At 35.1% G+C, this 144,179-nt stretch overlaps 4 protein-coding genes and 1 long non-coding RNA gene across 11 annotated transcripts in view; all 5 read right to left on the reverse strand.

Moving 5' to 3' along the window:
• Positions 1-35,027: 35,027 nt before the first annotated feature.
• On the reverse strand, positions 35,028-86,191 carry LOC126727427 (F-box protein At5g03100-like). Of its 7 annotated transcripts, none has more exons than XM_050433097.1 (4): positions 44,131-45,545; positions 42,929-43,105; positions 41,379-41,704; positions 35,028-35,239 (listed from the first exon to the last, which is right to left on the reverse strand). In XM_050433097.1, exons 1-3 carry the CDS (start codon positions 45,277-45,279, stop codon positions 41,390-41,392), a joined length of 1,641 nt encoding a protein of 546 aa, XP_050289054.1. In that variant the 5' UTR covers positions 45,280-45,545; the 3' UTR covers positions 35,028-35,239; positions 41,379-41,389. The 7 variants fall into 7 exon arrangements, with proteins under 7 accessions (XP_050289054.1, XP_050289059.1, XP_050289056.1 ...); XM_050433102.1 differs by lacking the exons at positions 35,028-35,239; positions 44,131-45,545 and adding exons at positions 84,224-84,304; positions 84,923-86,191 and having other exon boundaries at positions 41,165-41,704; positions 42,929-43,024; XM_050433099.1 differs by lacking the exon at positions 35,028-35,239 and adding an exon at positions 85,900-86,184 and having other exon boundaries at positions 41,165-41,704; positions 44,131-45,119.
• On the reverse strand, positions 39,196-39,978 carry LOC126728843 (uncharacterized). The gene has a single exon (XM_050434605.1). It carries the CDS (start codon positions 39,976-39,978, stop codon positions 39,196-39,198), a length of 783 nt encoding a protein of 260 aa, XP_050290562.1.
• Positions 80,212-84,003, reverse strand: LOC126727429 (uncharacterized). The gene is made up of 3 exons (XR_007656245.1): positions 83,697-84,003; positions 81,308-81,414; positions 80,212-80,605 (listed from the first exon to the last, which is right to left on the reverse strand). It is a non-coding gene; the product is annotated as an uncharacterized LOC126727429 (long non-coding RNA).
• A 14,166-nt stretch (positions 86,192-100,357) lies between the features above and the next one.
• On the reverse strand, positions 100,358-101,194 carry LOC126728844 (F-box/LRR-repeat protein At5g02910-like). The gene has a single exon (XM_050434606.1). The coding sequence runs from the start codon at positions 101,192-101,194 to the stop codon at positions 100,358-100,360; it is 837 nt and encodes a 278-aa protein (XP_050290563.1).
• A 37,613-nt stretch (positions 101,195-138,807) lies between these two features.
• Positions 138,808-144,179, reverse strand: part of LOC126728845 (F-box protein At5g03100-like) — an 11,173-nt gene continuing 5,801 nt past the window's right edge. The window contains exons 2-5 of the mRNA XM_050434607.1: positions 143,266-143,284; positions 141,304-142,217; positions 140,431-140,661; positions 138,808-139,202 (exon numbers count right to left, since the gene is read on the reverse strand). Of these exons, the coding sequence (XP_050290564.1) occupies positions 138,891-139,202; positions 140,431-140,661; positions 141,304-142,217; positions 143,266-143,284 (1,476 nt within the window). The 3' untranslated portion in view covers positions 138,808-138,890. The remainder of the gene's footprint in view (positions 139,203-140,430; positions 140,662-141,303; positions 142,218-143,265; positions 143,285-144,179) is intronic.

The raw sequence follows: 144,179 nt of genomic DNA on the forward strand, positions 1-144,179 counted from the left end.
CTCTAATGCACCTGTAAGGAGTGGCAGACGAGATTATGTGCCGGGCCTTCCCCACTACACTGAAGGGCCCCGTAAGGGTTTGGTTCAGCAGGTTGACGCCAAACTCCATTAGTACCTTTAAGGAGTTAAACGCCCAATTCGCCTCGCACTTTATTGGGGGGCACAAGTATAAGAAATCCATTGTATGCCTATTGAACATCAAACAATGGGAGGACAAAATGCTAAGATCTTACATCACCCGCTTCAACAAAAAGGCCTTCTCAATTGATGAAGTTGACGACAAAATATTCATGGCTGTGTTTACCAACGGGTTGCGGAAGGGTAAGCTTTTGTTTTCTTTATACAAAAACGACCCAAAGACTATGTCAAATGTACTCTACAGGGCAACTAAGTACATGAATGCGGAAGACGCATTGCTAGCCCGAAAAGAGAAGCTTAAGAAGAGGGAAAGACAGGAGGAGACACGACAGGATAGGGGATGAAAGACAACAAGGACTGGAGACCAATAGGAGGATAGCCGCTTCAAACCCCCCACCGGAAGGTTCGCAAACTTCACCCTGCTAAATGCCCCGATTGATCAAGTCCTAATGCAAATTAAGGATGAAGGAGCCTTGACATTTCCTGGTAAGCTGAAAGGAGACCCCAGTAAGAGGTCTAGAGACAAGTACTGCTGTTTTCACCATGATCACGGTCATGACACATCTGACTGCTACAACTTGAAGCAACAAATAGAAGCTCTTATCAGACAAGGAAAGTTGCAGAGGTTCATCAGCAAGGAAAGAACGAATGCACCGTAAGAACAAACTATCGGAAAGGAGAACGAATGTCCTAGATCGCCCCTAGGAGACATAAGAATGATCGTGGGAGGAAGTACAGCTTCTTGCTCATCTAAAAAGACCCGTAAGACATACCTAAGGATGGTTCAAAACATCTAGCTCATGGGCTTTATCCCAAAGATGGCACGTGTTGACAACCCCGTCATTGGATTCTCAGAGGAAGATGCTTGACGTCTCTACCACCCATATGACAATGCACTTGTTGTTAGCATGTGGGTAGGGGACTACAACATACACCGGGTCCTGGTTGACAACGGAAGCTCCGCTGACATCCTTGACTACTTAGTGTTCCAATAGATGAGGATTGATAGAAAACGGCTGGTTCCCACCAACGCCTCACTCATTGGGTTTGGAGGAACAAGAGTATATCCCCTTGGTGTAATCACATTACCCGTAATGGTTGGCGATTACCCTCAACAGATCACTAAGGACGTAACATTCCTTGTGGTCGATTGCTCGTCCTCCTATAATGCCATTCTAGGATAACCCACCCTTAACTCGTGGAAGACCTACATAGCGATGTTGGAGATGGACGACCATCTACATGCCATGAACATAGAAGAACAGCGGATGGTGGCGGAGCCCGTTGAAGGACTTGAAGAGATACTTCTCGACAACTCCAAACCCGATCGAATGACTAGGATCGGCACCCTCGCCAGTCCACTGACTAGCCAAGTACTCACGATTTTTCTCAAGGAGAACCAGGATGTCTTTGCCTGGAGCCATGAAGACATGCCCGGGATTGACCCTTCAGTCATGGTGCATAGGTTGAATGTGTCACCTACTTTTCCACCTATTCGTCAGAAGAAGCAAGTGTTCGCCCAAGAACGAGACCGAGCTATAGTGGAAGAAGTCCACAAGTTGCAAGAGGCGGACTTCATCAGAGAAGTTTACTACCCTGACTGGCTGGCCAACATGGTGACGGTCAAGAAAGCCAACAGGAAATGGAAGATGTGTGTAGACTTTATGGACCTGAACAAAGCGTGCCCCAAGGATAGCTACCCCCTCTTGCAGGTTGACGTCCTAGTAGACTCTATAGCTCGACACCAGTTACTAACTTCATGGACGCTTTTTCCAGCTACAACCAGATCAAACTGAACGAAGTTGATCAAGAGAAGACTTCATTCGTCACCAGCCAAGGCCTCTTCTACTACAAAGTGATGCCGTTTGATCTAAAAAACGTGGGCACAACATATCAGAGGCTCATGAACAAGATATTTGCACATCAGATTGGAAAAAATGTCCAAGTCTACATTGACGACATGTTGGTGAAATGCCGAAGGGAGGACAATCATTTGGACGACCTTAGGGAAACCTTCGACACCTTTCGCTCCTACAACATAAAGCTCAATCCGAGTAAGTGTGCATTTGGGGTGACAACTGGAAAGTTCCTAGGGATCATGGTGTCTTAGAGAGGTATCGAAGTCAACCCAGACAAGATCCGAGCCATAGTGGAGATGGCACTACCAAGGAACATGAAAGAGGTACAAAGCCTCAACTGCAAGGTAGCTGCACTGAATAGGTTTGTATCAAGGGCAACGAACAGGTGCCTACCTTTCTTCCACAAATGTGACGGGTTGAAGGAAACCAATGACGGGTCCAGCATGACTTTGCTTGACCTCCACGAATGTGTATATAAGGAAACATTTTGCGCCCCACGGTTAACCCTAATCCAAGGGTCCCCACAAGGCAAGGATTCTGCAATATACGCGTATCAATGAGGATCTTCTCTACAAGGAAAGACTCTCTCTGCCAAGAAACGGATGTCAACCCTACGCTACTATAAAAACCCCAAAACCCTCACAAACCAAGGTACGCATAATTCACCCTAACTCTTGCATTCTAGAGTTGTGAATGTTCTCTAACTTGACCTTCGAAGGGTATTTGGCCGATACCACACCAGTACTCTTCATAGGGTCTTCTTCTTGTTTTTGTGTTGTGTAGATCTTGTCTAGAGCACGTGAGGACCATGTAGTTTACTGACGATTTTCAGCATCATCAATGTAGAAGGCCGATATTTCACTGACATTATAGATAGAACGTAGGTTCATCAAAGCAAAGGGCATAACACAATATGGTAAAGTGAAAATTAGAATAAATGACACAAAAAATTGTAATATAAATCACTAGAGAACAATTTAGCTAGCATGATTTACAGAACACTAACTTGCATAAATGCCAATATATCCTATATGCAGACAATGAAATAAAAGAGGCCTTTTTGGAACTTTGATTTAGAATTGACAAATTATCATGACAAATCACTATTTGGCACTAAGCAATTGCCCCACACCTCTTCATGAAACTAAATTGGACCAATACTATCATTTCCTTTAATTATTGATTGACTACGACTTGTATTAAGATCAAGATGCTCAGAAGAAAAACCCAACTCACAACAACAACCCACCATGATATCTCAAATTTTTAAGAGTCTGCTAAGCCCAACTCACAATAGAGAGTACGAAAATTTTCCAATAGTCTTAGAGATCACAAAATTATTTTTCATTTTGGTATTAATATAAATTAGCTAATATGAATTATTTAAAGCAAATTCAAATTGTACAATAACTTCTACTCACAGAAACAAAAAAAGCACTAGATGATGTGCATTATTCTATATTTAAGCCTAGTTAAGCAATGAGATTACCAACAATAAAAAGATACAATCTTGACACATTCATGTCTCTGCAAATGGAAATCAACATTAGCAATCAAGAAAAACATGATAAAGGGACTAATCAAGAAAAACTAACCATGAGACACCATTTGCCAACAACAATTTTCTTGACTTGATGCAGACTCTCAAAAAATTCTCTCACAATGTTTTCACAGGCCTTAAAAAGATCCCCCTCCTCCTCTTCACTTTCAAAGTTAATCTCTATTTCAAAATCGACCTTAACCTCAACCAATGCTGACACATCCTTTATCTGACACTTCCTCACATCATAAAAATTCCCTATAATTTCCAAAGACTCAATCTTTGGAGCAACAATTTCCAATTCCAACGGGTAGTACAAATCGAAGTTTGCATAATAAGAATAAGAATCTATCACCAATTTTTTCAAACTCTCGGACACTATATCCAGCCTATAAAAATCATAACAGTCATGCAATTCCAAGGATTCAAGTCTAGGACTACCAATTAACACTTCATTTATCACATCGTCGGGCAAGGACGTGTACCCAAAATACAAGTGCTTGCTGAACGCCAACCTATTAACCCATTAGGCTTAATTTTGTAGTAATGAAAATCCAATTCAAAAACAAACTCATTGGCGTAAAGATGCTAGGGCAATTTGTATCTCTTATATAGGATAGAATAAGAACAAAAGGGTGATAAACGTAGACTAAGTTGGTCTACCTTGGTAGTTGTGGCGAAACAAACCCATAGATCAACGTGAGGCTTTAGCTCTGGCTCGTACTCGGATAGGACGGAGAAATTTGTGAGTTTGGGAGCCCTGTGTAGGAGCAGGGCATGACCCACGGCAGTGGCGAAAACGGCCACATTTTCAAAGGAAGTATTTGCGAAACTGAGAGAAGGAATGGATTTCAAAGATTCGTGGCGCTTTCCTTTATATTTCTCTTCCATTCAAAGAGAATAACTCTACGGCTTTGTTTGGGACTTCATAAGGGAATGAAATGGAATGAAATGATAATAAGGGAATGGAATGGAATGGAATTAAGTAACCTTGATTGGATGTTTTAAAATTAAGGAATGAAAATGAATGAAATGTAAGTAATCTTGTTTAGGAGCAACATGGAGGGAATGGAATGGAATCATTTTATGACCATATTACTATTAGACCCCTGTTTTAAAATAAAGGGTTGAATATATAGAGGTATTTTGGGAGTTTTGGTCAAAAAAATAATTAAATTTAATTCTATTCCCTCACATTCCTCCCAATTTCAGGGGAAATGAAAATTTGAGATTTTAAGGGAATAGAGAAGAATAAGTGTTCCCTTCTACCCATTCCATTTCCTCCTACTTAAACTCCTAAACAAAATAATGAACTTTCTATTTCCTCCATTAAAACTCCCAAACAAGGGAAGGGAAGAATATTCTAAAATTATTCTTTTCATTCCTTTCCATTCCATTATATTCCCTCACATTCCTCCAAATTTCAGGAGGAATGAAAATTTGAGGTTTTAAGAGAATAGAGAAGAATGAGTGTTCCCTTTTACCCATTCCATTTCCTCTTACTTAAACTCCTAAACAATATAATGAACTTTCTATTCCCCCCATTAAAACTCCCAAACAAGGGAAGGGAAGAATATTCTAAAATTATTCTTTTCATTCCATTCTATTCATTCCTCCCAAACGAGGCCTACGTTTACGACACAAATTAAAAGATAATGAACTTTTCATCTTTTTGGTTCATTTTTTAAGACTTTTTCTCTTCTTTCTCACAAAATTAAAAGAGAACTTTAGAAGATAAGACTCTTTGATTTCTTTGGTTCATCATTTTAAGATTCTCCCTCCCTTTTCTCACAAAATTAGATGAACACTTTAAAAGATAATGACTCATTATTTTCTTTGGTTCATGGTTTCAAGGCTTTTTCTGTCTTTTCTTACAAAACTTTTCCTATTATACTTTTTATCTTTTACATTCATTTGCCGATAACCCTCCACACTATCCCATCTCAAATACAAATGAAATTCTCCTAACCGATTTCTACTTGTCAACTACACCTGTCAACCCCATGGTCTAAATGCTGATCATTGGTAAGCCATCCCATTAAGCGAAAAAGATATTATAGATTACATAGCCTCCTATCACATAATTTATATAGACTATAATTACAACTTATAATAGTATTGAATTATTGATGAACCCAATAGATTATAGGATAATTTCTTACAAAATTTTTGAAAATGAACCCGACGAGATATCAACTAGTAAGTAATAATTAACTTTTCTTAATAAAAAAAATTAATTGATCCAAGGAAAATGCAAACTGTACTACAAGTTTTACCGCATAAAAACTTATAAACTAATGTGGCATTGATTGTAATTGGTGAGTTTCAACTATTTCATTTAAGAATGTTTGAATTGTTTTGTCATAATTGGTGACACATCAATTTATTAGCACAATATGGTAAAAATTGTAGTACTCATAGCTACATTCATTAATCAATAATTCAAGTAATATACGTGAAATTTTAACAAAATATAGAATATAATTAGGCACAATTTGAGGCGGCCTAAGGCCTAAGCTTGCCTTTTTATTTTCAAATATCACTTAAATAATATTTAGTTTATTTGACATCAATTAGTTAATTGTTATAATATAATTTGTATTATGGAAAATACAATGTTCTTACTTTTTAATATAACTAATTCACTTGAGCAATGTTAGAAATACCACAAATTTTACCATATAACTCTTGCAAATGATCACCGTACACACTTGCCGTGACAATCCCTTCACAAGTATAAGTTCTTGTAGGGTGGGCGAGAAGGGGCAAAGGCTAGAGTTCAAGTCTCCAAAAGGGAGTTATACACACATATATACTTAGTTTAGGCTAGAGTAAATTTATATCTCATATAAAAAAAATAAAAAAATAAATAAAAAACTCTTGCAAATTGACATGTCACCAATTTGAAAAATAAAATTAGTTCAAACATTCATGTATTATATAGTTTTAAGTGCCACCAATTATATTCTTAACAACATCAATTTTTTATAGTAAAACTTGTAGTAGCATATTAAAAGTGTGGCATTTCTAAGACTTATATATAAAATTGTACTAGCATTTTTAGCATCATTCAATTTGATAGGGTATCAAAGTCAGTATATCATATTGACAAAGAAGAAACGAGGATAAAGAGATCTTAGTGTGATAATATAAAAAGTTAAGGGATCTTAGTGTAATTTACCCTTGATGTTATTTACCTAATCTAGGACTCTGTTTGTGTCCAATATTAATTAATCTTCGTGTGTTTCTACTTTCTAATAGCAAATGATCTGATGATCAAATGAGCAGGTATATTTAAACGAACCAAAATAAGAAGATTTGTTTCTAAGTTTAATTCCTTTTCTTCCTTCTCAAAAAAAAAAAAAAAAAAAAAAGTTTAATTCCTTTTCTTCAAAGTTCAAACAATCAAAACAACCTTAATATACTTCAGGTGCTAAAATCGTTGTATTTATTTTTTTAGACTTAATATACTTCTATCGCTTTACTGTCAAAAAAAAAAACAATCAAAACAAGCGTATTCGTACTTCTCTTTTGTTTCAGACCAGATAATCAAATACTCAGTGAAAAACCTTAATGTGTCTTTGCATAAGAGAATTCCCAATGGCTTATGCTTAAGCCATAAAGAGGCATAATAGATTATACTGTTCATCCAAAAGCCAAAAAAAAAAAAAAATTTCTTGCATCGACTTATTCATTTTGCATCCAAATATATTATTGACTGAAAAGTGATTAAAATGAAATCAAAAACTTAATAACCAACATAACCATTGATATTAACCATGAATATATCCAAAGGCATGCTTAACGTCACAAAGAAACATAAGTACTTGAAATTGGAAGCAAAAGCAAATCATAGCAAGATTTTAGTTCATTGAACCAAACTAATTTGCATAACTACAATGTATTTATGAGAATTTGATCATTTAAGAGGATCGAACAACTTAAAATGATTTTACTGATATGGGAACATAACCACTGCATTAGGAGAGGATCTAGGGAAGCTTAACAACTTTTGTGCCACTCGTAGAGATTTCCGTAACATATTATGTGTTGGATTTTGCTTAGTCCGTGGTTCAATGATTACCATCTTCTCCAACACATTTGCATTCTTAAGTAGAAATTTTACCACTAAAATGAATTCCTTTTTGTGGAAGGTTTCTGCAAAACATAAAATCTTGACAGACTTGAGTTGTAGTAGCAAAGACTTGAAATAAATCTCCTTTGATTTCCAATGATTCACTACATCATAGTCTCTTTCAAGCTACAAAATAAAAGCACATTAGCATGTTTTGCAGTTCACTTTTATATTATGATACTTTATCATGCCATAATGGAGTTCACATAGGAGAAGGGAACAAACCAAATCAGATTTGGAATTCATGAGTCAACTTTGGACAACTTAGATTTTAAAGATTTAGGGTTAGGTTTTGGTAGGAGAAAGGCTGGAAAATAGTAATATTATAGGGTTTCCACTGAGAATATGAATAGTAGGATTTAGGAATGCAACAAAGGTGAAAAACTAAAACGTGGGTTGCCGTTCCAAGGCTGTAAAAATAACCCATGCAGAGTATCTTATGGGGGCATTTGAGTTTATTTGATAGATAGGTGATTAAGGATTGGGTTACTTACATTTTGTCCACCTATGGTTTGGGTCGTTTTAATGTTGCTTACTCATTGTTTTAAAAGTGTCAATCTACCCACCCAAGGTTGGCTCCGTTATGCAACCATTACCCACTTCATCACTTCCACCATTAAAAACATTAAAAACAAATAATAAAAATAATAAAAACCCATAAAAAGTCAAAGAAATAAGATCTGAAAGGGTTATTGTAAAAATTGTGAAAGTTATTTATGCTTTGCCTCAAGAACATTATTCATATAAAAAAAAAATGGTTCACCTGCATGAATCTCATCCTCACTCAACATGCTTTGTTCCCCTCATGAATCTAAAATCACAGACAAGACCAAAAGAAATTGACCCAGAAATGCCTTTTCTTTGTACCAAGACTAGAAGAGTTTCTTAACTAATGTATAAGAAATGCCTTTTCTATTTTTCACTTACCAATCAACAAAAAGAAATGCGTTTTCTTTGTACCAAGTATGCTGGTCCTGCGACATATGTATGGTCTGAATTTTAACTAGTTGCTGTCTCTAACATGCTTTGTCCAAGCTGAAACATAACACTTGTGTTGTGTCTGTGTCCAAATTTCATAGATCTAATTTGATGTGCAGGGCAGATCATAAAAATAATAATAATAATTTGATGTGCAGGGTAAGGCACAGATTGTTTTGAAGATGCCAGATGCTAACTCAACTTTGAATCTTCGAGTAGGTCTATGCAAACATCCAATTTTTTGAAATCAATTTTTGCCAAGGAGCGATAAAAATTTGATTGGGGTTTGATAGATATGTGATACAGGATGTTCAAGGGCTTGAAACTAGGGTGCTTAATGAAGGATTCATACCATCATGGGTTTTTTATAAGGCTAAGTTTGAACACGTGTTTGCTGAAGTAATTTCCTAGTTAAGGATCGAATGGGTTTGAGTGTGGAAGGAAAATAAGACCAAACCGTGTCTGGGATTGGTTCATTAAGGCATCAGATCAGAATAAACATAAATCTCGAATTCTTGAATAAAGAGTCGCCAATTGTGATAGGGAGTTAGGGACTCTATTCAATTTTTATGTTATTGATAGGCATTGACTTTGTTACTGTTTTAAGATTGGGATGGGATTATATTTCACTGTGGAAGGAATTAGTTGCTGCTTTTAGACAAATGAAGATCAAAGTTGAGGATGCCATCAACGTAGGCAGAAGCGGTGAGGAAGGAAGAAACTTCAACAAAATCTTCAAGTTTCTTTAAAGCCAAGTTTCAATTCGGGGGAAAAATCAATTCAAAGATCATTTAGTCAAAGAAAGGTAGGGAAAGATGAAATTTTTAATTAACTTTGACAATCTTTACAAATACCCTTTTCAGATCTTAATTAATTTCTTTGTTTTTCATAAGTTTTGCTTATTTTCAATGATGAAAGTGATGAGGTGGGGAACCGCTACATAACATAGATAACTTTGGTTGGATAAAGAGACATTTTTAAATCACGAGTAGACAACATTAAAATGGCACATAGCACAAATGAGTAAAGTGTAATTAACGCTTTAGGATTTTGCTGTTTTGGATTTTAGGGTTTAAAGGACAATAAATCAATGTGTGTATGCTAGATTTCAAAATGGAAAAAATTTTAAGATAAAAAATAAACTACTAAGCATCACACCTCTTATATCACACAAGCTTCAAACAAAGCATCATAACTTTTGGGGGAAAAAAAAAAAAAAAAAAAAAACTTTCTCGAATTGAAAGCAGATGACTAAGCTGAAACTAAATCCCAAAACTGAAATAAACCAAAATAAGACTTAATGGACTATATATTAGAATAGCCAATTTTCAGAAACAAGAAACTAACATAATTGCCCTTACACCTTGAACTACAACAAAAACAACAAAAGCCATGATCCTTTAAAGTCGGCCACATGTATTCTTTTCCACAATCCTACTCTATCGAAGTCATAGGCTCTGTTACTTCCTTAATTGATACATTAAACCAAATTGAAAAAAAGAAGTAATGATTAAAATTAGTCCTTCATTGTTTTTTGATATGACAGTTGGGAAACTGATCCAAGAAATACACACCGCTGGCCACATGTAGTTGCAGGATGTGATGTCTATAACCAATGTCTCCACATAAGGTGAACTTTGAAGGAGGCTTCCAATGCCAGGAAGATCACATTTTCCCATGCTTGTTTGTATCGTTAAACATTTACACTTTGACAATGGAGAAGGCAGATGTTTCACTGACATTATAGATAGAGCCTAGGTCCATCAAACCAAGAAGCAAGACACAATAAGGTAAAGTAAGTGAGAAAAAATAACAAAATCAATCGTAATATACATCGCCAGTGAACAATTTAGCTAACATGTTGTACAGAACACTAACTTACATAAATGTCAATATATCCTATATGAAGACAATGAAATAAAAAAGCCCTTTTGGAAAGCCAAGACCTGATTAAAAGTTGACAGATCATCATGGCGAATCATTCTTTGGCACTAAGGCTCCGCTTGGGAGTTCATAAGAGAATGGAATGGAATGGAATGAGATGATTATAAGGGAATGGAAATGAATGAAATGGAATGGAATATATTTAAGTAAGGGAAAGGAATAAAAAAGAATGGAATGGAATGGAATTAAGTAACTTTGATTGAATGTTTTAAAATAAAGGAATGAAAATGAATAAAATGTAAGTAATCCTATTTGGGAGCAACATGGAGAAAATGGAATGGAATCATTTTATGACAATATTACTATTAGACCTCTATTTTAAAATAAAGGGTTGAATATATAGGGGTATTTTGAGAGTTTTAGTAAAAAAATTATTAAATCTAATTTCATTCCCTTCCATTCCTCCCAATTTCGGAGGGAATGAAAATTTGAAGTTTTAAGAGAATAGAGAAGAATGAGTCTTCCCTCTTACCCATTCCATTCCCTCTCACTTAGGCTCCGCTTAGGAGTTCATAAGAGAATGGAATGGAATGGAATGAGATGGTCATAAGGGAATGGAAATGAATGAAATGGAATGGAATGTATTTAAGTAAGGGAAATGAATGAAAAAGAATGAAATGGAATGGAATTAAGTAACCTTGATTAGATGTTTTAAAATAAAGGAATGAAAATGAATAAAATGTAAGTAATCCTATTTGGGAGCAACATGGAGAGTATGGAATGAAATCATTTTATGACAATATTACTATTAGACCTCTATTTTAAAATAAAGGGTTGAATATATAGGGGTATTTTGAGAGTTTTAGTAAAAAAATTATTAAATCTAATTTTATTCCCTCCCATTCCTCCCAATTTCGGAGGGAATGAAAATTTGAGGTTTTAAGGGAATAGAAAGGAATGAGTGTTCTCTCTTACCCATTCCATTCCCTCTCACTTAAACTCCAAAATAAGGTAATTGACTTTTTATTCCTTCCATTAAAACTCCCAAACAAGAGAAGGTAAGAATATTCTAAAATTATTCTTTTTATTCCTTTCCATTTCATTCCATTCCCTCCTCCCAAGCGGAGCCTAAAGCAAGTGCCCTCTTATCATGAAACTGATAGCAGGTGTCTATAAGTCAATAGTACAACTCATAAAATTGGACCAATAACATTAGATCCTTTTAATTATTGATTAACTACAACTTGGATTAAAATCATGATTCTCAGGAAAAATCCCAACTCACAACAACAAAAACCAATCCTTAAGTCTCAAAATATTTTGAGGTTAGCCGAATCAAGTACAGTAATTTCCCAATGCTCTTATAAATCACAAAATGATTTTTCCTTTTGGTATTAATGTAAATTAGCTAAAGTAAATTCCTTAAAAGCAAAAATCAAATTGTACAATAACAATAACTTGTAACTAAAAATTGCACTAGATGATGTGCATTATTCTATATGTAGGACCTAGCCAAGCAATGGTAATACCAACAATAAGAAGACACAATCTTGAGGCATTCATGTCTCTGTAAATGGAAATCAGCATTGGCAATCAAGAAAAACATGAAGTATTGCATAGGACAAACGAAACAAAGAAAAATAATAATAATAATAATAATAATAATAATATATAATAACAAAGGGATCCAAAAAAACCAACCGTGAGACACCATTTGCCAACAGTAAGATTCTTGACATGATACAGACTCTCAAGAAGTTTCTTCACATTGTCTTCATGCCTCTTACAAGCATCCTCCTCCCCAAAATCTTTAAAATCACTTGTTGAGTAGAATTGGAGCTTAACCTCAACCGATGCCGACACATTTTTTATCCAACACTTCTTCCTAAAAAAATCCCCCACAATTTCCAAAGAATGGATCTTTGGGAACTTCTTTACCTTATGTTCTTCTTTTTAATAGATGAGCAAGCTTGGGTTTGTTTTATAATGCATGAAAAAACTATTGTTTCTCACAAAAAAATTCAACAAGAAGTAAATAGACATTCAGAAAAAAATAATAATAATAATCAACCAAAAATATAGATTTTAATAAGAAAACAAAAAATCACATGAGCCTAAATAAAAAAATTTAAGGTGAAAATTTAAGATCAACCTACTGATATGCCAATACCATAACCCTCAAGACTTAAAACTTCAAAATTTATAGAATTCTCAAATTATACTTCAGAACCAAACCAAATTCAACAAATTTATATATAACATACCAAATAAAAATTTATCATTCTCTAGGCTGGAAGACATAGGTTACATCTTTGATTTTTCTCCAAAAAAATAGAGATTTTTATCTGCCATGTACAATAAAAAAAAATAATTAGTAAAAATTTCAACCCAAAAACCAAAGTGAGTCTCTTTTTTTTCAACGTTAGTCCTTTTATTTTTCTTTATATATATAGATTATCAACATTTGAGTTTGAGTTTAAGTTGGACTTGTTAGAGAGATAGAATTTCACTCTTTGTTAAGTTTTGATTAAACAAAAATAATTTTATTTTTTTTAAAAAAATGATAATGATGAGTTTGAGTTTAAGTTAGACTTATTAGAGAGATAGTGTTTCACTCCTGGTTAAATTTAAACTAAAAATAATAATTTTATTTAAATAATGTGCTGACGTGGAAAATTGTGAGAGTTTCAGAGGTTTCGGTAATAAAATGATGATTTTATTTAAATATTGTATTGACGTAGAAAATTGTGAGAGTTTCAGAGGTTTCAGTTTTATATATATATATATATATATATATATATATTTATAGACTAGTCGCTAATCCGTGCTATGCACGGGAACCTACCTATTTGTGAGGTAGATTAAAATAATTTTATAAAATCTTAAATTGATTAAGAAACTACGTCATTACATGATTTGCTCTTGTATGACTTCAATTTGTGTTACAATTTGATAAAGAAGTCATTGCTTGAACTTGCAATGGCTTACACGGGAACCTACCTATTTGTGAGGTAGACTAAAATAATTTTATAAAATCTTAAATTGATTAAGAAACTACACGATTACATGATTTGCTCTTGTATGACTTCAATTTGTATTACAATTTGATAAAGAAGTCATTGCTTGAACGTGCAACGGTTTACAGAAAATTTGTCAGACAATTTCAGATATTGAAAAAAATAACTTAAAAATTCAGATATTAAAACTTCTGAAAGACCAAAAGATATTAAAGAATCAAATGATTCACGGCTTAGAAATTATTGAAACAAAACAAAATATATATGACTAAAAAATAGAAAAATATATAATAAAAAAAAAGATTGGGTTACATTCAAAAGAATAATCCATGGCTATAAGTTTGCACCCTATCATAAAATATCACGTTAGTGAAGTAGAGAGATAATAATAATAATATAAATGTTTGAGTTTGAGTTTAAGTTGGACTTGTTAGAGAAATAGAGTTTCACTCCTTGTTAAGTTTGGACTAAACAAAAATAATTTTATTTAAATAAAATAATAATTTTATTTAAATATTTGTGCTGACGTGGAAAATTGTGAGAGTTTCAAAGGTTTCGGTTATATATAAAACTAGTCGCTAACCCGTGCGATGCACGGAAAAACTATTAACTCTGAAAAAAATGAAGAAATATTTACCTTCTATACTTTTCTATAATTTAAAAGTGTTGTCTAACATTGAACGTTATTGAGTTGCAAGTGCATAGTTACTGAAACTTACAAAGTAATTTACAATTCTTAAATTAATAAAGTAAAACTTCCAATAGTTATATATACACACACTTAAAACTAATATAAACTACAAATATATAAACAAATGCCATGATATGAGGAAGATACACCAAGTTTCAAATTTGAGTAGCAATACAACTTTCTCGTAGTAATAACAATATAGACAATTCAAAATTATAATACCTAATTCCATTATCTTTATGTTGAATCCATACAAATAATTAATTGCAATTAATCCAAACAAATAATTAATCAACCAAAAATCATAGCTTTTAATAAGAAAACAAAAAATCACATGAACCTAAATAAAAAGCATTTAAGGTGAAGAATTAAGATCAACATATGAAAGAAAATTAATTCTAAATATAACAAAAGAATAAGATAGAAAGAAAATCACAGGCACATATGAAAGCAAATAAAAAATTCAACATAAAAGATAAAATTCATTAATAACAATATAAACAAATATCCACATATGTTGAATTGAAATTTTATTAATAATAACAATATAAACAAATTTGACATAAAATTCATAAATCAAAGAAGAAAGTTGAACTTTTGTTTTTGAGTCTTATCAGAATCTTTATTTTTATATAGATTATCAACGTTTGAGTTTGAATTTAAGTTGGACTTATTAGAAAGATAAAGTTTTACTTATTGTTAAGTTTTGATTAAACAAAAATAATTTTATTTTAAAAAATTGATAATGATGAGTTTGAGTTTAAGTTGGACTTGTTAAAGAGATAGAGTTTCACTCCTTATTAAGTTTTGACTAAACAAAAATAATTTTATTTAAATAAAATGATAATAACGAATATATATATGTGATCAATCCTAACGAATATCTTAAAAGATCTATAACCGACCACAAAAAATATATTAGATCATGATTTAGTTGTTGTGGTTGAGGATTATATTTAAAAAAAATTAAAAACAGTACTTAAAAACTAAAAACCAAGCCTACAAAACCACCTGAACAGGTCAATTTTTGGAGTGGCTTGAAAACAATGGTTAACGTTTGGTTGTGTGAATGCATATTAAACTTAAAATAATTAAAAGTTAGTTTTGCTTATCTATATATAAATTATGAGGAAAACAGTTTTTGAGCACTGATTTTTATAATACGTTATAGTAAAAAAGTGTAGAATAAAAAACAAAAAAACATGGAAATCATAAGAGTATGAACCTTCAATTATGTCGTCTTCGTCTTTGTCATTATCTCTTTCAATTCTCTATTTCTTCTGAACCTTCGTGCTTCCTACCATGGCTTTAATTTGCCATGTGTGTTTTCTTTGTGAAAATTTTAGTGAGTATGAAGAGTTTTGACCTTGGCAAGGGTTTATATTTGTTGAAATTTTTGTTATAGAATTTTAGTTGAATTAGAATTTTCAAGCTCTTGAACCATATATCTAATAGAATTTTATTTAAACTAAACTATTGTAACACTTGATAAGATAATTACACATTGAAGAGAAATAATAAATATATAAGATATAAAACCTAAAATAAAAAGAATCTAAAATAAAAATAAAAAGAAAATAGTGATGATGTGGAAAATTGTGGGAGTTTCAGAGGCTTCGGTTTTTTTATATATATATGTGGGGCCCAATAATTTGTGGCCCGGGCCCATTTATTCATTAGGGCCCAAGGCCCGAGCCGAGGAAGGTTATAGCCCAAGATCGGTAATACAAGTACAAAATAGTTTTGGGACACAGCCGAGGACGATTCAGTCCTCGGCATGTCCGAGGTCCCCTTGGAAGGAAGGACAAAAACGGTATAGAAACAGTTTGGAAAAAATCTAAAAATATCTATGTCAATAGGGAAGGATACGCTGGATAGTTTAACGACCAAGGACAAAGGGAAAGCTGCCCTTTCTACCATTCAATACTCTACACCTGACATAGCCATACTCTTCAGCTTTTTACAATCACCCCCAACCACTCTGGGTATGGGCTGATGGGACAAGTATTAGTTCTAGAAAATCAAACCCACACGTGGACGATGGATAAGGGATACAGGCTAGTATAAAAGGAAAAGTAAGCAATCCGGGGAAAGTGGCTGGGAAAAATGGCCAAAAACCAGAGCCTCCCAGTCCGCCTCTAGGAGAAAGACTCCTACGGCGATCACGATTTTAATTACGTATGAACACCATGAAAAACCCACTGTCTTGTGACTAAGGCCTAGCCTTTCAAACCCACGCTCTATAAATGATATTGTTTGGGCCTTTTACATGCGAACCCAAAACTATTACGGGTCGTTACAAATCGTGTCCTCACAATTGGCACCATCTGTGGGGAAGGTTTGTGTGTTGGCACAGGCGGTAGGTCGAGACAGTCCCCTTATCATTTCTAATAGCCGGTTGTAGTGTTCTAGCGTAAAATTCCACTAGGGGCTAAGTTTCTTTACTAGGGGCTGCGCTTCGTAGCGTCAGCAGCACAGATGGTTCTAGGGGCTTAGCCGAGGAGCTAATTCCCCGTAAACCAAGGTCCCATGCCATAGCCGAGGGGTTAATTCCCCCAACTACTTATAAAAATCAAGTTTTGGACAGAACCAAGGTATTGCATGGTCCTCGGACTCAAACCTATGGGGAAACCAACTACTTATAGAAATCAAGTTTTGGACAGAACCAAGGTATTGCATGGTCCTCGGACTCAAACCTATGGGGAAACCAACTACTTATAGAAATCAAGTTTTGGACAGAACCAAGGTATTGCATGGTCCTCGGACTCAAACCTATGGGGAAACCAACTACTTATAGAAATCAAGTTTTGGACAGAACCAAGGTATTGCATGGTCCTCGGACTCAAACCTATGGAAAGGTCAGCTACTTAATAAAAATTCTAAGTTGCTCAATCCTCGGATCAAATACCATAAGAGGTTAAAGCTATGAAAGTTATTAGGAAGATGGTGAGACACCTTATTACTCAGCAACCTGTAGGGGCTGTTGATTTTTGGGTTATATGTCCTCGGATGATTACCTTCTACACCACACCGAGCACTCAGCTATCATCTCGGCTATTTTGGGGTAAGTATTGTTTTCTCAGGTCGGCATTATTGTGCCAAACAACTCTATATTAAGTTCATAATAATATCTTTTCCTTAGCAAGGGTTTCGACCCTAAGTGTCATTTGTTCAAGTTGGCATTATTGTGCCGAATAGTTCTCGTAAGTTCATGATAACGTCTTTTTTCTTGGTAAGGGATTTCGGCCCTGAGTATTGTTTTCTCAGGTCGGCGTTATTGTGCCAGACAGCCCTAATAAACTCATCATAATATCTTTCCCTTTTCTCCTTAATAAGGATTTCAGCCCTAAGTATCATTTGTTTGATTCAGTATTATTAAGTCGGATAGTTTCAATAAGCACAGAGCAAGATCTTTTTATTAACTGGGATTTTGGCCCTAAGCATCGTTCAAAGTATAGAAATAAAAACGAAGTCGCAAAGTAGCGCGTCTATTTACGACATATCCATTCCAAAAAGAAGAGATAGAACATACGAAATAAAGCAATGATGATTTTTATTAATATAAAGGGGTATTACAGTGTACAAAGAAGGGATTAAACAAGCCTATATAGAAAACGAGTTACTAAAACCAAAAAAAAAAAAAAAAAAAAAAAAAAAACAACAACAACAACAACAACAAACGAATAGCTAGAAATCTTTTCAAACTCTGCTCCCAAGTCTTTCCAAACTCTGCTCCATTAGCATCCATATTGAGAGGAGGACCTTCCTTGGTGGAAGAGGAGAAGAAGAGGAAGAAGGAAAAGCACCAGGATGGATCTGGTGGTGGAAAGAAGAAGAAAGAGAGGTAAAAGGAGGCACCAGTGAAGGAAGAGAGGAAGAAGCAGGGATACTTTGTCCCTGCCTCAGTCCTGACTCTTAACACGCCGGTGCCATGTTAGCTATGCTCATAAGAGAGTGGCTGGTACTGATAATGGGTGACCCCAGCTCAGCCGTGCCAAAAGTTTGACGCAACGAGCCCCTGCTTCGGATTTTGGCTGAAAGGAGGGTAAGAAGGATCTTGAGTCTCTGCCATCCCTGCCCTGACCGAGCCATTTTGAGCTTCATAAGAACATGGTATTTCTGGGAAGGGTATGGTTCCTTCATTACTTACTCCTATCTCAAACGTATCACAATTTAAGGTGTAACTAGCGAATAAAGTAAACTCTGGAGGAGGCTAAGGGTTTCAGATTTCAGAAGGATTAAAAGGGTCTCTGTACAAGAGAAATAACCTCTTGCTTTTCTTCTTATATGAATGGCAAAACGGAAGGTATTTAATCTGTCCAGATTTCTAAGAAAATCTGTAAACGAGAATATACCCGTTCCACTTCCCCACACCGTTAATAACCGTCGAAGTTAAATGGTCTCGTAAAGGGAAATCATTAAAGGCGCGTTTTGGATAATCAAACGGCAGGAACGCATTGTAAATGAATTCAGAGGAATGTCTCGTAGCCCGGTACGTTTCTTGGGTAGATGAAGAGACACCAACATTAATGAAGGACAGAGTTAAACGAGCCGTAATAAAGGCTTGGCATTACCAAAACCCTCCTCTCTGACCAAGAGGTCGGACAGCAGGATTTTGAGGGGTTATTGTGGGGCCCAATAATTTGTGGCCCTATCCCATTTATTCATTAGGGCCCAAGGCCCGAGCCGAGGAAGGTTATAGCCTAGGATCGGTAATACAAGTGCAAAATAGTTTTGGGACACAGCCGAGGACGATTCAGTCCTCGGCATGTCCGAGGTCCCCCTGGAAGGAAGGACAAAAACAGTATAGGAACAGTTTGGAAAAAATCTAAAAATATCTATGTCAATAGGGAAGGATACGCTGGATAGTTTAACGACCAAGGACAAAGGGAAAGCTGCCCTTACTGCCATTCAATACTCTGCACCTGACAGAGCCATACTCTTCAGTTTTTTACAACCACCCCCTACCACTCTGGGTATGGGCTGATGGGACAAGTATCAGTCCTGGAAAATCGAACCCACACGTGGACGATGGATAAGGGATACAGGCTAGTATAAAAGGAAAAGTAAGCAATCCGAGGAAAGGGGCTGGGAAAAATGGCCAAAAACCAGAGCCTCCCAGCCCACCTCCAGGAGAAAGACTCCTACGGCGATCACGATTTTAATTACGTATGAACATCACGAAAAACCCACTGTCTTGTGACCAAGGCCTAACCTTTCAAATCCATGCTCTATAAATGATATTGTTTGGGCCTTTTTACGTGCGAACCCAAAACTATTACGGGTCGTTACAAATCGTGTCCTCGCAATATATATATATATATATAGATAATAATTTTATTTAAATATTTGTGCTGACGTGGAAAATTGTGAGAGTTTCAGAGATTTCAGTTATATATATATATATATATATATATATATAGATTATGCAGATTAGCCCAGTTAGTTAAAAAAAAAAAAAAAAACAACAACAACAACAACAACAAGATTAGCCCAATTTAGTTCGATTGGGCTACGGTTGCCCTTCTAATGTCAATTTATTATGGATTTCATTGTATCATATCTAATACATTGGATATAGGTTAATTTATTAAATATCTATATCATGTCCAACGCACCTAATGTCAATTTATTATAGATCTCATCGTATCATATCTAATACATTGGACATTGATTCTCAAAAAAAAAAAAACATTGGACATAGGTTAATTTATTAAATATCTATATCGTGTCCAGCACACAAGATATAGGTCAATTTATGTAGAACAATTGTCGTATTATGTCTAATGCACTGGATGTAGTTTAATTTATTATCTGTATCATGTCCCATGCAAGGGATGTGGGTCAATTGATGTAGGTAAATTTATTAAATATCCATATCATGTCTAGTGCATATGTGAGCTTCTTTACCTTCTATTTCTCTTTATAATGTACAAGCAAGCTTGGATTTGTTTAATTAATTATGGCTGCATTTTAGCCCAGTTAGGGTTTTTTTTTTTTTTTTTTTTTTTCTTCTTATTTTTTAACAGGATTAGCCCAGTTAGTTAGATTGGGCTACGGTTGCCCCTTCTAAGGTCAATTTATCGAGTGTTTGACATATTATTGTGTCTAATGCACTGTAGGTCAATTTATTAAGTATTGGTATCGTGTCTAGTGCACGGGAATACGGGATATAGGTTAATTTATTACTAAGGGTACGTTTGGTACACTGAATGTGGATTACAACAGGAATGGTAATCTTTATTACCAGGAATAAAATGTGTTTGTAATAGAATAACTAAATCTATTCATTAGTTTGGTTGTAAGTTGTAACATTAGAAAAAAACTTATGATCTATTTTAAGAAATGTCTCATTCATACAAATATATTTCCTAGAAAATAATATATTTTAAATTTTAGAGAGATGAGTTATTTTTTGATGATTTTTTATTTCCATAATTGTTAGGTGGATATGGAAAGTTTATTTATTTGAAAATATATTAATATTAAAAATTATTACATCTACTAAGGAATAACTATTACAACCCTTTTAGAGAGGAATAGTTATTCCTCATTTTAAAGAATAGCTATTCATAAGGAATGACTATTCCCTGTAATAAAAACATAACCAAACTATTGAATAGCTAAACCATATGAATAACTATTACATTACAGTGTCTATTACAGTCTACCAAACGTGCCCTAGGTGTTTGTATCTGCTTGCTCACTCCCAAGTGCAGGAGATCGTAGCAATATAATTCTCGGAGTACCGAGGTCGAATCACAAGGAGCAGGATAGATTCAAAGACAATATAATTAAACAAAAAATTTGGGTAAAGAAGAAAAATATTTTTGCTTGGTGATTGTTAATAAGAATAATAATAAAAATTGATTTTAATCAATAATGTAAATACTAGGGCATCGGGGTGTTTCCCTATATCGATATGAAATTCTTTGTGATCTAAGAAAACATCTATTTCATAATTGATTGTTCTTATACAATTAAAAACTTATGATTCGGTTGAACTGAGACAATTCAAGAACGCATGATAACCTCGATTGATAATGCGGTTAGAAAAGTTTTCAGAAAAACTCATTCACTTTAAATCCTGATTTCTATTTGAAACTATTAGAAATTCATCTAAACAATAAGAAAAACATGATTGAACTTATTGAAAGCATGGAAGAACTAATACATTAAAAGAAATCTAATTGAACAATCAAATATGTCGATGATAAAATCCTAGAAAGAATCACATTAAATATTCATACCGTATAGAAGAAATATAACCCTTAGCCCTAGCAAAGAGTTTAGGCTGCCATTAGAGAAAGAAAAATACAAAGTTTTCTCTGCCAAAATTCGTTCTACCAGCCTTCCTTCAAAACCCTAATGTCTAAGTGTCCCAAGAAAATAAAACATTTACTATTTTAATTTCCGTCCAGGTTTACAATGATAACTTGTGAGTTAATTTCGGCCTTCAAAAATTGAGAATTTCGAAAAACTCAAAACTGGAAAGTTGTAGATATTTAAGTCACGGTTCCAACCCATTTGGCCTTGTGTCAATTGGATTTTTGAGGAGAGAGATACGCCCAAAATAATGATCAATGCTCAAATCAAATTTTTCCTTTTCAAATTCTGCTTCTTTGATTTCTTTCCTTATTTGAAACTTCCAATCATGGTAGACGATCCAAGCACTCCAGCTGCACCTTCTTAGACATTTAAGCATGGTCCTTTAGCTCCACTTTAATTCTAGTTTGGCCTCCATTCTCTCACAAATTCCTGTAAACTCATCTTTCTCATATAATTTCCTGAAAGTAAAAAATTACACACAATGAATAGCATTTTATTCAAGAAATTATATAAAAATAAATAATATGGACTAATGCAAATCATAGCTTAATTATACAAATTAAGCATAATAATAAGGAGATAACGCCCATATAAATATATAACAAATATACATTTTAAAGCGTTATCAGTATCTTATTATATCTAATGCATTGGATGTAAGTTGTATAGCAATTATAGGACTACCCACTTGTAAAAAAGTGTATATATACACTTGCCAAAAAAATATTATATCATAAACTAATCTATTGTGACCACTCTAATTAAAATTTTGAACACCCAGACTTAAGAATTAAAAAAATTTGGTTCAACAAAAATAAGAATAATGCTATATTTTAAATATTTTCACAATAATTTTACAATAAATCTAATGTGATAAGCTGTTATTGATTTTAATTTGAGCTCAATACTGATATTATTTTTTGGCTAAAATGCAAAACTCACCCTCTAAGTTTCACCATTTTTCATTTCAGTCCCCTAAGTTTGCATTTTATCATTTCAGTCTTCTAAGTTTTAAACTTTCTCAATTCTGTCTTCTATTAACTCACTGTCCATATTTGCCGTTAACTACCCAAAATTACACTGTTTTAGCCATAATTTAATTTTTTTATTTTTTATTTAAAAAAGCATTAATTAAAAAAAATACCTCAAAAACTAAAATAACCCATGTTAGACCCACCCACCTCATCTGAAGATGTACAATTTTAATCCTAGCCTAACCAGATAAGGAGAGACCCAGAGTGAGAAGAAAAGCGAGAGATTTCCTAGTAAATCTTGAACAATTCCGTCTTTGGAGCGTACATCTTGAACAATGAATTCACAATCGAAATCGGCTAATTGGATGAAGCTAGTGTCGGCAGGTTGACCTCCACCTTGTGGGTGAAAGATCGTTGACTCTAGTATTAAAGGGTGTCAATCATCTTCTTCGCCCTTCAAATTAAAAAAAAAAAAAAATTGTTTAAATTTTCTTTTAAGGATGTGTTTGGGAAGCTAAGAAAAAAACAGTGATGACTGACCTTGATGTAGGAGAGGAGTGTAGCGTTGGAATGAAGTTTCAACTTGTCCTCATAGTAATCCAGCTTCGTCATACTCACATCCATGGCTGAGAGTTCAAAACTGCTTTTTCGAACAAAACAAAACAGAGAGCACAAGAGAACTAGGAAATTATTTATGGGGTTTTTCTTAGTTAAGAAATAAATAATAAAATAAAAATAAATATTAAATTACAGCCAAAACAGTGTAATTTTGGATAGTTGATGGCAAATATGGATGGTGAGTTAACAGAAAGCTGAATTGAGAAAGTTCAAAACTTAGAGGACTAAAATGATAAAATGCAAATTTAGAGGACTGAAATGAAAAATAGTGAAACTTAGAGAGTGAGTTTTGCATTTTGACCTTACTTTCTTATCCACCAATAAAAAATTTTTGCATAAATTTTATTGTAAAAATATTGTGGATGTAGCATTACTCCATAATTAATTCTACCCCCAAACATAATCTTTAATCCCTTTAATTTATATATGTATATATGAAATAAATAAAAGCTTAAATAACAATAATAAATATTAGCCCAAATAATAACAAACAAAAACCGCATCAAAAAAAAAAAAAATCAAACAAAAACAAGACAAGACCAAACAACAACAAGTGAACAAATTATTCAACAAAATACCTATTATAAAATAAATAAATAAAATCACTAATCATTCAAATTTGTAGCTCATTCAATCTATTAAATAAAAATAATCTCTAATTTCATTTTTCTTTAAAAAATGGTACCAAGCAAAATATTGTGGTTGTTAGTTCTCCTTGATGGTAATGACAGTTATACTCTTTTTGGCTTTGTAGTGGCAATAATTTTGCTCTCCTTAGCAACTCAACTCACAATTGTAGCAAATATTCAAGTTATCACTCTATTAAATTTTGTATAATTTCTTTCTTAAAAAAACTTGTATAATTTAAATTTTTTAGTTTTTTTTGGGTCAAAAAGAGATAATATTAAAAAAAGCTAAGGCACATATTTACATGCATTTGTCAAAAAGTGTGGCTTGATATTCAACCACTCCAAAGATTGTCAATTCAACAAGAAGCATGCGTATCACACCTACACGGGTACACCACGCAATAGATGTTGAAGATTTGTTACATGGAATCATGGATACTTTGCCGAAATTGTTGATCTCCTTGTGTAGCAATTTTGCTTCGAACAAAGTTTTTCTACAAACTAGAACTTATATATCTTTTTTGTGTGAGCGAATTTCGAAAATCTAACCATTGAATTTTATATCACTTATGTTCTTAACATGCAAATCAAATTTCGTTCAAATTATATGTTATTTACTATTCAATCAATAAACTTATTTGTTACACACAATTTTAGATTACAAAACTTGAAATTTTAACATTTGTTTAATGACATACCAATTAATTTTTGATCTTCTTGAAATTTTGTAAGCACGAAGGATATAATAAGAATATACAATTCAACGATTAGATTTTTAAAATTCATACTCAATATAAAAATATATGAGAAGTTTATAAGATCTCTCTCCAAACTAGTTTTGAGAGAAATTTTGTTCTTCTGCTTTAGCTTGAGAACTTTTAGTTATAATAAATCAAGGGTGAGCAAGAGGGAAGAGCATAGTGGTAGAGACATGAGTTTCATAGAGAAAAAGAGTAAGAACCTCTGCTACAACTTTTGGCCAAATACAATAGGATGTTTTGTATTTATTTATTTAAAAGAGAACCGAGTTTGGGTTTATGAGAATGCCTTCAAGCTTATTGTAATCTCCAAATTATAGTGAAATTTTATTTCATTTGCCTCTCATGGACATAGACTTATTGTTGAACTACGTAAAATTTCTTGTGTTATATTGTCTCTTCTCTTTTCTTTAAGTTTGTGTAAGTAGATTATTTCACAAACAAAAAAAAAATAATCTTTATAGAGAGGAAGTCATAGATAAATCTTATTAAAAAAAAAAAAATTGACATGTCAACTTGTATACACAAAACAAAAAATTAATTAAAAAAATGCTTATTAAATTGTTGATGTGACATTAGTCATATTTATTGTCACTTAATTAATTATTATTTTGTAGCAAAAAAGAATTGAAGATATTGGAAACATAACAATGTCATTGAAAGTTTGAAACCTCAAAGCGAAAAATGAATTCATAGAAAGATTTTAGTTCTTTGAACTAGACTACTCTACAAGACAAGTAGATAATCCAAATGTAAGCTTAGTATCACTAAGACATGTAGATAATCCTAATATCACTAAGGCAAGTAGAAAACCCAAATGTAAGCTTAATATCACTAAGACAGGTAGATAATCCGAAGGTAAGCTTAGTGTGCGTTTGGATACAACTTATTTGACTGAAAACTGAAAACAATTAAAAAAAAAAAAAAATTACTGTTTATTACTGTTTGAAATGGATCTCTCCTGATTTCCAATGTTTCATTTCATCACGGTAAGAGCAGTAGCAACGTCTATTTAGAAACTGCAAAATAAAAGTACATTAGTATGAAAGTTCAGTTTTAAATTATGATATTTCGTCATGTTATAATAGAGTAGAAGTAAGACAAGGAACAAAGCCAAATTAGATTTGGAATTTCTGAGTAAGCTTTGGAAAACTTGGATTTTGAGAATTTGGGGTTAGGATTTGGTAAGAAAAATGTTGGAAAATAATTAAAACTTGGGTTGGGTTGCCGTTCTAAGGTTGTGACATTGTGAACATTATTTTGCTTTTTTATGGGGTATCTGGGGCTATTTGATGGATAGGTGACATAGGATTTTAAAGTTTTGGATATTAGGGTTTAAAGGCTGATAAATCAATGTGTTTGCTAAATTTCAAGTTGCTGAAAATTTAAAGATAAAGAATAAACTTCTAAGCATCATGCCTCTTATATCACACAAACTTCAAACAAAGCTTCACAACTTCTGATAAATAAAATAAAACTCATTCTTCTTGAATAGAAAGCAACTAGCCAATACCTATTCCTAGTAAATCACTAAACTCAAATAAAACCAAAAAAGGCTCAATAGACTATTAGAATAGCCTATATCCAGAAACTTGAAACTTATAGAATTGTCATTGACACTTAAAATTAATGGCCTGTTTGGATGGAGGGGGAAAGGAGGGGGAGTGGAGGGGAGTAGAGTAGAGTAGAGTTGGCTAAAAATAAGCTAATTTTGTGCTAAATCAACTCTACTCCACTCTACTCCCCCTCCCTCTTCCTCAATCCAAACAGATCATAAATTAAATTAAATTAAAGTGAAAAAGTCTTCTGGTTGCCTATGCCAGAAATTCTGGATATTAACTTTGGCTATGAATGACCTCCTACTTAAACAAATGGATTTCCAAAAATCTATTACTAATTTCTTTGCTGTAGGGAGAAAGATATATTGTCAATGAGAATGTTTTGAGTAAATAGTACACAAAACAACCACTTCAAAGATCAAAAAGGTCGACAATCAACATTTACTCTTTACGTCAAGAATTCACAGGATCATTTTGACCCCATAAATAGTTAGACGTATAGAGCTAAAAAAGTAACAAAATAAAAAATAAAAAATAGTGATTAGAATTAAGCCTTCATGAAAGTTTGTTTGATATGACATACAGGAAATTGGAACAAGAAATACATACCTCTGGCTCTGACCGTATATAGTAGGAGGGTGTGAATGTGATGTCTATATTCAATGTCTCCACATAAGGCGAACTTTGAAGTAGGCGGGCAATGTCAGGAAGGTTCTCTTTTTCCATGCTTGTTTTCATTGTTAAACATTGGCACTTTGACAATGGAGAAGGCAGATGTTCCATTGACATTATAGATACAACCTAGGTCCGTCAAAGCAAGATGCAAAACGCATTAAGGAAAGTGAATGACAAGAACAAAGTTCATGACCAATTGTAAAATACATTGCCAGTGAACAATTTAACTAACATGTGTCAATATATGCAGATAATGAAATAAAAGAAGGCCTTATTTGGCACTAAAAGTCTAAAACAAGTGCCTACATCTTATCATGAAACTAAAAGTAGGTGTCTCTAACACAAAAGCTCAACCCATGAAATTGGACCAATAATATCAGGTCCTTCAACCATTGATTGTTTACAACTTGGACTAAAATCAAGATGTTCAGGAGAAAAATCTCAACTCACAACAACAACAACAATAACAATAACAACGAAGCCTTAGTCCCAAATTTTTGGGGTTGACAAGAGAGAGTATGGTAATTTTCCAATACTAATATAAATCAACAAAATGCTTTTTCCTTTTGGTATCAAGCAAAATCAATAGTACAATAACTTGTCGTTAAAAAGTATTAGATGCTGTGCAATATTTTATATGTAGGGCCTAGCCAAGCAATGACACTACCAACAATAAAAAGATACAATCCTGATCCCTGCAAATGGAAATCAACATTAACAATCAAGGAAAACAAACGAAACAAAAAGAGTTATTAAGGAAAACTAACCATGAGACACCAATTGCCAACAGTGAGTTTCTTGACATGATGCACACTCTCAAGAATGTCTCTCACAATGTCCTGGTACTCCTCACAAGCATCCTCCTCCTCATCACTATCATATCCATTCCGCATGTTGAAATCGAGCTTAGCCTCAACCACTGCAGACACATCCTTTATCCGACACTTCTTATCGAAACACCCCAAAATTTCTAAACACTCAATTTTTGGAGCCACAATCTCCAATTCCAACTTACGCTCCTCACTTTCTAACATATCTATCAAATAGCTATCTACCACCAATTTTCTCAAACTCTCGGACACTATATCCAACCGATGAAAATCATAACAATAATGCAATTCCAAGGATTCAAGTCTAGGACTAACCATTAACACTTTCCTTATCACATCTTCACGCAAGGCTGATTCCTGAATACACAAGCGCTTGAGTGAAACCCAATGTAGTAACCCAATAGGCTTAATTTTGCAGAAACTAAAATTGAATTCAGAAACAAACTCGTTGGCGTAGAGATGCTGAGGCAATTGGTATTCGATAGGATCGAGAGAATAATGAGGAGATGATAAACGTAGACTAAGTTGGTCTACTTTGGCATTTGTGGCGAAACGAACCCAAATATCAAGGCGAGGAATGTGGTCCGGGTCGTACTCGGATCGAATATCGAACTTTGTGAGTTTATCATAGAAAAAGAAAAGAAGAGAATTTTTAATATGAAATTTGTGATAGCAAAAAATTATTTGCTAAATATAAAATTTTATAATTATGATAATTATTAATATGAAATTTTTATGATTGTATTTTATCATATATGCAAAAATATCTATTCTATTATTTGAAGATTTGGCAAGATTCTAATTCTAATGTTGAAATATATAATATAATTTAATATTAACTAAAAATAATATATTAAAATAAGGACATGTAAAATTGTAAGGCATCAAAAGCTTTATGTTCCAAATTTCATGATGTTAACCAAAAGTCAAATGTATTCAGTTTTTAATAAGATATAGATAAGTCTAAAGACAACATATTTCACAAATAGTTAAAAGAGGAGCTTATGGTTATGGACAATATCTATCACCCTAAAGTTCTAAAACCTAAGCCAATGAACAGATTACATTCTTCTTAAAAGGATTATAATAGTTATTCTTTAATGTAGGGAAAAATTCCATTAATCCAAAACCTAATTCTAATCTATTGTCGAGAGTTTTGTAACTCTACTAATTTATCCAATGGAAAAGTTGGGTTGATATCCCCTCACCCCAAAGATTAAAGTACCAAAAATTCCAATCTATTATTGTAAAAAATGATAGAAATGAGACCGAAAGAGAGGAAAAGGAAAAAAAATTTCCCCCAGGGGCTATTATAATTGATTAAAATCTTATGAATAATACTAGGAATACTACATATTTCAAAATTTACCACATATAAGCCTTACAAACTGATATCTCAACTTCTAAACATAAAACAAAAGCAAAAATTGATTAAAAAAAAAAATTTGTTTATCATGTTATTGATGTAATACTCATCACATTTATTGTCATGTCAATTTATATGTATTTTGTAGTAAAAAGGAACCATAAGATATTGGAAATATCTAAAATTTTTATTGAAAGTTTGAAAGTTGAAAGATTAAAATCAAATCAAAAACTTTATACATAACATAACCGTTGACATTAACCATGAATATATCCAAAGGCAAAATTAACAGCACAAGGAAAACATAAGTAAATTAAAAGCTAAAGCAAACTCATAGCAAGATTTTAGTTCATAGAACCAAACTAATTTACATAACTACTATGTATTTATGTGAATTTGATCGTTTAATAGGATCGAACAACTTAAAATGATTTATTGTTATGGGAACAAAACCACTGCACGAGGAGAGGATCTAGGGAAGTTTATCAACTTTTGAGCCACTTGTAGTTTCACGTAGCATCTTACGTATTTGATTTTGCATAACCAATGGTTTAGTGACAACCATCTTCTCCAGTACCTTTGCATTCTTAAGTAGAAATTGTACCACTAAAATGAATACTTCATTTGCGTAGAAAATTTCTCCAAAACCACAAATCTTGACAATCTTGAGGAGTTGTAGTAAAGACTTGAAATAGACCTTCTTTAATTTCCAATGTTTTACTTCATCATAGCATCTTATTAGAGACTGCAAAATAAAAGTACATTAGTCTGTTTTGAAGTTCACTTTTAAATTATGATATCTTGTCAGATTATATTGGAGTTGGCATCAGAGAAGGGAACATAAAGCCAAATTAGATTTGGAATTCCTATGTCAACTTTGGACATCTTAGATTTTAGGATTTAGAATTAGGTTATCGAAGTAAAAGGCTAGAAAATAGTAAGAAATAAAGATTATAGGGTTTCTAATGAGAAAAGGAATCGTAGGATCTGGAGATCCAACAAAGGTGAATAACTAAAACTTAGGTTGCTGTTCCAGGACTAAGAACAGGACCTCGTGCACAGTATTTAGCCTTTTCATGGGGTTTTTGGGGCTATTTTAATGGATGGGTGATTTTAGATTTTGGGGTTTAAAGGGTGAAAAATCAATGGCAAAGATTAGGTCCAGTGCTTTTGTGCATCAGACCCATCAAATTATGATACGTGTCCACTTTTAGAAATGTGTCATAGTCTTGATGGATCCAGTGCGCAAGAGCAATGGACCCAAGCCTAGTCCTAATCAATGTATACATGCTAGGTTTCAAGTTTTTGAAAAAATTTAAAGATAAAGAAGAAACTCCTAAGCAGATGACTAATACCTACTGCTAGTGGAACATGATAAAATTTTACTACAAAGTCCAAACTAAATCACTAAACATAAATAAAACCATAAATAAGTCTTAATGGACAATTAGAATAGCCAATGTCCAGTTCCTCAAAAAAAAAAAAAAAAGGAATAGCCAATGTCCATAAACTAGAAACTTACAGAATTGCCCCTAACACTTAAACTAAATTAAAATTAAAATTAAAGTGAATTATTTCTAAGATACAATACCAACTGTAAAAAGATACAATCTTGATACATTCATGTCTCTGCAAATGGAAATCAACATTAACAGTCAAGAAAAACATCAAGTGTTGTATTCAACAAAAGAAACAACGGGGAAATAAAATTGTAGAGAGAGTAATCAAGAAAGACCAACCAAGAGACACCATTTGCCAACAATAACTTTCTTGACTTGATGCAGACTCTCAAAAAGTTCTCTCACAATGTTTTCACAGCCCTTAACAAATATCGCCCCCGTCCTCGTCAATTCCAGTTTCATCGGGTTCGGGTATTTCAAAATCGAGATTAACCTCAACCAATGCCAACACGTCCTTTATCTGAAACTTCTTCATATTATAAAATTTCCCTATAATTTCCAAAGACTCGATCTTTGGAGCAACAATTTCCAATTCCAACTCCTCTTCCCATCCCTCCTCTCCATAATATGAATCTATCACCAATTTTTTCAAACTCTCGGACACTATATCCAGCCGATAAAAATCATAACATTCATGCAATTCCAAGGATTCAAGTCCAGGACTACCCAATAACACCTTCTTTATCACATCGTCAGGCAAGGACGTGTACCCAAAATACTAGCGTTTGAGACGTTTGGTTCCATGATCATCGCTTGATTCTTCTTTCTTCTTCTTACCCAGGCAAATTAGGGACGCTGTCTTCTCTGGAAGTTGAACCACGAAATTCTTTTCTTTTAGGTGTGGGACTTTTCTTTAGAATTCTCTATCTTTAAAAGATAATAACTGTTGATAGGTACAAATTCTTGTAGTTGAATTGATACCTCTCTATATACAAAATGTTTGTGGGGTTTTGGGGGGAAAATGTTTGAGCTGCGAGGTTAGTAATATGTTGTAATTATTTCTCCAAATTTTTTTTTTTTTTAATTTTTATGAACAGGCACAAGTTAAAAGATATTAACTCTTTGTATTCTTTGGTTCATCGTTTTAAGACTAAATATCAATTAAAAGATAATAACTTTTTGTTTCCTAGATAGGCACAAATCAAAAGATAATGACTTTTTGTATTCTCTAGTTCATGGTTTTAAGTCTAAATATCAATTAAAAGATAAAAATGATTATTTGTTTTCTTTGGTTTATAGTTTGAAGGCTTTTCCTCTCTTTTTCCCACTAAACTAAACAACACTTTGGTTTTATCCTGTTTCTACTTAACCCTTAATGCCATTTTATCTTATATACACAAGAAATTCGGAAAAGTTGTCCTTTAATTTCAACCTGTCAACTACACCTTCCCAACCCCATGGATCATCTTCTTATCCCTTTGGTTGTCGTCTTCTCTAAATTTTGATTGGTTTTCTAAAATAACATGTATCCCATAAGCGAAAAAGAGATTATAGATTACATACATCATATCATATTATATATAATAAATTATATTATATCATATTATATATTATATATATATATATATATAATAAAAGTTGGGTTTAGACGCCGTGATTGTGCCATGTGGCTTCACCAAATTGCAGAAATTTTATTAAATTTTTAGATTTTTAAAGAACTAAAAATGAATAATATACTACCAGAACTCTAATTAATTCTTATCATTAAATAAAATTAGATTAACATTATTTTTTTATTTGTTAAGATATATTTCTTAAATTAAGGGATAATATTTAACATAAAAAATTTAATTTAGATAATATTTATCATCTAATTAACATTATTTTTTTATTTGTTAGGATATATTTCTTAAATTAGGGGATAATATTTAACATACAAAAATTTAATTTAGATAATATTTATCATCTAATTAACATTATTTTTTTATTTGTTAGGATATATTTCTTAAATTAGAGGATAATATTTAACATGCAAAAATTTAATTTAGATAGTTTTTATCATCTAAATTTTCAAAATTTTAATATTATTAAATTAATATTATTTTATCAGAATATCAAGTTACAAAACTTGATTATTAAGGGATAAGTACAATCCAAATTCTTCAAGAGGTGATTAATATAAATCTATCCGAAGAAACAATATATATCTTCAATAATTTGATAATCTCTATCTATTCCAAAAAACAGTATATATCTCCATTAATTTGATAATTTCTACGTTGATGACAAAAAACAGTTTATATATCAAAATTCCTTATAGCTATCAACCACGTACTCTTTCTTTTTTCTTTTTTTTTCTTTTTTTAATTTGTTTTAAATTTTAATTTTTTATATGTTACGTTATGTTGAATCAACTTTTTTTTTTTTTTCTATTCATATGACCTTTTTTTAATTCCAATTTTTATGGGATAAAAACAAACACATTGATTAGATATCTTTAATTTCAATAAGATTTAAATGAATTATATTTCAAATGGAACTCTACCAATATATATAACCCTATATATCATTTTTGGAGTGAAGCTTATTTCAATATATGAATGCCTAAATCTCATAACAATGCAAGTATGCATTATTATTATTTTCATTTTGTTTATTTTCTTTAGTGTTATTATTGGTTTTTTGTCTTCATGTGATTTTAATTAATAAATTCAAAACATTCGAAAATATTGTCAAGTTTCTAAAGGCTCCTTCTTTGTTTTTTTTTTTTTTTTTTTTTTTTTTTTTTAAATTGATTAGGTTTTGTGTATTGGTTGCCTTTTGTTTAAACTAATGTTCTTAGCTTTGATCTAATTTATATGCTTAGGGTTAGGTTCTTAGGATTAATGATTAAATATGGTTAGAATTAATAGATTAATTTTAACAATTTTCTTATTTGATTTTTATGTTACATCAAATTATCAAGATGTTCTACACGTGTATTATTGAATTATCAACTTTAATTTTAATTTATAATATTATCAAGATTATATTAATTTTAGATTTATCAATTGTTTAGTACTTTTTTAAAAATAATTATCAATTTAAAATTCAATTTGGAATTGTCAATTTAATTTAGTTTTAGGAAGAAATCTTACCCCTTATTTTTGTGAGTTAATTATTTACATTTGATAATTTTTTCTTTTATCTTTATTGAATATATTAAAATATATAATTATTTATACATTTATTTTATAAGCTTTTTCATAAAACTGTGCAACGCACAGGTCTATAACTAGTATATAATAAAAGTTGAGTTTAGACGCTGTGTTTGCGCCACGTGGCTTCACCAAATTGTAGAAATTTTATTAAATTTTTAGATTTTTAAAGAACTAAAAATTAATAGTATACTACCATGACTCTAATTCATTCTTATCATTAAATAAAATTAGATTAACATTATTTTTTTTATTTGTTAGGATATATTTCTTAAATTAAGGGATAATATTTAACATACAAAAATTTAATTTAGATAATATTTATCATCTAATTAACATTATGTTTTTATTTGTTAGGATATATTTCTTAAATTAGGAGATATTATAACACTAGTAATTTATAATTATAGCTTATAATATTATTGATGAACCCAATGGGTTAATAGGATAATTTCTTATAAAATTTTAGAAAATGTACTAGGTGTGGATATCGGCTAGTAAATAATAATTAATTTCTCTCAATAAAAAATTAATTGATCTAAGGAAAATGAAAAATGTACTACAAGTTTTACAATATAAATGTACTAAGTGTATGTTTGGCTCAAAATTAAAAAGTCAACTTATTTTATTATTCAGCTTATTTTTGCTACTATTAATAGGCCCCACTGCACTTTTTGGTACTATTCATGAGTCTCACTGTGCTATTTCAACTAACTTTTACCTTTATAATACTTTCAACAAAAATTTTCAGTTTAGCAAAATAAGCAGATCTCAAACAGACGCTAACATTGTATAAAAAAATGTGTCAAATGTACTGTCGTGAAATGTACTAAGAATGTGTGAAATGTTTTGTCGTGATTAGTAACATATTAGTTTGTAAGCATATCATAGTAAAAATTGTATTACTTGTAGCTATAGCAACATTCATTAATATACTAGAAAGTTTAACAAAATATAGAATATAATCCGGGCACAATTTTAGGCTTAAGGGCTAAACTTTAAATGTGCCTTTTTATTTTCAAATATCACTTAAATAATATTTAGTTTTTTTTTACATCAATTTAGTTAATTTTTATATATTATAACTTGCTTTATGTAAAATACATTAATCTTACATTTAATATGACTAATTCACTTGAACAATGTTAAAGATACTACAAATTTTACCGTGAAACTCTTGCAAATTAACGTGTCACCAATTTGAAAAATAAAATTGGTTCAAACATTCATTTATTATATGTTAAAGTGTCACCAATTATATACTTGCCACATTTTTTTTTTTTTTTTTTTTTTAGTAAAACACTAAAACTTGTAGCATGTTAAAAGTGTAGCATTTCTAAGACTTATGTAATAAAATTATACTAGTAATTTTACCATCACCCAATTTTATAGAGTATCAAAGTAAGTGTATCAAACAATGTTATTGAAAGTTTGAAACAGCAAAGTGATAAAAATCAAGTGGAAAACTTTATAAGCATCATAACCATTGACATTAACAATGAATATATCCAAAGGAAAGCTTAACATCAGTAAGAAAACATAAGTATATGAAATCATAACTTAAAGCAAACTCATAGCAAGATTTGAGTTCATTGAACCAGAATAATCTACACAAATACGTAGTATTTATGCGAGTTTGATTGTTTAAGAGGATCAAAAAAACTTAAAATGATTTTACTGATATGGGAACATAACTACTGCATGAGGAGAGGATCTAGGGAAATTTAACAACTTTAGAGCAACTCGTAGAGATGCGAATTTCCTGAAACACATAAGTTTTTTCCCTAAATCACACTCCCCTTATTTTGGTGGACCAAGGAAAAAACACTTGGCCTCATCACATTTTTTTCCTCTCCTCCCCCTGACCAAGCACATTGCAAAATGCTTTAAAAAAGCTAAACCAAATGGGCACTGGTTCAAGTTTCACACCCAATAAATTGACCTTAGATGGCCAATTGTGACTGGGCCTAATCTGCATCTGTGATGCCCCAATTTGATTGATTGTGTGATGTGTGTGGGTGTGTAATGAGTCTCACATCGGGTATTTACTGGGTTGAACTGGGCTTTATTAACAATTTCAAGGAGCCTCAATTGTGACTAGTTCTTTTAAGGTATAGCGCAGATGTGGCTAGCGCTTTTCCTTGGGTCGTTACATATGGTATCAGAGCCGGCCCGGTAATCCTGTGTGAGCTCAGAGACACTACCCCACAAATTGGGCCCTAACGAGGATGTTAGGGATTTAAGTGGGGGAGATTGTGATGCCCCAATTTGATTGATTGTGTGATGTGTGTGGGTGTGTAATGAGTCTCACATCGGGTATTTACTGGGTTGAACTAGGCTTTATTAACAACTTCAAGGAGCCTCAATTGTGACTAGTCCTTTTAAGGTATAGCGCAGATGTGGCTAGCGCTTTTCCTTGGGTCGTTACAGCATCCCTAATTAATTGCTTGTCTATTACCAAAAAGAATAGAAGGTAAAGAATCTCACATCACTATTCACCACTGTTGAGTTGAGAATGGAGGAAGAAAGCTCTGGTTTTATCCATAGCTTCTCTGACCGATACTATACCACCAATAATTCTGAAGAAGAAGAAGAAGAAGAAGAAGATCATCGAACCAAAAGCCGCAAACACGCACCAATCTTAGAAGAAGGTGAAGATCGAATCAGCACCTTACCTGACTCCGTCCTCCTCAGCATCCTCTCCTTCTTGCCCACCAAAGAAGCTATCAAAACAGGCGTTTTATCCAAAAGATGGGCCTATCTTTGGGCTTCCGTTTCCTCTCTCAGTTTCGAACTCGAAGAATATTACTTCGAAAGTTGTCTTGTCAAAAGCATCCACAATTTCACCCGTGCCTTTGATCCCACCAGTGCCGTAGATCCCATCGACAATTTCACCAGTGCCGTAGATCACACCCTGCTTTTACACAGGGCTCCTAAACTCACAAACTTCTCAGTTCGATTCAAGTACAGGACAAAACTAAAGGCTCGCCTCGATCTTTGGGTTTGGTTCGCCACATCTGCCAAAGTAAGCCAACTTAGTCTACATTTATCACCTCCTTATTATCTCGATTTTGATGGATACCAATTGCCTCAGCATCTCTACACCAATGAGTTTGTTTCTGAATTCAATTTTAGTTACTGCAAAGTTTTCCCTAATGGGTTATTACATTGGAGTTCACTCAAGCACTTGTGTATTGGGCAATCGGCCATGTGCGATGATGTGATAAGGGAAGTGTTAATGGGTAGTCCTAGACTTGAATCCTTGGAATTGCATGATTGTCATCTCCTCTAGGAGTGACTCTGACATCTCGGGATGTACACAAAGTAGGTACGGCCCAGAAAATGACCGTTTGTATAACTTTTTGTCCTCGGATAACCAAAACTGAGGAGCTTTCCTCCGTATTTTATCAGCTTCTATTTTCTCTTCGGGCAAGATGTCACTTTCGAGAAATTTCAATATGGGATCCATCCAACTCGACGATAGATTGATTTGATGAACCTGTCATACATCCTTTTCTGGTGGGGTGGGTGTATACAAATCTTCGACGATTATCACCCGAGGAAAACTCCGTGTTGAAGAGGTGGCAAGGGTTGCCAGGGAATTGGCATAGGTATTTTCACCTCGGGGGATATGCGACAAGACGAAAGATTCAAATTTCGTTTGCATATGCCTAACTTGACTCAAATACCCCTGCATTCTTGGATCTCGGGCTTCCAGTTCTCCTTTCACTTGGCCGACTACCAATCTTGAATCCAAGAATAATTCTGCTACCTTTCCACCCATTTTCTGGACCATACTCATTCCCATCAACAAAGCTTCGTATTCCGCTTCATTGTTAGTTGCCGAGAATCCCAACCTTAAGGATTTCTCAATGATGACCTCTTCAGGGGATATCAAAACTAGCCCCAATCCTGCCCCCCCATTGGTTTGCTGCTCCGTCCACATATACCCTCCAAGAGGAACCGCCTTGTGTGGATATTAGACCAACAGATTTTTCATCCATGTCACTTTGCTTCATGTTAGCTTCTTCTGGACACTTGGCGAACTCAGCTACCAGATCGACAAAGACTTGACCTTTCACAGAGGTTAGAGGCATATACTTGATGTTGAAAGCACCTAGAATTGTGCCCCACTTAGCAATTCTCCCAGTGTAATCTACATTTCTAAGTATGGACTTGAGAGGTAACTGAGTCAAGACAACAACAGTATGGGCCTAAAAGTAATGTGGAAGTTTGTGTGTTGCATGGACCACCGCCAAGATGGCCTTTTCCAATGATAAGTATCTCACCTTGACTTCATGAAGGGACTTACTTACGTAATAAAATGGTCTTTGGACGCCGTTGTCCTCTCGTATTAAGACAAAACTAACTGCATGAGGGGCAACTGCCAGATAAGCAAACAGCACCTCATCCACCTCAAGACTAGACATGATAGGCGGCCTGGACAGGTACTCCTTCAACTGCTGAAACGCCACAGCACACTCCTCGGTCCATTCAAATCCTTTCCACTTATGCAGTAGAAGGAAAAAAGGACGACACCTCTCGGCCGACCTGGAGATAAATTGGTTCAAAGCAGCAGTCATTCCAGTCAGTTTCTGCACTTCTTTTGAATTCCGAGGTGTTTGTAAATTGTTGATGGCCTTAATCTGATCTGGGTTCACTTCAATTCCTCTATGAGTCACCATGTATCCCAAGAACCTCCCGGAGCCTACACCAAAGGAATACTTTGAAGCATTCAAACGCAACTTATGCTTTCTCAGTATTCCAAAGATGTTCGTAAGATCTTCCACATGCTCAGACACCACTTTACTCTTCACTACCATATCATCGATATAGACTTCAATGTTTCTGCTCAGTTGCGGTTCGAACATTTTAGTCATCATCCGTTGATAGGTAAATCCTGCATTTTTCAAACCAAAAGGCATCACTTTATAATGATAGTTTCCAACAGGGGTGACAAATGCCGTCTTCTCTTGATCATCCAACGCTAGCGGTATTTGGTGGTATCCTTGAAAGGCATCCAAAAAACTCATCCGAGAATGACCAACAGTTGCATCCACCAACTGGTCTATCTTCGGCATGGGAAAAGGATCCTTGGGACAAGCCTTATTAAGATCCGTGAAGTCTACGCACACTCGCCACTTTCCTGTATTTTTCTTCACCACCACCATATTGGCTAACCATTGAGGGTAAAAAACTTCTTTGATAGCCCCAGCCCGCTTGAGCTTGGCCACCTCACTTCTGACAGCTTCGGCGTGCTCTTTCGATGGTCGACGAAGCGGCTGTCTTTTGGGAATAACAGAAGGGTTCACGTTGAGTCGATGACAAATGAAGTTCGGATCTACAGCTGGGGCTTCATATGGGCTCCATGCGAACACATCTACATTTTCTCTGAGGAATTCCAGCAATCGCTCCTTCTCTTGCAAAGGCAGCTTAGCCCCAACCTGGAAAAATCTTTCCGGATCATCAGCAAAAACTACCCTCTCCAAATCTTCACACTTTACCTCGTCAGCTGGTCCATCTAAGGGTAATGCTAGGGGTTTTAATTGCTATAATCCATTATCGGCGGTAGCCGAGGTCTCTGCCTCTGGCCGATGTTGTATAGCTGCTACCAGGCATTACCGAGCTGCAACCTGGCTTCCTACTATCTCCAATACTTGGCCCCCAGATGGGTACTTCACTTTCTGATGTAGAGTAGATGAGACTGCTCCTAGGGTGTGAAGCCAAGGTCTGTCCATAATATCCGTGTATGGAGAGAAAACATCTACAACAATGAAGTCCACCTCCACCACATCTATACCGATTTGCACATGTAGTATGATCTGTCCTTTTGGAATGACCATCATTCCCTCAAAACTCACCAGAGAGGAACTGTAGGCTGCTAAGTCCTCAGGCTTCAATCTTAGCCCCTTATACAAATCTGGGTACATTATATCAGCAGCACTACTTTGATCAATCATCACCCTTTTTACATCGTACCCACCAATTCTCAGCGTGACCACCAGAGCATCATCATAGAGCTGTATGGTTCCAACCTTGTCCTCATCCGAAAAGCCCAAAATCAGGGGGATGTCCACCCTGGCTCTTTTTGACGCTTGGCAATGATCCTCGGCCGGAGGTCGAAACACCGACAGTACCCTGGAAGGACAAGATCCAGTCCTCCCTGGGGCAGCAAAAATAACGTTTATTGTGCCGAGTCTTGAAGAAGCGTCCCCACGCATCTCTGAGCCTACTTGGCCTACCCTACCACTGGAATGATGCAAGAGTTGCTTCAATTTCCCCTCTCGGACCAGCTGCTCCAAATGGTCCCATAAATTCCTGCAATCCTCTGTCATGTGCCCATGATCCTGATGATAGTGGCAATAAAGGTTCGGGTTGCGTCTCTTAGGCTCTCCTGCCATCTTGTTTGGCCATTTAAAAAAGGGCTCATTCTTTATCTTCTCCAATACCTGCTGTACTGGCTCTCGAAACACTGCATTAACCACCTGGGTATTAGTAGAACCTGATTGCCCAACGAAGTCTTTCCGAGGTTGGTTACTATTGTAACGGTCCGACCTGAAATCCCTCATCTCCTGAGGGATTACTTTAGCCTTTCCTTTTTCCTGAAGTTGTTCTTCTTCTACTCTTCTGTACTTGTCAATCCTATCCATCAATTGGTGTACACTGGTAACAGGTTTACTAGTTAGAGATTTCCTTAAATCATGCTCAGCTGGAAGACCAACCTTGAAAGTACTTATGGCCACATCATCATGCTCTAAAAAGTTAGCTTATTTTACTATTCAGCTTATTTTTGCTACTATTAATAGGTCACACTGCACTTTTTGATACTATTCATGAGTCTCACTGTGCTATTTCAACTAACTTTTACCTTTATAATACTTTCAACAAAAATTTTCAGTTTAGCAAAATAAACAAATCTCAAAGAGACCCTTAGATTGTATAAAAAAATGTGTCAAATGTACTGTCGTGAAATGTACTAAGAATGTGTAAAATGTTTTGTCGTGATTAATAACACATCAATTTGTAAGCATATCGTAGTAAAAATTGTATTACTTGTAGCTATAGCAACATTCATTAATATACTAGAAAGTTTAACAAAATATAGAATATAATCCGGGCACAATTTTAGGCTTAAGGGCTAAACTTTAAATGTGCCTTTTTATTTTCAAATATCACTTAAATAATATTTAGTTTTTTTTTACATCAATTTAGTTAATTTTTATATATTATAACTTGCTTTATTTAAAATACATTAATCTTACATTTAATATGACTAATTCACTTGAACAATGTTAAAGATACTACAAATTTTACCGTGAAACTCTTGCAAATTAGTGCGTCACCAATTTGAAAAATAAAATTGGTTCAAACATTCATTTATTATATGTTAAAGTGTCACCAATTATATACTTGCCACATAATTTTTTTTTTTTTTAGTAAAACTTAGCTTGTAGCATGTTAAAAGTGTAGCATTTCTAAGACTTATGTAATAAAATTATACTAGTAATTTTACCATCACCCAATTTTATAGAGTATCAAAGTAAGTGTATCAAACAATGTTATTGAAAGTTTGAAACAGCAAAGTGATAAAAATCAAATGGAAAACTTTATAAGCATCATAACCATTGACATTAACAATGAATATATCCCAAGGAAAGCTTAACATCAGTAAGAAAACATAAGTATATGAAATCATAACTTAAAGCAAACTCATAGCAAGATTTGAGTTCATTGAACCAGAATAATCTACACAAATACGTAGTATTTATGCGAGTTTGATTGTTTAAGAGGATAAAAAAACTTAAAATGATTTTACTGATATGGGAACATAACTACTGCATGAGGAGAGGATCTAGGGAAATTTAACAACTTTAGAGCCACTTGTAGAGATTTAAGTGGCATATTAGATGTTGAAATTCGCATAGGCAGGGCGTTAGTGATAACCATCTTCTCCAACACATTTGCATTCGTAAGTAGAAATTGTACCAAGAAAATGAATTCCTTTGTGTGGATTCCTTCAAAATAAAAAAGCTTGATCTTGATAGACTTGAGGCATCGTAACAAAAACTTGAAATAGATCTCCTTTGATTTCCAATGGTTCACTTCATCATATCTACTTACTAGAAACTGCAAAATAAAAGTACATTAGCCCATTTTGAAGTTCACTATTAAATTATGATATCTTGTCATGTTATAATGGAGTTGACATAAGAGAAGGGAACAAAGCCAAATAAAATTTGGAATTCTTGAATCGGCTTTGGACATCTAGGATTTTTAAGAATTTATATTAGGTTTTGGAAGGAAAAAGGCCAGAAAAAAGTAAGAAAAAAGGATTATAAGGGTTTCGAATGAGAAAATGAATAGTAGGATTTGGAGATCCAATAAAAGGGAATAACTGAAACTTGGGTTGCTATGAAAAGTAACTCGTGCATAGTATTTCGCCTTTTCATGGGGTAATTGAGGCTATTTTGATGGATAGGTGATTTTGGATGGTTTAAAGGGTGATACATCAATGGGTAAAGATTGGGGCCAATACTCCTATGTACTGGACCCATAACATTTATGATACGTGTTCACTTTTGGCCACATGTCATAATCTTGACGGGACCAATGCACAAGAGCAATGGACCCAACCAAATCCTAATCAATATATGAATGCTAGGTTTCAAGTTGCTGAAAAAATTTAGAGATAAAGAAGAAACTTCTAAGTATCACACCTCCTATGAAACTTCAAACAAAGCATCACCACTTATGGAGGAAATGAAAAAGAAGATGAATAATAATAATAATAATAATTCTTGAATAGAAAGCAAACTATCCAATACCGATTCCTAGTTGAACATGGATTTTTACTACGAACCCCAACCCAAATCACTAAACTGAAATAAATCCAAAATAAGGCTCAGTAGACCATAAGAATAGCCAGTATCCAGAAACTTGAAGCTTAGAGAATTGCCTCTTGACACTTAAAAATAAATTAAATTAAATTTAAGTGAAAAAGTCTTCTCATTGTCTATGCCTGAAATCTGGGATAAAAATTTGGCCATGAATGACTTTTACTCGATACTATTACTGATGTCTTTGTTGTAAGAAGGAAGATGTATTATCAATGAGAAGGTTTTGAGTAAATAGTTCACAAAACAACCACCTCAAAGTTCAAAATATCAACAATCAACATTTACTTCCTGACCAGTTCTCAAAAAAAAAAAAAAAAAAAAACATTTACTCTCTATGTCAAGAACTCACTGGATCATTTTGACCCCATAAATAGATAGACACATTGAACTAAATTTTATATATATATAGTTCCTTTGATATGACATTCGGGAAACTGGTCCAAGAAAAACATACCTTTAACGGGGGGCGGGAGGATGGGAAGTCAAAATTCAATGTCTCCACGTAAGGCGAACTTTGAAGTAGGATTCCAATGCCAGGAAGGCTCCATTTTTCCATGCTTGTTACAATTGTTAAACATTGGCACTTTGATAATGGAGAAGGCAGATCTTGCACAGACATTATAGATACAATCTAGGTCCATCAAAGCAAGAACAAATAAGATAAAGTGAATCTAAGAACAAATAACATGGTCAATTGTAAAATACATCAGCAGAACAAATTATCTAACATGTGTTACAGAACGCTAAGTTACATAAATGTCAATATATACTTTATGCACCAAGACCTTGATTTAGAGCTGACAGATTATCATGATGAATCATTATTTGGCACTAAAACAGGTGCCCTACATCTTATCACGAAATTAAAAGTAAGTGTCTCTAACTCAAAAGTTGAATCCATGAAATTGGACCAATAATATCAGGTCCTTTAATTGTTGATTGATTGCAACTTGGATTAAAATCAAGATGCTCCATAGAAAAAAACTAACTCACAATAATATTTAATCTTGTAGTTGTGTGTGAGAGAAAAAGATAATGGGAGGAAAGAAAGAGAGAGGAATACGTTTTATTATTTTATTAGGTAGTTTATATTATTTTATGGGCAAGACTTGGCTATAATACTTAAAATTCTGCCATGTGAATTTTTCCTTATGGGATAAAAGTGTATTTTTTTTTAAAGTAACAACATGGCTCAATCTTAAGTGGGAAACCTAAGAAATAGCACCTAAAATATTGTATCTAAGTTTTGTCCTTATTTTATTGGGTTATATGTAAAAATAAAAACTGAAATGTAGGGTGAATTTTAAAATGATTTGGTAAAATAAATAAAGTAGTGTTTGAGCCTTTAATGTTGCAAAATAGGTTTTTTCTTTTTTTTTTGCATCCTCGGATGCTAGTGCACTCCAAGCCCAACTCACAATATAGAGTATGGTGATTTTCCCTTTTGGTAGTAATATAAAATATTTAAAGCGAAATCAAATAGTACAATAACTTGTCACTAAAAATACAATAGATGCTGTGCATTATTTAATTTATATAGCCAAGCAATGACACTACCAACAACGAAAGATACAACCTTAATCTCTGCAAATAGAAATCAACATTAGCAATCAAGAACAACAAAAGAAACAAAGAGAGTTATTAAAGAAAACTAACCATGAGACACCAATTGCCAACAGTGAGTTTCTTGACATGATGCACACTGTCAAGAATGTCTCTCACAATGTCTTGGTACTCCTTATAATCTTCCTCCTCCTCATAATACTCCTTATAAGTCTCGGAGTAGTAATCATCATCGAAATAACATTCACTACTCTTCCGCATGTCGAAATCGAGTTTAGCCTCAACTAATGCCGACACATCCTTTATCCGACACTTAATCTTTTCAAAATTACCCAGAATTTCCAAAGAATGGATCTTTGGAGCCACAATTTCCAATTCCAACTCACGGACATTGCCTTTCAACATATCTATCACATAGCTATCTATCACCAACTTTCTCAAACTCTCGGACACTATATCCAACCGATTAAACTCCCAACAATCATGCAATTCCAAGGATTCAAGTCTAGGACTACCCATTAACACTTCCCTTATCACATCATCGCACATGGCCGATTGCCCAATACACAAGTGCTTGAGTGAACTCCAATGTAATAACCCATTAGGGAAAACTTTGCAGTAACTAAAATTGAATTCAGAAACAAACTCATTGGTGTAGAGATGCTGAGGCAATTGGTATCCATCAAAATCGAGATAATAAGGAGGTGATAAATGTAGACTAAGTTGGCTTACTTTGGCAGATGTGGCGAACCAAACCCAAAGATCGAGGCGAGCCTTTAGTTTTGTCCTGTACTTGAATCGAACTGAGAAGTTTGTGAGTTTAGGAGCCCTGTGTAAAAGCAGGGTGTGATCTACGGCACTGGTGAAATCGTCGATGGGATCTACGGCACTGGTGGGATCAAAGGCACGGGTGAAATCGTGGATGCTTTTGACGAGACAACTTTCGGAGTAATATTCTTCGAGTTCGAAACTGAGAGAGGAAACGGAGGTCCAAAGATAGGCCCATCTTTTGGATAAAACGCCTGTTTTGATAGCTTCTTTGGTGGGCAAGAAGGAGAGGATGCTGAGGAGGACGGAGTCAGGTAAGGTGCTGATTCGATCTTTACCTTCTTCTAAGATTGGTGCGTGTTTGCGGCTTTTGGTTCGATGATCTTCTTCTTCTTCTTCTTCTTCTTCAGAATTATTGGTGGTATAGTATCGGTCAGAGAAGCTGTGGATAAAACCAGAGCTTTCTTCCTCCATTCTCAACTCAACAGTGGTGAATAGTGATGTGAGATTCTTTACCTTCTATTCTTTTTGGTAATAGACAAGCAATTAATTAGGGATGCAGATTAGGCCCAGTTACAATTGGCCATCTAAGGTCAATTGATTGGGTGTGAAACTTGAACCAGTGCCCGTTTGGTTCGGCTTTTTGAAAGCATTTTGTAATGTGCTTGGTCAGGGGGAGGGGAGGAAAAAAAAGTGGTGAGGCCTAGTGTTTTTCCCTTGGTCCACCAAAATAAGGGGAGTGTGATTTAGGGAAAAAACTTAAGTGTTCCAAAAACAATACTTCCTCCTCTCATATAAAAGGTGGGTTTCATGCATAGATCTCACCATAGGGTCCACCCCTCATATAAGAAGAGGGAGCATTGCACACCTAAAGCATGTAAGAATTACCTGTGATTTAGGCTTTGTTTGGTTACAAATGAGGGAAGAAGAGAGAAAAGAAACGAATAATAGCAAGGAAATGAAAAGAAAAGAAAATAAATCAATCATCTTGTGTATGTTTAGAAACAGGGTGAGGACTCAAAAAGAAAAAAGAAAAGAAAAGAATGTATTTCTTTTTTGTTTGTTTGGTTTGCAATAAGAAAGGAAATGAAAGGAAAATATATGTTTTTTTTACTTTTATGCCCACATAAATGTAAAAGATGTATAAAAGTTATGGACAAATATGTAACTTTATGTCATATTATATTATTTATATGAGCCCATTTTTTATAACCATTGTCTCCCTTCAAATCAATCCAATTTGAGCGGATTGCAAATATGTGGGCCTAGTGGAAATGGTTTCTTCTCTTTTATTTTTTCCATGGTAACGAAACAAAGGAAATGACTACATTTCTTCTCATTTCTCTTCTCTTTCTCTCTCCTCCAGCCTTTCCAAACACACTGTTACTTGATTAACAAAAATGCCCTCAATTGCCTTTTTTTTTTTCTTTTTTCTTTTTTAAGCTTTTGCTTCCCTATGGGCAAAGTTGGCTCTTTCATTTATTTATTTATTTTTTTTTTGCTTTCCAGGGCCATGCTGCCTCTTCCTTTTTCTTTTTCTTTTCTTTTTTTTTTTGGGCAGTGGAGGGAGGGGATGGCATGACAGTGATTTGCTTTGTTTTTGTTCTTCTTTTTTTGTGTTTCTTTTTTTTTTGTGTTTTTTTTTTTTAACTAGATGCAATTTTTTTTCTCTTGACATGATTTTTATTTTTTAATAAAATTTGGGTGATTATTTTGTTTTTTTTTTTTTTTTGCTTGTTTGTCACTTTTCTATTTTTTTAAAAGAATTTTAACTTGTGGCATTCGCTCCAGCCTCCTGATGGTAGCTCTTTATCATTAGATTAAGGCACCAATCGATTTCTGGTGTAGGCGGGAATTAAACCTTAGATCTCTATTTTAATTGGGCATATTTTTTTAACAAAGGTATATGAGTAAATTTATACAAACTCATTTTTTCCATTCTTCTACTTTTTCACTCTCAACCAAAGAAAAATTAGGGAAATTAAAATCTTTTATATCCACCCACTTTTCCATCCTCCCAACATTTTCTATCCTCCCAATTTTCCACCCCTTCAACGAACCCTTCAAATCTGCCCAATTTGGACAGATTGCAAATATGTGGGCCTAGTGAAAATGGTTTCTTCTCTTTTATTTTTTCCATGGTACCCAAACAGAGGAAAGGACTACATTTCTTCTCATTTTTCTTCTCTTTCTCTCTCCTCCAGCCTTTTCAAACACACTGTTACTTGATTAACAAAAATGCCCCCAATTGCTTTTTTTTTAAGCTTTCGCTTTACTGGACAAAGTTGGCTCTTCCATTTTCTTTTTTTCTTTTGCTTTTCCGGGGACACACTGCCTCTTTTTCTTTTGCTTTTTCTTTCTTTCTTTCTTTCTTTTTTTTGGGGGGGGGGGGGGGGGGAATGGGCATGACAATGATTTGCTTTGTTTTTATTTTCTTTTTTTTTCTTTCTTTTTTTTTTGGAGGGGAGGGGGGGGGGGGGCTGGTCATGACAATGATTTGCTTTGTGTTTCTTCTTTTCTTTTCTTTTTTGTGTTTAACAAGACGTGATTTTTTTTTTCTTGACATGATTTTTAATTTTTAATAAATTTGGGTGATTTTTTTTTTTTTTTTTCTTGTTTGTCACTTTTGTGTTTTTTTTTTTTTTGAGAGTTTAACATATGGTGTCCGCTCCTACCTCTTGATGATAACTTTTTATTATCAGACCAAAACATCAATTGGTTTTTGGTGTAGGAGGTGATTAAACCCCCAGATTTCTGTTTTAATTGGGCATCATTTTTTAACAAGTATATATGAGTAAATTTATACAAACTCATTTTTTCCATCTTTCTAATTTTCCACTCTCAACCAAACAAAAATGAGAAAAATTAAAATTTTTTCTATCATTCCACCATTTTCTATCATCTTACTTTTTCACTTTTCTAACAAAATGGACCCTAGGGCCAAAAAGTACGGTCGCGCAAATTTATGCGTTTGGTGTGCCACTATGATGCCAAAGGGTGAGGGAGGGAGGTGCTGACCTCCTATTTCTGCGCTAAGAAAAATGCTCCAAAGAATATATGTGACTGTGTGATCTGTGAAGCACTCAAGCAACTGAGCTTTTTATTATTTTTAATTTGATAAGCGTAGGAGTTAAGCCATAGGCACTCTATACAAAAACAAAACTACTCCACCCATGCATTAGTGGGTGACAAATGCTTCGTTTTTGGTTTTTTTAAACTTACAAATAAAAAATGTTCTAGGTAAGTATTTTTAAGGCTTTAGTGTGAAATTATTATTATTTTTTTTTATGAAAATAAATTTCCATTCACATTAAGAATTTTATAGTTTAAAGTGTAAAATTAAAGATTAGAAAATTTTAATCTAGAAAATAAGAATTTATGAATTTAGAACCATAATAACTGCGACATAAACTATTATATCAATAATTTATTATCATTATTATTATGGGGAAACCATAATATGAAATAATTCCCTTATAAATATATTGTCCTTTTTGATAATTTACTCCTCAAATCACAATTTTTATAAATACTAACCAAACACTCATCTTTTAAAAAATAAAATAAAAAATAAAAAATAAAAAAGATTTTATCAAACAATCTACTTTTTCAAAAATCTCAATTTCATACTGCACTTTTTAAAACCATCATTTTTTTTAAAAGTTCAATTTCAAAAAGTTAAAACAAACTCACCTTAGACAACCAACTAACCAAGTCACCTTCTTCCTTTTTTTTTTTTTTTTTTTTTTTAATAAAGAAACCAACACACAAAAGTAACCTTCTTTTAAGCAAGGTTTTCAAACCCGGACCGTTCATTGAACCGTAAAAAGGAGAGGTTTAAGGTTTTTGAGGTCGAAACGGGGTCGAACCGTGATGACGTCATAATTAATTTAATAATTAATTAAAGCCTAAATATAGATATTAAATTTATAAAACTAGCAAAATTGACAATATATCTATATATGTGAGGGAAATTTAATGATTTTCAAGCATATATTTAATAATTAAATAAGAAAGTTAATAAAATAAAATAATAACCATGAAAACATTAAAATTTATGATTAATTTTTGAAGTAAATTTGAATATCTTTGAAGGATTTTAATTATAATTTTTTTTATTCCTTGTAAGAGATGGATAATTTAATTAAGTAGAATAAAATTGTAAAAAAAAAAAAAAGTTGCTAGGGGTTGGACCTTACAGTTCTCACCGGTTCGTGCGGTCCAACCCCGGTTTTAGCGGTTCACAGAATTAACAAAAAATTCGGTTCTTTAGGCTTAAAAAACAGGTTTTCATCCCAGTTTCCAGTTTTCACGGTCCAACCTCCAGGTCCGGTCCGGTTCTGAAAACTATGCTTTTAAGCAAGGGACGTAACTAAAAGCTTAGTGCATAATAATTAATTTATCTCAATAAAATAAATTAATTAATCAATAATCCATGTAATGACAGTAATGAATAAGAAAATTTAACAAAATATAATTTTTTTTTTAAATTTTTGCAAATTGGAAATTTAATTATTATGATAATTATTAATATGTATTTGTTATGATTGTGTTTTATATATGCAAAACAATCCATTTATCATTTGAAGATTTGCCAAGATTCTAATGGAATATTGAACTATCTATATTATCTATAAGAGGATTCCTCTTTTTGGACTGGACTTTTATGAAATTTAAAAATAGCCTCATTAATGAAGAATAACTTCTCTTAGAAATAAGGTTCTAAATGTCAAATAACAAATTTCATTTTGAATTAAAATAGAGAACTCCTAAAATTTAGGATTTTTTTTTCGTTCATCTTTTTATTCCCTAAAATTTAGCATTTTTTATTCCTTTTTCATCCAATAAAAGTAAAACACCCCCAATTTAATAAATAAAAAATAAAAAACTAAGAGAACTCCTAAAGTTTAGCCTTCTTTCCCCTCACGTTCATCTTATTTTTCCTACCCAAACTTTTCTCCATATCACTATACCACTTTCAAACACACATTCAAAAAAGAAATTATAGTTAGCACTTATCTATAAAATTCATCCTTTTTATTTGTTTGAAAAATAAAAAATATATTTCCAAATTATAATAGATGCAAATTATTAATCTTTACCGAAAAAAAAAAAAAAAAAAAAAAGAGCATCTGAGCACACGCAATGCGCATGCTTAGAGGCTAGTATAAAATATAATATATACTTAACTTAAAGAGTTAGGTTCAAGTTACACCTAGTGTAACTCTAAGTAGTATTGTTACACCACCCAATAAATTGTTATTAAATTCATATTTTAAGAATCCCACCGTGGAATTACATGTTCTATATGTGCTTAATATGCATGCTAATTTTTATGTCAATCGGATCTTATTTACTATGTGATCCATAAACTCATCTTTTATGTATTATTTTAAATTACAAAAACTTGAATTTAAACAATTGATTGATAACATGACTATTGATCTTTGATCACCGTGAATTTTTGCAAGCATAGAGAGTATATGAATATAATGTAATCCAATGGTAGATTTGTCAAAATTCGCATCTAATAATAAGTTTTAAGTGGTGTAATATCGCTTAGAGTTACACCAAGTGCAACTTGAACCCAACTCTAACTTAAAATAAGGATATGTAAAATTGTGAAGCTTATGTTCCAAATTTCATGATGTTAACCAAAAATCAAATGTGCTCAATTTTAAATAAAATATAGATAAGTCTAAAGATAACATATGGATAATATCTATCCCTAAAGTCCTAAACCTAATTCCAATTTTGTAACTCAACTAGTTGGTACCGTCTGATGTTACAATAGAGACATGGAAGATTCATATCCCCCACCCCAAATATTAATTTATCAAAAACTCCAATCTATTATTGTAAAAGGGTATATAAATGAGATTGAAAGAAAGGAAAAGAATTTTTTTTTTTTTTTTTTGGAGGCTATTACATTTTATATAATCTTATGAAAAATACTAGGAGTAATATTGCAAAATTTATTGTGTACAAGCCCTGCAAACTTATATCTCAACTTGTGAACATGTGTGTGTTATATATAAATTAAAACTTTTTTTATTATTATGTTGTTAATGTGATACTAATCACATCTACTATGGTGTCAATTTATACGTATTTTGTAGAAAAAGGGAAACAAAAGATATTGGAAATCTTTGGTGGTGATATTAAAAGTATGAAAGAGCAAAGTGATTAAAATCAAATCAAAAAATTTATAAGCAACATAACCATTGATATTAAGCATGAATATAGCCTAAAGCAAGTTTAACATCACAACGCAAACATAAGTACATGAAATCGGAAGCTAAAGCAATTTATAGCAAGATTTTAGTTCATTGAACCAAACTAATCTGCATAACTACAATGTATTATGAGAATTTGATCATTTAAGAGGATCGAACAACTTAAAATGATTTTACTCATATGGGAATATAACCACTGCATGAGGAGAAAATCTAGGGAAGCTTAACAACTTTTGAGCCACTTGTAGAAATTCACGTAGCATATTACAAGTTTGATTTTGCATAACCCGTGGTTTAGTGATAACCATCTTCTCTAGTACCTTTGCATTCTTAAGTAGAAATTGAACCATTAAATGAATACTTCATTTGTGTGGAAAAATTCTCCAAAACCAAAGACCTCGAGTCTTGAGGTGTCGTAGCAAACTCTTGAAACAGATCACCTTTGATTTCCTATGTGTCACTTCATCATAACTTCTTTCTAGATACTGCAATATAAAAGTCACATTAGCCCATTTTGAAGTTTAGTTTTAAATTATGATATTTTTTCATATTATAATGGAGTTGATGTAGGAGAAGGGAACAAAGCCAAATCAAATTTGGAATTCCTAATTCAACTTAGGACATCTTGGATTTTAAGAAATCAGATTTGGAATTCCTAAGTCAGCTTTGGAAATCTTGGATTTTGAGGATTTAAGATTAGGGTCTGGAAGGAAAAAGGCTGGAAAATAGTAAGAAATAAGGATTATAAGGGTTTCTAATGAGAAAATGAATAATAGGATGAATGCAGTTTTGGCCACATGTCATGATTTTGACAGGTTTAGTGCATAGGAGCAATGGACCTAAGCTAAGTCCTAATCAATGTATGAATGCTAGGTTTCAAGTTGCTGAAAAAAATTTAAAGATAAAGAAGAAACTCCTGCACAAATGACCAATACCTATTGCTAGTGGAACATTATGAACTTTTTTTTGACAAAGCCCAAACTAAATCACTAAACAACAATAAAACCAATATAAGACTTAATGGACAATTAGAATAGCCAATGTCCAAACACTAAAAACTTACAGAATTGCCTCTAACACTTAAAAACTAAATAGAATTAAAATTAAAGTGAAGTTGGCTTCTTGTTACCAGGGGCCAGAAATTCTAGATAGTAACCTTGGCAATAAATGACCTCTTATTCAAACAAACAAATTTCCAAAAGTCTATTACTGACTTCTTTGTTGTTAAAAGAAAGAGGCCAAAATGGCCAAATACCACAAATTTTTGAAATATTTTGTAAAAAAACACTGTTTCGGAACTATATAGGGAAGTACCACTTTTTATGGAACTCGAGTTTCTTAAACTCGAGTTCCTAGGAGTTTTGCCACCATGGCACTGCTGAGGTGGAAATTGTGCCATTAAAAAAAATTATGTGGTACTCGAGCATGGTAAACTCGAGTACCATGCAACACAATACTCGAGTATACCAGGCTCGAGTACCATTTTATAACAAAATGCTGTTTTTTATTTATTTCTAAGGTACTCGAGCTCAACAAGCTCGAGTTCCTTATAACTTTTTTTTTTTTTTTTTTTTGGGGGGGGATTATTGACAAATAAACATAAACATAAAAATAAGTAGCTTTTTTTTATGTTTTTATTTATTTAAATAGAAGCATTGTAAAATATAGAGATTTTAATTTCAAAATATGAATTTAATTTCTACATTAAGTAAAACTGTTCACCAGAGAACGATTTAACTAACATGTTTACATAACACTAATTAACATAAATATCAATATATCCTATTTGCAGACAATGAAATAAAAGAGGCATTTTGGGAATCTTGATTTAGAGTTCGACAAATTATCATGACGAATCATTATTTAACACTAAAACCAATGCTCTACATCTCATCATGAAATTGAAAGCAGGTGTATATAACTTATTAGTTCCACTCACGAAATTGGACCAATATTGTTATGTCCTTTTTTTTTTTTTTTTCTTTTTTCATTTTTGGAGAGATACTGTTATGTCCTTTAATTATTGATTGACTACAATTTGTATTAAAATCAAGATGCTCAGCAGAAAAATCCCAAATCACAACAACAACAACAACTAAACCATAATCTCAAATTTTTAGGGTCGGCTAAGCCCAACTCACAATAGAGAGTATGGTAATTGTAAGGTTGAATTTTTGAACCATGTGTTGGCTTTATTCCTTACTAAATTTGCTTGTAATTCAGCAATTAGATACCTTGCATTTAGATGGGAATCATGTAAGGGTTGTGTGTGAGAGAGTGTGAAGAATTCAAGTGTGTGTGCATCCAAGAGCATTCTTGCGACTAGAACTCGCGAGTGACTCGTGACTGATGACTCGCCAAAATGCCACACGTGTGAAGCATGCAAGAGGCTTAGGGGTCACGACAGTTGGAGCACTATAGGACAAAAAATGATAGTTTAGCCAGTTAGTTATTTCGCGACTGGAACTCTCAACTTGTCCTAGTCACGAGTGAGTCACCAGAATCCCTTGTTTTGCAAAAAAATGACTTTTCACATTCCTCACATACCCTACTATAAATACCCTTATAGCCACAAAATGTAAAGAGTTTCTAGAAAGAATTTTGAGAGATAAATAGAGAAAAACAAGATTGACTCATCCACAATCTTAGACATTTGATTCTCCAAATTCCTCTACTCTCACCCTCTCCATTGACATACCCTTGAGAGGACCTTTAGCCAAATCCTTATCTCACCATATCCATATCAGTGAGAAGGTTATTTGGTGCTTGGGAAGCAGTTCAGAGAGGACCAATTCATTTGGTTGATGCAATGGGCTTATTGCGAGATCCGGAAAGCTAGAGAAGACACGGTTAGGCTTAACCTTGTTGGAGCAAGAAGCTTGGAGGGCTTAAGTGCAACGGGTAGATTAGGTTTGGAGGGTCTATTACTATTCATGTATCCCAACTGATTTTCTGGTAGATCATTTTACCGCTTGGAGGACGGCGGATAGATTTTTCGCCGAATTCTTCGATTTTCTCTTCGATAACACGTGCTAGTGTTATTTTTGTGTTTTCATCTCTCTAACCCTTACTCTTGCCTTTTAATTACTGCTGTGGATGTGATTAATTATGGTTTAGAGTAGTTTATTTATTTGGGTATAGCTTGTACTTATCATTCTGCACATTTATTGTTTGAGTATAAGCTTGTATTGGTTATTTTAAAATTGGGGGTCTAAACATTCACTAGTGTTTTATACACCAAGTGAACTTTCAGTAATTTTCCAATACTCTTGTAAATCAAAGAGTACTAGCTTTTTACCCCCCCCCCCCCCCCCCACCCCCCCCAAAAAAAGAAAAATAAAAAGGAGAGTACTAGCAAAGCAATGAGAGACTACCAACTGTAAAACATGGGCAGAGCTGTTATTGGACTAGGGTTTGTTCAAAAAAATTACACTTTGTCCCCCCCTTAATAATGCCATCAATTTTTTTGAGAGTAATATTATAGCCACAAACATTTTTACAACGTTTATACAAACTATTGAGGTAGCAAATTCTTATTGGTTCATACACTTGCATCATTTTTTACTTATCAATAATCACTCACCACATTAGCAATTTGTAAAAATTTTGTAGTTTTAGCATTTTTCACCTTTTAAAGAATATAAAAAATTAATAGATTAAATCTAAAACAAAATATACAAGCCCAAAAAAATTAGTTCAACAACAAAAATTACCAATTATAAAAATAAAAAAATTAAGTCCAATTAATTTATTTTACCTAAAACAAACAACTTGGCCATTTAAAAAATTTTAAGCAAAAATCCTTAGTAATAAAACAGTAGACTCAAATGTTGGAGACGCCGTACACAGCTAGCAATAGAATTTCCCCCCCTAACTCCAAGTCCTGGCTCCATCCCTGTGTAAAAACATACATTCTTGATACATTCATGTCTCTGCAACATTAGCAATCAAGAAAAACATGGAAGTGAAACAACGAAAAAATATGATAAAGGGAGTAATCAAGAAAAACTAACCATGAGACACCATTTACCAGCAAGAAGTTTCTTGACTTTATGCAGACTCTCAAAAATTTCTCTCACAATGTTCTCACAGGCCTCAAAAAGATCCTCCTCATCTTCATGGTCAAAGTCAATCGGTATTTCTAAATCGACCTTAACCTCGATCTTTGGAGCAACAATTCCCAATTCCAACAGGTCATCCCACTCTGGCTCTCTGTAATAAGAATCTATCACCAATTTTTTCAAACTCTCAAACACTATATCCAGCCTATAAAAATCAGAACAATCATGCAATTCCAAGCATTCAAGTCTAGGACTACCCATTAGCACTTTATTTATCAAATCGTCGGACAAGGACGCGCACCCAAAATACAAGTGCTTAAGTGAACTCTATTAACCCTTTAGGCTTAATTTTGCAGTAAATAAAATCCAATTCAGAAACGAACTCATTGGCATAGAGATGCTGAGGCAATTTGTATCTACAAGATGATGAACGTAAACTAAGTTGGTCTACCTTGGCAGTTGTGGCGAAACGAACCCAAAGATCGACGCGAGGCTTTAGCTCTGGCTCGTACTCGAATAGGACAGCGAAATTTGTGAGTTTGGGAGCCCTGTGTAGTGTAGCAGCAGGGTATCATCCACGGCAGTGGCGAAAATAGCTGTATTTTCAAAGGAAGTATTTGTGGAACTGAGAGAAGGAACGGAGGTCCAAAGATAGGCCCATCGGCCATCATTTGGTTCCATGATCATCGCTTGATTCTTCTTTCTTTCTTCTTCTTCCCCAGGCGAATAAGGGACGTCGTATTCTCTGGAAGTTGAACCATTGCTTCTTTTAGTTCTTACTTCTTGCCTTCTAATCTTTAATTTAAAATGCATGAGGTGTGGGACTTTTCTTTAGAAATCTCTCGCATTTAAAGATAATAACTCGTTGTTTACTAAATAGTCACAAATTAAAAGATAACGACTCTTTGTATTTTTTGGTTCATCGTTTTAAGATTAAACATCAATTAATAGATAATAATAACTCTTTCTTTCTCTTTTTTGTTCATAGTTTTGTGACTTTTCCTCTTTTTTTCTCACTAAACTAAACAACAATTTGATTTTATTCTGTTGAGCATTCTCATCAAAGGTGTTAAAAATGCTAAATGCCATTTGGCATTTTTAATACCTCAAATCATAAAAACATACCTACAATAAAGATGCTAAATGCTAAATATTTTAGCATTCAACTACAGTGAGCTGTTATACCAAAAGGGGGTAAGTTACAAGTACAGGGGTTCAGGTGACTGGGCTCTGAACTAAAATGCAGAAATGTACAAATAAAAGGCCGATTGAGGCCATCTGGTTACCAGTGTAAACACTGACTGGGGTGTTACAAATGCAAACTAGGGTTGCCATCTGATTACAAGATTAAGGGTTGTAAAGAAGAGGCTGATTTCTGAGGAAAATAAGACCTATTCAGGCTTAATTGAACCTGCCGAAGAATGAGACTGAGGGTTCCTTATATAGACTGGAAGAAGCCTTGGATTCTTCAGGAGATTGCTGAAATTATGGAGAGTAAAATGCATTTACTGGGGTGAAAACCTTTTCCGCTGAAAGCGAATAGTAATTTCTGATTATTGTGTCGGGCACTGTAGCATTGCTTTTCTGGAATACTGTTCATTGCACAGTGACTGGTGCTGTGGATGAATAGTGATCTGTCTGGAATCCTGCTGAGTGTGGGTACTGTTCATGCATAGTGACTGGTGCTATACTTGAATAGTAACCGGAGCTAAAAACTGTTCTGAATGGTGACTGGTGCTATCCAAAATGATTTAATCACTGTCTAAAATGTAGCCATCATACGGATCTTAGGAATCCTGGAATAATGGGTTGTTTGGATAGTGACTTACTGAAGCTTCTGAAGAGGCAGGAGAGTTCTTTTCTTCTGACTCTAATTGTTCTGACTGGAGGAGCAATTGCTGAGCAAGATCTTTTAGTTGCTTGCTAGATTTTCCGGTGATCTGGACGGAGTCTAGGCTAGACTAAGACCTTGTATTGTGAGCAATGGCTCTCTGAATTGGAAGTTTATTCTATGCTGGCAGCATTAGATGGATACCCATCATAAGGATCCCAAGGTGGGTTATAGTCACAACCATGGTCACGCCACTTAGCAAACTGGTTGCAGAAACCACAGTATAAAACTACTTCATAATATGGGTCCTTCTTTGTGAAACGCCTGGAATTCCGATTATTGATTCTCTAGAGGTTGATAGCTTCAGAATAGGGCCTACAAGTGAATACTGAAATTCAGCCAGTATTACCAATAAAATGGTAATTAGTCCAGAGTTCACTAGTAACATCGAGAATTTCATTATTGAAGTAATTCCTCCAACAATCTGCAAGAGCATATGGATCTCTGTGAGATAGGTAGGAATCTCCTTCATACCAGGGGCCATTGTGGGTATATCCATTAATAAGGACAAGGTGGTGAGCAGGCTAAACAGTCATCCAAATGTTATTGTCCCACTGTGGGAGGGTGCTCCAACATCTGATAGAGACGAATGGACTGTTTATTTTTGTGACCACCTGTTGAATGATCTGGGGGAACTGGCTGATCTGATTATGGCTGGTTAATTTGATGAGTCTGATAAAGCCATATTCAAACATTCTTGAAAGCCAGCTCGGGTCTCTGTCCTCATCATCTGTCCCATCTTCATAATTAACTATGAGACCAAGAAAAAGATGTTTCTTTTCATAAATTTTGAGACTGCTCCCAAAGTAATCTTCCCACTTTGTTAGGACAAAGACATCGTTTATATCGTCTGAATCCTCACCAAAAACTGGGAAATGAGTGGTGACCAATAATTTGAAATGCTCGAACCATTGCTCATATGATTCAAACATAGCCTTGCTTTCCAAAATACGAACTTGTATATCAGTAGGCAAGTTGGCAACAACACTTCTTAGAGTAGCTTGAGTCTTAAGACTAAGCCTTGCATAATTAGTACCCATGATAGTCATTCTATCCATTGAATGGATATCCTCTTTGCCAAAGAGTTGACTAGTGAGAACTGCATTTCCTGCCTCAAGGTTTACTAGGTAAATTTCTAGTGCTTTGAGGGTTCTTTGGAAAAGTTCATGGTGACTTCTGGTATAGGCTCTTTGAAGGTTATCAAGGAGGATTTTGATGGAGGGTGGTAAATCTGAGTACACTCTAGTACTGAACTGTAAAGTCCTAGATAAAACTTCTTGTAAAGTGATAGCCATTGTACCATTGGAATATGTTACTTTAGCTGGGGCAAATTCTTGAAAGGATGTTGCTTTTCTGGGTTCTGATCCAGAAGAAGCGCCTTCATGCATTTTAAAAGACTATCCCATTGATGGTAGTCTTTCTTCTTGAGAATAGCCCTGTATAGGTGTTTTTCCTTTGTTTTTTGAAGAAGCCATTTTCCACTCACCGGTGGGGCTAGTCTTTTGAATTATTTGCTTTTCTTCTTGCCAAGACATGTTTAGAAAGGCAAAATGAACTTTCCATGGATTTTGAAAGATGCATTTATTAAAAACATGAGATGATAAGAAACAAATATTTTTATGATGAATATGTTGTGATGAATTTTGGGAATGCTCTGGGCTAAAAAGATCAACAACTGAAGAAAAGGTGGTGGATGCAAAAGAATCAAGGTTCTAGGCTTGATTGTAATTTTTTGAGATTTTGGTAGTTAGAAGGTTTAAGGTTTTGGAGACAGAAGGACAAATGTGGTTTTGAAACATGTGTTGTCCTGACACACATGGGCTTTGGGGATCTTGTATTCAATCTGCATTTTTTCGCCACTTGCAGAAGTTAATCTTTCCCTAGTTTTTTTGAAGTACTTGGAGGGAATGATTCCTTCTTGGATGCAATTGAAATCAGCACCTGAATCCATTAAGGCTATAACCTCAAATTCAAAATCTTTGCTAATAACGATTCTGACTTTGGAATGCCATTTTTGGAAGTTGATCCTATTGATGGTTTCAAGGAACTTTTGACTGGATTTTTCTTGAACTATTTTTGCCTTAGGTTTCATTGTTTCACCAGCTTCTTCATCAGAAAGGTTCTGAAATGAGGTTCCTTCCTCATTACCTTGATGAAAAGCATTTTCCAAATGTTTCAATCTCTAATTGTGGTTAACCTTAAGAATGGCTAAGTTTTCTCTAAGGGATTGAACTTCAGACTTGGTCTCATTGATTTCTTTTTGAAGGTTGTTAACAGTAATTTCCTTTTTGGATTTAGTATTTTTGACATCAGGATCAACTTTAGGTATCTGAAACTTTGGTTCTGATGTACTAACTAAATCTTCATGGGGTTTACTAACAACGGTGTCGGTAAGAATTCTAGTCTTACTGTCACATTTTGTTCTGAAATGTCCTCTTTTTCCACATCTGAAACATTTACTTGATGCTTTTGGTGTGGATGGCTATCCATTCTTATAGAGACTATTAGCATTTTTGAGCTTCTGCTTTCTATAATACTTGGAGGCTATTCTTTTCCTATGGAATATCTCAGAGGATTCCTTTCCTCTATATTTGGATATCCTTTTGGGAGGGATAGTTTGGGGTTTCAAACCTTGAAACCTATTTTCTAGATGTTCTATCTCTTTTTCACTTTCTGAGGAGGTTCTACTAGAAGTGCTAGAGGCTGTGCAGGCATTTAAGACAATAAGCCTGCTAGATGAAGTGGTGTCTGGTGAAGGGGTGACTGGTTCCTTCTTCACTAGTTCTTCCAGTTTTTGTGCAACAACTTCTAAGGCTGTTTGGTCCTTAGATTTAAGATTGGTTTGCCTAGTAGTAGAGAGCTTGACTAAAGGCTTTTCTAGGGCTGGAATAGGCTTGCTAGGGTTTCTTGGCTGGAGGACAACCTTGTTTTCAACCTTTTCTTCCATCCTATCAAGCTGTTTTCCTATGACATGTAGGCATTGGTTGGTGTAGTTGTTTTGTGCTATGACCTTGCTGACTATGGCTTCCTCACTGGTAGGATGCTGGAAAGGTGAAGCAACTACATCGGTTTTCTTATGTTTGAAGGTTAACTTTTCCAAGGGTGGGTGACTGGACCGAACAACTTCCTTGGTTTCTTCCTTCGTCCAATTGGTTTTGGTAACAACACAAGACTTTTTGTGCCATTCAAAATGGTTCTCAAAGTATTCAAAGAAAGGGACATTGCTAGATATCTCCTTCATGAATATTTTCCATTTTTCCAAAACTTCTTTCTTTTGTTCAAGGGTATGGTTGGCTTTATAGGCTTCTCTTTTGACTCTATTCTTTTCTAGGTCAAATTCTTTGCCTAAGGCTACTAGGTCAGGGGTGAACTCTTTCTTGATGACCATGAGACCTTTGTAAGGGTTAACTGGTGGTTCATCTTCAGGTTCTTCGGGTGCTTCCATATCTGTATGGGATGGAGATGGGGTTTTGCGACTGTTGCTGTCTTCCTGATCAACAACTGAGTCTTGTTTGGTTGTGTAGCAAGGGGTACTAACCTGGGAGTGGGTCTTGACTCCTTGAAGTTCTAGACCTAAGTCTCTCCTAGACTTGGGGAAAGGTGCAAGAGGTCTGGATAAGCTACACTGGGATGCAAGTCTATCTCTAATTGGGATAGGTGGCTACCTACTAGGTTGGGGTAGATCTATTGGAGATCTAAACCGGGGATCATCATAGTGTAGATCAATTGGGGATCTAAACCTAGACTGGTCAAAACTTAGTCTAACCATTCCATCGGCTAGTTGTTGGACAAAATCTAAGTCTGGATTCTGGGATGGGTTTTGGATCTGGAGAGGGTAATTCTCATTCTCTAGAGTCCAATTTTCAGGGAAGGTGACATCTGACCATATCAGGGTTCTGGGCACCTGGATGTTGGACCTAGGATCAGTGGTCTGAATGAGAGTAGTTTCTCCTGGTTTTCTCTTGTCAAGTGCTTGGACATTGAAATTTGTTCTCATGCACTTGTAATAAACTCTGTATATCAAGGCAATCTGACTAGTACCCTACACCATGAGGGTTCCATGGGTCTTGATATTTAAAGTGAGGGCTTTCATGACATGGGGGTCAAGAAGGTGAACTATAAAATTGGGGAAACAGTCAAAATGAACTGGTCCACCACTAAGACTAGTTTCTATGGTTCCTAAAAGACTATCATTAAACCTTATATGACGAGTGTCTCTGAGGGCCATAAGGATTGAACTGTTCAACCCTTTTCTGATGAGGGTTTTAACTCCAACTTGGACTAAACCTATGTGCAAAAAGTTATGTCCTTGCTTCTTGTGAGCTTTAATGGTAGCTGGATTAAGCAAGTAACATGTCTCATATTCTTTGTTAATTCCATAGACCTGTTCTATGTTTTTAACATGGTAATCGGTCTTAAAGGCATTCTTTAAAGACCATGAAGACTTGTAGATCTCACTGGTGGGAACCTTAGGGATGTTCCAATCTCCTATCTTAAGGTCAACATCTGATATACTATACTCTTCAGAATTTAAAAATCCATCGCTGTCGGGAATGGAGGGGCGAATCGAAGATTTAGAACTGGTAGAAGAGTTACTTCTAAACAACCTATTCATCATTCTAGATTAAAAGCTTAAGATAACACAATCACAACCTAATCACCTTTATCCTCAAACTTCTGGATCAATCCTTAGATCTGAAACAGGGTGAACACTTGAAGACTAACGCCTCTTCTGCACAAACTACACACCTCTCACAGCTTCTACGTCCTAACTTTTAAGCCTCAACGCCTCTCTCCGGCTAAACGGCCACTCGGCTTAGGACACCTGAAGACTTACCGAGTTGTACGACAGTACAGATTTGGACATACTTGTCTCAACAGTACACATCTGCAACAAATTGTGGGGATAAACACAAAAACAAGAAAAAACAGGTAACTAGAAATGAAGGATTAGCTTGAACAGATAACACAGAATAATAAATAGAAGGTTAGGAAGGAGGCTCAGCCTACCAAATGATAGATCACAAAAAAGAGATAATAGACGTAGAAGACGATGAATGGTAAGGGAAGAGCTATCAGGAAATAGATGTAAAATAAAATAAAACTTGTAGGAGATAACATAATCAAATTAATGAATAATGTTCAAAATAATTGATAACTATGGCAGTAGAACCGGCCAACTTGATTCAAAATAAAATGTAACTTACAACAAACTATTACCGGCCAACTTGGCTTTGATACCAAAAGGGGGTAACTTACAAGTACAGGGGTTCAGGCGACTGGGCTCTGAACTAAAATGCGGAAATGTACAAATAAAAGGCCGACTGAGGCCATCTGGTTACCAGTGTAAACACTGACTGGGGTGTTACAAATGCAAACTAGGGTTGCCATCTGATTACAAGATTAAGGGTTGTAAAGAAGAGGCTGATTTTTGAGGAAAATAAGACCTATTCAGGCTTAATTGGACCTTTGTAAGGGTTAACTGGTGGTTCAAATCTAGAAAATAGGTTTCAAGGTTTGCAACCCCAGACTATCCCTCCAAAAGGGGGTAATCGAAGATCTAGAACTGGTAGAAGAGTTACTTCTAAACAACCTATTCATCATTCTGGATTAAAAGCTTAAGATAACACAATCACAACCTAATCATCTTTATCCTCAAACTTCTGGATCTATCCTTAGATCTAAAATAGGGTGAACAGTTGAAGACTAATGCCTCTTCTGCACAAACTACACACCTCTCACAGTTTCTACGTCCTAACTTTTTAGCCTCAATGCCTCTCTCCGGCTAAACGGCCACTCGGCTTAGGACACCTGAAGACTTACCAGGTTGTACGACAGTACAGATTTGGACTTACTTGTCTCAACAGTACACATCTGCAACAAATTGTGGGGATAAACACAGAAACAGGAAAAAACAGGTAACTGGAAATGAAGGATTAGCTTGAACAGATAACACAGAATAATAAATAGAAGGTTAGGAAGGAGGCTCGGCCTACCAAATGATAGATCACAAAAAAGAGATAATAAATGTAGAAGACGATGAATGGTAATGGAAGAGCTATCAGGAAATAGATGTAAAATAAAAATAAAACTTGTAGGAGATAACATAATCAAAATAATGATAATGCTCAAAATAATTGATAACTATGGTGGTAGAACCTGCCAACTTGATTCAAAATAAAATGTAACTTACAACAAACTATTACCGGCCAACTTGGCTCTGATACCAAAAGGGGGTAAGTTACAAGTACAGGGTTTCAGGGTTCAGGCAACTGGGCTCTAATACCAAAAGGGGGTAATCGAAGATCTAGAACTGGTAGAAGAGTTACTTCTAAACAACCTATTCATCATTCTGGATTAAAAGCTTAAGATAACACAATCACAACCTAAGGGGGACTAGGTCTTCGATTTGTTCTATGAGATCTAAGATAAGCTCTTCATACTTACTAAGGACATTGATAGTCTTGTTCCTACAACAACTATCTTTGCATGCCATACCAACATTTGGGCCACTTGAGGATCTAGAGGAGGCTCTAGAGGGTTTAGAAGATGACTGGTATATCTGATGGATTTCATATGGTCACTAGAACTACTGGAAGACTCACTATCTGTGTGGTCAAGTTCTAAGAGTTTGAAGATCTCATCTTTGTTGGTTTGGTTACTAACAAGAGTGTTGATAAGGGCCTTGGCCTTCTGTTTACACTCCTTCCTGAAATGACCTCTTTTACCACAATTGAAGCATTTTTCTGATGCTTTGGATATGGGTTAGCTTGTGGATTTGGACTTTCCTTTCTTATAGAAATCATCAACTTTAAACTTCTCTTTTCTATAATACTTGGCTGCTGTTCTTCTCCTGTGGGGTCTTTCAAAGGAACCTTCCTTTCAGAATTTGGATTTCCTTTTAGGGATGACAGAGGGTAAGCCATACTGTGTACAGAAGTTTCCTACTTCGTACTTGGCTTTGCTCTTACTAGCTTGGCTTTGGATTTTCAAATCTCTGCACATCTTAATCCCTTCACTCCGGATAGTGCTAGAGATATCTCCATAGGTTAGGTTATCATAATCTATGACACCTAAGGGAGTGCTAAGGGTTTCTTTGACCTTCTCACCTAACAATCTGGGTAAGCCACTGATAAACTTCTCCTTCCAAAATGGAGAGTTACAATCGCTTCTATGCATGACTCTGGTGGTAAAGACATCTTCATACCACCTATATTCGCCAAGATTCTTGCATCTAAGGTTACTCAACTGGTCATAAATCCTAGATGTGATGTTGCTAGGTTTTCCTACGAAGTGTTTCATGATCGTATAGATCAAGGTATTGACTCCATCATCAAAGATGGGGGTTCCTTCCTCATCTTTTTGGACTGCATGTTTAATGTCTTCCTTAGACTCTTCGGTTAGGTAGTTGTTCCACCATTGCAAAAGTTTTCCTGTAAATCCTAGGGTCATAAGCTCTATGACTTCTGTATGGAGGCGTCCTTCATTTAGGTAATTGTTTACTACCATGGTCATATGCTGGATTTTGTTTAGGATTTCTTGTTCTGCTAAACCATCTATGTTCCACTCATAGAGTTTACCAGAAGACACTGAGAATTGACTGCTTTTCCTTTCCTCAAATTGGAGGTCAAGGGGCGTTGGTCTGGGATACCAATTCTTGGTTAAGGTAGTTGGGGTTGGTTGGTGAAGTTTTTTCACCTCTAAACCTCGAAACTGGTTTTCTAGCTTCTCAATCTCCTTTTCACTCTCGGAGGAGGTTCTACTAGAACTGCTAGAGGCTGTGCGGGCATTTAGGACAATAAGTCTGCTAGATGAAGTGATGTCTGGTGAACAGGTGACTGGTTCCTTCTTCACTAGTTCTTCCATCTTTTGTACAACAATTTCTAAGGTTGTTTGGTCCTTAGACTTAAGGCTGGTTTGTCTAGTGGTAAGGAGCTTGACTAAAGGTTTTTCTAGGGCTGGAGTAGGTTTGCTAGGGTTTCTTGGTTGGAGGATAACCTTGTTCTCAACCTTTTCTTCTATCCTATCAAGCTGTTTACCTATGACATGTAGACACTGGTTGGTGTAGTTGTTTTGTGCTATGACCTTGCTGACTATGGCTTCCTCACTGGTAGGATGCTGGAAAGGTGAAGCAACTACATCAGTTTTCTTATGCTTGAAGGTTATCTTTTCCAAGGGTGGGTAACTGGACCGAACAACTTCCTTGGTTTCTTCCTTCGTCCAATTTGTTTTGGTAACAACACAAGACTTTTTGTGCCATTCAAAATGGTTCTCAAAGTATTCAAAGAAAGGGACATTGTTGGATATCTCCTTCATGAATGCTTTCCATTTTTCCAAAACTTCTTTCTTTTGTTCAAGGGTATGGTTGGCTCTATAAGCTTCTCGTTTGGCACTATTCTTTTCTAGGTCAATCTCTTTGCCTAAGGCTACTAGGTCAGGGGTGAACTCTTTCTTGATGACCATAAGACCTTTGTAAGGGTTAACTGGTGGTTCATCAACAACTGAGTCCTATTTGTCTGTGTAGCAAGGGGTACTAACCTGGGAGTGGGTCTTGACTCCTTGAAGTTCTAGACCTAAGTCTCTCCTAGACTTGGGGAAAGGTGCAAGAGGTCTGGATGAGCTACACTGGGATGTAGGTCTATCTCTAATTGGGATAGGCGGCTGCCTACTAGGTTAGGGTAGATCTATTGGAGATCTAAACCGGGGATCATCACAGTGTAGATCAACTGGGGATCTAAACCTAGACTGGTCAAAACTTAGTCTAACCGTTCCATCGGCTAGTTGTTGGACAAAATCTAAGTCTGGATTATGGGATGGGTTTTGGATCTGGAGAGGGTAATTCTCATTCTCTAGAGTCCAATTTCAGGGAAGGTGACATCTGACCATATCAGGGTTCTGGGCACCTGGATGTTGGACCTAGGATCAGTGGTCTAAATGAGAGTAGTTTCTCCTCGTTTTCTCTTATCAAGTGTTTGGACATTGAAATTTGTTCTCATGCACTTGTAATAAACTCTGTATATCAAGGCAATATGATTAGTACCCTACACCATGAGGGTTCCATGGGTCTTGATATTTAAAGTGAGGGCTTTCATGACATGGGGGTCATGGAGGTGAATTTTAAAATTAGGGAAACAGTCAAAATGAACTGGTCTACCACTAAGATTGGTTTCTATGGTTCCTAAAAGACTGTCATTAAACCTTATATGACAGGTGTCTTTGACGGCCATAAGGATTGAACTGTTTAACCCTTTTCTGATGAGGGGTTTAACTCCAACTTGGACTAAACCTATGTGCAAAAAGTTATGTCCTTGCTTCTTGTGTGCTTTAATGGTAGCTGAATTAAGCAAGTAACATGTCTCATATTCTTTGTTAATTCCATAGACCTGTTCTATGGTTTTAACATCGTAATCGGTCTTAAAGGCATTCTTTAAAGACCATGAAGACTTGTAGATCTCACTGGTGGGAACCTTAGGGATGTTCCAATCTCCTATCTTAAGGTCAACATTTGATATACTATACTCTTCAGAATTTAAAAATCCATCGCTGTCTGGAATGGAGGGGGGAATTGAAGATCTAGAACTGGTAGAAGAGTTACTTCTGAACAACCTATTCATAATTCTGGATCAAAAGCTTAAGATAACACAATCACAACCTAATCACCTTTATCTTCAAATTTTTGGATCAAACCTTAGATCTGAAACAGGGTATTCACACAGGGACAATAGCCTTTCCTAATGCAAACTACAACCTCTTGCTATCACAATCCTCACCTTTGCAGGACCACCCTAAGCGCCTTTCTCTCCAGCTAAAATGGGTTGACCAACACAACCTAGATAGGATACTAGGACTAACTGGGTTGTCAAAAGGCACAGATCCTGGACTTACTTGTCTCAACAGTATACATCTGCAACAAATGGTGGGGCTAAACACAGAAATAAGAAAAGCAGGTAACTGGGAAATGAAGGATTAGCTTGAATAGATAACACAGAATAATAAACAAAAGGTTAAGAAGGAGGCTCAGCCTACCAAATGATAGATCACAAAAAAGAGATAATAAATGTAGAAGACGATGAATGGTAATGAAAGAGTTATTAGGAAATAGATGTAAAATAAGATAAAACTTGTAGGAGATAACATAATCAAAATAATGATAATGCTCAAAATAATTGATAACTATGGCGGTAGAACCTGCCAACTTGATTGAAAATAAAATGTAACTTACAACAAACTATTACCGGCCAACTTGGCTCTGATACCAAAAGGGGTTAAGTTACAAGTACAGGGGTTCAAGCGACTGGGCTCTGAACTAAAATGCAGAAATGTACAAATAAAAGGCCGACTGAGGCCATCTGGTTACCAGTAACAGCTCACGGTAGCTAAATTGTAAACAAAAAAAAAATATTTTTTTATTCCTTCTCTGATCTCTCTCACTATTCTCTTCTTTCTTTTCTACTTTCTTTTTCTCTCACAGGTCTAACTTCTTCTCTCTTTTCTTCTTTCACTAGCATCAACAACTGAAAAATCACGGTGGTAGTGGTGGTGCTGAAGTTTTTTTTTTTTTTTTTTTTTTTTTTTTTTTTTTTTTTTTTTTTGGAGGTAACCTGTGATTCTGATGGTGGTCGTTTTAGCTGGTGGTGTTGGTCTATTTTAATGGGTTTTGTGGTGGGTTGTTGATGACAGTGGTGGTGGTTTTGTTTTGGGTTTTTTTGTCGTGGGTTGTGGCTGCCACAATGGTGGTAGTGGGGGCTAATGGTGGTTGTTTTGGGGTTTTGCAGTGGGTTGTGGTTACCATAGTGGTGTTGGTGGTGGTGAGCATGGCTGGTGGCTAGCGAAAGTTCCAATTTGTGGGTTTTTTGTGGTTCCGGTTTGTGTTTTTTTTTTCCTCCATTGGTGGTGGCCAATTGTAGGGGTTTTGGGATTGTTTTTTGGGTTTTTTGGGGTTTTTTTTTTTTTTTTTTTTTTTTTTCTTTTTTTTTTTGTGGTTGGGGGTTAAGGTTGTGGGTGGTGGTGGTGGTGGTGGGTGTTGGCAGTGGCAATGGGTTTGTTGGTAGTGGAAGAGATGAGATTGAGAATAAAAAAATAATATTTTAATAAAGTGGTAAAAAATATAAAATCTTTGATATTGAATATATTGTAAAGTGAGTTGTTAAAATTGATAAAGTAAATTTTTAAGATACTAAATGCTAAATTTTTTAAAATCTTTGATGAGAATGCTCTTACACTTCTCATGCTTTATATATAGTTGTTTAAACCTTCATGCCATCTTATCTCAATTTCACATTAAATTCTCCACATCGAGAATGATGACCTTTAATTTCAAAATATCAACTACACTTTTCCAACCCCAATGTTTGTCTTCTTCTCCCTTTAGTTGTTGGCTTCTCTGAATGCTGATTGGTGTATTAAAATAATAGTATTGGTAAGTCATCCCAGAATCCCACTAAGCGAAAAAAGAGATAATAGATTACATAACCTTCAATCACTTGTAGTTTACAAAGACTATAATTACAGCTTATAATATTATTGATGAACCCAATGGGTTATAGGATAATTTCTTACAAAATTTTTGAAAGTGCACCAATGGGGATATTGGCTAGTAAAATAATAATTAATTTATCTCAATAAAAAATTAATTGATCTAAGGAAAATGAAAAATGTACTACAAGTTTTACAGCATAAAAGCTTATAAACCGGTGTAGCATTAATAGTGATTGATAAGTTTCAACTATCTCGATTAAGAATGTGTAAATTTTTTTATCGTGATTGATGACATATCAGTTTATAAGCACAATGTAGTAAAAATTGTATTACCCGTAACCATAGCAACATTCATTAAGCAATAATTCAAGGCACAATTTGAGGCCTAAGCAATATACTTTAAATGTGCCTTTTTATTTTCAAATATCACTTAAATAATATTTATTTTTATTTTTTACTTCAATTTAGTTCTTTTTTATATATTATATTTTGTTTTATTTAAAATGCATTATTCTTTCTTTTTAATTTGACTAATTCACTTGAACAATGTTAAAGATTCTTCAAATTTTACCATATAACTCTTGCAAATTGACATGTCACCAATTTCAAAAATAAAACTAGTTCAAACATTCATTTATTATATGTTGAAGTGCCACCAATTATATTCTCACCACATTAATTTTTTTTATAGTAAAACACTAAAACTTGTGGTAGCATGTTAAAAGTGTAGCATTTCTAAGACTTATCTAATAAAATTGTACTAATATTTTTAACATCACTCAATTTTATAGAGTATCAAATTAAGTATATCAAACAATGTTATTGAAAGTTTTGAAATAGCAAAGTGATTAAAATCAAATCAAAAACTTTATAAGCAACATAACCATTGACATTAACCATGAATATATCCAAATGAAAACTTAACTAAGAAAACATTAGTATATGAAATCGGAACTTAAAGCAAACTCATAGCAAGATTTTAGTTCATTGAACTAGATTAATCTACATAACTACTACGTATTTATGCAGATTTGATCGTTTTTGAGGATTGAACAACTTAAAATAATTTTACTAATATGGGAACATAACCACTGCATAAGGAGAGGATCTAGGGAAGCTTAACAACTTTTGAGCCACTCGTAGAAATTTAGGTAGCATATAAGGCGTTGGATTTCGCATAGGCATTGCGCTAGTGATAACCATCTTCTCCAACACCTTTGCATTCTTAAGTAGATATTGTACCAAGAAAATGAATTCCTTTGTGTGGAGTCCTTCAAAAAGAAGAAACTTGATCTTGATAGACTTGAGGCATCGTAGCAAAAACTTGAAATAGATCTCCTTTGATTTCCAGTAGTTCACTTCATCTGATCTACTTACAAGATACTGCAAAATAGAAGTACAATAGCCCATTTTGAAGTCAACTTTTAAATTATGATATCTTGTCATGTTATAATGGAGTTGACATAAGAAAAGGGAACAAAGCCAAATCAAATTTGGAATTCTTGAATCAGCTTTGGACATCTAGGATTTTAAGGATTTATAATTAGGTTTTGGAAGGAAAAAGGCTAGAAAAAAGTAAGAAAAAAGGATTATAAGGGTTTCTAATGAGAAAAGGAATAGTAGGATTAGGAGATCCAACAATGGGAATAAATTAATGAAACTTGAGTTGCTATGAAAAGTAACTTGTGCATAGTATTTAGCATTTTCATGGAGTAATTGAGACTATTTTGATGGATAGGTGATTTTGGATTTTGGGGTTTAAAGGGCGATACATCAATGGGAAAAGATTGGGTCAATACTCCAATGCACTGGACCTGTAAAGATTATGATACGTGTTCACTTTACATGTCATAATCTTGACGGGTCTAATGCACAAGAGCAATGGACCCAACCAAGTCCTAATCAATGTATAAATGCTAGGTTTCATGTTGCTGAAAAAAATTATAGATAAAGAAGAAACTTCTAACATCACACCTCCTATGAAACTTCAAACAAAGCTTCACCGCTCATGGAGAAAAAGAATAATAATAATAATAATTCTTGAATAGAAAGCAAACTATCCAATACCTATTCCTAGTGGAACATGGATTTTTACTACGAACCCCAACCCAAATCACTAAACTCAAATAAATCCAAAATAAGGCTCAATAGACCATTAGAATTGCCAATGTCCAGAAACTTGAAGCTTAGAGAATTGCCTTTTGACACTTAAAAATAAATTAAATTAAATTTAAGTGAAAAAGTCTTCTCGTTGTCTATGCCTGAAATCCGGGATAAAAATTTGGCCATGAATGACTTTTACTTGATACAATTACTGATGTCTTTGTTGTAAGAAGAAAGATTATGTATTATCAATGAGAAGGTTTTGAGTAAATAGTTCACAAAACAACCACTTCAGAGTTCAAAAAGTCAACAATCAACATTTACTCTTTACGTCAAGAACTCACTGGATCATTGTGACCCCATAAATAGATAGGCCCATTGAACTAAAGTATATATATATATATATATATATATATATATAGGTGAAAAACCACTTTTAGTCCCTACATTTTATTTTTACCGCTTTTAGTCCCTATCTTGAAAAACGCTTCCTGTTTTGGTCCCTGCCGTTACATCAGAAACGGAGAGAGCTGACATGGCAAACAGCAAGAATAAATAATAATAAATTAATGTCCACGTGTCCTAAATTAATAATAAAAAATGCCACATCAGCATCTAAATTAAAAAAATTAATTTATTAATTTTAACTAATTAAAAAAAATTAAAAACAGAATTAAAAACTAAAAATCATATGAATTGCGTTCTAAGTGTGTCTTGAACAAGAACAACAAAAACACAAACTCAGATCCAAGATCACAAACCCAGAAATTAAAAAAAAAAAAAGAAAAAAAAAAGAGAGGGAATGAACTTGAATTGAGAAGATGAAAGATCTGGGTTTTAATCACAGAGTCGGCCAAAAAAAAACCCATGAACCAAATCAACCAAATCAGCCACAACCCACGGCCAAATAAGCCACAATCCATGGCCAAAAAACCCATGAACCACGAACCAATCAAACCTATGAACCAATCGGAACCATTGAAGCACAGTCACCCACAACCCATGGCCAAACCGACGGCGACACCATCGAGCACGTCCTCACCAAATCAACCAAATCAGCCACAACCCACGGCCAAATAAGTCACGATCCACGGCCAAAAAACCCATGAACCACGAACCAATCGAACCTATGAACCAATCGGAACCATTGAAGCACAGTCACCCACAACCCACGGCCAAACCGACGGCGACACCATCGAGCACGTCCTCACCAAATCAACCAAATCAGCCACAACCCACGGCCAAATAAGCCACGATCCACGGCCAAAAAACCCATGAACCACGAACCAATCAGACCTATGAACCAATCAGAACCATTGAAGCACAGTCACCCACAACCCACAGCCAAATCGACAGCGAAACCATCGAGCACATCCTCACCCACGAATCTGACCACCACAAAATTCAAACCCTTATCACAGCCAACATAAACCCATGAATCCGATACCCAACAAAAACCCATGAATCCCAGTAACCCGGCACCACATGAGCCATCCACGGCAACTAGCGACTCAGCACCACCGTGCCTCATGACCTCACCCACCAAATCAGACCCACGAACCGCCAAAGCACAACCACGAAACCACCAAGAACATTCACATGTCACGGCAGAGAGAGAAAAGAAAGCAGAGAACAGAGAAGTGAGAGAGGAGAGGGAAAAGAAGAAATGTTGGGAATAAAAAATTGATTAAAACCCAGATCTTTCATCTTCTTAGTTCAATCTCTTGATGTCTAGTTTGTTCTCTCTTTTTCTTTTTCTTTTTTCTTTCTTTTTTAATTTTTGGGTTTGTGTTCTTAGATCTGGGTTTGTGTTCTTGTTATTCTTGTTCAAGACACACCTAGATCTCAATTCATATGATTTTTAGTTTTTAATTCTGTTTTTAATTTTTTTAATTAGTTAAAATTAATAAATTAATTTTTTTTAATTTAGATGCTGACGTGGCATTTTTTATTATTAATTTAGGCCATGTGGACATTAATTTATTATTATTTATTCTTGCCGTTTGCCACGTCAGCTTTCTCCGTTTCTGATGTAACGGCAGGGACCAAAACGAGAAGCGTTTTTCAGGATAGGGACTAAAAGCGGTAAAAATAAAATGTAGGGATTAAAATGGGAATCACCTGAAAATGTAGGGACTAAAAGTGGCTTTTCGCCATATATATATATATATATATATAGTAATGATTAGAATTAACCCTTCATTATTAATATGACATTTGGGAAACTGGTCCAAGAAAACATACTGCTAACGGTGTCATTGAGAGTGAGAAGTCAAGGGGGTGTTTGGATTTGCTGTTTCCACAACTCATAACTCTGTTTCCATAACTCATAACTCAAAAATGGTGGGACCCATAACTCAAAAGGTTGTTTGGATTTCTAAACTCTGTTTCCATTACTCAATTCTCTGATTTTTGAGTGATGAGTTATGGAAACTGAAAACACAAAATTGTTGTTTTCAATTTCCATAACTCTGTTTTCAATGGCATTTTCGTAAATAACTCTACATACCCGGTCCCACAGTTAGAGCAATTAACGTGCAGCGCGCCTTTTGATGCTCTCTTCAATGACTCTCTTCTTTCATTTCAGACCTCTGTCTTCAGTAAACAGAGATCTCTCATCTCAAATCAAACCGAGCTCTCTCATCTCAAATCAAAACCTCTCTCTTCAGTAAACAGAGCTCTCATCTCAAATCAAACCTCATCTCCACTCCAGTAACACCACAAGTTTAAAAGAAGCTCTCATTGCCCTCACCGATCCGAGCTCAGCCAACCCGCCCCGCCGTGTCACGGTAACGCAGTGCTTCACACGCCAACGACCGAACTCTTTCTCAGCTTTTTCCACAGAAATCCGAAGGTATTTCGCATCTTGTAAATCCAAATCAAGGATTGGGTATTTCTCATCTTTTGGTTCTCTGTTTTTTTTTTCCTTTTTGTTCGTTGTTTGATGTTTGGGTTTTCGCCGTGGTGATGGGTTTTCAACTGTGGTGATGAAAGTTTGCTTCTCTGCTTTTTTTTTTTTCTTTGTTTGATGTTTGGGTAAGCATCTGATTTGAACCTGTGCTTCTCTGTTTTTGTTTTTTCTTTTTTTTCTTTGTTTGATGTTTGGGTAAGCATCTGAAAAAACTGCCTCCAAGGCCTCCCCAGAGAGAATACGACTATGAAAATTTTTCCCCAGGTTCTGTTTTTATTTTTTTAATAAATTTTTATTAAAAAAATTTGAATATTTTTGGTTCTTTGTTGAAGTGGGTGTTTTTATAATTTTGTAGAATTATTGGCATTGTTGTTTTTCTTGATGGGTATTATATGAAATCTCTGTTACTGTACTATGTTTTCTAAAGCTGATTTCTTGGAATTTTTTTACTATTATTTTTAATTGCTGTCTGTTTGATAACTGAGAAAATTCTTGGAAAGTAAAAAATTGAATTAGTAAATTTTATATCTTTGGGAAGGCCAAGGATGGTAGGTTTACTGTAACATTGGATTTGAGTGATCCTAGCAGTAAACGAAGGGGAGAGAGAGAGAGAGCCATAAAGTCTAATATTATCTCAAATTTACATATTTACATGCTTTAATTCACACTTAGTGGGTTTTGAACCCGTGACCTTACCATCCATTTGAGTTAATGCTCATTGGCAACCTGATATTGTTTTCTTTGATAAGCAAAGATCAATTTATTGATAGGATCATTGGAGAAGTTTACTCTAATACACTAGAAGCATACTAGAGAAACTCCTAAAAAATTGCATTGTGGATTTTAAAAGATCAACAAATTCTACAAAAGACTATTAATTTCTACTAGATTTTATTATTAGCAACAATAGCAATATAAAGTGTTAGTGGCTAATTGACATTCAATGACTCTTCAATATTGTTTTCACTATTTCACCTTAACTGGATAATTGGATACTGTGATTGAGTCCACCTACATTTTGGGTTGTAGTTAAGTGGTTGAGCATGGTTTCATCATTATGTAGGCATTTCTATGGTTCCCCACTTCATTAGTAGTTATCTATGTAGGTTAGACAAGTAATTCTCCTCGCCAGATTCTTCCTTTAAAGTGTTTGCCCTTGGGAATTGCTTCAACTTGCTTTTGGCTTTGTGTTGCATGTGAATGGAACTCTCTGATTTCTCTTTTAATAATTAGACAATATGGCCTAAATTGGGTAATCTACCAATCTTAGACCAAGATTGTTTCCATTTTAGTGTTGTATGGCTTGTAGTCTATTGTCCTGCTATGACCTACAATGGAATTTGTCCTTTTTAAATTGGTAACAGGTTGGAATATGACTTGAAAAATAGGCTCTGTGAATCATGCTTGATTTTATTGTCATTGTGTTCTTGGCATGACAATGTTCATCCAGTTAGTGATCAATATTTAACAATGTTAATTGCATAGATTTTGTATCTAACTACAAATTGTCAGAAGTCTTTGTTAGTTGAGTTTGTATGGGACTTAGAAACTACTCTATAAAAGTACTTATCAAACAAAAAAAAAAAATAAAAAAAACCTACTCTATAAAAGTGTAATGTTTTGTTGAATATTTGTGTCTTCTTGATTTGCTTATATCTTTAATACTGTTTATGAATTTCATAAGAATGATTCAGTACATGTCATTGCAGTAATATATGCATATTAATAGGGATCCTATGCTCAATATTTGTTCCTCTAAAAATACTGGGATATCTTTATTGTACTTGTGATATGATTGTGTATGAGATGTGTGTGTTGTTCTTTAAGATGGCTGTGGAGTTGAAAACATGGGATGCCAATTGTGAGGATCTGTTGTGTGACTCTATACTCGGACACTATTGTTGTGGGAATTTGCGTCCTTATCATGCCAATGCGCCAGTGTGGGAGGAGATCACAGACAATCTTAATGCCCACTTAGGGAAGGCCTTTACTGTGAGGCGGGTAACTAGGAGGTGGAAGCGTATTCATCGGAATTATCGCAAAGCAATGGGGGTGCGTACTAGATCTCTTCGGCCCAACGATTCCCATGTGGCCTCTCCAGACCGATTGTCTGATGACCCACCTCAGTAAGAGGCGGATGCATAGTCGAAGCAATTTAGTGCATGTCCCTTTTGATCTGCTGACATATTTTGTTCTCATTATGTTCAGTAGCGTACTTTCTTATGGATTACCATGTACTTAACCATGCACTAACCTAGTGATGAATTTGTGACCCTTATTTAGTTTACTAACTCATTGCTTCGACTTCCATCTTTTGTATATCTGGTCACATTGTATGTGTGGTAAACCTCGATGAAGGATCTATATATTACCACTATTTCTTATATATTACCACTGTTTCTTACATTCCGTGCATGCTTTTTCTTATCTATGTTGATTTAACTGTGGAATATTTTTCATTTTTTGGACCTCTTAAACCTATGTGGTACATGAATCCTATAGTCCTATTAATCAATTCTTACAATTATTATTTGTCATGAGCTTACCACGTGAGATATTTCAAATAGATGGCACATGAATCACAAGAAACGGATGAGAAGAAGTGGCCTCCCCATGTAGAACATATTTTTATTGAGACCATGTTGGAGGAACAACTTAAGGGTAACATGCCAAATGGTGTGTTCAAGGGTCCTACGTGGGCATCAATTACAACTAAACTTAACCAAAGGACCGGGAAAGACTTTATCTTTAAGCAAGTTCAACAGAAGCATAATAGGCTTCGACTTAAACAACGCAAGTGGAGCCAATTGCTAAGACACACAGGGTTGGGGTGGGATGAGCAGACCCAAACAGTTACTTGTGATGACGAGGTGTGGCAGAATGTGATTGCAGTATGTTTACTGTTGTTTATTATTTATATAACTTATTGCAATTATTTATTTATGCAATTTGCCTCCAAGTTGGTAATATATGAACTGGTGCGTTTTTTTTTAGGTATATTAGTTATTGCCTTTATTTATTTATGCAAGTTTCCTTTAAGTTGGTAATATATGAACTGGTGCGTTTAGTGTGCTAATGTTTCCAAGGACATTGCAGGGCAATCATGGTGCAGCTAACTTAAGGAAACAGGGATGCCTAGACTACCCATCATTGTAGCAGTTGTTCGCCCCTAGTACTGCGACTGGGAACCTACAGATCTCCTCAAACACTCCTCCCTTGAATAGTGATGAGGAGGGTGCCCTAGAGGAAGAGCTTGCCAATGCCAATGCCAATGCAAGTGCACCCATCAATGTGGACGATGACTGTTACACTCCTAACTTTGATAGTTTCCCGCAAAATGTGGAGGATGTTGAGGTTGAGGAGGTAACCCAACGGGCGAAAAAATGTCCTGTGCAAGATGCAAGTGGCAAGGGTAAGAAAGTCTTGAAGAAGTCGGATAAGCTAAGTGAACTGACTGTGGCCCTAAAGGACTACACCTCAATGACGAAGGATAGGTTCAGTGGTAAACTCAGCAAGTCCAGCAGTTCATTAGAGCAGTTCGCCCAATCCGGCGTAGGGGGTGATCCTTGTTCACTTGGCAATGCAATTCAGTTGCTGAATTCATATGAGGATCTGAGTAACAAGGCCTATGTCAAGGTGTCAAAGGTTTTGCAACAAAAGGATAATAGGGTAGTGTTTATGGGTATGCCGGAGCATAGGAGGAAGACTTGGATTGAGGACATCCTAAACCCGGAGGAGGATTGACATATTTACATGCTTATTATTTAGTACTTAGTTGTAGTTGTATTTGGTTAGTAGGGAGAGCAGTGTTGCATTAAGTCTAAGCTATTTGGTTTTTACATACTATGGATTCGGGTTGTTCTATTTACTTGCTTTTGTTTTGTATGGATAATATGAAGGTTTATGTTATTTACGAACTTGGGATGTTTGTATGGTTTGTGTTTTATTATGCTATGGATTTGGATTTTGGGTTCATTGATTTTTATACGTTTATAATTGTGATTGTTGAATTAGGTGTTTATATTATACGTTGATATGGATAATACGAAGGTTTATGTTATTTACAAACTTGGGATGTTTGTATGGTTTGTGTTTTATTATGCTATGGATTTGGATTTTGGGTTCGTTGATTTTTATACGTTTATAATTGTGATTGTTGAATTAGGTGTTTATATTATACGTTGATATTATGCTATTTTTTATTTTAATTATTATTTATTGTCTTCTTACAATCTATGGTTGATGTTATTAGTAGGACTATTTGATAGGTTTCTATTTCCTATGTTGATGGTCTCATCACTTTGTTGGACTACAGGCTGAGGTGTAGACTGTTAAGAATAAAATATTTACTAGAAATCTCTCTCTTTACATAACCCACCTGAATAGTGTGTTTGTGCCAATGTGTAGGTCACTTATGGCATCCGAAAATGACTGGTCACGAGCGTTCCAAGAGTATGACTTCAATGATGCATACTTCAATGACGTTGGTTCCAGCAATGTAGATGAAGATAATGATGATGACTAGACCGATGAGGAGTTCGAACGTGAAGAAGAAGCAGAGTTTAATTTAGTGAATCCTATAATCGAGGAGATATATGCGTACATGCAGCGGCATTATGATAAACAACCAATGCGAACAAGTGCGTTGACCGGCAAGGCGTATATGGACGAGGTCACTGAAGGTAATCAAGGTAAGTGTTTTGAGATGTTCTGCATGACACCTGCATTGCTGTTACATTTAGTGGACGAGTTGGCTCAACATGGTTACTTGAGGGACGGACAGGGTTCGGTGAATGCCACTTAGGCCGTGGCCATGTTATTGTACGTACTTGGACACAACACCCGCTTTAGATGTGTTGCAGACAGGTTTCAACACTCAACAGAAACCGTGTGTCGACATTTTCGTAAGGCATTGCGGGTTGTCCACCACTATGCGAAGCATTTAATTAAACCTGATCAGAATGTCACAGGCCTCCCTGAACATCTTCAAGTGAACAAGTGCTGGCCATGGTTTGAGGTACAAAACATTCCATTACTTAACTAACTTTGTATAATAGTAAAATAATATGATATTTGATATGTGCTTGCTATGATTAATGAAAACTTTCATGTGTAGAGATGTGTAGGAGCAATGGATGGAACGCATGTGAGTACCCGACCTCCTGCAAATGAGACTCAAACACACAGGGACCGCAAGAGCCTTATAACAACTAATGTGTTGTGTGTGTGTAACATGGACATGCAGTTCACATTTGTCCATGCTGGGTGGGAAGGCAGTGCGAATGACTCAAGAGTTTTCGAGGAAGCGACCAGTGACCGGAAGCATGGATTTCCATGGCCACCAACAGGTACTATACATTTCTGTGACTTTAACTAAAGTTATTTTATCCTCCACGTCTAAGTAGTATATTTATGAACGAAATAATTATGTGCTGGCTGGTTGTGTGTGTGTAGGGTCATACTACTTGGTGGATTTGGGTCTACCAATTAGCACTAGTCTTCTCCCCCCTCACAAGTCAACTAGGTACCATGCACAGGAATTCCACTCGGCCGGTAGATGGATAACATTAAAGAAAGAGTTGTACAACTACAGGCACTCATCCTTGCGGATGGTTATTGAGCGGTCTTTTGGAGTGCTGAAGGCCTGTTTCCCCATTCTGAATTTAATGCCAAACTTCAAGCCAATTAGGCAGCGTTATGTGATTGTTGTGTACTGTGCTCTACATAATTTCATACGTATGAACAATCGGAGTGATGAATTGTTCAGAACAATAGGGGAGAGTGATGGCGAAGGCAGTGGCGATGGCGAAGGCAATGGCCATGCTAGAGCATCAACAAGCTCAGCAACCCAAAGGCATGTACTAGAAATGTCAAGTGCATCGAAGAGAGCGATGGGCCAATTTAGGGACCATATCACTGACACAATGTGGGATGATTATGTTGCCCATGGCAATGTGAGATGATTATATGTTGAAAATGGCAATTGACCATTTACTAATGTGCAATGTAGATGCTATGGCTTTGCATCATAATTGTTTTGGCACTATAATATGTGACGAAAATATTATTTACGTAAATGGATGTATAACTTATTTTAACTTGTAATGTTAGTGCATTATTTTGGAATGACATGACAAAAGTGGAAATGCATGTGCTTAATAACGTTAGTGCATTATTTTGAACAATCAATGACAAAAATGGCCGCCTAACAAAACTACAGAGTCATGAATCATAGGGCTCTAGTAAGTGATAACCTTACAGACAAGTCTATCTATAAATAGTTTCAAAGACCAACTGGAAATGCATGTGCTTAAAGGATTTTAGGCCTTGTAAGTATGTCTTGGAATCCATCTCTTAAAGGAGAGAACATCTATAGTAGAGTGTCCAAGTTCAGCATGAGCTCTATGCCCCGGCTACGTCAACCATTTCCTATTCCACTGTACTTGGCATAACTGGATAGTAGTGGTAATGAAAAAAAGGCAGCATGCTCCTATGCTTATGGACTATGGAAAAGTAGGATAAGGCAGCATGCTCCTGTGCTTATGGAAGTCATACAAGTACAAATTGTGCATGTACAAGAAATGAGTGAGGCTGGCCTGTTTAGCCAAGTTCCTAAATAGTATGGAGGCTGGCCTGACAAACTTACACCACAATTCTCATGCATCCTGTACATGAGAATTGCTATATATAACTTGATGGAGTGCAGAATATTTAAAAACAAAGCACCAAATTTCAATGCTTAGCCCTCAATTCAGTCCTCCCATACATCCATAAACCTGGGCAGAAAGCAGGGAGGAGGAGTAAAGAATACAAATTACAAATTCAGTCCTCAATTCAGTCCTACAATTCAGTCCCTAATTCTTGCTCTTATATCTGATATTTAAAGGAAAGTAATACTATCTACAACCCATAGAAAATACAAATTACAAGAGTCTGCTTAAAAGAGTACAGAATAAGATGACATGGTACAGTCATGTGTCTTTACAATCTCATCCCATCCAGCAATCATGGTCCCAACAGACAGACCCATTCCACGGTAAGAGTACAAAATGTTTGCCAACAGCTTTGATGCCCCTGTGACTGAAATTCTGCGCTTGTTTGCCAATCCGTGCAATCGGCACTAAATAATGCCAAGAAAGTGTCAATTAGGCAGTGACAAAAGAAGGAAAACACATAATATTGGGTTGTAAAGGTTCCATATACTACTTATCAAAAACAAAGGTTCCATATACTAAAGAAGTGGGCACTGCCTGTAATGACATATTCACAACAGGGCATGCCAGGAGTTCAAACTATTTTCTATGGTAAGCATATGGTTTCTTAATTGGGCATTGAGTTAGCCACCACCTAAAAGATTAAGTAAAAGGCCTAACTGGCTTTGCATAAACAATCAAATTAGAAGTGACTATTTAACAAATCACACTCTTTTTCCATTTTGGGAGGGATTATTATTATTTCTACCACTTCAATTATCCATCTTCAAAAAGAACTAAGGAATAAGTGTCATAATGAAAATAAGTAATTTTTTTTTTAGTCAAGATAACCCAGTATGTAGAAACCACCACCACTACACCAATTTCTAGCTGCCTAATGTACATGCAAAGCATTGAGACATCAGCTTCACTATACTAAAAAGGTTCGCTTAACACATTAGACTTTTCCTGATAACATCAACACCACAAAGTATACAGCATAAAGCTAACGATACTAACATATCATAATTGTTATACACTCACGGACTCAAAATTAATTGTAGCCAACATGCCTGAAAAAAATACATTCTAAATCTGGGGAAAACAGCATAAACATTTTATTAAATTACCTTAATGCCCAGATTTCTGTGCCAAAATTGATAGTCAGCAGCTCCTCCAGCCATAGTGCCAAGCATGTAAGGATATCATTCAATGATTTTCTTTACAGACTGTGATGCTGATAAGATAAGGAAGGAAAGAGTAAATGCAAAATGCCATTTCACATCCACTTTAGACAATGCAATTGAACACTACGATTACTGTTACTTACAACATTAATCGGTCAATTATCTCAAAAAAGAACACATACAGGCTACTCCAGTTAAACTAACAAAGGAAAATTTCTAATACCAAGTGCAGTGTGATCAGTAATGTACATTCATAACAAGCATCTTCATTTAGTTTAATCCTATAATCAGTGAGCCATATGGTTCCATGCATGAAATAAAATCCATTTTGTTTCCATCAAAATGGATGACTTTTTTTCTAGTCCACAGAACTGGCAGGATAAAAAACAATGCAATATTTGAACTAGAGACTCTTTAGAACAGATATTACATTGGCTGCTAACCTATATCAATAATTAATGTCATACCATACAATGTCATACATACCACTGGATGGTCATATTCAAATACCACCGGATGGTCATACCACAGAATACAAAAATTAATCCTATACATAAAACAATAGCACTCTATAAGTTGACAAGAACTAAAGCACTTTTTACCACCATTACAAAAATAAATAGAAATAAAGCCCATATTATGTTGCAGTCTTCTATTTTAGCCAAACCCACCCCACTTTTATAACCCAGTATATTTTTTCTTTTTATCTCATGTTTGTCCAAGCATGTTCCAAAAGCGAAACCCATCGAGTCACACAAGTTTGTCACTGACCCACTGCTCCAGTCAAAACCATCTCAGGTGAGCTATAGACCTGCAGTGTAAAATTGCACCCAGTCTGCCAATAAATGCTTCACAAGGAAAGATGACTATGACTAACAAGGAAAGATAGTTGAGGAAATTTTTGGGTTAATGAATGTAAGGCTGAGTTAGTTGAGGCAATAGTTTATTATTCTATTCATATAGTTCTACATATGCTTGCCAGCTTAAGAGATAGACAAATAAATTAGCAAAAAAAAACTATAAAGATTTGGGGGGGGGGGGGGGGGGGGGGGAGAAATCAATTGAGCCAACACAGAAAATGTAACGTCTATAGGAAATACTCTTTTGCTGCCACAGAATCAAAGCATGATATCCAACAAGGTGTGTAGAAAACTAAGTACCAAATTTATAGGTGAAACCAATTTCAATTGTTAACTTGATGCCAAATAATAGCCATAACAACTGAAAGGGTTCTTTTTTGTTTAATAAAATTTATCCTGGCATATCAAAACATTACTTTTAAGTCTGTAACAATAGGAAAAAAAACAAAACACAATGTTGTCTTAATCTTTCCACAAATTAGATAGAAAACAAACTTTCCAACATCAAGTAAAACTAAGCTCTTAAAGAAATTAGCTGTGTCAGTGACCCATATAGAATTCCAAGGTATGTAGTCTTGACAAGATGACTGATCGGTAAATGTATGATAATAAGTTCCCTGCCGTTTTTGCTGGCCAATTCCTTCTTTAGAATAAAATATTTAAAAACATTATTTTGTTTTTAAATAAAGATATCCTGTTTATGAAAATAGTTGGGGTATGCATCTGTAAAAGACCAGTATTTTTTTCTCTGAATTTTAGTATTGTATTAAAAAAGGGTAGAACTTCAAGGACCATTCCAATTACTCCAAAATATAAATAAAATAGAACTTATGTGAACCATATAAATGGCATAAAACGTTTTGGTTTTTAGTGTTGTAATAATTTTGGAGTCTGGTCTCCAAAAGACTCCAAAACTTTTGGAGTTGTATTAAAAAAAAAAGATTTAAGAATCTGTGAAAAAAAAAAATTTGGAGTCTGATGTATGTTGTTCTATCAATCCTGTTAATAATTTTTGCACTAAAGGACCACTATCTAAATGGAGGAAGTATAAACAGGAAACCAGAATGCAATGGGGAAACTAAAATGGAGACTGCAACCAATTTGCATTTTGAATCACAAATCTATGGAAATGTTTTTTAAAAAAAAATTGAAGTTTTGTTGTATAATCAGATTCATAGAATTGAAGTCCATAGAATTCAGATTTGATTTATAAACAAACCTACACAATAATTTTGATGCATGACTCGTATCTAATACTCAAAATTCAAAAATTGCAGATCGGTAACAAAAAAAATAAAAAAAGCTAAATTGAAAAACATGCAGATCAGATCCATGCCGCCACTACAAAAACAGAATTAGCAGAGAATATGAAATCAAAAGGCAAAATATAAACAGATTCAAAATCAATAACACCCAGAAAAAAACAAAAAGCAAAACCCAGATAGGAAAAGGGAAAAAGGAAAGAACTTTACAAAGCAGTCATCGTCAATTGTGTAGATATACTTCTTCTTGGACACCATGTAGCCAAAGCAACGACAAGCTGAGTCTTTGAAGGAAATGCAAGAAGCTTTAGGACCCAGAATCCTGTTGATATCGTTGCGGTTGTAGAGTTCATAATCAAAGCCTTCAGGGACTTTGATGACCTTCAAAATGCAACGAGAAATTTTTATGGGTTCGGGTTTGTGCTTTGTGAGAGTGACAGGGCTGAAGGGGAAAGGGAAAATGAGAAAAGAGAAAAAGATGGGGAGGAAAGCCTTCCGTAGGTAACAAAACAGTTTGCTCTGACCATTTGGCAGGAATGGGGCCCATAAATAATGTGAAAAATATTGAGTGATGGAACTGAGTGATGGTGCCAAACAAGTTATGTATTTTTAAGTGATGGGTTATGAGTGATGAGTGATAAGTGATGAAAAAAAAAATAAAAACCAAACAAGGCCCAATATTCAATGTCTCCACGTAAGGCGAACTTTGAAGTAGGATTCCAATGCCAGGAAGGCTCTTCCATGCTTGTTACAATTGTTAAACATTGGCACTTTGACAATGGAGAAGGCAGATGTTTCACTGACATTATAGATATAATCTAGGTCCATCAAAGCAAGATGTAAAACACAATTGGCTAAAGTGAATCTAAGAACAAATAACATGGTCAATTGTAAAATATATCAGCAGAACAAATTATCTAACATGTGTTACAGAACGCTAAGTTATATAAATGTCAATATATACTTTATGCACCAAGACCTTGATTTAGAGCTGACAGATTATCATGATGAATCATTATTTGGCACTAAAACAGATGCCCTAGGTATCTCTAACTCAAAAGTTGAACCCATGAAATTGGACCAATAATATCAGGTCCTTTAATTTTTGATTGATTACAATTTGGATTAAAATCAAGATGCTCCAGAGAAAAAGCCTAACTCACAACAACAACAGCCTTAGCCTCCTAGTCCAACTCACAATAGAGAGTGTGGTGATTTTTCCTTTCGGTATTAATATAAAATATTTAAAGCAAAATCAAATAGTACAATAACTTGCCACTAAAAATGCAATAGATGCTGTGCATTATTTAATTTATATAGCCAAGCAATGACACTACCAACAATAAAAGATACAACCTTAATATCTGCAAATAGAAATCAACATTAGCAATCAAGAAAAACAAACGAAACAAAGAGAGTTATTAAAGAAAACTAACCATGAGACACCAATTGCCAACGGTGAGTTTCTTGACATGATGCACACTCTCAAGAATGTCTCTCACAATGTCTTGGTACTCCTTATAACCTTCCTCCTCCTCATAATACTCATTAATATACTCGGCGTGGTAATCATCCCCGAAATTACAATATTGAATCTTCCTCATGTCGAAATCGAGTTTAGCCTCAATTAATGCCGACACATCCTTTATCCGACACTTAATCTTTTCAAAATTCCCCAGAATTTCCAAAGAATGGATATTTGGAGCCACAATTTCCAATTCCAACTCACGGACATTACCTTCCAACATATATATCACATAGCTATCTATCACCAACTTTCTCAAACTCTCGGACACTATATCCAACCGATTAAACTCCCAACAATCATGCAATTCCAAGGATTCAAGTCTAGGACTACCCATTAACACTTCCCTTATCACATCATCGCACAAGGCCGATTGCCCAATACACAAGTGCTTGAGTGAACTCCAATGTAGTAACCCATTAGGGAAAATTTTGCAGTAACTAAAATTGAATTTAGAAACAAACTCATTGGCGTAGAGATGCTGAGGCAATTGGTATCCGCCAAGACCGATATCAGTAATATGTCTTAAAAATAAATGTAGACTAAGTTGGTTTACTTTGGCAGTAGTGGCGAAACGAACCCAAAGATCGAGGCGAGCTTTTAGGCTTGTCCTGTACTTGAATCGAACCGAGAAGTTTGTGAGTTTAGGAGCCGTGTGTAAAAGCAGGGTGTGATCTACGGCACTGATGAAATCGTCCATGGGATCTACGGCACTGGTGAAATCGTCGAAGCGTTTGTCGTAATATCCATCGGAGTGACAGTCTTTGAGTTCGAAACTGAGAGAGGGAACGGAGGTCCAAAGATAGGCCCATCTTTTGGATAAAACGCCTGTTTTAATAGCTTCTTGGGTGGGCAAGAAAGAGAGGATGCTGAGGAGGATGGAGTCAGGTAAGGTGCTGATTCGATCTTCACCTTCTTCTAAGATTGGTGCGTGTTTGCGGCGTTTGGTTTGATGATCTTCATCTTCTTCTTCTTCTTCTTCAGAATTATTGGTGGGATAGTATCCGTCAGAGAAGCTGTGGATAAAACCAGAGCTTTGTTCCTCCATTCTCAACTCAACAGTAGTGAATAGTGATGTGAGATTCTTCACCTTCTATTCTTCTTTGTAATAGACAAGCAATTAATCAGGGATGTAGTTTAGGCCTAGTTACAATTGGCCATCTAAGGTCAATATATTGGGTGTGAAACTTGATGTGAAACTTGAATTAGTTCCCGCTGGTTAAGCTTTTAGGCCCAAAAAAGAAAAAAAGTACGTTCGCGTTATTGAAACGCAAATTGATGCGTGCGAATATGATGCCAAAGGATGAGGGAGGGTGGGTGCATACCTTCTATTTCTACGCTAAGAAAGATGCTCCAAAGAATATATGTGACTGTGATCTGTGAAGCACTCAAGCAACTGAGCTTTTTGTGATTTTTAATTTGATAAGCGTAGGAGTTAAGCCTTAGGCACTCTATACAAAAACAAAAGTACTCCACCCATGCATTAGTGGGTGACAAATGCTGAGGGTCCGTTTGGTACATGTGTTTAAAAATTGAAAATTATTGTTTAAAAATATTTATGGAAATACGTGTAGGTGAAAAAGTATGTGAAAATGTGTGAAATTCTGTTTAAAAACTAAAAATGGTTGTTTGGAAACACAAACCAAACAACCCTTGAGAATCTCGTTTTTTGTTTTTTTTTTTTTGTTTTTTGTTTTTTTTTTTTTGTTTTTTAACTTACAAATAAAAAATGTTCTAGGTAAGTATTTTTAAGACTTTGGTGTGAATTATTATTATTATTATTTTTTATGGAAATCAATTTCCATTTACATTAAGAATTTTATAGTTTAAAGTGAAAATTAAAAATTAGAATATTTTAATCTAAAAAATAATAATTTATTAAGGTGGAACCATATGTATGAAAGATGTGGGGCCCGGCCCAAAATAATGGGCTAGTCTAACTTCAGGCCCGTCCGAGAAGCATCTTGTCTGAGGAGAAGTCACAGATAAAACATTATTCAAGCCCAATTGCGATAAAAGAAACCTTTCCGAGGAGTAACTCCTCCTCGGACATTACGAAGTCCGGTCAAAGATCTCGCCCCAACCATCGCAGTTCACCCTCCCAGCATATAAAAAGAATAAAACCCAAAATATCTCATGGAAAGCTGCCACCACCACATTAAATGTGCCACAACCACCCTCTTGGCTGCATTAATGAGGAAAAGACCCCTGAACAGTACTACCTTGGCCACTGCAACTCACAAGGGAGTGATAAGGGTGTCTGATGGGACAGGTGCTCAAGTGGAGGCTTAGATGATCAACAAGTGTAAGGTTCAGATAAGAATAAGAGAGCTATATAATGTAGTGAAGTCCCTCAAAGAAGGGGGGGGGGGGAGAAATGTATTCGGAACTGAAGAAATAGAATCTTCTGTTAGATATCCATCCTTGTGTTCTTATTCCTGCAACAATATTGTCCATGCATCAGACCGAGTAAGCTCACTGAGGCTAAGTTCTTTGACCCATCCTCTACAAATATTTATTGTGGGTTGCGCCTTGGGCCAAGGCCTGATCAATAGGGTTTGGGCTAGGAAAATCGTGCAACTACAATTGGCGCCGTCTGTGGGAAGAACTAAGGCATCAGCTAGCACAACGGTCGAGCATGGCAGAACTAGGTCCACACCAGGAGGATCCTCACCAGGCTAACTCCCAACAGACACAACCCGCCGAGTCCTAGAGGCAAAATAACCTAACCAACCCAGGTGGCAGGGGGAATCGTGAGGGAAGTGTGCATACTATCCGGACGAGCCAGAGTCACACTCAGATAGGTAGTCACGTGTCCCAGAGGCGAAATAGTCACCAGGTCATGCAGCGAGAGATAGATGACCTGAAAAGGAAGTTACGACGTGTGCAGCGAAAACGATCTCCCTCTGACTCAGGCGAGTCTTCTAATGCGGAGGATGCGAGTTACCGACGGAGGTCAAGGACCCCCCCAAGTGAAACCTTTTCCTACGAAAGGGAACCACGCCCTGTACGGAAGTATGAGAGCCCATCCAGCAAGGGTTCGGGGAACGATGCTATGAAGAAGGCGTTGGACCAGGTTTCAAGGTCACCCTTCACGTATAGAATCGAAGGGGCTAAGCTGCCTAGACGCTTCAACCAACCGGTGTTCGCCATCTATAACGGCCGAGCAGACCCGGTAGAGCATGTGAGTCAGTTTAACCAAAAAATGGCGATCTACTCACAAAATGAAGCCCTAATGTGCAAAATCTTCCCATCCAGCTTGGGATCAATGGCGATGAGGTGGTTCAATAGCCTGAAGACAAATTCCATAGGCTCCTACAAGCAGCTCACTCAGGCTTTCTGTTCCCGCTTTATCACGAACACCAGAGTTCCTCGACCCCTCAGTTCGCTGTTGTCCTTATCCATGCACGAAGGAGAAACCCTAAAAGCCTACTCGGATAGATATTGGGAGGTGTATAACGACTTAGATGACAACCATGATGATGTTGCTATCAGTACGTTCAAAAGCAGTCTCCCCACCGAGCATGGCTTAAGGAAATCCCTCACTGGTAAACCAGTTGCCGACGTTCATCAGTTGATGGATAGGATCGACAAGTACAAAAGGGTGGAGGAAGATCAGCTGCAAGGAAGGGGAAAGGAGAAGGTCATCCCCCCCAAAGTAAATGATTTTAGGTCGGAACGGTATAACCCTAGCCAGCCGAGGAGAGATTTTTCGCGACAGGCTGGACAGAGCAACCCGCAGACAGTGAATGTCGTATTCAGGGAGCCAGTACAACAGGTGCTGAAGAAAGTAAGGAACGAGCCATATTTCAGGTGGCTGGGAAAGATGGCTGGAGACCCTTCCAAACGTAACCAGAACCTGTACTGCCACTATCATCAGGACCATGGGCATACCACTGAGGATTGCAGGAATCTATGGAATCACTTAGATAAGTTGGTCCGAGAAGGGAAGTTGCGTCACCTTCTGCACCCCTCGAGCGGCCATCCCGGTCAAGCAGTACAAGAGTCTCGAAAGGATGTGTCCTTAAGACCCCCCACCGGAACGATACATGTCATCCTCGCCGCACCAGGAAGAACTGGGCCACCCCTCCCCAGGGTACTAGCTGTTGATCGGCTCCCCTCCGAGGACAGGCAAAGGGGACCCAAAAGGTCAAAAAAAGGAAGCTCTTTGATACTAGGATTCTCGGACGAGGATAAGAGAGGAACTATTCAACCTCACGACGATGCCTTGGTGGTTACGTTAAGAATTGGGGGCTTTGATGTAAAAAGGGTGTTAGTAGACTCGGGAAGTGCGGTAGAGATAATGTACCCTGATCTGTACAAGGGGCTGAACTTGAAGCCGGAAGATTTGGCAGCTTATGATTCCCCCCTTCTCAGCTTCGAAGGGAAGATTGTTACGCCGAAGGGGTAGATCCGACTACCCATACAGACTGGGTCAGAGGTGGTGGAGGTGAATTTTATCGTGGTCGACGCTTACTCACCCTACACCGCAATAGTTGCCAGGCCATGGATCCACGCCCTAGAAGCCGTATCCTCCACACTTCACCAAAAAGTAAAATACCCATCCAGAGGACAAGTAGAAGAGATCCGAGGATATCAAGCCGTGGCCAGGAAATGTATGGTGGCCGCCATTTTACATCGACCCCGTGCCGAGTCCTCGGCCCCAGAGAGCTTATAGCAACCAGCCACCTCGGCAAGGCAGGGCGATGGGCTGGCCGAGGAGATAAGGTGTGAAAGTTTAGATAAGATCGCTGTCAACAACGACCCGGAGAAGTTCTTTCAGGTCGGCTCTGAGTTGCTTTCTCAAGAAAAAGAGGAACTGGTCAGATTTCTCAGAGGAAATGTCGATGTGTTTGCATGGGACGCCTACGACGCCCCGGGAGTTGATCTTAGCCTTATTTGTCACCACCTGAACGTCAACCCTTCTTCCACTCCGAAGAAGCAGCCACCCCGACGCCCTTCAAAGGAACATGCTAGTGCCGTAAGAGACGAAGTGGCAAAACTGAAAAAAGCAGGGGCTATTAAAGAGGTCTTTTACCCTGAATGGTTGGCAAACACGGTGGTGGTAAGGAAGAAGACAGGGAAGTGGAGGGTCTGCGTGGACTTCATGGACCTGAACAAGGCGTGCCCAAAGGACCCGTTCCCTCTACCCCGAATCGACCGATTGGTAGATGCAACCGTGGGACACCCTCGAATGAGCTTCCTGGACGCCTTCCAGGGCTATCATCAGATACCCCTTGCGCTAGAAGACCAAGAGAAGACGGCTTTCATGACGCCCATCGGAAATTATCACTATAAGGTGATGCCGTTTGGGCTGAAGAACGCAGGCTCAACCTACCAAAGGATGATGACCCGGATGTTCGAGTCACAGCTGGGCAAGATCATTGAGGTTTACATAGACGATATGGTTGTGAAGAGTAAAAGGGTGTCCGAGCACGTGAAAGACCTCAAAATAATCTTCGCCATCCTAAGGGAGCACCGGTTGCGGCTGAATGCTTCCAAATGTTCATTCGGGGTCGGGTCTGGGAAATTCTTAGGGTACATGGTAACCCACAGGGGAATAGAAGTAAGTCCCGATCAAATCAAAGCAATTAACAGCCTACAGGCTCCTCGGAATCTGAAGAAAGTGCAGAAGCTCACCGGCATGATTGCGGCATTAAACCGGTTCATATCGCGATCAGCGGATCGATGTCGACCTTTTTACCTCCTGATAAACAAATGGAGAGGGTTTGAATGGTCGGAGGATTGCGTTCAGGCTTTCCAGCAACTTAAGGAATACCTGTCACGACCACCCATTATGTCCAGCCCTGAGGTAGACGAGGTGCTGTTTGCATACATCGCCGTAGCTCCCCATGCTGTAAGCCTGGTACTAATACGGGATGATAATGGGGTGCAGTGACCGGTTTACTATGTGAGCAAATCATTACATGAGGCCGAAGTGCGATACCTACCTCTAGAAAAGGCAATCCTGGCGATAGTACATGCCACCCGGAAGCTCCCTCATTACTTTCAGGCGCATACGGTCATCGTTCTAACTCAGCTTCCTCTTCGAGCAGTGCTTCGAAGCGTTGACTACACAGGAAGGATCGCCATGTGAAGTGCGCTTTTGGGGGCCTTTGATATTAAATATATGCCCAGATCCTCCATCAAAGGACAGGTCCTCACAGACTTGGCAGCGGAGTTTGCTGAACCCTCTATAGAAACAATAACCGAGAAGAAAGACATGGATGGAAAATTGGTTGGTGCAATTTCAGCAGGGGGGACCTTGCATTGGAAGGTCTACATGGATGGCGCGGCCAACCAGAGAGGATCTGGAGTTGGGATAGTTTTAATATCGCCGGACGGTGCTGCCATTGAAAAATCACTGAGGCTCGGATTCTCGGCTACGAACAATGAAGCCGAATATGAAGCCTTACTTCAAGGGATGACGATGGTTCAAAGATTGGGTGGAAGAATAATAGAAGCATTCTCGGACTCCAGATTGGTTGTCGGACAAGTGATGGGTGAGCTGGAAGCCAGAGATGCTAGGATGCAAGAGTATCTGGGACAAGTCAAACGGCTACAGATGAGTTTTGAATCCTTCAATCTGACGCACATTTCCAGGAGTGTAAACACCCATGCAGACTCACTGGCCACTCTTGCCACGTCCTCGGCGCATAATCTGCCGCAAATGATCCTTGTTGAAGATCTAGTCCAGGCAAGTCCCATCAGCAGAAACCCGGCCCAAGTCCATCAGATCAGAAAAAGTCCCAGCTGGATGGACCCCATAAAGAACTTCCTCCAAAACGACATCTTACCGGAGGAAAAACTGGAAGCCGAGAAGATACGTAGGAATGCTCCTCGGTTCTGGCTATCAGAGGACCACAAACTATATCGGCGCTCCTACTCTGGACCGTACCTACTCTGCGTACATCCAGAAGAATCCAAGTCTCTACTTGAGGAGTTACACGAGGGGATTTGTGGAAGTCACACCGGAGGAAGGTCGCTGGCGCACAGGGCACTCACCCAAGGGTACTGGTGGCCGAACATGCAAAGAGAGGCCCAAGAATACTCTAAGAAGTGCGATCAGTGCCAAAGATTCGCCCCGAATATCCACCAACCCGGAGGGGTTCTCAACCCCCTCTTTAGCCCATGGCCGTTCGCACAATGAGGCCTTGATATTGTCGGACCTTTCCCCAAAGCTGCGGGGAACAAGCGATACATAATAGTCAGAACTGATTACTTCACTAAATGGGTGGAGGCTGAACCTTTGGCCAACATTAGGGACGTGGATGCCCAGAAATTCATCTGGAAGAACATCATCACCCGCTTCGAAACTCCACGTACACTCATTTCCGACAATGGTCTTCAGTTCGACAGTAAGAACTTTAGGGAGTATTGCCGCGAGTTTGGGATCATTAACCGATATTCCACCCCCGCCTACCCCCAAGGAAATGGGCAAGTCGAGGCCGTGAACAAGGTCATAGTGAACGGACTGAAGAAAAGACTGGATGAGGCAAAGGGGAGGTGGGTAGAAGAGCTCCCGCACGTCTTATGGACCTATCGGACAACGTCGCGACGGTCAACCGGTGAGACCCCCTTTTCGATGACTTATGGGGCTGAGGCCGTGCTCCCAATCGAGAACAACTTTCCCACGCTGAGGTCTAACTCGTTTACCCCAAACGGTAACGACGAGTTATTGGGAAGAAGTCTAGACCTAGCCGAGGAAAGAAGGGAAAAAGCAACGATTCATATGGCCTATTATCACCAGAAGCTGAGACAAGGGTATGATGCCAATGTTAAACTGCGACCTCTAGGTCCGGGTGATCTCGTGATGAGGAAGATTCTCGGCAGCGCAAAAAACCCCTCTTGGGGCAAGTTAGGGCCCAATTGGGAAGGACCATACCGTGTCACATCCGTGGCCGGGATAGGCGCCTACTACCTAGAAGATTTGGACGAAAAAACTGTACCTCGACCATGGAATGTAAATAACCTCAGAAGATATTGTTATTAATGAAAATGGCTTAGCCCATGTTTTGTTTCGTGACTATCCTCTGCCTACTGTTCTATTTACGACTATTCATAGTTTTAAACAGAACCTAAGTCCTGCATGGCTCCTCGGACCACAGACTTAGGGGAAATTATTACTTATGGCAACTATTCATAGTTTTAAACAGAACCTAAGTCCTGCATGGCTCTTCGGACCATAGACTTAGGGGAAATTATTACTCATGACAATTTATACAAGTTTTAAACAGAACCTAAGTCCTGCATGGCTCCTCGGACCATAGACTTAGGGGAAATTATTACTTATGGCAATTATTCATAGTTTTAAATAGAACCTAAGTCCTGCATGGCTCCTCAGACCACAGACTTAGGGGAAATTATTACTTATGGCAACTATTCATAGTTTTAAACAGAACCTAAGTCCTGCATGGCTCTTCGGACCACAGACTTAGGGGAAATTATTACTCATGACAATTTATACAAGTTTTAAACAGAACCTAAGTCCTGCATGGCTCCTCGGATCACAGACTTAGGGGAAATTATTACTTATGACAGATTGGTAAATTATTACTTAAGGGAAATCATTTTAAGGCGTGCGCGCGATCTAGCACCATTGCAACCCCCATCCAAATTCACTGCCCAGCATCCTTTTTATCTTGACCATTTACATTTATTTATGTCGTTGCAAATGTTTAAAAAAAAAGAGGAAGCGGTACTAGCATACATCCACAGAAAGCAAAGCAAACATTCTATATTAATATTCCGAGGACAATACAGAGAGAGGTCCTTACAAAAGAGCGCAAAAACAGGACGACTCTCATTCAAAAAAAAAAAGAAGGGGATGCAAATATTAAAAGCCTAAAAGCTAAGCCTTAGCAGGAGGATCTTCCTTTGGCTCGGGCTGAGGAGGAGGAACCTCGATGGCAGGGTCCGTGGCAGGATCCTTCGCCTTATCAGGCACAGGGACGGCATCAAGCACCGCCAGATTCTGCTCCGAAGCCTCTTGGGCGCCATCGGGATTCTCTCGGATCTCCTGAGGATAGAAGATGTTCTCGGGCAGTCTTAGCGCCGAATCCGCAGGAACTCCTGCAGCATCAAGGGCATGAGCCCATGAGATGCTGCAGTAGTCCCTGCACACCTCGGGAATCTCCTCGGATAGCCTGGCCTCTGTTTCTTGGACCCCGAGCTAGCGAGAAGCATTCTTTTCAGCCTCTGTGGCCTCTCGGATCAGCTGAGCCTCCTCTTTGACCCGCCGCAGCTCATCCTCGACTTTTTGCAGAGCAGTCTTGAGATCCAGCACTGCCTGCTTCTCGGTGGCAAGGTTGATCTGGGTCGAGTACAGCTCTTTGCGCTGGTCCTCTGCCTGGGTCTCAGCACTTTTTAAACCAGCCTCTGCACTTTTGCGCCGTTTCTCCGACTCCTTGAACTTCTCCGTGAGTTCAAGGTGATCGTGCTTGAGGGACCCCAAGGTTTTCTCCATCTTCGTCCGAAACTGGGTCTCAGCCTCAGCCCGACTGCGGTTATCACGAAAAAATTCCTCAGCCACAAATACCTGCTGAGTAATCTGCGAAAGAAACAAGATTGGTTTAAAAATTTAACAGGGTTAAATAAATTAATAAAACAGTAAAAGGATTACTCACCATCGCGAGATCCCTTTTGAGGGATAGGAAGATCTCGGGCTGAGAGAACCGCCTATAGGCCTCCATATCCCGAGGGAGGAGTAGGGGTTGCTCCAAGGCATCAGCCACGTACCCTGCTCGGCCTTGGTTATACTCTCGAACCGACGAATTGTAGGGGATGGCAACTCCATCTAGCTCCAACTAGGGGCTCCATGTACGCGGGGTAGTGCGCATCTCAGCAAGGTTCTCCTCATCTCGGCTTTCCGCGGAGTTACCCCTTCTGCTCCTTGGCGCCCGGGTGGTTTTTTGCTGCTTGGTCGGCTGGGCAACCACCTCACCCTCCTCAGGAGTGTCAACCGGCCTTTTCTTCTTCAGGTCCGGATTAACCTTAAGGCCGAGGTCCGAGGGGTCCTGAGGGACCACAGGAGGAAGGGTCTGGGCCTGTGACTGAGTTGGTCCCTTTGATGACTGACCTTTTGATGACTGACCTTTCTCTCGGGAGGCCATCAACTCCCTTAAAGTTTTTCCCTTCCCGGCCATGGGCTCTGTCTCTTCGTCCGAGGGATCGTCCGAGCAGATGATGATTGAAGGAACACCAACTGCGGAGTGTTGGTCCTGCTCTCCTTCAGGATCAGAAAGCTCAACCAAGGGGGTTTGCTGAACCTCCTCCTCAAAATAAAACTCGTCTATCTCTTCCTCAAGGGAAAGACGAGATGATTCAGATTCCTCTTCAACCAGAACAGCAACGCCAAGCTCGTTTGGCGGAGGTAGTTGCTCTGCTAAGTAAGGATCTCGAACATCGGGTAGCACGACTGGTGGTAGATCACGTTGAGCTAGGAACCTCGTCTTAGACACGTCAATCCTAGCCAATCTCGGACTGCCAGCCCTTATGGCGTAACCGATAGCTTGGAAAGAGCGACTCAGAGGTTGATAGCCCAGAACCAGATGGGCCGCACGCAACTGTCCGTCCTCAGTAACGTAAATCTCCGACCTTAGAAGGTAGTTCAACGCCGGCACATTCACGAGGTTTATCCGAGGAGCGACATGAACTTTATCTGCAAACGCCCAAGAAAAGTGGGATTAATTCATGAAATTTTCCAATTGTAAAGAAAGCGAGAAAAACAACCCCCCAATACTAAACCCTTTCCCGAAAAGGATTGGCCCTAAAGACGCCGCACCTGGGGTTCCTTCTCGAGTTGGACAATGGATACCATCAAACCACTTCCCCAAAGCAATAAGGAAATCGTTCTTCACGGTCCTATTGGATATTGGGAGACAAGAGATCAACCTAACGACCTCGGATCAGGATTTAAGATAATACCCTCCGTTCTCGATGTGGTGACACTCGTACAGATAAGCCACATCGTGCCAGGTAAGGCCTAGATTCATCCGCTCGTCTAGGACATCTACGCAGCCTAGTATCTTGAACATGCTCGGGGCACACTGATGCGGCGTCAACCTATGGTTGAACAGATATTCCCTAGTAATCCTACGCATGGGAAGTGTCATCCCTCCCTCTATAAAAGCAATCATGGGGATAACAACTTCTCCCTCGCCTCTATCTGTCAATACTCCTTCAAGAGGACAGTACTGCAGCCCCACCCTTGGGGGAATGCGGTATTTTGCCCTAAAGGCCTCCATAGTGGCCGAAGTTTTTACTAATTTTTCGAATCTACCCATCTGAGCTGAACTGGGGGAATGAAAATAAAGACCGAGAAGAAAAGTAAAGTCCGAGGAGGGAATCGAAATGGCGAAATGAACGAAATTTACTGGTACCTTCACAAAACGCTCAATGAGATGCCTAGAAATCTCTCTTGGAGGAGACGCTTCACGAAAAACGGCTACGGTGGCTTAGCGGACGCAAGTATTCGTAGATCTCTGGAGTTCGATGGAGTTCTCTGGAATCCTCTGAGGTTTATGAGATGCAGATAAAAAGAAAAACTGAACCCCTCTGACGTCTTATATAGCCGGGAGGAGAGAGAAAAGATCGCTCCTACCTAAAAATACGAGAAAAAGACGATGGCCGTTCGATCCACGCCACACTGTTGGATGAGGGGGACATAAAGCCTCCAGAAGTAAATGGCCGCGCCTCGTAAATTGTAGCGCGTCCAAAGTAACTGTCCGCACGCGCGCCCCAAGCTCTCCTTACTTCCATCCTCTCACTAACATCAAAACTCCGCTTTTCTCCTCGGAAGGAGATAAAAACCGGAGTTTTGAGGGGCTATTGTGGGGCCCGGCCCAAAATAATGGGCTAGTCTAACTTCAGGCCTGTCCGAGAAGCATCCTGTCCGAGGAGAAGTCACAGATAAAGCATTATTCAAGCCCAATTGCGATAAAAGAAACCTTTCCGAGGAGTAACTCCTCCTCGGACATTACGAAGTCCGGTCAAAGATCTCGCCCCAACCATCGCAGTTCACCCTCCCAGCATATAAAAAGAATAAAACCCAAAATATCTCATGGAAAGCTGCCACCACTACATTAAATGTGCCACAACCACCCTCTTGGCCGCATTAATGAGGAAAAGACCCCTGAACAGTACTACCTTAGCCACTGCAACTCACAAAGGAGTGATAAGGGTGTCTGATGGGACAGGTGCTCAAGTGGAGGCTTAGATGATCAACAAGTGTAAGGTTCAGATAAGAATAAGAGAGTTATATAATGTAGTGAAGTCCCTCAAAGAAGGGGGGGGGGGGGGAGAAATGTATTCGGAACTGAATAAATAGAATCTTCTGTTAGATATCCATCCTTGTGTTCTTGTTCCTGCAACAATATTGTCCATGCATCAGACCGAGTAAGCTCACTGAGGCTAAGTTCTTTGACCCATCCTCTACAAATATTTATTGTGGGTTGCGCCTTGGGCCAAGGCCTAATCAATAGGGTTTGGGCCAGGAAAATCGTGCAACTACAAAAGAATTCCCTTATAACAATAATTTTATTTTTATTTTTATTATTATTAAGGTGAAACCATAAGTATGAACTAATTCCCTTATAAATATATTGTCATTTTTGGTAATTTTGATAAGTGCTAACCAAACACTCTACTTTTTCAAAAATCTCAATTTCATACCATACTTTTAAAACCATCATTTTTTTTTCTTTCAAAAAGTGCAATTTCAAAAAACTAAACTAAACTCACCTTAAACAACCAACTAACCAAGTCACCTTCTTTCTTTCTTTTTTTTGGAAAAGAAAAGGTTTTCTTTTTTTTTTTCTTTTTTTTTTTGGAGGCTATTACATTTTATATATAAATCTTATGAAAAATACTGAGTACTATTGCAAAATTTACTGCATATAAGCCCTACAAACTTGTATCGCAACTTGTAAACAAAATAATATATATACACACACACACATATATATGTGTGTTATATAAATTAAAACTTTTTTTTATTATGTTGTTAATGTGATACTAATCACATTTAGTGTAGTGTCAATTTATATGTATTTTGTAGTAAAAATTAACCAAATCTTGGAAATTTCTAACGGTGATATTAAAAGTATAAAAGGGCAAAGTGATTAAAATCAAATAAAAAAATTTATAAGCAACATAACCATTGATATGAAGCATGAACATATCCTAAAGCAAGTTTAACATCACAACAAAAACATAAGTACATGAAACAAGAAGCTAAAGCAAATTATAGCAAGATTTTAGTTCATTGAACCAAACTAATCTGCATATAGGAATTTGATCATTTAAGAGGATCGAACAACTTAAAATGATTTTACTCATATGGGAACATAACCACTGCATGAGAAGAGGATCTAGGGAAGCTTAACAACTTTTGAGCCATTTATAGAAATTCACGTAGCATATTACAAGTTTGATTTTGCATAACCAGTGGTTTAGTGATAACCATCTTCTCTAGTACCTTTGCATTCTTAAGTAGACATTGTACCACTAAAATGAACACTTCATTTGTGTGGAAAAATTCTTCAAAACCAAAGACCTTGACAGTCTTGAGGTGTCGTAGCAAAGTCTTGAAATAGATCACCTTTGATTTCCCATGTGTCACTTTATCATAACTTCTTTCTAGATACTGCAATATAAAAATTACATTAGCCCATTTTGAAGTTTAGTTTTAAATTATGATATTTTGTCCAATTATAATGGAGTTGATGTAAGAGAAGGGAACAAAGCCAAATCAGATTTGGAATTCTTGAGTCAGCTTAGGACATCTTGGATTATAAGAAATTAGATTTGGAATTCCTGAGTCAGCTTTAGACATCTTGGATTTTAAGAAATCAGATTTAGAATTCCTAAGTCAGCTTTGGACATCTTAGATTTTGAGGATTTAAGATTAGGTTTTAGAAGGAAAAAGGTTGGAAAATAGTAAGAAATAAGGGTTATAAGGGGTTCCTAATGAGAAAATGAATAATAGAATGAATTCAGTTTTGGCCACATGTCATGATCTTGACGGGTCCAGTGCATAGGAACAATGGACCTAAGCCAAGTCCCAATCAATGAATGAAAGCCAAGTTTCAAGTTGCTGAAAAAATTTAAAGATAAAGAAGAAACTCCAACACAAATGACCAATACCTATGAGAAGGTTGAGTAATGATTAGTATTAATTCTGCATTAAAGTTCGTTTGATATGACATTCGGGAAATTGGATCAAGAAATACATACCTCTAACTCTGTGTATGACTCTATATGGCCGGATATGATTTCTATAACCAATGTCTCCACATAAGCCGAACTTTGAAGCACGCTTTCAATGCCAGGAAGATCCCATCTTTTCATTCTTGTTTTCATTGTTAGACATTTGCACTTTAACAGTGGAGAAGACCGATATTTCACTGACATCATCAAAGCAAAGGGCAAAACACAATAAGGTAAAGTGAAAATTAGAATAAATGACACGAACAATTGTACTATAAATCGCCAGAAAACAAACTAGCTAGCATGATTTACAGAACACTAACTTGCATAAATGCCAATATATCCTATATGCTGACAATGAAATAAAAGAGGCCTTTTTGGAACCCTGATTTAGAGTTGACAAATTATCATGACGAATCACTGTTCGGCACTAAAGCAAGTGCCCCACACCTCATCATGAAACTAAATTGGACCAATACTATCATTTCCTTTAATTATTGATTGACTACAACTTGTATTAAAATCAAGATGCTCAGCAGAAAAACCCAGCTCACAACAACAACCCACCATGCTATCTCAAATTTTTAAGGTCAGCTAAACCCAACTCAAAATAGAGAATACGAAAATTTTCCAATACTCTAATAGATCACAAAATTATTTTTCATTTCGGTATTAATATAAATTAACATTATTCAGTTTCTCTGTGTTTTTTTCATTATTATTGTGTTTGCATCATCAGCTAATATGATTTCTTTAAAGCAAATTCAAATTGTACAATAACTTGCACTCTCAAAAACAAAAAAGCACTAGCACTAGGTGCTGTGCATTATTCTATATTTAAGCCTAGCTAAGCAATGAGACTACCAACAATAAAAAGATACAATCATGATACATTAATGTCTCTGCAAATGGAAATTAACATTAGCAATCAAGAAGAACATGAAGTGAAACAACGAAAAAACATGATAAAGTTAATCAAGAAAAACTAGCCATGAGACACCATTCGCCAACAACAAGTTTCTTGACTTGATGCAGACTCTCAAAAAGTTCTCTCACAATGTTTTCACAGGCCTTAAAAAGATCCTCCTCCTCCTCTTCACTTACTAAGTCAATCTGTATTTCAAAATCAACCTTAACCTCAACCAATGCCGACACATCCTTTATCTGACACTTCCTCATTTAAAAAAAAATACCCTATAATTTCCAAAGACTCGATCTTTGGAGCAACAATTTCCAATTCCAACGGGAAGTACCAATCTGAGCCTGAATAATAAGAATCTATCACCAATTTTTTCAAACTCTCGGACACTATTTCCAGCTGATAAAAATCATAACAATCATGCAATTCCAAGGATTCAAGTCTAGGACTACCCAATAACACTTCATTTATCACATCGCCGGTCAAGGACATGAACCCAAAATACAAGTGCTTGAGTGAACTCCAACCTATTAACCCATTAGGCTCAATTATACAGTTACCAAAATCCAATATAGAAACAAACTCATTGGCGTAGAGATGCTGCGGCAGTGTGTATTCTACAGGTGTGCAACTAGCAGGTGATAAACATACACTTAGTTGGTCTACCTTGGCAGTTGTGGCAAAACGAATCCAAAGATCGACGCGAGGCTTTAGCTCTGGCCTGTAGGCCCTGTACTCGAATTCTAGGGAGAAATTTGTGAGTTTCAGAGCCCTGTGTAGGAGCAGGGCATTATCCACGGCAGCGGCAAAAGCAGCCGCATTTTCATAGGAAGTATCTGTGAAACTGAGTGAGGGAACAGAGGTCCAAAGATAGGCCCATCTTTTGGATAAAACGCCTGTTTTGTCTTTAGTGGGAAAAGAGGATAGTACAGTGAGGATGATGGAGTCAGGTAAGGTGCTGATTCGATCTTCTTCTAAGATTGATGCATGTTTGAGGCGTTTGGTTCCATGATCATGGGAAGCTGTCTTCTCTGGAAGTTGAGCTTCTTTCGCCATCGATAGAACCGTAGCTTCTTTTAGTTCTTAGTTCTTGCTGAGATTATCAGATTATGCGGTGCTTTCCTTTATATTTCTCTTCCATGCAAAAAGAATGACTCTTTGTTTACTAAACAGACATAAATTAAAAGATAATGAATTTTTGTTCTTTCTGGTTCATGCTTTCAAGAATTTTCCTCTTTTTTCTCACAAAATTAAAGGAACATTTTAAAAGATAATGACTCTTTGATTTCTTTGGTTCATGTTTTAAAACTCTCTTTTTTCTCACAAAATTAAAAGAAGACTTTAAAAGATAATGGCTCTGTCTTCTTTAGTTCATCTTTTCAAAACTTCTCTTTTTTCCCACAAAATTAAATGAACGCTTTGGGTTTTATCCACTTAGATTAGATTTCTCATCCTCTATATACACCTCTAGCCCTTCCAAGTAATCTCATCTTAAATACACACGAAATTCTCCAAAACGAGAAGGATGTCCTTCAATTTCAACTTGTCAATTACCCCTACCTATCCCCATGATTCGCCTTTTTCTCTCTTTGGTTGTCACGTTTTTTTGAATGTTCATTGATTTTTTTTTTAATAACGTATTTGTAAATAATCCCACTAAGTGTAGCCTCATATCACTCCTATCACATAATTTACAAAAACTATAATTACAATTTATAATAGTAATGACGAACCCTATGGATTATAAGATAATTTCTTACAAAGTTTTGACAATGAAACGTGCAAGATATTGGCTAGTAAATAATAATTAATTTATCTCAATAAAAAATTAATTGATTTAAGAAAAATGCTTGTATTACAAGTTTTACGGCATAAAAACTTACAAACTGATGTGGTATTGATTATGATTGGTGAGCTTTAACTATCTCGTTTAGGAATATTTGAATTGTTTTGTCATAATTAGTGACATATCAGTTTGTAAGCACAAAAAATTGTAGTACTCATAGCAACATTCATTAATCAATCATTCGACAAGTTTAACAAAATATAGAATATAATCAAGGCACAATTTGAGGCCTAAGGCCTAAACTTTAAATGTGCCTTTTTATTTTCAAACATCACTTAAATAAAAATTTAGTTTACTTGACATCAATTTAGTTAATTTTTATATTATAATTTGTTTTATTTAAAATACATTATTCTTACTTTTTAATATGAGTAATTCACTTAAGCAAAGTTGGAGATACTATAAATTTTATTAAATAACTTTTGTAAATTGATGAGTCACCAATTTGAAAAATAAAATTAGTTCAAACATACATTTATTTTATTGTTTAAGTGCCACCAATTATATTCTTACCACATTAATTTTTTTATAGTAAAACTTGTAGTAGCATGTTAGAACTGTGGCATTTCTAAGATTTATGTAATAAAATTTTACTAGTATTTCTAACATCACTCAACTTGATAGAGTATCAATATAAGTGTATCAAATTAACAAAGAAGAAACGAAGATAAAGAGATCTTAGTGCGATAAATAAAAAGTTCAAATAATTTACCCGATAAAGAGATCTTAGGATGATAATATAAAAAGCTTAGGGATGTTAGTGTAATTTATCCTTGATATTATATACCTATCCTAGGGCTCTGTATGTATCAAATATTAATTCATCTCCGTGTGTTCCTAGTTTCTAATATCAAAGGATCAAATAATGAGCAGGTATATTTAAATGAACCAAAATAAGAGATTTGTTTCCAAGTTTAATTCCTTTTCTTCAAAGTTCAAACAATCAAAACAAGCGCATTCGTACTTCTCTTTTGTTTCAGACCAGATAATCAAATACTCAAAAGCAAGTTTGTATTCAAGTGATGTTTGTGGCCTGGGGGATCAAATTCTAAAGACTTCAGCATGCTTGATTCAAATCTGGACATGTGCAAAGCAATTGATATAGATCTTATCAATGATACTAGTAATGGTACAAAACTACAAATTTTACTAAGTCTTACATATTATGTAGTTGGTGTAGCAATAAGATCACATTAATTGTCATATCAATTTTTAAACATTTTACCAAGTAAAGTCTTCAAAAAAAAAAAAAAAAAAAAAAAAAAAAAAAAAAAAACAGAAGGAAATTAGGAATGACTGACAATGTCATTGAAAATTCAAAATATATTGCAAAGTGATTAAAACCATATTAAAAATTTGATAAGCAACAAAACCAGTTTCATTGACCATGAATACATCTAAAGGTATGCTTAATAACACTAAGAAAACATAAGTACATGACAACAGAAGCTAAAGCAAATTCATAGTACTATTTTAGTGCTTTGAACCTCTACCCTCATAACTACTGTGTATTTATGAGAATCTGCTAGTTTAAGAGGATGGAATAACTTAAAATGATTTTACTAATATGAGAACATAATCACTGCATGAGGAGAGGATCTAGGGAAGCTTAACAACTTTTGAGCCACTTGTAGAAATACATGTAGCACACCCTTCTCATTTTGCATAACCTGAGGTTTAGTGATAAACATATTCTTCATTACCTTTGCATTCTTAAGTAGAAATTGTATCACTGAAAAGAATACTTCCTTTATGTGGAATAAACTTTCTCCAAAACCAAAAATCTTGATAGTCTTGAGGCGTAGCAACAAAAACTTGAAATAAATCTCCTTTGATTTCCAATGGCTCATGTCATCATAATTGCAATAATGGAGGTATTGCCTTTCTAGAAACTGCAGAACAAAATTACATTAGCCCATTTGAAGTTCAGTTTTAGATTATTGATATTTGTCATGTTGTTATAGAGTTGAATAGGAAGGGACCAAAGCCAAATCAGATTTGGAATTCCTGAGTCAGCTTTGAACAACTTGGATTTTGAGGATTTAGGGTTAGGTTTTGGTGTAAAAAATGTAGGAAAAGTAAAGATTATAGGGTTTCTAATGGGTAAAGGAATAGTAGGATTTGGGGATGCAACAAAGGGGAAAAACTAATATTTGGGTTGCTGTTCCAGGGATATGAACAGTAACTCGAGAACATTATTTTGCCACTTAAGGGGGTATGTGGGGCTATTTGATGGGGCTTTGAAAATTTAAAGTTAAGGGTTTAAATGTTGACAAATCAATGTGTGTTTGCTAGGTCTCAAGTTGCTCAAAATTTAAAGATGAAACTTGTAGGCATCACATCAAGAAGAAAATTGTATCACACAAACTTCAAACAAGCTATCCATAGCTTCTAAAATTTAAAAAACTTCTTGTATAGTATAGAAAGCATTACACCCATGTAAATAGATGAATAAGACATTAGTACCTATGCCTTGTGGAAAAATAACATTTACGATGAAGCCCAAACTAAATAAATAAACTCAAATAAAACCAAACTAAGACCCAATGGACAATTAGTATAGCCCATGTCCAAAACTAGAAAATTACATAATTACCTGACACTTAAAAATAAATAAATAAATTAAATTCAAGTGAAATTGGCTTGTCATTGCATGCCTGGGCTAGGAGTTCTAGATAGTAATTTTGCAATGAATGACCTTTTATTCAGACAAAAATCTACTACTGCAGTCATTGTTGTAAATGAGATGGTTTTAAGTAAACAGTCCATGAAATGACCACTTCAAAAAAAAAAAGGTCGATAATCAACAATTAACTCTTTATGTCAAGAAATTAAAGGGGGCCCAAACTCCTCAAGGGAATCATTTGACACCATAAATAGTTAGACACATTGATCTAAAGAAAAAGATAACAATTAGGAGCAATCCTTCATTAAAGCTCCTTTGATATGACATTCGGGGAATTGGTCCAAGAAAAACATACCTCTAACTCTGTGTAGTAGAAGGATATGTCTATAACTAATGTCTCCACATAAGGCGAACTTTGAAGAAGCCTTGCTATGCCAAGGAGGTCCCATTTCTTCATGCTTGTTTTCATTGTTAAACATTTACACTTTAACAATGGAGAAGGCAGTTGCTTCAGTGACATAATAGATAGAACCTAGATCCATTAGAGCAAGAATCAAAGCACAACAAAGTAAAGTAAATGTAAGAACAAATAATACGACCATTTGCCATAGGAAAAATAAATCACCAGTTAACACTTTAGCTAACATGTTTTACAGAACACTAATTTACATAAATGTTAATATATCACATATGCAAACAAAGAAAAATGAAAAAAAAGAAAAAAGAAAAAAAAAAGGCCTTTTTGGACAACCAATACTTTGATTTAGAGTTAACAGATTATCACAACGAATCATTATTTGGCAGAAAAAAAAGTGCCCTACACCTTATCATACAACCAAAAGCAGGTGTCTATAACTCAGTAGTTCAACTCACGAAATCGGAACAATAATATTATGTCATTAAAACGTGGATTAAAATCAAAATGCTCAGGAGAAAAAGCCCAGCTCACAATAGAGTATCATCATTTTCCAATACTCTTATAAATCACAAAATGATTTTTCCTTTGGGTAATAATATAAATTGGGTATATATGGTCTTCTTATAATATGATTTTTCCAATAATATCAGTCCTTTAATTTTTGCTTCCTTTGTATTCCTCTTGACTGCTTCATGCATTTTTGCATGAAGTAGTCTTTTTTTTCCAATAGAAATTTTTCTTACTTATCAAAATAAAAATAAAATAATACGTACTTTAATTTTTGATTGACTACAAAATGATTAAAATCACAATTTTTTTTTCTCCAATGAACTCGAGCTCAACTAGCACCTCCTCCCCATGCAAGGGTTGGATGGAGCATGAGGTTATGGGTGCAAGGCCTATTTGGTGCAGGTGTAACTTTCACCTATAACTTCTTGACTATGTTTGGATGAAATAAATTTTGTTAAAAAATAATTTGTGTAAAAGCACAACAGTACCTGTGAAGTTTTAAAAAGTTGTGACTTGTGAGAATAAGGTGGGCTTCAAGTTAAAAATAAACATACCCAAAATCAAGATGCTCCATAGAAAAACCCTAACTCACAACAAAAACAGCCTTAGTCTTTAAGCCCAACTCACAACAGAGAGTATGGTGAGTTTTCCTTTTGGTATTAAGATAAAATCTTTAAAGCAAAATCAAATAGTACCATTGTCATCAAATAGTACCATAGTACACTGAATGCATATGATCTTTCTAAATGCATAATAAACATATTAAGAATTTGGCGATACAAGGCCTTGGCCCATTAAGGTGGCCTTTCGACTACCTTGAATTGTGCAATAACTTGTCACTAAAAATGCAATAAATGCTGCGCATTATTGTATGTGTAGGGCCTAGCCAAGCAATGACACTACCAACAATAAAAGATACAACCTTGATCTGTGAAAATGTAAATCAACATTAGCAATCAAGAAAAACAAACAAAACAAAGAGAGTTATTAAGGAAAACTAACCATGAGACACCAATTGCCAACAGTGAGTTTCTTGACATGATGCACGCTCTCAAGAATGTCTCTCACAATGTCTTGGAACTCCTCACAAGCACCCTCCTCCTCATCACTATCATACCCCTTCCGCATGTAGAAATCGAGCTTAGCCTCAACCAATGCCGACACATCCTTTATCCGACACCTGTTCATATAAAAACACCCCAAAATCTCTATACACTCAATCTTTGGAGCCACAATTTCCAGCTCAAACTTACGCTCCTCACTTTCAAACATATGTTGCAAATAGCTATCTAACACCAATTTTCTCAAACTCTCGGACAACATATCCAACCGATTAAACCCCCAAAACTGATGCAATTCCAAGAATTCAAGTCTAGGACTACCCATTAACACTTTCCTTATCACATCCTCACACAAGGCCGAGTGCCCAATACACAAGCGCTTGAGTGAACCCCAACGTAGTAACCCATTAGGTAAAATTTTGCAGCAACTAAAATTGAATTCAGAAACAAACTCGTTGGCGTAGAGTTGCTGAGGCAATTGGTATCTGTCAGGATGGAGACAATCAGGACTCCACAAGTGTAGACTAAGTTTTTCTACTATGGCATTTGTGGCAAACCGAACCCAAAGATCGAGGCGAGGATTTAGTTTTGTGTCGTAGTCGTACTCGAATCGAATATCGAAGTTTGTGAGTTTGTGAGCCCTGTGTAGGAGCAGGGTATTATCAACGGCACTGGTGAAATCGTCCAAGTATTCTAAGGAAACGGAGTCGAAACTGAGAGAGGGAAGGGAGGTTCAAAGAGAGGCCCATCTTTTGGATAAAACGCCCGTTTTGATAGCGTCGTTAATGGGCAAGAAGCAGAGGGTGCTGAGGAGGATCGAGTCAGGTAAGGCGCTGATTCGATCTTCTTCTAAGATTGCTGCGTGTTTGCTTCGTTTGGTTCGATGATCATGGCTCGATTCTTCTAGGCGAATAAGGGACGCTGTCTTCTGTGGTAGTTGAGCCATAGCTTCTTTTAGTTCTTATTAGTTTCTTGCTGAGATTCTGTGGCGTTTTCCTTTATCTCTTCCATTCAAAGAGAATGATTCCTCGTTTACTACACAAATTAAAAGATACTCCATCCGTCCCACTTTGTTTGTCCTCTATTCCATTTTGGAATGTCCCAAAATATTGTCCTATTTTTAAAAATAAAAGTCATTAATTTACTAATGTTCCTATTATACCCTTATTAATTTACTAATTCAATTTTTTAATAAATTTATTTAAGGGTAGTTTTGGAAACTTATACATTTTTAAAAGGTAGACAAAACAATAAATGATGTTCCCTTAAAAGATTTGACTTTTCAAACAGAACAAATAAAGTGGGACGGAGGGAGTAATGAACTTTTGATTTTTTTGGTTCATTTTTCAAGACTTCTTCTCTTTTTTCTTTTTTTTATTCTCACAAAATTAAAAGAGCACTTTAAAAGACTCTTTGGTTTCTTTAGTTCATTTTTTTTGGACTTTCCCTCTCTTTTCTCACGAAATTAAATGAAACTAGCCTCGTCACATGTACTTCGGACATGTGATGAAACTTTTTTTAAGCAAAAGAAAAAGAAATTTTGTGTTTTTATTTTATATATATATATATATAATTTTTATTTTAAATAAAGACAAAACTAAAGTACATTTGGTAAAAATATAACTCTAACTGTCACTAAAATATTGTCTAAAAAATAGGGTCACTTAAGTAGATAAAGTAATTTGAAAATTAACTAGAGAGTGGTCATATTTTTTATGCAATGTTTTAGTGGGGGTTAGAATTGCATTTTTACCAAATTGTTCTTTAGTTTTGTCTCTACTTAAACATAGAGGTATAGGGGTATTTTTGAACTAAAAAATGAGGAATCCAAACAGGAAAAGCCCCTTAAATAATAGTATAGATATAGATATATAAAAGATAATGTCACACCTTGAACTCAAATAGAAGCTAGGCACGTGACAACAACCACAAGCTTATAAAATTTACACCCTACAAGTGTGAAAGGCCTTCTAAAAAAAGCTTAGAATTGTCCTCAATAAAAGTTCACCAATAATCCATAAATATCTTCAATAGTGCAATTCTCAATAGATCTCCAAATAATAATAATCTTCCAATATCAAAACAGGGCCGGCTCAACAGTAGATGCAAGAGATGCAATCGCCTAAGGCCCCCAAATAAAAGAAGGCCCCACTTGTAAAAAAAAATTTTATATATAATATATTTATTTATATATTTTAGTTAAAAAAAATTTTAAGCATTTTTATTGGTCAATAAAATGCATAAAAAATGCCCCATTGTATCCTAAAATGCAAAAGATTAAAAAGGAAAAAAAAAATGCCAAAGTTCAGCTAACACAATTAAATTTTAGGAGATAGATGTATTAACTCATTCTTGAAATATGCTAAAATTAAAATTCATAGCAGACAAATTCATTAATAATATAACGTAATTGTCTAAAATAGAGATTATAAATGTCAAAAACAAAAGAAAAACCTCTCATCTCTCTGCCTCTCCATCTATATTCTTACGGTTTTACCTTTCTTTTCTTCATCTTCATCTTGATTTTTAATCTTTTTCCATCAACTCAGTCAGCCCCTCTAGCTTAAAATTTTTCTTTGTTGATTCCTACATACCCCTCTACCAGGCACCAGCCGGCAGTCACAAAAGGTATTCTTCTACTTCAGTTCTTTCTTCCCCTCTCTCTTTATCTTTCTGAAAATAAAGACTCAAGAGTCTTCTATTTCTTTAACTTATATTATATATATTTTTAGTTTGTTTCACCCTTTCACCGCACTACACAACTGTTTGATGGGATGGGACACGTTTTTTGTTCTGCCCCTCTATGGACCTTTTTCTACTTTAAAACTTAGCCATAGAAATTGGAGAAAAGGCTGATCCGGCTGGATGGTTCTCAATTTTTTTTAATAGGAGTACTGTGGTCAGTGGTCTGTCACGTCACATGACAAACCACTGACCACAGTTTTTTTTTTTTTTGGTTAAAGACCACAGTTATTCACTTATTTGGTCCGACGATTTCTCAACCTTTTATTTATTTATTTATTTATTTATTTTTATTTATAATCTGACACTTTATTTATCATTATAAATTATTATGCCAATTAATAATTTGATGTATATCATATCAACTCATTTGTATTATAGTGACACTAATTTATTATACCATGTATTAAATTAATTTTTATTTGTGCAGGTTTAAACTTTCAAGTGGTCACGGCTTTAGAAAAATTGCAATAACCAGGTTCTATTGTTCTATACTTTAAATTTTATTTTTAGTTAAATTATCATTTTTAATTATAAATTGTGTCTTATTTATCTATAAATATTTTCTCATTATAAATGTCTACTAGAAAATATTTATCTAGACGAAAAACTTCTTAAAAAGAGAAAAATTGAAAAACAAATTGAATCTCAAAAAGGATCTATGGATAAATTTGTTACTAGTATTAAAAAAAAAACACAATAGAAAGTTTGGGTGAAAATATTACAAATGAACAAGAAACTTATCAAAAAGAGTTGGAAGATGATGAAATTATACAACAAAAAGAGAATAATGAAAATAGTCCTAATAATGTTGAAACATCTGATGTAACAATAATTGATAATGAAAAACAAAATAATTTAGAAGAAAATGAAAAAATGACTAACCTACTTACTAATAATATCTATGATCCAAGTCAATGGGAAAATATTGATACAAAATTAAGAGATTTATTAGTAGAAAAGGGTCCAATTAGAGAGAATGATCTAAAATTTCCTTTGGATAAAGAGCGTAGACATTTTTCTACTACATTTTATTTTAAAAGGTTATCAAATGGGGAGAAATTTGATAGAAGATGGCTAGTGTATTCAAAAGATTTGGATAAAGCATTTTGTTTTTGTTGCAAGCTGTTTAATTCAACAACACATGGTAATAGTACAAATCAACTTACTAATGAAGGAACTAATGATTGGAGAAATATTAGCAATAAGATTAAAAGTCATGAAACAAGCAAAGAGCATGTTACTAACATGAATGCTTGGATTGATTTAGAAATGAGATTATTGAAATATAAAACAATTGATAAAAATTTCCAAGAACAAGTAAACAAAGAGAAAGATCATTGGAAAAAAGTGTTGTTAAGAATTATTGCTGTAGTAAAAAATCTTGGAAAAAATAATTTGGCCTTTCGAGGAAAAAATGAAAAGATCTATCAAGAAAATAATGGAAATTTTTTAAGTCTAATTGAAATGATTGCAGAATTTGATCCAGTAATGCAAGAACATGTTCAACGTATTCAACATGGTGCAATTCATAATCATTATCTTGGACATAATATACAAAATGAATTGATACAATTGTTAGCAAATGAAATTAAAGGTAAAATTATTAAAAAGATTAAGGAAGCAAAATATTTTTCAATTATACTTGATTGTACTCCAGATGTAAGTCATCAAGAACAAATGACTCTAGTATTACGATGTGTGAATATTTCAACTAGTCCAATAAAAATAGATGAGCATTTTGTAGAATTTTTAAAAGTAGATGATACTTCTGGAAAAGGTCTTTTTAATGAAATTGTAAGTGTAATAAAAAGTCTTGAACTTGATATTAATGATGTACGTGGACAAGGATATGACAATGGGTCTAATATGAAAGGAAAAAAACAAGGGGTACAAAAAAGAATAATTGATATAAACCCTAGAGCATTTACACACCGTGTGGTTGTCATAATCTTAATCTTGTGCTATGCGATGTGGCCAATTCTTGTCCTAAAGCTATATCTTTTTTTGGAGTAGTACAACGTATATATACATTGTTTTCTTCTTCCACAAAGCAATGGAAAATTTTACAAGATAATGTTTCAAGTTTAACTCTTAAACCATTGTCACAAACACGTTGGGAAAGTCGAATTGAAAGTGTAAAAGCAATAAAATTTCAAGCTTTAGAAATAAGAGATGCTTTGTTACAATTAGCAAAAATGAGTGAAGATCCTAAAACAAAAAGTGAAGCTGATTGTTTGGCAACATATGAGCTTGAAAGTTTTGAATTCTTGTTAGGCATGACTATTTGGTATGATATATTATTTGCTGTTAACTCTGTTAGTAAAAATTTACAATCAAAAGACATGCATATTGACGTTGCCATAGATCAACTAAAGGGTCTCATATCTTTTTAAAAAAAATATAGAGAAGATGGATTTACATCTGCTATGATTTCATCTAAAGAGATTGCAATCAAAATGGAAATAGAGCCTATATTTCATGAAAAACGTATAATTCGTAGAAAAAAACAATTTGATGAGAATGTCAATGATGAGATAACACAATCTGCTGAAGAATCTTTTAGACTTAATTATTTTTTATATATAGTAGATCAAGCTATTTCATCAATTGAAAGTAGGTTTGAACAATTTCAAATATATGAGGATATTTTTGGTTTTTTATTTAATTTTGAAAAACTAAAAGCACTAGATGATAATAGTTTGAAAAAATATTGTCTTAATCTTGAAAGTTTTCTCAAACATGATGTTTATTATGATATTAATGGCTTAGATTTATATTCAGAACTAATAGTTTTAAAAGAAGTTGTGCAAATAGATGAAAATACTCCAATTAATGTACTTAATTATTTAAAAAGACTAGATTCTTTTCCAAATGCATATATTGCTTATAGAATATTACTAACAATACCTGTTACGGTTGCATCTGCAGAAAGAAGTTTTTCAAAATTAAAATTAATAAAATCTTATTTAAGGTCTACTATGTCACAAGAAAGATTAAGTGGATTAGCTATATTATCAATTGAAAAAGAAATGTTAGAGGAACTTAAATACAAAAACTTAATTAGTAATTTTGCATCTCAAAAAGCAAGAAAAATAGATTTTAAATAAAAAAAATTCAATATATAAATATATTTTATTTTATTAATATTTAATTATAAAAAGGCCCCATTTAAAATTTTCACCTAAGGCCCCAAAACTTGTTGAGCCGGCCCTGTATCAAAAGAAAAATAAACTAAATACTTTAAAATTAAAAATCTTAAACAAGTGATAATTTAAAACATAAAAGATCCAATCCTATTCCATGAAATTCCTAAACTTCACTCATACGCACATCCCAACGGAAGTCCAAACATATGCTACTCTTCCTGATCAGAATCTAAAAGGGAAAGAGAGGTGTGAGTTGACAACTCAATAAATAACCAAATACCAAACTAGTTTAAACAAGTATATAGATTGACACAATAATATACTATGGGTTTTCAAAAATAAACTAAAGAGGTTCCATAGACTTAAAAATAATTCATAATTCAAACATATTCACATTCTCAATGATCTTATACAATTTGACAATGGTCACACTATATCCCTATGACTAGGCATTAGATTCAGAAGAAACTAGTTCCATGCTAATGTATATTCCCCTATCAAGGTCCAAAAACACGATAGGCTTGTGATGCCCCAGATAGAACTAATTTCAATACCAATGAATAACCCCCATTGGCTGGGTCCAGAGTCAAAACATAGTCAAATTGCCCAAAATCATATATATATATATATATATATATCAACCCATATTTCAAACAAAAATATATCTCATTCAAATACATATATAAAATCATATATTCAATTATCAAATATATTTTGATAATTCTTTATTCATTACTTTAAATTAGTAATACAACTAAAATAAAATTGTAACAATTATAAGTAATTTTCAATAATTAAAATACAGTAATATAAGCAAAATTAAACTAATTAGAATAAGGTTATTTACCTTAACTAACTCACCACAAAATTTTTCTCTCTAACTCTTCTTCTAAAATCCTTAGATATCTCCTAAACAATTTTTCAAATATTTTTACCCAATAATCAAATAATTTAAGAAAGACTTATAAAAGCATTAGCATTCTCCAATGCTAATGCCATATGTAAGGTGTATTTAGCATTTTAAGCTCCAAAACGTACTGCATCATGGAATGCTAAAGGCAAGTATTGCAAATTTTTTTGCAATACTGCTACAATGCAATTCTATCTTTAGAATTGCACTGTAACAGTATTGTAAAAATAATAATAATATTTTAAGCTAGTTTTCCCCCGAAATTTCTCTCTCCTCCCTCATTATTTCTGTTCTCTTCTCTCTCTTCCTTCTCTCTTTCTCATCTGCTCTCTCTTCTCTTCAGACCCAAACATCATCCTCCTCCCAACATCAACATCACACATCACAGTGGAGGAAACGTTGATCTGGGTTGATCAACGATGGAGGAAACGTTGATCTAGCGACAGCAGTGGCGGCGGTGTTTGGGTTTTGATCGAGGTTGATCTGGTTTTTTTTTTTTTTTTTTTTTTTTTTTTTTTTTTTTTTTTCTTTTTCTTTTTCTTATTGTGATTGGGGTTGATCGGCGGTGTCTGGGTTCATGAGTTCCTCTACGTTCATCAATGGCTGCGGGCCTACTGAAATAGGTTTGGGTTTTCTAATTGTGTAATGTGTATGATGAGAGGCTGAAGCATTTTGGTGGTGTTGGTGTGGTGATTGATGATGGTGGAGCCGTGGAGGTGGTGGTGTGGTGATTGATGATGGTGGAGCTGTAGAGGTGGAGGTGTGGTGTGGTGGTCGTGGTGTGGTGATTGGTGATGGTGGAGCCGTTGGAATCATGCCAAGTCTGAAAAAAAAAAGTGACGGTTTGAAAGAAATAATAAAGAAAGATTAAAAAATAATATTTTAATAAAAATAGAGTTTTGGGATGTGGGAGGTATTGTAAAATGATATGGTATAATGATAAAGTAGCTCTTTGAAATGGTAAAATAGAGTAGAATTAGAATTTTCCAATGCTAATGCTCTAAGGTACCCAATCATAAAAATAAAAAATAAAAAATAACTACTAAAAATGCCCAATAATTGTTTACTGTTAACTCACACCAGAATTCCACGTAATCGTAATATTATTCTACCACAATTAATGCCTAGGTCTGCCACCATTTTTCTCTATCTTTCTTTCCTTTCATCTTTTTATATTTTTTTTATTTACATGATCACTTATGTCAGACCTTACTGACTTCCCCTATATGCCTCAACCAAACTGAATAAACAAATAATAATAATAATCTCACTACTTTAGAGAGGCCAACTTATGTGCAGACGCGTTAGCAAAAATGGGAGCTGTTGCCTCTGATGGTGGAGCATGTTTTGTTTCCCCCCCCCCCCCCTTCTGTTGTTAACCCCTGTGTAGCACGGGTGCGTTTCGGGATTCGGGTGCGGGTGCGGGTGCGGGTGCGGGTGCGGGACTCAGTAATTTTTGAAAAATGTAGGTGCGGGTGCGGCAGGACTCAGTGATTAAAAAATTATTAAAAATATTTTTATTTATATTTTTAATATATTGCTAAGCATACTTTTTCACATTATACAAACATATATCAAATTTAAGAGCAATAGTAGATAATAATGATGTTCATAAATAAAATACAACCCATAAGATTGAAACTAAAACATTCCATGATATTTAGAAATTAGAATACAACTCACAAGTTTGAAACTAAAACAAAATAAAAGATAATCAACAAGACAATCAACAAGAGGCAGAGAGCACAGACAGAGTGAGAGACGAGTGACGGAGTGAGAGAGAGGCAAAGAGCTTGTTTGGTGTGATTGTGTGAAGTGAGCTAAAAGTAGGGTTTAATATTTGGCTCAAACGGTGAGTTTCACAACTTTTTTTTTTTTTGAATTCAGGCCCGATACGGCTCGAGTTGGCCCGATTCAGTGCGAATCGGCCCAAGTCGGAGCTGCGTCGGCGCGAGTCGGCTAAAAAAAAAAAAAAAACCACTTGGCATGACGTGGCGGGACGCGGCAGAACCCGCGGGCAACGGCGTCCCTCGCGCATCGTCACGTCGGACACGGGTGCGGCACCTCTGGTGTCGCGTCCGTGCTTTATAAGTTAACCCCCTTTTACTTTTTGACTGCTTGGGTTTGTATCGTAATAGGCTATGTCCTTTTCTTCGTGATACTGTGCTAAGTTGATCTTCAATAATATTCCGCATTTACCAAAAAATAATAATAATAATAATAACAACATTAGAAAGATGCTGGCGTTGCTTTTGTCAAGGGGGTTGGAGCAAGATGCTGGCTAAGAGTGCTATGTTGCAAGAGTGCACTGTAGTAGGCAAAATTTGCCAAACAGTACAATTTCAGAAATTTTTCAGCTGAGTAGCACGCGTTCAAACTTATATCGTAAGTTAGACTCTTTTTTGGAAGTCGATTTTAATAAACTCGACTTCCAGGCAAATTCGGAGCTCAGTATTAGCAACTTTTAATGGAAGTCGAGTTTACTCGACTTCCACTTCAGACTTATTTACTTGCTGGAATTTGCTTGGAAATTGAGTATATTAAAATCGACTTCCAAAAAAGAGTCTAACTTACAATATAAGTTTGAACGCGTGCTACCCAATTGAAAAATTTCTGAAATTACACTATTTGGCAAATTTTGCCACTGTAGTAAGATATTATCATTTTTTATTAGTTTCTTTCTTTCTCTTTTTCGTGCTTGTCTCCTTCTCAAGTCTCTTCTCTGTCCTCTCTCACTTCTCCTCCATCACATCATCTCATACAAGCCTCATCATCTCCATCTCAGCCAACTCTCACCATCTTCTTCCTAAAAAGCTCACAAAAAACACCTAAACATCCCAACAAATTATCCAAAAACTCTACGACAAAAACCTCATAGACACCATCAAATTGCCCTTTGTAAATCATACTTGAAACCCAGAAAAAAAAAAAATCCACTGCAATCACATAGAAACCCAACCAAAAAACTAGAAAATCAGCACAGAAAAATACCCAAAACCTCATTGAAAATACCCAGAAAATACAACCAAAATTAAAAAATAAAATAAAATAACACAGAAAAATAGCTTCCAAAACCCAAAAAAATCAATCCTAAAACTTCACCTGTACACACCACCAAAAATAGTCCCAAAACCCAGCAACAAACCACTAAAAAACCATCAAAATATCCTTGCAAATCCACTGCTGAGATCATGTGTGGTGGTTTGTATTGGCGTTGGTTGGGTTCCATGGTGGAATAGGGAGGCTTTGCCTCGTTTGGATCGAAGTCTAGGCTTTGATTAGGTTTGAATTCAGAGATAAAGTAGAGAATGAAGTTGTTGAGTGCCGTGGTTAGAGGTGATGAGTAGGGGTGTGCATAGGTCGAGTTGAGGAGAATTTTTGACCCAACCCACCATGGTGGGTCAAAAAAAATTCAACCCAACCCATCACATAAGTTTAACCCAACCCAACCCATATGGGTCAAGTTGAACTCATGGGTTTGACAAATTTTTATTATTATTATTATTAAATTGAGTAAAAAAAATTTAAATATTAATATATTTAAAAAACCCAAATATTAGTATCAATGTTACTCCTTAAAAGCAAATAACACTAATGACTAAACAACAATAGTAATTTACTAGGGTTTGTGTGAACTAATTGGCTTTTATATAGAATAGGAAAAGCTGGTTATTTTAAAAAAATTATTAATTATATAATATTATATATATATATATATATATATATTAAATTAGTATTAGTAGGAGGAACCGAGGAAGTGCTGCTCTATAGCTTCTTTTTTTATAAAAATTATTAAATATATAATATATATTTAAATATATATATATATATATATAAGTTCCTTACAGCTGGTTTAAAAAAAAATATTAAATATATAATATATTTTAAATATATATTAAATATGGGTGAGTTGGGTTGGGTTTGGCGGGTTTGTAATTTTATGACCCAAACCCAACCCGACCCGCTATAAAAAAATTTTTTGTAACCCAACCCAACCCAACCCACTAAGCCCTAAAAACCGACCCAATCTAGCAGGTCGGGTCGAGTTTGGTGGGTCGGTGGGTTTTCTACACACCCCTAATGATGAGCTTGAAAAGCTAAGGCCATGGAGGTTTTGAGAGCAGAATATCAGAGAGAGGGAGAAACTTCTAGACTGGGTTGAGAAAGATGGAGAGACAATGGGAGAGAGAGACAGAGGGAGAGTGAGAAATAATAAAAAAAATGAATAAAAATATTAAAGAAAGAATATTTAAATGAAGTTGTAAAAAAAAAAATAGAATGTTTGATGTTTGGTATATTATAAAACGAGGTGTTAAAATTGTAAAATTAATGTTTTGAGATTGTAAATGCTAAAAAATTGTAAAAGTAGTCTATATATATATATATATATATAGAGAGAGAGAGAGAGAGAGAGAGAGAGTAATGCTACGAACACAAACTATTTTACAAAATGTTGATACGGTCAATCTCTTAGTGATTTTCATCTAAGTCCACTACTAATATCACTTTTTTATTTACTATTAATCACTCACCACATCAGTAATTTGTAAAATTTTTGTAAAATAATTTGTATTTCTAGGCTTCTCTTTGTTTTCAACCAGTCCCACTTCGGGCACTGTTTCTTAAGGAAAAATCAGTGCAGAAACCTAACTCATTAACCTAAAATCTGTAGATTATATCTACACTTAACGCAACTAAGGGCATAGAGAAAAGATTAACCACTGAGCATAGAAAAATTAGCAGGTACCGAAAATATAAATCTAAACCCTTCATTGTTTACATCATCAAACTTATTGGATATTTAAATAGTCTCACTAATGCCAAAAATACTCACATAAAAGTATATAATAATTCCATATAAAGCCTAAATTTGACAAAGAATGAGATTTCTTAGGCTCTTACTTTAAATGTGTAGTCAATCTTTCTCTACTTCAGTATTTTGGGTAGTTTCCTCTCTCAAAATATCTGTCAATATACACTGACTTGTTTCAACCTTATTTTCTAAAAAAAATCCCTTATAATTATAAATTATAAAATTGACCCCACAAAGAGAATTACTTAAATACCCCTCCTTTTAATTTTTTTTTTTTTAATTACGAGTATTACAGATAATGACTCATTATTTTCTTTGGTTCATAGTTTCAAAACTTTTCCATTCTTTTCTTACAAAACTTTTCCTCCTAAGCTTCTTATCTTTTACATTCATTTGCTCATAACCCTCCATGCTAACCCATCTCAAATAAAAATGAAATTCTCCAAACCCATTTCAACTTGTCAACTACACCTGCCAACCCCATGGTTTAGTTGTGGCCATCTCTAAATGTTGATTATTGGTAAGCCATCCCACTAAGCGAAAAAGATATTATAGATTACATAGCCTCCTAGCACATAATTTACATAAACTATAATTACAACTTATAATGGTATTGAATTATTGATGAACCCAATAGATTATAGAATAATTTCTTACAAATTTTTTGAAAATGAACCGGATGAGATAACAACTAGTCAGTAATAATTAACTTTTCTTGATAAAAAAACTAATTGATCTAAAGAAAATGCAAAATGTACTATAAGTTTTATAGGACGAAATGGGTAATTAGCCATAATTTCTCAACCATTTAGTTAGTAGGTCTGGTTCGCAAAGTATATTTCTAAGTAACATCTCGAGTCTTAAAGACTCGATTTTGGACCCATAAATCGAGTCTTTAAGACTCGGTTTGCATGTTTTGTTCAAATCTAACCTGGCAGGAGGTCTACCTGGAAATCGAGTCTCTAAGACTCAATTTCCATCTGGCATCCACGTGGAAATCTGACCTAGCTGTGACGTGGCTGAACCACGTGGAAACCGAGTCTTAGAGACTCGGTTTCAAATAGGGGTTTTTTTTAAAAAAAAATTAACGCCTCACTCGTCCGTATCCACTCTCTCTCACACAGATCAGCGCCCTCTCTCACTCACCCTCTTCTACCACTCCGTCAACCATTCATCACCTTCACCGATCACCTTCGCCGATCACCCTCTTCTCTCACTCAGTGTATTTCACATTCATCACGTAGCACGAAAGATTTGATAAAGCACAGTGAGGTGTACAGAGGTTTGATAAAGTCTCCACTTTCACTCACAGAGCTTTGAGTTCCTCAATCTACGCAGTTTCTAAAAATAAAAGGTTAGTTGCTTCAAAGTGTGTTTTACTTTCACCATTTGGTTGCCGGGAAAGAGTGGGAAAAATCTGAATGCACTTTGGTTTCAATTCGTTTTTTCCTATTTTGGTTTCTGTTTTCTATTAGAACTGTTAAAAAAGATCGAAGCTTTGTTATTTTTTGAGATCTAATTATGTCTCTGGGTTTCTGGGTTTGTTTATATTTGCTGTGGAACCGGATTATGATTCTTGGTTTGTTTATATTTGTTGAGGATTTAATTTGCTATACTGGGTTCAGTTGGGTTTGGGGAGTGAGGTTTAGAGTAAAGGGTATTGAATTTAAAGTTTTATGTTTCCATTTACTTGAAAATAAGAGAAACCCATTATTTCTAAACCAATTTGCTATAGTTCAGTTGGGTTTGGGGAGCGAGGCTCATAGTAAAGGGAGTGTATTTGGTATTGAATTTAAGTTTTATGTTTCTGTTTACTTGAATATAAGTGAAACCCATTTTTTTTAAAACCAACTTGCGATACTGGGTTCAGATGGATTTAGGGTATTAGGCTCAGAGTAAATGAAATATTTTTGGTGCTTTTTACCTAAGAGAGATCAGAAGTAATTTGTTTATGTCGATCATGGAAATATGCAACAAGTTTGCACCAAATGAACTCAACCATTGCAGCAATGGGCAAACCGCAGGCACCTTTAAGTACCCCATTAAAGTACTCAGAGATATTGGTTGTCATTGCCCTGTAACGTCTTCCACCATCATGTGCCTGGGTCCATTTGTCCAGATCCTGACTCACTAGATATGTGTATGGCATATAATGTGCAATCTGGTGATCAGTAGGGTCTACACCCCTCAGTAAATTAATCTCGACCTCCTTAATGGTTTGCAATATGGACTCAAATTTAGCTTCATGAGTTTCATATCTAGCTTTCAGGGCCAATGCCTTTAGAGTCGGGTCATCAAAGTGTGTGTTGAAGTTGCTAGCAACATGTTGAAGGCAATATCGGTGAAATACCCGTTCTCTTCCGTCCTAACCTCTAGGCCACTCTCGAATGGCGCATTTGATACCTTTATGTCGGTCAGAAATAATGCAAATGCCCTCGTCAGGTATGACATGCTCTATCAAAGTCCTAAGACACTCTAAAAACCACCCCCAACTAGGCCCTGACTCCTTGCCCACAACAGCAAAGGCAATAGGCAAAACCTTTTGGTTAGCATCGGTTGCCATTGCAATCATCAATACCCCTTTGTATTTACCATATAAATGAGTTCCATCAATACTGATCACTGGCCTGCAATATTGGAATGCAGCAATGCATGGAGCGAATGCCTAATATACATAGCGCAGTAACGCAGTACCTTCTAATGGCCTAGGTATGGTGTGATAGCTGTACTGGGTACCCAAATCCTGATCCAAGTATGCCAACAACAACTTTCGCAACCTTTGGTAAGACTCCTCCCAATCCCCAAATATCTTAGCAATTGCCTTTTGTTTTTCATCCCATACTTTATAGTAAGAAAGCTCGTGCTTATACTTAGTATGTATGCTCTCCCAGAGCTCATCAATACGAGTAGTGTGATTTTGTCGCAATTTTCCCACAATTTCTGATGCAACAAAATTAGAATCCATCATTTTACCGTCTCTTCACAGGCCAAAGGGTATACAAGTGTGTGGACCCATATAAGACGTGACCATCCACATACCATTAAGTTTAGACTTCATGAATGCCCCAACGTACCACTTGCAGTTGTCGTCAACGCATGCGGTGCACAATTTAGTTTTGGTCGACCTCCGGATTATAAAATTTCTATTATCATTTGCTGCGTATATTATCAATACACGTCTCACCGCCTGTTTATTTGCAAAAGTCAACCCTTTACAAAAATGCATCCCATCTTCCCAAGTAGAAACAAATGGTATTTGAAGACGTGAAGGATCACCTATATTTTCCCAAGTATTTGCGTAGAATGAGTCGGAAGGAGGTCTGTAGCCAGTGGTCGTATTTGTATCATGCTAGACGCCAATATCATCGTTTGCATCACCTTCATCATGGTACTCCATATTTTCCTCTTCAAAATTGGGAATGACTTGATGGTCGTCCACATAATTCTCAAAGTCACCTCGCTCAATTCTCTCTTCATACTCATCCACATCATCAATATTTTCACCATCATTTGTAGCATGATCTTCGTCTTCGTCTTCATCCTCTAAATGTGTCTCTTGAGGATGGAGGGTTTTACCAGTATTGACAACATGATCTTGAGATGGGAGCGTATAACCTCCCATTGTATACCCTCCCATTGTAGTGCATCCATCATCTACGGTTGTACATTGTAAAGACATAGTTGTTTGTTGCACCACCTTAGTATCAACTTCTGCAAGCGGCTCCGAACTTATGTACAACTCAGCAGCATTTACTTGGGGCATTTTCTGGATCCTATTAAACATCATCTTTACATGTTTATCTTCTTTGATCGCTATATACCCGTAATTTATCCGTTCATGAAGAACTTCTTGTGGGTAACGATAGATAATCTTGATGTCATACCAAGCAGGGTTCAAATTTAATTCATCCATTATTTTCCTCTTCAAATCATTCAACGTCTTCAACTTACAACATATCATCATGTAGTAGCATTCGATACCCGGCCCTTTAAATGGGAATCCGTCAATCTCTCCAGGATTGTCAAGGGGTCCACCGAAGTATACATTTATATTAATATTCTTCAGAGATTGTGAACCTATTAGAGAGTCAAGTATAATATGTTAGTGACATATTTTATCTCTTTCATTTAACATCAATTACAAAACCTTTTCTATCTATTCAAAGTACAAAAATTACAACTTCTCACCCCACAATTACATATACTCACCCCACATCACATACAAACACACTCAATCATTATCATTTCGTACTCAAACAAATAAAAAAACTAAAGACAAAACTCACCCCCCTTACAAAATTTCAACTTAGCTCTAACAAAAATATAAATAAAAATATCAAACCAAACAACAAAAGTCATGAGGATGTGCAAATGAATGAGTGCAATTATGTAACATCATCATTCCAGTGCAAGAAAATTCATGGCATACCCTATTGCACTACTATGAATGAAATAACATAGAGTAGGGTTCATTAGACCAAAAAAAAAAAACACTAATGTGAATATGATCATGAGCAATCAAAATTAGACATATCATCTAATTTCAAAATCAAGGCATTAATATACAGTCAAATATACCAGATGTGATATACTCGGTTTGTACAAATTTACTCTAAATTATGGAGAAAAGGAAGCAGATAACTTCACCGAAAGCTAGCAAAAAGACTTCCTGGATCATGAATAAAAAAAAAAATATATATATATATATATATATATATATATATACCCATGATAAAAACCTAACAATACTCAATGATTTTCATACTCAAGCAAAAAAAAAAAAAAAAACTAAAGAAAAATATCAAACCAGACAACAAAAGAAATTCATGATACATACCCATGATAAATTTATAAACTACATTTTCTGTTATTTTATTTTATTCTCAACTAAATAAATGAGTTTTTCAAGACTCCAAATATTTTTTCATCTTTTTAATATTTTTCATCCTTTAACCAAATAGAGCCTTATGGAGAAAATTTGATATTTTTAGAAATTCTTAGTAATAACGAATTTTGTTACTCAACCATTAAAATAAATATAAGCTTTCTAATTGAGTTGAATTGGCTAATAGGATTTTGAATATTATGATCTTGTTCTCAAAATTTTCATTGTGTAATGTCCTTATATTCAAAGGTTGCTTTACTTTTGTTGTAGCTCTGTGGCACTTCTCAAATTGTTTAGTGCTTACTTGTTTGAGGGTATAGAAGGAGAGGAAAAAGGTGCCACACACACAAATCTTTTTCTATGGTAACAAATTTTGTGTAACACACACACACACACATATATATATATATATATATATATATATATATATTTTTCATGAAGGTGGTGGTCAAAGCATACTGTGGCTATTGTGACAGGAGCAAACAAGGGGATTGGGTTTGCTATGGTACTCCATATGGCACAACTGGGATTGACTGTGATTTTACTGCTAGAGACATAGAGAAAGGGCACAAAACAAAAACTAAAGAGAAATATCAAAATCAAACAACAAAAGTCATGATACACAAATATATCTTAACACTATATACACTAACACTAGCAAAATCCACTAATACTATATACACTAAACAATCAACAGACCCTTACCTGACATTTTGGATGTGCAAATGTGCTGAGATTGTTGTATGAGTGAGAGAGGAGTGAAAGAGGAGAAAACATCAGTGTTGCTTCCCCTGCTGAATACGTATGAGACCTAGACAAAAAATTAGATCTAATATATGGACCCAGACATGATTGCCACGTGGAGTAGTTGTTCACCACAATTAGAAAATCGAGTTTCTGAGACTCGGTTTCACTTTTAGCAAACCGAGTCTCTAAAACTCGATTTCGATGTGGCATCTACGTGGAATGTTATAACACAAATATCAAGCTTATGAGACTCGTTTTTGAAAATCAAGTCTATAAGACTCGATTTCCACGTGTACAATCAGCCACGTTGGAAGTCTAAGAGCACTAAAACCAAGCCTCAGAGGCTCGGTTTATAAGCCAAAAATCGAGCCTCTGAGGCTCGAGATGTTAAAAAATCAATAAGTTTCAAACTGTGGCCTACTAACTAGATAGTTGGGAAAACTAAATCAGTTACCCAGATTCCCCAATTTTACAGCATAAAAAGTTTATAAACTAATGTGGCATTAATTGTAATTATTGGGGTTTGTATCATGGCTGAAATCATAGTTGGGATTGTATCGGTCAGAGAATCTGTTGATAGAACCAGAGCTTCGTTCCTCCTCCATTCTCAACTCAATAGTAGTGAATAGTGATGAGAAGCTGTTGATAGAACCAGAGATTTGTTCCTCCTCCTCCTCCATTCTCAACTCAACAGTAGTGAATAGTGACGTGAGCCTTCTTTACTTTACCTTCTATTCTTCTTTATGATAGACAAGCAATTAATTAGGGCTGCAGAATGCAAATTAGGCCCAGTTACAACTTGGCCCAAGTTACTGGATTTGAAAGTTGAATTAGACAACCAAACCAACTAACCAACTAACCTTCTTCTTTCCTCTTTTTTTATTTATTTATTTATTTTTATTTTTTTAAAAGAAACCAACAAACAAGTAACCATCTTTTTGAGATTCAAAAAAAAAAGGAACCTTCTTTTTAGTGAGGGATGTAACTAAAAGCTTAGTGCATAATAAAAGAAATTAATTAATCAATAATCTATGTAATGTATAAGAAAGTTTAACAAAATATAATTTTTTTAAAAAAAATTAGCTACATATAAATTTTAGTAATTATTAATATGCAATTTTTATGATTTTGTTTTATTATGTATGCAAAACTATCTATTCTATTATTGGAAGATTTCGCAAGATTCTAATAGAATGTTGAAATATATAATATAATTTAAAACTAACTAAAAATAATATATTAAAATAAGGACATGTAAAATTGTAAGGCATCAAAAGCTTATGTTCCAAATTTCATGATGTTAATCAAAAGTCAAATGTGTTCAGTTTTTAATAAGATATAGATAAGTTTAAAGACAACATATTTCACAACTAGTTAGAAGTGTAGCTTATGGTTATGGACAATATCTATCACCCTAAAGTTCTAAAACCTAAGCCAATGAATAGATTGCATTCTTCTTTAAAAGGATTATAATAGTTATTCATTAATGTAGGTGAAAAAAATCCATTAATCTTAAACCTAATTCTAAACTATTGTCTAGACTTTTGTAACTCAACTAATATATCCAATGGAAAAGTAGGGTTGATATTTCCTCCACCCAAATATTAATAATAAAAAATCCCAATCTATTATTATATATAAAAAAAATTTGATAGAAATGAGACCAAAAGAGAGGAAAAGAAAAAAAAAAAAAAAAAATCCCCGGGGGCTATTATAATTGAATAAAATCTTCTAATAAGAATCTATCACAATTTTTTTCAGACTCTCAGACACAATATCCAACCAATGAAAACCAAAACAATCATGCAATTCCAAGGATTCAAGTCTAGGACCACCCAATAACACTTTATTTATCACATCGTCAGGCAAGGATGTGTGACCAAAATACAAGTGCTTGAGTGAACTCCAACCTTAGGCTTAATTTTGTAGGAACAAAAATGCAATTCAGAACAAACTCATAGGCGTAGAGCAATAGCGGAGCCAAAAATTTATATTTGGGGGGGGGGGGGGGGGAAACCTAAAATTAGACAATTAATTTTTCTGTGTATGTATTAATTATATCCATACTAATAGTAATGTACATACAATTTAATAATCAGAACCCAAAAGTGTATTATTTATAAATTACCGTCTCCTAAACATGTCCCTGAACTTAGATTTTTCAAGTTAAATTATCACCCATTAAATATAATGACCAAAATTTTTTTTAAAAAATACTAATAATTTAAATATTTTTAAATAAAAACAAACAATCATTCAAATTTCAATATATATATTAAAAAAAAAAATCTAATAACTACAACCAATACATATTATATTATTTTATATATAAATTAAATGACAAAAATAATATATTTTAATCATATAAATCTATAATGTTATGATATATTGATTATTTTAATATTTTAAGAACAAATAAACATATGAAAAAAGTCGAATAAAACAAAATTAAAAATAAAAATAAAAGTACATGGTAAAGTGGGAGTAGCTACACAGCTACACACTCGCTTTTGTAGGAAGGATTTTAACCACACACGTGTTACGTCCACAATATTTTTATAGCAATTTCATAATGAATCTTAAGTGGTAAGTTATTACTAATTCTAATTTTAATCTACAACTTAAACAATTTTTTTGCGCACCCATATTAGGCAATAAAAATTTGTCACTTAGAATTTGTTGTAAAGATATTATAAATATAGCATTTTTTTATTAAAATAACTTTAATATATATATATATATATATATATTTATATGTATTATATGCACACTAATTTTTTCCAAATATTTTGGTAGGGCCAAGGCTCCTTTGATCCCAATGTGACTCTGCCACTAGCGTAGAGATGCTGGGGAAATTTAGGGCCCGTTTGTTAGAGGAGTTTGAGTAATGTTGTTTATAGTTTTTTGAAATACGTGTGGGTGAAAAGTGCATAAAAATGTGTGTAATGTTGTTTAAAAACTAAAAACGAGTTGTTTAACAACGTCTTATATCTCTGAGGTTGGATATAATCATAAGGTGATAAACGTAGACTAAGTTGGTCTCTACCTTGGCAGTGGTGGCGAAACGAACCCAAAGATCGATGCTAGGCTTTAGTTCTGGCTTGTACTTGAATTCGACGAAAAACTTGTGAGTTTCGGAGCTCTGTGTCCAGGGCCAGCTGAAGCTATAGGCCACTTAGGCAGTGGCCTAAGGCCCCACTGATAAAGAGGCCCCCCAAATAGTAATAATATATTATATAATATCCCATCAAAAAATTGTATAGTTTGAAAAAAATTTGTCTTAATTTTGAATATTTTCTCACACATGAAACTTATTCCAATATTGATGGCTTAGATTTATTTTCAGAACTAAAAGTTTTAAAAGAAATTTTGCAAATAAATGAAAACTCTCCAATTAATGTACTAAATTATATAAAGAGGCTAGAATCTTTTCCAAATGCATGTATTGCTTTCAGAATATTACTAAATATACCTGTTACAGTTGCTTCCGCATAAATAAGTTTTTCAAAATTAAAATTAATAAAATCCTATTTAAGATCAACTATGTCTTTGAAAGTATCGACAAATACTATCAAGGAATAGATGTTCTGCATCAATCAATGAAGTTAGTTTTTTCAAAAACATCATGAGAAAGAAATGAAATGGGGTTTTATTACCAATTGAAAAGGAAATGTTAGCGGAACTTGAATGCAAAAATTTAATTAGTAATTTTGCCTCTCAAAAAGCAAGAAAAATAAATTTTAATTGAAAAATATATATAAATTTATAATTAAATATAATAAAAGGCCCCATTTAAAGATTTCGCCTAGGGCCCCTAAATTTATTGAGCCGGCCCTGTCTGTGTCGATGCAGGGTCAAATCCACGGCAGCGGCGAAAAAGGCAGGGTTTCCTAAGAAAGTATTTGTGAAACGAAGACTGGGTACGGAGGTCCAAAGATAGGTCCATCTTTTGGATAAAACGCTTGTTTTGATAGCTACTTGTGCAAAGAGGAGAGAATAGTGAGGAGGATGCAGTCAGGTAAGGTGCTTATTTGATCTTCATCTTCTTCTTCTAAGATTGGTGCGTGTTTGCGGCTTTTGGTTCGACAATCACGGCTTGGTCCATCTTCTTCATCAGAATTATTGGTGGGATAGTATCGGTCGGAGTCAAATCGGTCTTTAAAGTTGTCGATAGAACCAGAGCTTTCTTCCTCCATTCTCAAACTCAGTAAATATTAGGATGGTTATGTGAGCTTCTTTTACCTTCTATTCTTCTTTATAATAGACAAGCAAGCTTGGGTTAGCCCACTATAGTTAGTTATTTTCAGCTACGGCTGCACCTTCTAAGCTTAAGTTATTAAATTAGAAAAAAATACAGTAATTAATTTATCTGAACATACGAAATTGATTAATCAACCATCCATGTAATAAATGAGAAATTATATATATATATATATATATATATATATATATATAAAAGATTGGGTTCAAGTTCATCTGGTGTAACTTTTAAGTAATGTTACACCACCTAATAACTTGTTAATGAATTTATATTTTAAAAATTTCACTGTTAAATTACATGTTCTATATGTTCTAAACATATAGAACATATAGACAAGCAAGCTTGGGTTAGCCCACTATAGTTAGTTATTTTCAACTACGGCTGCACCTTCTAAGCTTAAGTTATTAAATTAGAAAAAAAATACAGTAATTAATTTATCTAAACATACGAAATTGATTAATCAACCATCCATGTAATAAATGAGGAATTATATATATATATATATATATATATATATATAAGATTGGGTTCAAGTTACACCTGGTGTAACTTTTAAGTAATGTTACACCACCTAATAACTTATTAATGAATTTATATTTTAAAAATTTCACTGTTGAATTATATGTTTTATATGTTCTAAACATGCATGTCAATTTTCATACCAATCGGATGTTATTTACTATTCATCTATAAACTCAACTTTTATGCATTATTTTAAACTACAAAAACTCGAATTTATACAATTGATTGATAACATGCATGATTATTAATCTTTAATCACCTTGAAAGTTTGCAAGCATGAAGAATATACAAAGATAATATAATCCAACAGTCGATTTGTTAAAATTCACATCTATTTAAAAAATATTGATTGGTGTAACATTACTTAAAGTTACACTAGGTGTAAGTAACTTGAACCCAACCTATATATATATATATATATATACACACTACTTTTTGTACATGCAAAACTACCCATGCAAAATTTTATGATGTTAATCTAAAGTCAAATATCTTTGGTTTTATATAGGTTATAGATAAGTCTAAAGACAAAAATTTCACAAAAAGTTATAAGGGTAGCTTATGGATGTATTTTCATTATTGATAATATCTATACCTCCTAAAGTTCTAAACCTAAGCAGATGAATAGATTTTATTCTTTTATTAAAGGATTATAATAGTTATTATTTAATGTAGGTAATAAACAGGAACGAACCTAGGTAGGGGCTTAAGGGGGCCTGGGCCCCCTTAGGCCCAAAAAAAAAAAAAGAAAAAGAAATTAGTACGTAAACTTTTCAAAAAAAAAAAAAGGGGGCTTGGCCCCCCTTGGTTTTCAACTCGGGCCCCCCATGGTTTTTAGCTCAGCCCCCCTCACCTCAACCCAACCAGCCAGCCCAAAGGCAAGAGCCCATGAAAACCTTAAAAAAAAAAAAAGAAAGAAAAAAAAGAAAGAAAAACCCAACTTCGACTCGAAGACTCCAAAACCAAACGCCCAAACGGAAAAGCCTAAAACGAAGGAAAAAAAAGAAAAAAGAAAAGAAAAGAAAGGGAGAGGTGAGACAGAGAAAGTAAGAGGTGAGAGACTGTACGCCGTGACGCAGCTGCCCGCCGCCCACGCCATGACGCCGTTGCTCAACCCAGCGAGCTGTCCACGCCCACACCGAGATTGAGAGAGCTGTCCTATCGCCGAGACTAAAAGAGCTATCCATACCACCACGCAAGACGCCGAGACCCATCTTGCCGCCGCCGCCGATTGCTCCATCTGCCCAGCCCAGCCCAGCTTCGTTGCTCCACTGCTCCAGCCTTCACAGTTCACAGGTATTTAATCTATCCTTTCCTTCAAATCCTAATAAAATGTTTGTGAATCTCAGAATCTAATAATCTGTGCTTGTGGACTTTTGGTGTTTGTGTTTTTACTGATGAGTGATGAACTGATGTTGGTGATTGTGAATCGAATCTGTGCTGCCTATGGTGTTTTTTTTTTTTTTTTTTGGCTTTTTGGCTTTGTGACTCTCTGTCACTCTGTGTTTGTGACTCTCTCTCTTGTATTATATAGATGAGAGAGAGAGAGAGAGAGAGAGTAGAGTTTTGTAGAGATTACTCAGATTAGAGAATATATTAGTGTAGACAGTGTTTGACTGTTTGTTCTTTGTTGTCCAGTAGTTGGGCATAATAGGGACAAGTGACACAAAAAAAAAAGAAAAAGGAAAAAAAAAAAGGTAAAGTTAAGAAAAGTTTTTGTTAATAGTGCAAAACAAATTTATAGTGTCCGTAGTGGGATTGGATTAGTGGATCAGTGCAACACAAAGACAAATAGATAAATAAAGGTAGACCAAAGACAAAAAGAAAAAAACAAATCATATAATATAGAAAATTGTTACAAAAATTTAAGAAAATAACAGTGATTCACTTGTGCCTATTGTTAATTCATAATGCTAAATTAGATAAATTTATAAAATGAAAAGAAGTGAGAAATACTATATTTATAATTAAATGCATCATGCATATTATCTAGATTCTAGTATTTGTCTTTAGTTAGTAACATCAACCGTTTGTGGGATTCAAAAGAAAATATTCAAATTCTTCCGAAGTCAACGTGGGATTGCCAACAACTAATGTTGCTATTCCAATTCTAGAAAATGTGGATGCGTATTTTGCTATTCCAATGATTTTTGGGTATTTGTCTTGGTTGATAATGTATTAATACTATATAGATGCGTATTTGAAAAAAAAAAAAAAAATTCGCTTATCTCCGACCCCCCCCCCCCCCCCCCCCCACCAGCTTGAAATCTTGGGTCTGTCCTTGGTAATAAAGGTATATTAATCCTAAACCCGATTTCATTCTACCTAATTTCAATTTATTGCCAAAGGTTTTGTAACTCAACTAGTTAGCATCGCTTGCTATTTCTAATGGAAACATATAGGGTTCATATTACAACTAATATAAATCTTATGAATAATATTGGGAGTATTATTACAAATTTTACTATATTTAAGCCTTACAAACTATTATCTTAACTTGTAAATACAAAACAATAAATAAATAAATTGTTTGTTATGTTGTTGATGTGATACCAATTACATTTATTATCATGTCAATTACTACGCATTTTGTAGTAAAAAGGAACAATAAGATATTGGAAGTATCTAACAATGTTATTGAAAGTTTAGTTTGAAATAGCAAAGCGATTAAAATCAAATTAAAACTCTAAAGCAACATAACCATTGACATTAGCCATGAATATATCCAAAAGCAATCTTAAAATCACAAGAAAACTTACTGAGACAAGAAATTGGAAGCTAAAGCAAACTTATAGCAAAATTTTAGTTCATTGAAACGGACTAATCTACATAACTATTATGTATTTAGGAGAATTTGATCATTTAAGAGGATCAGATCGAACAACTTAAAATGATTTTATAGATATGGGAACATAACCACTACATGAGGAGAGAATCTGGGGAAGCTTAATAACTTTTGCGCCACTTGTAGAAATTCATGTAGCATATTACATGTTTGATTTTGCATAACCAGTGGTTTAGTGATAACCATATTCTCCAGTACCTTGCATTCTTAAGTAGAAATTGTACTGCTAAAATGAATACATCATTTGGGTGGAAAATTTCTCCAAAACCAAAGACCTTGACAGTCTTGAGGCGTTGTAGCAAAGATTTGAAATAGATCTCCTTTGATTTCCAATGGTTCACAGCATTATAACTTCTAACTAGGAACTGCAAAATAAAAGTACAATAACTCGTTTTGAAGTTCACTATTAAACTATGATATCTTGTCAAAAATTTTTTTTTGATAAGTTCTTGTCATGTTATAATGGAGTTGACATAGGAGATGGGAACAAAGCCAATTCGGATTTGGAATTTCTAAATCAGCTTTGGACATCTAAGATTTTGAGGATTTAAGATTAGGTTTTGGAAGGAAAAATACTAGAAAATAGAATGAAATAGGGATTATAGGTTTTCTAATGAGAAAAGGAATAGCAGGATTTGGAGATCCAACAAAAGGGGAATAACTGAAACTTGGGTTGCTAATCCTGGACTATGAAGCGTAACTCATGCACAGTATTTAGCCTTTTTATTCGTTAGATGATTTTGGATTTTGGGGTTTAAAGGGTGATATATCAATGGGCAAAGATTAAGTCCAGTGCACTATCAAGATTATGATATGTGTTCACTTTTGACCATGTGTCATGATCTTGATGGGTCCAATGCATAGGAGCAATGGACCAAAACCATGTCCTAATCAATGTATGAAAGCTAGGTTTCAAGTTGCTGAAAAATAAATTCCAAGATAAAGAAGAAACTCCTACACAAATGGCCAATACCTATTGCCAGTGGAAAATTATAAGCTTTTACTACGAAGCCCAAACTAAATCACTAAACTCAAATAAAATCAATATAAGACTTAATGGACAATTAGAATAGCCAGTGTCTAGACAGTAAAAATTTACAGAATTGCCCCTAATACTTAAAACTAAATAAAATTAAAATTAAAGTGAAATTGGCTCTTGTTGTCGGGGCCAAAAATTCTAGATAGTAACTTTGGCAATAAATGACCTCTTATTCAGATAAATAGATTTCTAAAACTCTATTTTTGACGCCTTTTTTGTTAAAAAAAGAAAAAGAAAAAGAAGAAGATATATCGTCAATGAGGAAGCTGAGTAGGGGCCAAGCTACTCAAGGGAATTATTTTGATCCAATAAATAGACAGATTTAACTACTACTACGACGACAAAGTGTTAGTCCTAAAGTTTTTGGAGTCAGCCATGGATCTTAAATAAGATTAGTTAGGATTAGATTCATTTTTATTCTATCCAAAATCATTAATTCTATTGCTTCCTTAATCGACATAATAAACTAAATAACATTTTATATATATATATAAAAATATATATATATATATATATATATATAATGATTATTATTAATTTTTCATTAAAGTTCCTTTGACATGAAATTCAGGAAATTGGACCAAGGAAAATATACCTCTAACTCTAACCCTATGCGATGGGAGTATATGATGTCTATAACCATTGTCTCCACATAAAGCGAACTTTGAAGCAGGCTTGCAATTCCAGGAAGATCCCATCTTTCCATGCTTGTTTTCAACGTTAGACATTTGCACTTTAACGATGGAGAATGCAGATGTTTCACTGACATTATAGATAGAAGCTAGGTCCATCAAAGCAAAAGGCAGAACACAATAAGGTAAATTGAAAATTAGAATAAATGATATGAATTGTAATATATACATCGCCAGAGAACAATTTAACTAACATGTTTACAGAACACTAATTTACATAAATATCAATATATCCTATATGCAGACAATGAAATTGTAAGGACCAAATTTGTGGCTTAGTCCAGGAAGAATGGACTTAGGTCCAAAAAGCTCAAAACAATGAATTTGTAGAGAATGGGTCAAAGAACTAGGCCCTAATAAATTGGACAGCGGCTAATATGGATGTAGAAGATGATTAAGCAAGAATAAGGAACATAGAATTGAATGAGTTCACTGTCCGAGGAGGCAAATATTCATGTCCGAGGAGACAAGTATTCATATAAATCAACTAAACATGGTACAAGTGCAATTTTTATTCCTACAATGTTCTCTTTCTATTTTTCCCATCCTTTCTTCGTGGAAGGTCTCTCACTTTATATAGCTCTTCGAGGACCATCTTGATCCTACACTTGTTGATCATCTAAGCTATTACTTGAGTGCTTGTCCCATCAAACACCTTCTTTAGCTTTCTGTGAGTTGCGGTAGCCAAGACAGCATTGTTCAGAGGTCTTCTCCGCATAAGTGCTGTCAGAAAAGCAGCTGTAATGCATTTAATGTGATGGTAGCATCCTTTTCTTAGATATTTTGGGTTTCCTTTCTTCTGGTATGCTCGTGTGGTATGTTCTCATCAATGGAGTTTCCTAGAGGGCCGTTTTAGCGGCTAGAATACGTACTTGAGCTGTGTTGATTAGGTCCGAGGAGGAATTCCTCCTCGGACCACACTCCATTCGTTCCTTCCTTGTGAAACTTTCAAATTGGAATTTCTTAAAACTATTCGTTCCACCTCGGATCACCTAAACGTACTCGGACAAAGCCCAAGGCCCAATGCATGGTTCTAAGCCCTTAACCCTACAGAAATAAAAGAGGCATTTTTGGAATCTTGATTTAGAGTTTGACAAATTATCATGACGAATCATTATTTAACACAAAAACCAGTGCCATACACCTCATCATGAAATTGAAAGCTGGTGAATATAACTTATTAGTTCAACTCATGAAATTGGACCAATACTGTTATGTCCTTTAATTATTGATTGACTAAAATTTGTATTAAAATCAAGATGCTCAGCAGAAAAATTCCAAATCACAACAACAACAACTAAACCATAATCTCAAATTTTTTGGGGTCGGCTAAGCCCAACTCACAATAGAGAGTATGGTAATTTTCCATTACTCTTGTAAATCAATGAGTACTAGCTTTTTACCACCCAAAAAAATAAATAAATAAATAAAAAGTTAAAAAAGAAAAAAAATAAGAGTACTAGCAAAGCAATGCGAGACTTCTAACTGTAAAAACATACATTCTTGATACATTCATGTCTCTGCAAATGGAAATCAAAATTAGCAATCAAGAAAAACATGAAATGAAACAACGGAAAAACATGATAAAGGGAGTAATCAAGAAAAACTAACCATGACTCGATCTTTGGAGCAACAATATTCAGGGATAGTACATAATAAAAGAAATTAGTTAATCAATAATCTATAAATAATTTTTTATAAAAAAAATAGCTAAATATGAAATTTAATAATTATGATAATTATTAATATGCATTTTTTAAATTTGTGTTTTGTTACCTATGCAAAACTATCCATTCTATCTTTTGAAGATCTGGGAGGTTGAAATATATAATATAATTTAAACTTAACTAAAAATAATGTATTAAAATAAGGACATGTAAAATTGTGAAGCATCAAAAGTTTGTGTTCTAAATTTCATAATATTAACCAAAAGTCAAACGTTTTCAGTTTTAAATATAATATAGATAAGTCTAAAGACAACATATTTCACAAAAAGTTTTATATATTTATTTATTTAGAATACTAAATATTTTTAACATAGACTCACACAGGAAGAGGGGGAGAAGGTTTTTTTTAAAGAAACTTTCAGTGGTGCATATCCAAAAGGGCCTAACTCTTGGATACCCAACACAGACTTTAAAGCTCTTTAACTCACATTCATTTTTCAATGTGGGATTAACTCACTAGTTTTTCTTTTGAGAATACTAAGTATTTTTAACACACACACACACACACAGAAATAGGAAGAAGGTTTTTTTAAAGAAACTTACAGTAGTATATATCCAAAATGGCCTAACTCTTGGATACACAACACAGACTTTAATATTTCACAAAAAGTTAAAAGGGTAGCTTATGGTTGTATTTTCGTTATGGAAAATATCTACCCCTAAAATTCTAAACCTAATCTGATGAATAGATTTCATTATTCTCTAAAAGGATTATAATAGTTATTTTTTAATGTATGTAATAATAGTCTATTAATCCTAAACCAATTAAATTCTACCCAATTCCAATCTATAGCCAAAAACTTTGTAACTCAACTGGTTGGCACCACTTGATGTTTCCAATAGAGACATGGAGGATTCATATCCCCCACCCCAAATATTAATTTATCGAAAAATTCCAATCTATTATTGTAAAAGGGTATAAATGAGATTGAAAGAGAGGAAAATTTTAAAATGGTGTTTACAAAGCGCACGTTTTAAAAACGCTCTTTTTAAAACACACCTTTTGAAACAGCTTATCTAAACAAGCCCTAAGCCATTTACACTTGGACTATATTGTTTAGTTTAGTGTTAAAATTAACTTAGCCGTAAAAGCTTGCTTTAGGGTTCTGAATATTTGCTAGGATTAATACAGCATATTTCATTCTTCTTTCGCAGGCGAATAAGGTACGTTGTATTCTCTGGAAGTTGAACCATAGCTTCTTTTAGTTCTTACTTCTTGCCTTCTATTCTTTAATTTAAAATGCAAAAGGTGTGGGAATTTTCTTTAGAATTCTCTCGCATTCAAAGATAATAACTTCTTGTTTACTAAATAGACACAAATTATCTGACACAAATTAAAAGATAATGACTCTCTGTATTCTTTGGTTCATCATTGTAAAGTTGTGATTTACAGCTATGTTTTATGTTGGCTTTATTCCATAACAAAAAGTGTTGTAATTGCTTTAATTTTATTCCTTGTATTTTGTGGGATTTTATTGTATTAGGTTTAGTATTAAGTTCGTGAAGAATTGAGCATGAATTGAAGAACAAGTGGATTTCATGAGAAGCTCACGAGAAGCTAACCTGCGAAAGAGCCACGTGTGAAGCACATGTTGGAAGCTGAAGAGTCATGCCAGCCTGGAGGATTTTGCAAGTGTCTAGTGAGTAAGGCCTTCCCACGAGATACCCACGAAACTCTTTGCCTGAAGGATTTTTAAGTGTGACTTTCTTACCCTTCACTCATACTATATATACTCTCATTACCCACAAAAGTAAAAGAGGCCATTTAGAGAGAAAAACCCTAAATAGGTTTTCTATAACACACACACCTATCTTTTAGAGAGAGAGCTACTCATCCTTAGTGAGAAATCATTCTAGCCTTTTCTCCTTCCCTCTTCTATTGTCATACCTTGAGAGAAGATTTTTACCTAAACACAACTCACACCTTTTTCAGAGTGTAAAGAGTGTTTTGGAGCTTGGGAAGTTTTGAAGATTTGCCAAAAGAAGCCGGTGAGGTTTAGCGGATGCAATTGGGCGCATTGCGGGATCTGGAAAGTTAGACAAGACACAGTTCCGAGAAGCCTTGTTGGAGTAGGAGCTTGGAGGGCTTAGGTGTACTGGGTAGATTAGGCTTGAAGGGTCTCTTGCTATTCGTGTATCCCAACTTATTGTCTAGTGGATCAATTTACCGCTTGGAGGGTGGCAGAGAGGTTTTTCGCTGAGTTCTTCAATTTCCTCTTCAATAACACATCGGCATGTTATCTTGTGTTTGCATCTCTCTTCCCTTACTCTTGTGCTTTACTTTTATTGTTTGTTGTTCATGTTTTTGCATTAGAGTAGTTATCGGTTTATTGCGCCTCATTTACTCTTGTTCCGCACTTAAATAAGTTAGAGTAAAAACAATCTAGCCGTAATCTTTTAATTTGGGGGTCTAAACAAACTCTTGTGGTTTCACACAAATCCGAGCTTTCAATCATTTTAAGATTAAACATCAAATAAAAGATAATAATAACTCTTTATTATTATTATTTTTTCATATTTTCATGACTTTTCCTCTCTTTTTTTTTTTTCTCACTAAACTAAACAACACTTTGGTTTTATCCTGTTAGGCTTCTCATCCTTTATATACACCTATTTAGCCCTTCATGCCATCTCATATCAAATTCACATGAAATTCTCCACATCAAGAATGATGTCCTTTAATTTCAACATGTCAACTACACTTTCCCAGCCCCATGGTTTGTCTTCTTCTCCCTTTAGTTGTTGGCTTCTCTAAATGTTGATTGGTTTTTTAAAATAACAGTATTGGTAAGTCATCCCAGTATCCCACTAAGCGAAAAAGTGATTATAGATTACATTACCTTCTATCACATGGAGTAATTTACATAGACTATAATTACGGCTTATAATATTATTGATTTACCCAATGGGTTATAGGATAATTTCTTACAAAATTTTTGAAAATGCACCAAGTGGGGATATCGGCTAGTAAAAATAATAATTAATTTATCTCAATAAAAAATTAATTGATCTAAGGAAAATGAATAATGTACTACAAGTTTTACAACATAAAAGCTTATAAACTAGTGTGGCATTATTTGTGGTTTATAAGCTTCAACTATCTCATTTAAGAATGTGTAAATTGTTTTGTTGTGATCGGTGATATATCAGTTTATAAATACAATGTAGTAAAAATTGTATTACCCGTAGCCATAGCAACATTCATTAAGCAATAATTCAGGGCACAATTTGAGGCCTAAGGGCTATACTTTAAATGTGCCTTTCTGAAATAATATTGAGTTTTTTTACATCAATTTAGTTCATTTATATATATATATATATTAATTTTTTTTATTTAAAATACATTATTCTTACTTTTTAATATGACTAATTCACTTGAGCAATGTTAGAGATACTACAAATTTTACCATATAACTATTGCAAATTGTTTCTCAAAAAAAAAAAAAAAAAAAAAAAAAAAACCTCTTGCGAATTGACATGTCACCAATTTGAAAAATAAAAATGGTTCAAACATTCATTTATTATACGCTTAAGTGCCACCAATTATATTCTTACCACATTAATTTTTTTTATAGTAAAACACTAAAACTTGTAGTAGCATGTTAAAAGTGTGTCATTTCTAAGACTTATGTAATAAAATTGTACTAGTATTTCAAGCATCACTCAATTTTATGGAGTATCAAAGTAAGTATATCAAACAATGTTATTGAAAGTTTGAAACAGCAAGGTGATTAAAATCAAATCAAAAACTTTATGAGCAACATAACCATTGACATTAACCATGAATATATCCAAAGGAAAGCTTAACATCACTAAGAAAACATAAGTATATGATATAGGAACTTAGAGCAAACTCATAGCAAGATTTTAGTTCATTGAACTAGACTAATCTACATAACTAGTATGTATTTATGTGAATTTGATTGTTTAATAAGAGGATTAAACAACTTAAAATGATTTTACAGATATGAGAATATAACCACTGCATGAGGAGAGGATCGAGGGAAGCTTAACAATTTTTGAGCCATTTGTAGAGATCCACGTAGCATATCATGAGTTGGATTTTGCCAAGCTCGTGGTGGAGTGATAACCATCTTCTCCAGCACCTTTGCATTCTTAAGCAGAAATTGTACCACAAAATTTAATTCCTTCTTGCCCATTAATCCTCCATAGCTTTGAATCTTGACAGACTTGAGGCATAGTAGCAAAAACTTAAAATAGGTATCCTTTAATTCCCAATGGTTCCCTGCATGATAGCTCCATCTTAAATACTGCAAAATAAAATTACATTAACCCGTTTTGAAGTTCACTTTTAAATTATGATATCTTCTCATGTTATAATGGAGATGACATATGAGAAGGAAACAAAGCCAAATCAAATTTGGAATTCTTAAATCAACTTTGGACATTTAGGATTTTAAGGAATTAGGATTAGGTTTTGGAAGGAAAAAGGCTAGAAAAAAGTAAGAAAAAATTATTATAAGGGTTTCTAATGAGAAAAAGAATAGTAGGATTTGGGGATCCAATAAAGGGGAATAATTAAAACTTGGGTTGCTATGAAGACTAACTCGTGCATAGTATTTAGCCTTTTCATGGGGTAATTGAGGCTATTTTGATGGATAGGTGATTTTGGATTTTGGGGTTTAAAGGGTGATACATCAATGGGTAAAGATTGAGTCCAATACTCCTACGCAGTGGACCCGTAAGGATTATGATACGTTTTTATTATGATACGTTTTTACTTTTGGCCACATGTCATGATCTTGACGGATCCAATGCATAAGAGTAATGGAGCCCAGCCAAATCCTAATCAATGTATGAATGCTAGGTTTCAAGTTGCTGAAAAAATTTAAAGATAAAGAAGAAACTTCTAAGCATCACACCTCCTATGAAACTTCAAACGACGCTTCACCACTTAAGAGAAAAAGAAAAATAATAATAATAATAGTAATTCTTGAATAGAAAGCAAACAAATTAACCAATACCTATTCCTAGTGGGACATGGATTTTTACTACGAACCCCAACCTAAATCACTAAACTCAAATAAATCCAAAATAAGGCTCAATAGACCATTAGAATAGCCAATGTCCAGAAACTTGAAGCTTAGAGAATTGCCTCTTGACACTTAAAAATAAAATAAAATAAATTGAAGTGAAAAAGTCTTCTGGTTGTCTATGCCTGAAAAGTGAAATCCGGGAAAAAACTTTGGCCATGAATGACTTTTACTCGATACTATTACTGATGTCTTTGCTGTAAGAAGGAAGATGTATTATCAATGAGAAGGCTTCGAGTAAATAGTTCACAAAACAACCACTTCAAAGTTCAAAAAGTCAACAATCAACATTTACTCTTTATGTCAAGAACTCACTGGATCATTTTGACCCCATAAATAGTTAGACACATTGAACTAAAATTTATATATATTAATGATTAGAATTAACCCTTCGTTAAAGTTCCTTTGACATGACATTCAGAAAACTGGTCCAAGAAAAACATACCTCTGTGCCTATACGGCAGAAGGGTGGGATGTGAAAATTCAATGTCTCCAAGTAAGGTGAACTTTGAAGTAGGAATGCAATGCCAGGAAGGTTCCAATTTTCCATGTTTGTTTCCATTGTTAAACATTGGCACTTTGTCAATAAGTTCCAATTTTCCATGTTTGTTTCCGTTGTACATATGCACTTTTTTTGCAGAGAAGGCGGATGTTTCGCTATTATTAAAGACACAACCTAGGTCCATCAAAGCAAGATGCAAAACACAATAAGATAAAGTGAATCTAAGAAATAATACGACCAATTGTAAAATACGTCAGCAGAACAAATTCTCTAACATGTGTTACAGAACGCTAAGTTACATAAATGTCTATATATACTTTATGCACCAAGACCTTGAATTAGAGTTGACATATTATCATGATGAATCATTATTTGGCACTAAAACAAGTGCCCTACATCTTATCATGAAACTAAAAGTAGGTGTCTCTAACTCAAAAGTTGAACCCATTAAATTGGACAATAATATCAGGTCCTTTAATTATTGATTGATTATTACTTGGATTAAAATCAAGATGCTCCGGAGAAAAAGCCTAACTCACAACAACAACGGCCTTAGTCCCCATGCCCAACTCACAATAGAGATTAGAGAGTATGGTGATTTTTCCTTTTGGTATTAATATAAAATCTTTAAAGCAAAATCAAATAGTACAATAACTTGTCATTAAAAATGCAATAGATGCTGTGCATTATTTTATATAGCCAAGCAATGACACTACCATCAATAAAAGATATAACCTTGATCTCTGCAAATGGAAATCAACATTATCAATCAAGAAAAACAAACGAAACAAAGAGAGTTAATAAAAGAAAACTAACCATGAGACACCAATTGCCAACAGTGAGTTTCTTGACATGATGCACACTCTGAAGAATGTCTCTCACAATACCCCGGTACTCCTTATAACCATACACCTCCTTAATATAATTATCCTCCTCACTATGATATCTACGCCGCATGTCGAAATCAAGTTTAACCTCAACCAACGCCGACACATCCTTTATCCGACATGTCGTGTAATAAAAATTCCCCAGAATTTCCAAAGAATGGATCTTTGGAGCCACAATTTCCAATTCCAACACAGGGGCATATCTTTTCGACATACCCATCAAATAGCCATCTATCACCAACTTTTTCAAACTCTCGGACACTATATCCAACCGATTAAACTCCCAACAATCATGCAATTCCAAGGATTCAAGTCTAGGACTACCCATTAACACTTTCCTTATCACATCTTCATGCAAGGGCGATTGCCCAATACACAAGTGCTTGAGTGAACTCCAATGTAGTAACCCATTAGGGAAAATTTTGCAGTAACTAAGATTGAGTTCAGAAATAAACTCATTGGCGTAGAGATGCTGAGGCAGTTGGTATCCGTCAAGATCGATATAACAAGGAGGTGAAAAATCTAGACTAAGTTGATCTACTTTGGCAGCTGTGGCGAAACGAACCCAAAGATCGACGCGAGGCTTTAGGTCTTTCTTGTACTTGAATCGAACTGAGAAGTTCGTTAGTTTGGAAGCCCTGTGTAGGAGCAGGGTATGATCTACGGCACTGGCGAAATCGTCGGTGCATTCGAAGTGATTAAAGTCGAAAAGGAGATAGGGAACGGAGGTCCAAAGATAGGCCCATCTTTTGGATAAAACGCCTGTTTCGACAGCGTCTTTAGTGGGCAAAAAGGAGAGGATCCTGAGGAGGATGGAGTCAGGTAAGGTGCTGATTCGATCTACTTCTAAGATTGGTGCGTGTTTGCGGCTTTTGGTTCGATGATCTTCATCTTCTTCTTCTTCTTCTTCTTCAGAATTACTGGTGGGATAGTATCGGTCAGAGGAGCTGTGGATTGAACCAGAGCTTTCTTCCTCCTCCATTCTGAACTCAACAGTAGTGAATAGTGATGTAAGATCCTTTACCTTCTATTCTTTTTTGTAATAGACAAGCAATTAATTAGGGATGTAGATTGACCATCAAAGGTCAATTTATTGGGTGTGAAACTTGAATTAGTGTACGTTGGCTGTGGGGGTGAATTTTAGGGAGGATGAAAAGAAAAAAAAAAAAAAAAATGTTAGGAAAGCTTTTTGCAAGGTGTTTGGTTGGGGGGAGAAGAAAAAAAATGTGGCTTAGACTTTGTTTGGGCCTACCAAAATTAGAGAAGAGTGTGATTTAGGCTTTGCTTGGTTACAAAGGAGGAAAAAGAAGAGAAAAGAAATGAATAATAGCAAGAAAATGAGAAAGAAAAGAAAAGAAATCAATTATCTTGTGTATGCTTGGAAACAAGGTGAGAACTCAGAAGGGAAAAAAGAAAGGAAAAGAAGGTATTTCTTTTTCTTTTGTTTGGTTTGCAATAAGAAAGGAAATGAAATAAAAATATATGTTTTTTTAACTTTTATGCGCACATAAATGTAAAAAATGCATAAAAGTTATGGGTAAATATGTAACTTTATGTCATGTTATATTATTTATGAGAGCCCATTTTTTTTATAACCATTGTCTCCCTTCAAATCTGTCCAATTTAGGAGAATTGCAAATATGTGGGCCTAGTATAAATGATTTCTTCTCTTTTACTTTTTCCATGGTAACCAAACAGAAGAAAGGACTACATTTCTTCTCATTTCTCTCTCCTCCAGCCTTTCCAAACACACTGTTACTTGATGAACAAAAATGCCCTCAATTGCTTTTTTTTTTTTTTTTTCTCAAGCTTTTGCTTTTCTATGGGCAAAGTTGGCTCTTCCTTTCTTCTTTTTTTCTCCTTTTTTTTTTCTTTTGCTTTCTAGGGACACTCTGGCCCTTCTTCTTCTTCTTTTTTTTTTTTTTTTTTTTTTTTTTTTTTTTTGTTTAACTATACGCTTTTTTTTTTTTTAATCTCTAGACATGATTTTTTTTTTTTTTTTAATAAATTTGGGTTGTTATTTTGTTTTTTTTTTTTTTTTTTTGCTTGTTTGTCACTTTATTTATTTATTTTTTTAAGTTTTAACTTATGGCCTCCTCTCCAGCCTCTTGATGATAGTTTTTTTTTCATCAGATCAAGGTACCAATCAGTTTTTTGTGTAAGCGGAAATTGAACCCCAGATCATTATTTTAATTGGGCATATTTTTTTAACAATGATATATGAGTAAATTTATACAAACTCTAGTAAATTTATACAAACTCATTTTTTCCATCTCTCTATTTTTTCACTCTCAACCAAATAAAAATAAGGGAAATTAAAATTCTTTCTATCCTCCCACTTTTCCACCTCTTAAACAAAACGAACCCTTCAAATTTGCCCAATTTGGGCGGATTGCAAATATGTGGACCTAGTGGAAATGGTTTCTTCTTTTTTATTTTTTCCATGGTACCCAAACAAAGGAAAGGACTACATTTCTTCTCATTTATCTTCTCTTTCTCTCTCCTCTAGCCTTTCCAAACACACTGTTACTTGATTGACAAAAATGCCCCCAATTGCTTTTTTTTTTTTTTTTTTTTTTTTTTTTTTTTTTAAGCTTTTGCTTTCTTGTGGGCAAAGTTGGCTCTTCCTTTCTTTTTCTTTTTTTCTCTTTTTTTTCTTTTTCTTTTGCTTTCCAGGGACACGCTACTCTTCCTCTTCCTTTTTCTTTTTCTTTCTTTGGGGGGGGGGGGGGGGGGGATGATAGTGATTTGCTTTGTTTTGCTTCTTCTTTATTTTATTGTTTAACTAGAAGCAATTTTTTTTCT

This window comes from Quercus robur, chromosome 5, assembly GCF_932294415.1.
Source record: "Quercus robur chromosome 5, dhQueRobu3.1, whole genome shotgun sequence".
NCBI lineage: Eukaryota > Viridiplantae > Streptophyta > Magnoliopsida > Fagales > Fagaceae > Quercus > Quercus robur.

Excerpts from the sequence above, each read along its gene's own strand:
- LOC126728844 (XM_050434606.1), bottom strand. The coding sequence starts at position 101,194 with ATGGCGAAAGAAGCTCAACTTCCAGAGAAGACAGCTTCCCATGATCAT.
- LOC126728843 (XM_050434605.1), bottom strand. The coding sequence starts at position 39,978 with ATGGCAGGAGAGCCTAAGAGACGCAACCCGAACCTTTATTGCCACTAT.
- LOC126727427 (XM_050433097.1), bottom strand. The coding sequence starts at position 45,279 with ATGGAGGAAGAAAGCTCTGGTTTTATCCACAGCTTCTCTGACCGATAC. Across the intron at positions 43,106-44,130 it reads TTGGCAATTGGTGTCTCATG|ATTGTATCTATAATGTCTGT; the intron begins GTTAGTTTTCTT and ends TGATGGACCTAG. Across the intron at positions 41,705-42,928 it reads CCTCCCGCCCCCCGTTAAAG|TTTCTAGTAAGTAGATATGA; the intron begins GTATGTTTTTCT and ends TTTATTTTGCAG.